This window comes from Oncorhynchus gorbuscha, linkage group LG09 (genome assembly GCF_021184085.1).
Source record: "Oncorhynchus gorbuscha isolate QuinsamMale2020 ecotype Even-year linkage group LG09, OgorEven_v1.0, whole genome shotgun sequence".
Classification (NCBI taxonomy): Eukaryota; Metazoa; Chordata; class Actinopteri; order Salmoniformes; family Salmonidae; genus Oncorhynchus; species Oncorhynchus gorbuscha.
In genome coordinates, this window is record NC_060181.1 from 32543765 (window position 1) to 32648544 (window position 104780).

General features: G+C 42.4%; 5 protein-coding genes and 1 pseudogene across 7 annotated transcripts; 2 read left to right on the top strand and 4 right to left on the bottom strand.

The window, feature by feature from the left end:
- Nucleotides 1–1751: 1751 nt before the first annotated feature.
- Nucleotides 1752–33891, top strand: LOC124042771 (potassium voltage-gated channel subfamily G member 2-like). Its single transcript, XM_046360876.1, has 4 exons — nt 1752–2166; nt 7549–7843; nt 7999–8587; nt 32836–33891. Exons 2-4 carry the CDS (start codon nt 7650–7652, stop codon nt 33655–33657), a joined length of 1605 nt encoding a protein of 534 aa, XP_046216832.1. The 5' UTR covers nt 1752–2166; nt 7549–7649; the 3' UTR covers nt 33658–33891.
- Nucleotides 33892–46486: 12595 nt separating this feature from the next.
- On the bottom strand, nt 46487–73812 carry LOC124043404 (solute carrier family 66 member 2). 2 transcript variants are annotated; one of them, XM_046361984.1, is made up of 5 exons: nt 72647–73812; nt 72223–72356; nt 70233–70283; nt 64884–65100; nt 46487–49330 (listed from the first exon to the last, which is right to left on the bottom strand). In XM_046361984.1, exons 1-5 carry the CDS (start codon nt 72847–72849, stop codon nt 49120–49122), a joined length of 816 nt encoding a protein of 271 aa, XP_046217940.1. In that variant the 5' UTR covers nt 72850–73812; the 3' UTR covers nt 46487–49119. The 2 variants fall into 2 exon arrangements, with proteins under 2 accessions (XP_046217940.1, XP_046217941.1); XM_046361985.1 differs by lacking the exon at nt 70233–70283 and having other exon boundaries at nt 72647–73694.
- Nucleotides 73813–74040: 228 nt separating this feature from the next.
- Nucleotides 74041–75789, top strand: LOC124043408 (heat shock factor-binding protein 1). The gene is made up of 4 exons (XM_046361989.1): nt 74041–74197; nt 74476–74611; nt 74700–74766; nt 75076–75789. The coding sequence occupies exons 2-4, from the start codon at nt 74567–74569 to the stop codon at nt 75168–75170; spliced, it is 207 nt and encodes a 68-aa protein (XP_046217945.1). The 5' UTR covers nt 74041–74197; nt 74476–74566; the 3' UTR covers nt 75171–75789.
- Nucleotides 75375–77429, bottom strand: LOC124043407 (annotated as a pseudogene).
- Nucleotides 77430–81341: 3912 nt separating this feature from the next.
- LOC124043406 (thioredoxin-like protein 4A) lies at nt 81342–87671 on the bottom strand. Of its 2 annotated transcripts, none has more exons than XM_046361986.1 (4): nt 87518–87671; nt 87075–87234; nt 84808–84911; nt 81342–81810 (listed from the first exon to the last, which is right to left on the bottom strand). In XM_046361986.1, exons 2-4 carry the CDS (start codon nt 87225–87227, stop codon nt 81639–81641), a joined length of 429 nt encoding a protein of 142 aa, XP_046217942.1. In that variant the 5' UTR covers nt 87228–87234; nt 87518–87671; the 3' UTR covers nt 81342–81638. The 2 variants fall into 2 exon arrangements, with proteins under 2 accessions (XP_046217942.1, XP_046217943.1); XM_046361987.1 differs by having other exon boundaries at nt 87075–87255; nt 87518–87642.
- Nucleotides 87672–88237: 566 nt separating this feature from the next.
- On the bottom strand, nt 88238–101809 carry LOC124043409 (activity-dependent neuroprotector homeobox protein 2-like). Its single transcript, XM_046361990.1, has 4 exons — nt 101514–101809; nt 92745–92866; nt 92334–92447; nt 88238–92040 (listed from the first exon to the last, which is right to left on the bottom strand). Exons 2-4 carry the CDS (start codon nt 92850–92852, stop codon nt 89368–89370), a joined length of 2895 nt encoding a protein of 964 aa, XP_046217946.1. The 5' UTR covers nt 92853–92866; nt 101514–101809; the 3' UTR covers nt 88238–89367.
- Between the last annotated feature and the right edge of the window lie 2971 nt (nt 101810–104780).

Consider the following 104780-nt stretch of genomic DNA (forward strand, 5'->3'; position numbering starts at 1 on the left):
CGTTTAATAGCGCTGTAATGTAATTCACGTTTACTCATCTTAGACAGTGTAATCTAGTTTCAGCTGATTTGTTGCTTTCTCGTACAGTGTGGTAGGAAGAGGTAAACCTGTAATGTGCACTCAGAAAACCTCCTGAGGACATAAAAGCATTTAGAAGTGATTGACAATCAATCAATAGACTATAGCTCTTTTTAACACAACTTCCACTCTTCCCACTTCATATAGTTCAAGGCTAATCTCATCCACCAGTCAGCTCTCTCTCAGCAATTCGAGCCAAGGTAAAACCGAACAAACTTTTATTTTAGTGAACAATCTCTGGAACTTTCTTTCTCTATCACCATGAATTTAAAGAGACATTTTAATGTCTGAGGGACATTATGAGAGAATGAATGGAGATGAATGACCTTTAGCCTAGACAACAGGAGTCATTTGCTCCAGATCTTTTCTAAATACATATGATCTCTTGCTGGAGACATCTGAGGCGTGTTTTCTTTGGGATGAGACTTTGAGATGTCCCTCACAATGTAGAAAATCTAATTCACTTTTTCCACAACAAATTATTCCACTGGGGCTCAGATCCTCTGGTGAAGCTGAATCACATCATAACCTGAGGCATCCTTCACTCTCAAAAGGATTTTGTGTCATTGATATGGCATAGCGATGACAGCTAGTTGGCCCTTTTAATCATCACTGAATGGTAGGACAGACTCCTCCTCTAGAGGTGAGGGTCTAGGTGAGAGTCTACGACCTGTCAGCTGCTGACTGGTGACTTTACAGTGAATGGTACCAATGCTCAGGCTCTCATAGTTAGACCTCATTATAACTAGGGTCCAGAGTTTTTACCTGGGTCACCTGGTTAGGAAAACTCCAGGCCCCAACTCTCTGTTTCTATATTTGTATTTACTGTAATATTACGTGAGAGGCGAACTCAATCCAGTCACCAACTGACTGTGGCAATTGTTCATCCCAGTCAATGATGTGCTGGTGAATAACAGTCAATGTAAACATTAGAATTGTAGTAGGCCTGTTCATCTATAGAGGTCCATCCATCAGACCTTCATTAGTGATGTTATCATTACCACGTTTGAAGCAATTACAGCCTTGTGACGCAGATGGGTCCTGTGGTACTGATATATGTTGTGACAGACACTAGCACTGAAATGAACAGACAAATGATGCATTGCTGTGCCTGGCTGCTACCTGCTTTGTAAATGAGACACCTATCATCACACCAGTCAATCAAGAAGGACCAACTGCCAAGTATTTCTTCACTTCCCCTCATCTTTCACTTTCCATAAATTGTATGCACAATCACTCTGAAATCATTTATTTCATAGGCCTACACCACAGCCTATGGTAGGCCCTACACCATTATAGGAAAACGAGAGGAGCCTATAACCATGTAATAATATAGTAGCGTCATTGTAGTAGTCCTAGCTATGTTTATCCTGTCGAGCTTTTATAACACAAAGAAAATTCCAAACTCAAATTATATATAACCTATATTTTTTTATTTCTGCGTATACATTTATTTGTGCGCATTTAAACATGTGTATGGCTCGTGATTTTTTTCTTATGCAATCACAGTGTGAGCTTCTTGAAATGGCTGTTGGAAGCAGGATTCAATTCGGGGAAGAAGCAGAGCATGGCACAAACCGCGCGGCGCGATTTTGCGCGTGAGCGGAGTAGTCTCTGTCGGCATCCTAGACAGTCAGAGCAGAGCCCTCAAATTGGAGTTATCACAGAGCGGCAACACCCAATCATTCACGCTGGGCTCTTCTCAAATCCGCGGTGTCTTTTTCCAACTGTTCTCTCGTGATTTTGTTGAATTTGGACGGATTCTTTTGCAATTATTGTAGTTCATTCGACTTAAAACAATCAAAGTAGTTTTCAGTATTTTTTATCCTCCCCTTGATCTTGCTAACGCGGGTGTGCAGCAAGTTTACCGAACCTTCAAACTTGGTCCATATGATTCGGAAGTAAAGCACGTGACGTTACCTGGGATTGAGTGCACCTGGTATAAAGTCAATTACCATGTTAGGATCATTTATACGGAGGACGGAGTCGACTGGAGCATGTATTTCATGTTGACCAATATGCGCTTTCATAATTGATATCGAAATGTGGGGAAGTTCTCTGCCGATGGACACAAACCGAACACAGCGGGTAGGTGTGGTAATCATGAATGATATTTCAATGTTTGTACAGACACTTTGAAAAATATTTATTCAGCATCTATTACATTGTAGCCATAACATTTATCTAAATATTGGAGTGCGCGGCGCACTTAGGTTAGAGGGCTATGGTCACAAATGTGTCTATGATCTAATGTCCATCCATATTAACTGGCTAGGCGAATGTTGATTCACGATGTATGCAGTGTGGAAGAAATTGGGATGCATTTGAAACCTTTCCTTACTATGAACGACCTGTCCAACGTGTGTCTCTCTCTCTCTCTCATATCCCAAAGCACCGTAGGCTCTGGCAGCGGGTTCTTTTTTGCAAGATGTGCGAAATCTGACAGAGCCAGGTTTAAAGTTGTCTCCTAGATAAGATGAATCTATAGGTGATTTATTTCAAATATAGGCCTTTGAATATTGGATTTTCGGCCGTCTTGGCTCAGTGCAAGCGTTCTGATTGACAATGATCAATAATTGTATAACCCCAAAACAAATGGGGCTATAATTGTTTAAACAAAAGGTTTCTATAGTCTACTGAATTCTACCCTCTCAGCTAAGCTCTTTCTAGAACCTATTATGGACTGTGATTGAATTCCATACAAGTCAATGGGTTATACACCCTTTTAAAACAGCTCCTACCCTCTCAAATGGCTCTCCTTTTACTGCCTGTATGGAATCTCTATATATAGGTCCATGCATTCCTCCCACATTTCATTCACTTGTTGATGTGTGGACTGGACTGGGGGTTGGGGAGGTTAATGCTGTTACACATGGCAGTATTCTCCCATTTTTCCTATATGTCCTGGAACCACACGCAGACAGTCCACGTAATATCTGAGTACATGCAGGGAGAAATAATTACCTTCAAGACAAATTCTAAAGGTGATAGAAACATTATTGCCCTAAAGGGGGAAATGTGTCTTGGACATTGTAGCTGCACTATTTCCAAACTACATGAAGGACGTGAGACAGCCACTATAGACCACATCCATTGCATAAATCACATTCTAACAGTAGAAATGCAACCACTCCCTTGTGTGGTTGTGTAACGATGTATGGAAGAATAGAGTGTTATTGTGGATGGACTTCTCATAACGATGCCTGTACAGAAACAAGTGCTCTACATTTCAGTAGGCATCAAACACCCTCTAAGTCTCTACCGTGAGGCTATTTATCTGATACTGTACCTTGCATTCTCTCTAAAGCCCTTTTGCAAAGGAACAAAGTACAGCTCTTTTAATAAACAAAACTACCCAACCTTACTAAGAGTTCATGCCTTTTTGTTTGAATAGACCATCAAGCCCTTTTTACAGGAGCTGTTCTTGTCTTCCTCGTGGGGCATGAATCCCTCCCAAAATGGCTATTTTCTGTTACAATGTCCTATTTTGATATTGTCATCCTCCTCTCCACCTTCAAAGTACATCTCCTATCTATGACTGTAAGGATGAACTATCCTATGCTTTTTACAGCCACGTACTCCAGCTCCACATGCAGCTTGACGCATGAGATATAGCAGATGCGGGACCTTGGCAAGGGTCAGGACTGTTGGTCAGGACTGTTGGTCAGGACTGTTCCGAATATTGGTCCACTAGATGGTTCAAATCTGATGCACATGTTACATTTTAGAATCCCTCTAGATTAGGGCTACCTTCATCTGCCTTTTCGTTGTTACTTTTCCCTGGTCTATTTTATAATTGCTTTCATTAAAGGGCTGAATAAATGGGTCACAATTACCTAGCCGTTGAAAATAAGAATTTGTTCTTAACTGACATGCCTAGTTAAATAAAGCCTGGATGATTTTCATGAACCCATCTTTGGGCTTTCAGAATGTTTATGGTAATGATGTGTATTTATGAAAGGGGTCAGCGCAGCAGCCACGCTCTCTTCTCAGACGATAAAAGTTTACTCATTCAAATATGGACATTGTCTTCTTCCCCAAACCATCCGTGCACTGTTAGACATTATCACACATTAAGCAGGAAACCCACGTCACTCCAGTATGGCAGGATATGTAGAGTAGACATAATGCTATGATACAATATCTTACTACAGAGACTACACAGGACCGATTTTTGTTGTCGAAGGATAATGTAGTCCCTCCAGCGGTCACCACTGGTGAGCACAACTGGAGAGAGGCTACCTATAGTTTAAAGTCATATCTCACAGCAGTCCTGTATGTAGGACCAAGCATTGTACTATCCTCCGTTTTCCAGCAAGACTGCACAAACGGATCTGGGACCAGGCTACTGTCTCAGCATTATGTTGACGACTAGTCAAAGGCCCTATATGTATGATTACGTGGTCCATCATACAGATGTAGGATCTTAATTTGACCAGTATTGTCGTAGCAAAATAATCCTGCATCAACAGCATTTGAACGTTTAGTCCATAATGTTGTTTGATCAGTGGTTAGTCTATTAGCTGGTCAAAAGTAGGCTACATGAAAAGTGCAATACTGTTAATATAATTATGTGGGTTTTCAGTGAATTTATGTAAATCACAAAGCTCATCTGCATTTCCTGTGGAGCTGGAAAATTCTCAGCAATAAAAGTGATCAAATATAAGATCCTACACCTGGGATTGTAAATGATGGCACTGTATGGTCTGTGGGTGTCCTCTCAAGGGTGGCGTTCTGTGCATTTATGGACCTGAGCCCCCAGAGACAGATGTCATGCTAACCAATGACATCTGATGTGTAGGATGAAAAAAAAAAAAAATACATTGACACCTTTTCTGTTTTGTCGATGACACTCAATTCAGCATTGAAAAAAGGTGTAAATGAGTGTTTGTTCCACTTGAGTGAGTCAGACCACAAGTCGGAGACCACTATGACACCAAATGTGCTTGATGGGTTGTTTTCTTCTAACGCTTCTAATTCTTCTAAAGGGAAATTTCCAAAGTGTTCAACTTCATATTCATCATCTCCAGCACCACCCAATCATGAACATATGTGAAAATGGTGCATTTCTATGTTTTGTAGTAAAAAAATATGAAGATAAAGCATTTCCAAAGACATCATCAACCAATTAGTCAAAATCACACGATGCACACAGATTGTCATTGGAAACACCAATCTTTTTAAAGTGTTGGTTTTATGATCTGAAATAAAAGGTCCCAGAAATGTTTCATACGTGCAAAAAGCTTATTTCTCTCAAATTCTGTGCACACATTTGTTTGCATCCCTGTTAGTGAGCATTTCTCCTTTGTCAAGATAATCCATCCACCTGACAGGTGTGGAATATCAAGAAGCTGATTAAACAGCATGATCATTACACAGGTGCACCTTGTACTGGGGACAATAGAAGGCCACTCTAAAATGTGCAGTTTCGTCACACAACACAATGCCATAAGTGTCTCAAGTTTTGACGGAGCATGTCTACCAGAGTTGTTGCCAGGGATTTTAATGTTCATTTCTCTACCATAAGCCACTTCAAACTTCATTTTAGATAATTTGGCAGTACGTCCAACCACCCTCACAGCCGCAGACCATGTGTAACCACTTCTGCCCAGGACCTCCACATCCGGCTTCTTCACCTGCGGGATCGTCTGAGATCAGCCACCCGGACAGCTGATGAATCGGACAAGTATTTCTGTCTGTAGTAAAGCCTTTTCGTGGCAAAACTCATTCTGATTGGCTGGGCCTGGCTCCGTGCCTGCCCAGTCATGTGAAATACATAGATTAGGGCCTAAATAATTTATTTCAATTGACTGATTTCCTTATGAACTGTAACTCAGTAAAATCGTTGAAAATGTTGCATTTATATTTTTGTTAGGTATAGTAACTATCGGATTACATTTAGAAAGTAACCTACCCAACCCTGGACATACGCACCATAGGAAAAACACACTCAGTTATCTGCACTTGACCCTGGACATTGTAAAATGAACCAAAGAGAATGTGGTAAACCAAGTGGTAAATACATTAGAACACACGGCTTCAGCAGAAGATGTGACATATTATCTGGAGCTTATTTTCCCCGCGAGCCAGGCACTGGAGCGCACTGACACATTTCACTGTGTTTAATCAGCGGGCGATGGATACTCTTGGCTCAACCTGGCTTTTTTGGGGTTTCCTAAATCTGCAGTTGTCTTTCATGCATACGAGTAACAGGTAGGTAAAATCATTGTCGTCTGTTTGAAGTCTCCTCCCTAGCTCATTGGGCTGTCATCTCTGTCATTAGGCTAGCGTCTTTCAGCACTCTACTTTAGTTGCAGTAGACCTGACTGAACTGTTTTCACCCATCTGCAGCAATCTAATGTAAAACACATCACAATAAATCAATACCTCATCAAAGCACTCTGGTCTCTGGAGACTTTGGAGTGGACTTGTATTATTGGACACGAGAGATTTAGGGTTTGATGAAGGACATATACATTCTATCATTTCTCAAAGATTTCGTAATGTTTTCAACTTATCCACCAACAGTCAGTGTCCTGTTTTTAATTTTATTTAACAAGGCAAGTCAGTTAAGAACACATTCTTATTTACAATGACTGCCTACCCCAGCCAAACCAGGATGACGCTGGGCCCCTTGTGCACCGCCCTATGGTCTCCCAATCACGGCCGGATGGGATACATACGGAATTCGAACCAGGGACTGTAGTGACGCCTCTTGCACTAAGATGCAGTACATTAGACCACTATGCCACTCGGGAGTTTTGAGGTTTGGATCACTCTCGTGAATGACTACTCTTAATTGAAACTGACACACGTTTTAGAGTGTAATGCTGAATCATGAAGAGGAGTATTGTGGCTGATAGCAGTTCACTGTGATATCATTTGGCTTGGTATGAATCATTTAACCCTCACTACGCAGAGCAGAGCTGCATTCTGTCAGTATTATGACTAGAAGGTGCCATTAGAAAGTGCCACATCTTAGGAGTTTGTTTCTTTGGTTGAACCTGTGGTTACACTAACTAAAACGTATACATTGGAAGAAGATTAAAACAAGACATTAATGCTGCAGAATTAATTGCCCTTTTTCTGTTGTTGTAAACAAAGTCAATGGCCCATGAAAGATGAATCACAAGAAGTTTTACTCTGGTATAGCCAACCTGTTAGTTATTTTCTTTGTTGAAATCCCACCGTTAATTGGTCTGTATTTATTGTAATTTAGTGAACCTTGATAAACAATACCTAATTTAGGGCCTCAGCCATGTTAAATACCACAACTTAACCAGTTCCTCTCTCTGCATCAGGGTTTCTGCTGATGTAAGACTTGTTGTGGTGTGATGAGAGAGTGAGTATGAAGAGTGATTTTTAGAAACGGCTTAAGCTTGAGATTCTGACCAAATTTGTCCCGATAAACCTGTGGAGTTCCTCTCGAAAAAAACCCAGAACTTTCTTTCCTCTGCTTTGTTTCCACAGAGACCAGCCCTGCTCCTGGATGGGTGAGGTCCCTGCCAACCCAGTCGGCTAGTGAAACACCCCTTTCCTCCCAACCAGGGTCCCCCAGAGGAGCAGCAGGGATGTACCAGGAGGTGGCCTTCCTAGCGGGCAGCACGGAAAAAGAGTTCACGCCCTTCCACTTCCCCCTGGAGAACCAGCAGGAGGTGGTCACTAAGAAGGGTGTGTTCTTTAAACGGCAGCGACTGCTGCGGAGGCCCAATGAAGCGCAGGAGGAGAACGACCTGTCAGCCGTTATCAATGTAGGCGGGATCAGGTACCGTACCCACAGAATCAGGAGTTGGCGTGTTCAACTCGATAATCAATGTGATGCAGTGCCTTAGACCGCTGCGCTACTCGGGAGGCCTCTGGTGCAAGGTTTAAAAGGCATATAAACCGGGCACAGAAACATATGTTTTCCTCTCCCACCAGGTACCGTATCCCCTGGTCCGTTCTGGAGGAGTTCCCTCTGACGCGGCTGGGCCGGCTGAGGAGCTGCAGCTCATTGGACGAGATCATGGAGGTGTGTGACGACTACGACGACGGGCGCCAGGAGTTCTTCTTCGACCGCAGCCCATCTGCATTCCGCACCATTGTGACGTTCCTGGCGGCAGGGCGGCTCCGACTGCTGAGGGAGATGTGTGCCCTGTCCTTCCAGGAGGAGCTTGTCTACTGGGGCCTGGAGGACACCAGGTTGGAATGGTGCTGCCTCAGGAAGCTACGCATAAGACAGGAGGAGCTCAAGGAGCAGCTTAGGATGGAGGAGGAGGAAGCAGAGCTCACCACCACCCTGACCCCCCAGAGCTGTGAGGATGGGCTTGGGCCCCCCGGGGCGGGAGGGGAGGAGGAGGAGGAGAGCCGCATGGCGGGGTGTATGCGCAGTCTCCATGACATGGTGGAGAACCCTCAATCTGGACTTCCTGGGAAGATCTTTGCCTTTCTGTCGGTGGTGTTTGTGGCCATCACCGCGGTAACACTCTGCATCAGTACCATGCCTGACCTCAGGGAGGAGGAGGAGAGGGTGAGTTCACTTCCTGTTTATTCTCTGCTCACAGGCTTTACTTCCGGGTCACACTCAGTTGGGTTATATATTGGGCCAGGAGTTTCACCTGACTGAGTTACAGACCTGGAAAAACTCTGGGTACATCCATATCTGCATTCTGCTGTTAGTCGGATGATGTTTGAGAGACAACCTCCGCATAGTGAGTCTTCCCTCTGATAGTAACTCATCATCACCGAGGTACTGTGATGGCTCAGGGATGTTGTCATGGACGACTGCTACACTACACGCTACAACTTCAATTACATGAATACCAGATTATTGCCTTTGCCAGGTAACTGCTGCTGCACTCTGGTCTTGCTCTTATTCATGCATTAAAGGAATCTTATTTGCCCACATGGTCTTAGTAATTAACATTGCCTTCAGAAAGTATTCATACCTCTTCACTTATTACAAATAAGTGAAATTTGTTGTTACAGCCTGAATTCAAAATGGATGAAATATAGATGGAGCTTTTCTCACCCATATACACACAATACCACATAATGACAAAGTGAAAACATATTTTTAGAACATTTAGCAAATGCATTGAAAATGAAATACAGAAATCTAATTTACATAAGTATTCACAACCTTTAGTCAATACATGTTAGAATCACCTTTGGCAGCGATTACAGCTGTGGGAAAATGAGTTTGGGCAGGGTGGCTCGTTCTCTGTGGAGATGAATCTTTGATGGAGGAGAGGTTGAGATGGCTGAAGCAGAAGTGTTGTTTGAAGCTGAAAGTGAGTCAAGCACAGTTAGTAAAAAAGATGAGTAGATAACAGTGAAGCCCAAGAATTGAACAAAAAGGGCAAAACATTGTTGTTGAAAATGAGTCGTTGCTTGTTGAAATGCGGTTTTTGGATAAGGATAAGCCCTAAGCTAAGGACCATGGGACTTAACACCTTCCTCTGCAACTGGATCCTGGACTTCCTGACGGGCCAACCCCCAGGTGGTATGGGTAGGCAACAACACATCTGCCACGCTGATTCTTAACACGGGGCCCCTCAGGGGTGCGTGCTTAGTCCACTTCTGTACTCCCTGTTCACCCACGACTGCGTGGACAAGCATGACTCCAACACCATCATTAAGTTTGCTGATGACACAACGGTGGAAGGCCTGATCACCGACAACGATGAGACAGCCTATAGAGAAGAGGTCAGAGACCTGGCAGTGACCTTGTTCCCTCAATGTAAACAAGACAAAGGAGATGATCATTGCCTACAGGAAAAGGAGGGCCGAACACACCCCCATTTACAATGACAGGGCTGTAGTGGAGCGGGTCGAGAGTTTCAAGTTCCTTGGTGTCCACATCACCAACAAACAATCATGGTCCAAACTAGAGGTCGACCGATTATGTTTTTTCAACGTCAATTCCGATTATTGGAGGACCAAAAAAAGCTAACACCGATTAATCGGACGATTTAAAATAATATATTTTTTTGCTTTATTTGTATTTGTAATAATGACAATTACAACAATACTGAATGAACACTTTTCTTTTAGCTTAATATAATACATAAATAAAATCAATTTAGCCTCGAATAAATAATGAAACATGTTCAATTTGGTTTAAATAATGCAAAAACAAAGTGTTGGAGAAGAAAGTAAACAAGCTAACGTTTCAGTTCCTTGCTCAGAACATGAGAACATATGAAAGCTGGTGGTTCCTTTTAACATGAGTCTTCAATATCCTTAGGTAAGAAGTTTTAGGTTGTAGGAATTATAGGACTATTTCTCTCTATATCATTTGTATTTCTTTTACCATTGACTATTGGATGTTCTTATAGGCACTTTATTATTGCCAGTGTAACAGTATAGCTTCCGTCCCTCTCCTCGTCCCTACCTGGGCTCGAACCAGGAACACATCGACAACAGCCACCCTCGAAGCATTGTTACCCATGGCTCCACAAAACCGCGGCCCTTGCAGAGCAAGGGAAACAACTACTCCAAGTCTCAGAGCGAGTGACGTTTGAAACGCTATTAGCGTGCACCCTGCTAACTAGCTAGCCATTTGACATCGGTTACACCAGCCTCATCTCGGGAGTTGATAGGCTTGAAGTCATAAACAGCTCAATGCGTGAAGCACAGCGAAGAGCTGCTGGTAAATGCACCAAAGAGCTGTTTGAATGACTGCTTACAAGTCTGCTGCTGCCTACCATCGCTCAGTCAGACTGCTCTATCAAATATCAAATCATAGACTTAATTGTAACATAATAACACACAGAAATATGAGCCTTTGGTCATTGATCTGGTCAAATCCGGAAACTATCATTTAGAAAACAAAACGTTTATTCTTTCAGTGAAATATGGAACCGTTCCGTATTTTATCTAACGGGTGGCATCAATAAGTCTAAATATTGCTGTTACATTGTACAACCTTCAATGTTATGTCATAATTATGTACAATTCTGGCAAATTAATTACGGTCTTTGTTAGGTATAAATGGACTACACACAGTTCGCAACGAGCCAGGCGGCCCAAACTGCTGCATATACCATGGCTGCTTGCACGGAATGCAAGAGAAGTGACACAATTTCCAGAATTATAAGAAATTCATGTTAGCAGGAAATATTAACTAAATATGCAGTATTCTGCCCTTGAGTTGCGTTCCCATGCAAAACTAGACAGATAGCTAACAACTAAGTCTTCAATAAAACTCCCAAGGCGTGACTTTTCTTGAATGAATATATTGAAAACGTTTATGTTGTGAAACTGCAAAATACAAAAAAGAATATACTTTAGTGTTCAATTCACACCGACATACTGTAGATGTACATTAAACATTTGAAGTTGCATAAATACAAAGCATGCGCTAAGGTACCATGCATCTGGCATGATGCCAAACCATATAGCTAATTGTTAACCATATGGTAATTGCTCCTTTCATTACTCTAATAATGTATAACCATCTATGTAGAATAACAAAGCATATTACACTAGAAACAGTAACAAAACTACAGTATTGTATATTTTACAATTCGTTTGCATGACGCATGAGCAAAGTAATACAGCTAATGACATACACAAAAGGCATTGCAATTTGTGAGTAAATGCAACCAACATTGATATGTAAGAAACTCTATCAATAACAAGATTATCATCATTAGCTAAATGCTTGAATCGAACTTACAAACAAATATTTTTCCAAGGCTGAAGCGTGACAAGAAATAACTACATTGAAAGACCTGCACCGTAGCGTTGTTTGTAGCTGCTTCTATGCGTGCAAAACAAATTCTTAACTTCCCGTTTGCGTTGTCTTTCTAAGTACCAGAAAGCGCCACTAGGGGGCAAATAACACCATTGAACACAATGAAAATCCAATTTAACCATTGTAATAAAATAATCTGTTACCTTCTAACAGGATGGCAGCACATGCAGGTTTAAAAATATATGCTTGTGTATTGATTTTAAAGAAAGGCATTGATGTTTATGGTTAGGTTTGGTGCAACGACAGTGCTAAATCATCACCCGTTTGACAAAGTAGGCTGGGATTCGATGTGAAATTAACAGGCACCGCATCGATTATATGCAACGCAGGACATGCAAGATAAACTAGTAATATCAACCATGTGTAGTTAACTAGTGATTATGTTAAGATGGAATGTTTTTTATAAGATAAGTTTAATGCTGGCTAGCAACTTACCTTGTCCTCTTGCTGCCCTCACGTAACAGGTAGTTTGCCTGCCATGCAGGCTCCTCGTGAAGTACAATGTAAGGCAGGTGGTTAGAGCGTTGGAAGGTTGCAAAAACAAATCCCTAAGCTGACAAGGTAAAAATCTGTCGTTCTGCCCCTGAACAAGGCAGTTAACCCACCGTTCCTAGGCCTTAATTGAAAATAAGAATGTGTTCTTAACTGACTTGCCTAGTTAAAAAGGTGTAAAAAAAGATATATTCAAAAAAATAATTTAAAAATCTGCCAAATTGGTATCCAAAAATACCAATTTCCGATTGTTATGAAAACTTGAAATCGGCACTAATTAATCGGTCGACCTCTAGTCCAAACACACCAACAAAGTCATGAAGAGGGCAAGACAAAGCCTTTTCCCCATCAGGAGACTGAAAAGATTTGGCATGCGTCCCCAGATCCCACATACAGCCCTGGGTTGCTCCTCTTTTCAGTTCGCTGCAGCTGGCGACTGAAACGAGCTGCAGAAAAAAACTGGACACTCTTACTGACAGTTGTGGCTGCTTCGCGTGATGTATTGTTGTCTCTTCCTTCTTGCCCTTTGTGCTGTTATCTGTGCCCAATAATGTTTCTACCATGTATTGTGCTGCTACCATGTTGTGTTTCTACCATGTTGCTGTTGTGTTGCTACCATGCTGTGTTGTCATGTGTTTTTGTCATGCTATGTTGTCTTGGGTCTCTTATGTAGTGTTGTGGTGTCCCGTCGTGATGTGTGTTTTTGTCATATATATATATAATTTTTTAAAATATTTTTTTAAACCCATCCCCCGTCCCCGCAGGAGGCCTTTTGGTAGACCGTTATTCTTAATAAGAATTTGTTCTTAACTGACTTGCCAAGTTAAATAAAAATATCCTCAGTTCTACAGCTGCACCATCGAGAGCATCCTGACCAGTTGCATCACCGACTGGTATGACAACTGCTCAGCATCCGACCATAAGGCGGTACAGAGGGTAGTGCATACAGCCCAGTACATTACTGGGGCCAAGCTTCCTGCCATCCATGACCTATATACTTGGCGGTGTCAGAAGAAGGCCCAAAAGATTGTCAAAGATTCTACTCACCCAAGTTATAGACTGTTCTCTCTGCTACCACACGGCAAGCGGTACCGGAGCGCCAAGTCTAGGTCCAAGAGGCTTCTTAACAGCTTCTACCACCAAGCCATAAACCCGCTGAACAATAAATCAAATGGCCAACCAGACTGTGCCCCTTTGTTTTTACACTGTTGCTACTCACTGTTTTTACACTGTTGCTACTCACTGTTTATTATCTATGCATAGTCACTTTACCCCTACCTACATGTACAAATGACCTTGACTAACCTGTACCCCCGCACATTGACTTGGTACCAGTACCCCCTGTATATAATGTAGCCTCATTATTATTATTATTATTCTTACTTTGAAAAAAAGTTATGTTTTCCTTTAGTTTTTAGTAAATATTTTCTTAACCAACAATGCAGTTAAGAAAATTTTGTTAAGGATTGTATTTGGTGCATGTGATAAATAACATTTGATTTGAGAAACCCTTTTGAAGTCACGAGGATGGTGAAGAAGGTGCTGGATTCTTTTTCAGGAGTGGCTTCGGGACAATTCTCTGAATGTCCTTGAGTGGCCCAGCCAGAGCCCGGACTTGAACCCAATTGAACATCTCTGGAGAGACCTGAAAATATCTGTGCAGCGACACTCTACATCCAACCTGACAGAGCTTGAAACTCCTCAAATACAGGTGTGCCAAGCTTGTAGCATCATACTCAAGAAGACTCGAGGCTGTAATTGCTGCCAAAGGTGCTTCAACAAAGTACTGAGTAAAGGGTCTGAATACTTATGTAAATGTGATATTTCCATTTATTTTGTATTTTTTTTAATACGTTGTCATCAAGGCAAAGGGTGGTTACTTTGAATAATGTCAAATATAGAATATATTTAGATTTGATGAACACTTTTTTTGGTTACTACATGATTGCATATGTGTTATTTCATAGTTTGGATGTCTTCACTATTATTCTGCAATGTGTATATCTATCTTTTTTTTAACCTTGCATTATTTAATTTTGTGGATCTTTTTGTCTACCTGCACAGTAGATGGCAGAATTCACATAATTATTGCGAATAGGTGCCATTCTTTGCGAGGGTTTAGAAAACCTGGTCTTTGTGGTTCTGTTCGGAATTGTATGTGTCATTCAAAAATCATGTTAAACACTATTATTGCAATTCCATGCAATTTGTGACTTGTTAAGCACATTTTTACTCCTGAACTTGTAGGTTTTCCAGAACAAAGGGGTTGAATACTTATTGACTCGAGACATTTCATCTTATCATTTTTAATTAACTTGTAAAACTGTCTAAAAACCTAATTTCACTTTGAAATTATGGGGTATTATGTGTAGGCCAGTGACGAGAGGCCAAGGGATGTGAATACTTTCTGAAGGCACATTGAGCAAGATATTGCCCTCTTGGGGGTCTCATAGGGGTTAGAAATTGGGCATTGGCCACTTACTGCATCAATTCCCCTGACGGCCTGAGGGATAAGTAACTATATGAAGTAATTATATCATAATCTTTTCTGGGTGTTTCAGAACTAGTAGTTGTGCCTCTGAGACCTCAGGGTTCCTGCTGGAGTGTCTTTGTGGTGGAATAAACTGACAACCTCCTGAATGACATCTAAAAAGCTTTAAAATGATTAAAGAGAACCTCTGCAGGCTTCTCCCACTATCAAAGAGACCTCCACGTCGGGGTGAAATAACGATGGAGAGGGGGGTGAGGGTACTGAGGAAGTGCTGTATCATCAAAGGGGAAATCAATCTGAGTACAAAGAGGGTTAGAGAGCTACAGTAACTATGAGGGTTATGGCGCTACAATAATTACCACGAGGGTTAGAGAGCTACAGTAACTATGAGGGTTATCGCGCTACAGTAATTACCAGGAGGGTTAGAGAGCTACAGTAACTATGAGGGTTATCGCGCTACAGTAATTACCAGGAGGGTTAGAGAGCTACAGAAACTGAGGGTTATCGCGCTACAGTAATTACCAGGAGGGTTAGTGAGCTACAGTAATTGAGGGTTATCGCGCTACAGTAATTACCAGGAGGGTTAGAGAGCTACAGTAACTATGAGGGTTATCGCGCTACAGTAATTAACCTCCTCCTGAGGTTGATGAGGCTCTGTTGCACCTTCTTCACCACACTGTCTGTGTGGGTGGTCTATTTCAGTTTGTCAGTGATGTGTATGCCAAGGAACTTGAAGCTTTCCACCTTCTCCACTGCAGTCCCGTCGATGTAGATAGGGGGGGGTGCACCCTCTGTTTCCTGAAGTCCACAATCATCTCCTTTGTTTTGTTGATGTTGAGTGAGAGGTTGTTTTCCAGGCACCACACACCCAGAGCCCTCACCTCCTCCCTGTATGCTGTCTCATCATTGTTGGTAATCAAGCCTACTACTGTTGTATCATTTGCAAACTTGATTGCGTTGGAGGTGTGCTTGGCCATGCTGTCGTGGTTGAACGGGGAGTACAGGAGGGGGCTGAGCATGTACCCTTGTAGGGCCCCAGTGTTGAGGATCAGCGGAGTGACGCTGATGTTTCCCACCACCTGGGGGCGGCCTGTCAGGAAGTCCAGGACCCAGTTGCACAGGGTGGGATTCAGACCCAGGGCCTTGAGCTTAATGATGAGCTTGGAGGGTACGGTACTATGGTGTTGAATGCTGTGCTATAGTCGATAAACAGTATTCTTACATAGGTATTCCTCTTGTCCAGATGGGATAGGGCAGAGTGATGGCGATTGCATCTTCTGTGGATCTATTGGGGCGGTAAGCAAATTTAAGTGGGTCTAGGGTGGCAGGTAAGGTAGAGGTGATATGATCCTTGTTTCTCAAAGCACTTCATGATAACAGAGGTGAGTGCTACGGGGGGCGATAGTCATTAAGTTCAGTTACCTTTGCATTCTTGGGTACAGGAACAATGGTGACCATCTTGAATCATGTGGGGACAACAAACTGGGATAGGGAAAGATTGAATATGTCCGTAAACACACCAGCCAGCTGGTCTGCACATGCTCTGATGACGCGGCTAGGGATGCCGTCTGGGCTGGCAGCCTTGCGAGGTTTAACACGTTTAAATGTTTTACTCACGCCGGCCACAGAGAAGGAGAGCCCACAGTCCTTGGTAGCGGGCTGCGTCGGTGGCACTGTGTTATCCTTAAAGCGTGCAAAGACTGTGTTTAGCCTGTCCGGAAGCAAGACGTCGGTCTCGGTGACGTGGCTGGTTTTCCTTTTGTAGTCTATGATTGTCTGGATGAGCTTTAAAACAGTAAATACTGTAAGTGAGTGAGGGAGACCGAGGTCAGGCAAGGATATATATACTGCTGTGTTACAATGAGAGAGACTTGAAAAACAAACAAGAATACTCTATTTGGTGATAGGGAGCAGTATTATGGAATGTTTTCCGTGTATTCCCATCTCAATGTTTGGACCCTTACAAAAAATGATTGCTGTTTTTGAAACTGCTGTAAAAGTGCAGTAACTGCAGTCGACTGGTATTTTGGACGCAGTAATTGCAGAATAACTGCAGTGTACGGCAGTTGTACTGCAGTTACACTGCATAATTACTGTAGTAAAAGACAACGGCGCAGTTATACTGCACTCTGACTGCAATCTTTTTTCGTAAGGGGGGTTCAAGGAGAGATGTGTAGCCCCATGCTGTAGGTGTGTAGGTTATGCTGTGGGTGTGTAGGTTATGCTGTAGGTGTGTAGGTTATGCTGTAGGTGTGTAGGTTATGCTGTGGGTGTGTAGGTTATGCTGTGGGTGTGTAGGTTATGCTGTGGGTGTGTAGCCCCATGCTGTAGCTGTGTAGGTTATGCTGTAGGTGTGTAGGTTATGCTGTAGGTGTGTAGGTTATGCTGGAGGTGTGTAGGTTATGCTGGAGGTGTGTAGGTTATGCTGGAGGTGTGTAGGTTATGCAGTGTGTGTGTAGGTTATGCTGTAGGTGTGTAGGTTATGCTGTAGGTGTGTAGGTTATGCTGTAGGTGTGTAGGTTATGCTGTAGGTGTGTAGCCCCATGCTGTAGCTGTGTAGGTTATGCTGTAGGTGTGTAGGTTATGCTGTAGCTGTGTAGGTTATGATGTAGGTGTGTAGGTTATGATGTAGGTGTGTAGGTTATGATGTAGGTGTGTAGCCCCATGCTGTAGCTGTGTAGGTTATGCTGTAGGTGTGTAGCCCCATGCCGTAGGTGTGTAGGTTATGCTGTAGGTGTGTAGGTTATGCTGTAGGTGTGTAGGTTATGCTGTAGGTGTGTAGCCCCATGCTGTAGTTGTGTAGGTTATGCTGTAGGTGTGTAGGTTATGCTGTAGTTGTGTAGGTTATGCTGTGGGTGTGTAGCCCCATGCTGTAGCTGTGTAGGTTATGCTGTAGGTGTGTAGGTTATGCTGTAGCTGTGTAGGTTATGCTGTAGCTGTGTAGGTTATGCTGTAGCTGTGTAGGTTATGCTGTAGGTGTGTAGCCCCATGCTGTAGCTGTGTAGGTTATGCTGTAGGTGTGTAGGTTATGCTGTAGGTATGTCGGTTATGCTGTGGGTGTGTCGGTTATGCTGTGGGTGTGTCGGTTATGCTGTAGGTGTGTAGCCCCATGCTGTAGCTGTGTAGGTTATGCTGTAGGTCTGTTTATGCTGTAGGTCTGTTTATGCTGTAGGTGTGTAGATTATGTTGTAGGTGTGTAGGTTATGCTGGAGGTGTGTAGCCCCATGCTGTAGCTGTGTAGGTTATGCTGTGTGTGTGTAGGTTATGCTGTAGGTGTGTAGGTTATGCTGTAGGTGTGTAGGTTATGCTGTGGGTGTGTAGGTTATGCTGTGGGTGTGTAGGTTATGCTGTGGGTGTGTAGCCCCATGCTGTAGCTGTGTAGCCCCATGCTGTAGCTGTGTAGGTTATGCTGTAGGTCTGTAGGTTATGCTGTAGGTGTGTAGGTTATGCTGGAGGTGTGTAGGTTATGCTGGAGGTGTGTAGGTTATGCTGGAGGTGTGTAGGTTATGCTGGAGGTGTGTAGGTTATGCTGTAGGTGTGTAGGTTATGCTGTAGGTGTGTAGGTTATGATGTAGATGTGTAGCCCCATGCTGTAGCTGTGTAGGTTATGCTGTAGGTGTGTAGGTTATGCTGTAGATGTGTAGCCCCATGCTGTAGCTGTGTAGCCCCATGCTGTAGCTGTGTAGGTTATGCTGTAGGTGTGTAGGTTATGCTGTAGGTGTGTAGGTTATGCTGTAGGTGTGTAGGTTATGATGTAGATGTGTAGCCCCATGCTGTAGTTGTGTAGGTTATGCTGTAGGTGTGTAGGTTATGCTGTAGGTGTGTAGGTTATGCTGTGGGTGTGTAGCCCCATGCTGTAGCTGTGTAGGTTATGCTGTAGGTGTGTAGGTTATGATGTAGGTGTGTAGCCCCATGCTGTAGCTGTGTAGGTTATGATGTAGGTGTGTAGCCCCATGCTGTAGGTGTGTAGGTTATGCTGTAGGTGTGTAGGTTATGATGTAGGTGTGTAGCCCCATGCTGTAGCTGTGTAGGTTATGCTGTAGGTGTGTAGCCCCATGCTGTAGCTGTGTAGGTTATGCTGTAGGTGTGTAGGTTATGCTGTAGGTGTGTAGGTTATGCTGTAGGTGTGTAGCCCCATGCTGTAGCTGTGTAGGTTATGCTGTAGGTGTGTAGGTTATGCTGTAGGTGTGTAGGTTATGCTGTAGGTGTGTAGCCCCATGCTGTAGGTGTGTAGGTTATGCTGTAGGTGTGTAGGTTATGCTGTAGGTGTGTAGGTTATGATGTAGGTGTGTAGCCCCATGCTGTAGCTGTGTAGGTTATGCTGTAGGTGTGTAGGTTATGCTGTAGGTGTGTAGGTTATGCTGTAGCTGTCTAGGTTATGCTGTAGGTGTGTAGGTTATGCTGTAGGTGTGTAGGTTATGCTGTAGCTGTCTAGGTTATGCTGTAGGTGTATAGATTATGCTGTAGGTGTGTAGGTTATGCTGTAGGTGTGTAGGTTATGCTGTGGGCTGTATGTTCATGTGTTAATGTTAGGCAGAACAATATTGTGACTAAACCCTTCAGTGAAATCCAGATAAACTAGCTTCATTAGCCAGAGCTAATAACCTTTTTTGAACGGAGTCCACCCACCATCCTCTTCCATTTAGCTAATATCCATTAACAGGAGGCTTCTGATGGCACAGATCTTCCCACTATGGCTGCAAATGAAACTAATGAAATTAAATCCCCAGAACGCCTTCTTTATTGAGATGTAGATTCAGAATCCGTTTATCATGATGTGATGTTTCAGCTCTAGGCTAAACGCATGAACAACTAGACCAGCAGGATAAAAATCTACTACGGTTGAAGTCGGAAGTTTACATACACTTAGGTTGGAGTCATTAAAACTTGTTTTTCAACCACTCCACAAATTTCTTGTTAACAGACTATCGTTTTGGCAAGTCGGTTAGGACATCTACTTTGTGCATAGCACAAGTAATTTTTCCAACAATTGTTTACAGACAGATTGTTTCACTTATAATTCACTGTATCACAATTCCAGTGGGTCAGAAGTTTACATACACTAAGCTGACTGTGCCTTTTTAAACGGCTTGAAAAATTCCAGAAAATTGTCATGGCTTTAGAAGCTTCTGATAGGCTAATTGACATCATTTGAGTCAATTGGAGGTGTACCTGTGGATGTATTTCAAGGCCTACCTTCAAACTCAGTGCCTCTTTGCTTGACATCATGGGAAAATCTAAAGAAATCAGCCAAGATTTCCAAATGACTGAAGGTACCACGTTCATCTGTACAAACAATAGCACGCAAGTATAAACACCATGGGACCACGCAGCCATCATACCATACCGCTCAGGAAGGAGACGCGTTCTGTCTCCTAGAGATTAACTTACTTTGGTGCTAAAAGTGCAAATCAATCCCAGAACAACAGCAAAGGACCTTGTGAAGATTCTGGAGGAAACAGGTACAAAAGTATCTACAGTTGGGAGAACAAGTATATGATACACTGCCAATTTTGCAGGTTTTCCTACTTACAAAGCATGTAGAGGTCTGTAATTTTTATCATAGGTACACTTCAACTGTGAGAGACGGAATCTAAAACAAAAATCCAGAAAATCACATTGTATGATTTTTAAGTAATTAATTTGCTTTTTATTTCATGACATAAGTATTTGATCACCTACCAACCAGTAAGAATTCCGGCTCTCACAGACTTGTTAATTTTTCTTTAAGAATCCCTCCTGTTCTCCACTCATTACCTGTATTAACTGCACCAGTTTTAACTCGTTACCTGTATAAAAGACCTGTCCCCACACTCGATCAAACAGACTCCAACCTCTCCACAAATCAAATCAAATTTTATTTGTCACATACACATGGTTAGCAGATGTTAATGCGAGTGTAGCAAAATGCTTGTGCTTCTAGTTCCGACAATGCAGTAATAACCAACAAGTAATCAAACTAACAATTCCAAAACTACTGTCTTATACACAGTGTAAGGGGATAAAGAATATGTACATAAGGATATATGAATGAGTGATGGTACAGAGCAGCATAGGCAAGATACAGTAGATGGTATCGAGTACAGTATATACATATGAGATGAGTATGTAAACAAAGTGGCATAGTTAGTGGCTAGTGATACATGTATTACATAAGGATGCAGTCGATGATATAGAGTACAGTATATACGTATGCATATGAGATGAATAATGTAGGGTAAGTAACATTATATAAAGTAGCATCGTTTAAAGTGGCTAGTGATATATTTACATCATTTCCCATCCATTCCCATTATTAAAGTGGCTGGAGTTGAGTCAGTGTCAATGTCAGTGTGTTGTCAGCAGCCAGTCAATGTTAGTGGTGGCTGTTTAACAGTCTGATGGCCTTGAGATAGAAGCTGTTTTTCAGTCTCTCGGTCCCAGCTTTGATGCACCTGTACTGACCTCGCCTTCTGGATGATAGCGGGGTGAACAGGCAGTGGCTCAGGTGGTTGATGTCCTTGATGATCTTTATGGCCTTCCTGTAACATCGGGTGGTGTAGGTGTCCTGGAGCGCAAGACCAGAGAGGGTGTAAGGACATCAGGGATAAAATTGTAGACTTGCACACGGCTGGGATGGGCTACAGGCAAGCAGCTTGGTGAGAAGGCAACAACTGTTGGCGCAATTATTAGAAAATGGAAGAAGTTCAAGATGACGAAAAGATGGAAGAAGTTCAAGAAGATGAAAATCACCCTCGGTCTGGGGCTCCATGCAAGATCTCACCTCGTGGGGCATCAATGATCATGAGGAAGGTGAGGGATCAGCCCAGAACTACACGGCAGGACCTGGTCAATGACCTGAAGAGAGCTGTGACCACAGTCTCAAAGAAAACCATTAGTAACACACTACGCCGTCATGGATTAAAATCCTGCAGCGCACGCAAGGTCCCCCTGCTCAAGCCAGCGCATGTCCAGGCCCGTCTGAAGATTGCCAATGACCATCTGGATGATCCAGAGGAGGAATGGGAGAAGGTCATGTGGTCTGATGAGACAAAAATAGAGCTTTTTGGTCTAAACTCCACTCGCCGTGTTTGGAGGAACAAGAAGGATGAGTACAACCCCAAGAACACCATCCTAACCGTGAAGCATGGAGGTGGAACCATCATTCTTTGGGGATGCTTTTCTGCAAAGGGGACAGGACGACTGCACCGTATTGAGGGGAGGATGGATGGGGCCATGTATCGTGACATCTTGGCCAACATCCTCCTTCCCTCAGTAAGAGCATTGAAGATGGGTCGTGGCTGGGTTTTAAAGGATGACATCGACCCGAAACACACAGCCAGGGCAACTAAGGAGTGGCTCCGTAAGAAGCATCTCAAGGTCCTGGAGTGGCCTAGCCAGTCTCCAGACCTGAACCCAATAGAAAATCTTTGGAGGGAGATGAATGTCTGTATTGCCCAGCGACAGCCCCGAAACCTGAAGGATCTGGAGAAGGTCTGTATGGAGGAGTGGGCCAAAATCCCTGCTGCAGTGTGTGCAAACCTGGTCAAGAACTACATGAAACGTATGATCTCTGTAATTGCAAACAAAGGTTTCTATACCAACTATTAAGTTCTGTTTTTCTGATGTATCAAATACTCATGTCATGCAATAAAAATGCAAATTAATTAATTAATTAAAAATCATAATGTGATTTTCTGGATTTTTGTTTTCGATTCCGTCTCTCACAGTTGAAGTGTACCTATGATAAAAAAATTACAGACCTCTACATGCTTTGTAAGTGGAAAACACTGCCGATTTTGCAAGTTATCAAATACTTATCCACAGTAAAACGAGTCCTATATTAACATAACCTGAAAGGCCGCTCAGCAAGGAAGAAGCCACAGCTCCAAAACCGCCATAAAAAAGCCAGACTACGGTTTGCAACTGCACATGGGGACAAAGATCATACTTTTTGGAGAAATGTTCTCTGGTCTGATGAAACAAAAATAGAACTGTTTGGCCATAATAACCATCGTTATGTTTGGAGGAAAAATGGGGAGGCTTGCAAGCCGAAGAACATCATCCCAACTGTGAAACACGGGGGTGGCAGCATCATGTTGTGGGTGTGCTTTGCTGCAGGAGGGTCTGGTGCACTTCACAAAATAGATGGCAACATGAGGAAGGAAAATGATGGGGATATATTGAAGCAACATCTCAATACATCAATCAGGAAGTTAAAGCTTTGTTGCAAATGGGTCTTCCAAATGGACAATGACCCCAAGCATACTTCCAAAGTTGTGGAAAAATGGCTTAAGGACAACAAAGTCAAGGTATTGGATTGGCCATCACAAAGCCCTGACCTCAATCGTATAGAAAATTTGTGGTTAGAACTGAAAAAGTGTGTGCAGCAAGGAGGCCTAAAATCCTGACTCAGTTACATCAGCAATGTCAGGAGGAATGGGACAAAATTCACCCAACTTATTGTAGGAAGCTTGTGGAAGGCTACCTGAAACGTTTATCCCAAGTTAAACCATTTAAAGGCAATGCTACCAAATACTAATTGAATGTGATGAAAGAAATAAAAGCTGAAATAAATCATTCCTCTTTACTATTATTCTGACATTTCACATTCTTAAAATAAAGTGGTGATCCTAACTGACCTAAGACAGGGAATTGTTACGAGGATTAAATGTCAGGAGTTGTGAAAACCTGAATTTAAATGCATTTGGCTACGGTGTATGTCAACTTTTGACTTCAACTGTACATTTGTAGTCTTACACTAAGAGCTGGCGTCCTCAACCATGTTAAATCTTACATTCTGTTCAGGAATTTAGCTTGTTCCTCCGTCCAGAGGACAGGCTGATCTCACCTGCTCAGAGATGTTCTGACAACCCTTGTCTTCCTGACTCCAGTTAGGCTCTAACTTTCACATCACTTTGCCTGTGTGCAGGTGTGGATCCATTAAAACAGAAACAATGTTGTGGTTTTGTGTAAAAGTGTCAGAGGACAAATCCAATGTGATGATGGTGATTTTAAAGCACTTAGCTTGTCTGTTCTGATATAGCTCTGAGAACGATTCGGGGCCACATAACAGCTGCATGCATACACACACACACACACACACACACACACACACACACACACACACACACACACACACACACACACACACACACACACACACACACACACACACACACACACACACACACACACACACACACACACACACACACACTTTTATGGGTCTGCTTATTGTCTCTATCTGGATGAATAGAGGATTAAGAACTGTGTGTCCTCTATGTAATGTGTTTTCAGAGTTATCTCCTCAGAGTAGTAGAATTGGGATGTCACTTTCATCCATGTCAAAATGGCTTATTTCTCCCCCTGTAACGTCTGTGGAAATGTAGGACTTGTTGTATCCGTTTTCATCCCTCTGATAAATGACTGGGGAGATCTCTGATAAATGACTGGGGAGATCTCTGATAAATGACTGGGGAGATCTCTGATAAATGACTGGGGAGATCTCTGATAAATGACTGGGGAGATCTCTGATAAATGACTGGGGAGATCTCTGATAAAGATGAAATGACTGGGGAGATCTCTGATAAATGACTGGGGAGATCTCTGATAAATGACTGGGGAGATCTCTGATAAATGACTGGGGAGATCTCTGATAAATGACTGGGGAGATCTCTGATAAATGACTGGGGAGATCTCTGATAAATGACTGGGGAGATCTCTGATAAATGACTGGGGAGATCTCTGATAAATGACTGGGGAGATCTCTGATAAATGACTGGGGAGATCTCTGATAAATGACTGGGGAGATCTCTGATAAATGACTGGGGAGATCTCTGATAAATGACTGGGGAGATCTCTGATAAATGACTGGGGAGATCTCTGATAAATGACTGGGGAGATCTCTGATAAATGACTGGGGAGATCTCTGGCTGATTTAATGGAGAGCTGAGCTTTCAGGTTACCATCTTTACAGGTGAACGAGGGGAAATGACTTGAAATCTGGAAATTGTTCTGCCTTGAATTGTTGCTTTTCGGTTTGTAAATGGAATACTAATAACTCATATTCTTTACTCTGAATCCTCCTCATGAGACTTTGTGATACTTTAGTCTTGAATTAATCAAATTCTTGCTTGTTCCCTCACTCAGCTACTCTGTCTCCTCTCTTGCATACGGTATACAGTGCCGTGATGAAAAATGATTTGCCCCCTTTTAGATTCTCTATTTATGCATATTTTTGATACTGAATGTTATCGGATCTTCAAGCCAAAACCTAATATTAGATAAAAGGAACCTGTGTGAACAAATGACACAAGAATTACATACTTATTTAATTAAACAAGTTATGCAACACCCAATGACCCTGTGTGATGAAGTAATTGGGGTGGCAGGGTAGCCTAGTGGTTAGAGCGTTGGACTAGTAACCGGAAGGTTGCAAGTTCAAACCCCCAAGCTGACAAGGTACAAATCTGTTGTTCTGCCCCTGAACAGGCAGTTAACCCACTGTTCCTAGGCCATCATTGAAATAATAATTTGTTCTTAACTGACTTGTGTAGTTAAAAAAAAAAAGCCCCCTTACACTCAACTGGTTGTGCCACCTTTAGCTGCAATGACTCCAACCAAACGCTTCCTGTAGTTGTTGATCAGTCTCTTACTTCACTGTGAAGGATTTTTGGCCCACACTTTCATGCAGAACTGCTTTAACTCAGCGACATTTGTTGGTTTTCAAGCATGAACTGCTCGTTTCAAGTCCTACATCTCAATTGGGATTAGGTCTGGACTTTGACAAGGCCATTCCAAAACTTCAAATGTATTGCTTTTTAGCCATGTTCATGTAAACTTGATTGTTGTCTTGCTGCATGATCCAGCTGTGCTTCAGCTTCAGCTCAGACAGATGGCTTGACATTCTCCTATAGAATTCTCTGATACAGAACAGAATTCATGGTTCCTTCTATGAAGGCAAGTCGTCCAGGTCCTGAGGCAGCAAAACATCCCCAAACCATCACACTACCACCACCATGCTTGACCGTTCGTATAAGGTTCATATTATGGAATGCAGTGTTTGGTTTTCGCCAGGCATAATGGGACCCATGTCATCCAAAAAGTTATACGTTTGACTCATCTGTCCATGGGACATTCTCCCAAGAGTCTTGATGATTATCCAGGTACTTTTTGGCAAACTTGAGTCAATTTTTTGGACGAGATGGGTCCCATTTATGTCTGGCGAAAACCAAACGCTGCAGTGAGACGGCTACTATCTCTCTCTGCTCTAATCATACAACAGGATCCAACAGGCCATCTAGCCTCAAGCAAATTCTCTCACACACGCACAGCATGTCTAGCGGGCAGCACCTTGATCCTCTGTTAGAGAGTCAGCAGCTCCCTGAGTTCAGAGTGCCCCTGTGGTTTCTCCTTCGGCAGCTGCCCCTATACCAGCCCACAGTCTACAAATAGTACCAGGTGTGTCAGTCCACAGTACAAATGCTACCAGGTGTGTCAGTCCACAGTACAAATGCTACCAGGTGTGTCAGCCAACAGTCTACATATACTACCAGGTTTGTCTTTGCTATTTAAATCTAAAATCAGTATTAACATACAGTGCCTTCAGAAAGTATTCATACCCCTTGACTTATTCCACATTGTGTTGTTACAGCCTGAATTCAAAATTGATTAAACACATTTTCTTTCTCACCCATCTACACACAATACCCCACAATGACAAAGTGAAAACATGTTTTTTATGGTTTTTTTTGCACATGTATTGAAAATGAAATACCGACATATTTAAATGAAGTATTCACAACCCCGAGCCAATATTTTGTAGAAACCCTTTTGGCAGCAATTACAGCTATGATTCTTTCTTGGTAATTCTAAGAGTTTCCACATCTGGATTGTGAAACATTTGCCCATTTTATTCTTTATTCTTTGTCCAATTGGTTGTTGATCGTTGCTAGACAACCAATTTCATGTCTTGCCATAGATTTTCAAGTAGATTTAAGTCAAATCTGTAACTCTGCCAACATTCACTGTCATCTTGGTAAGTAACTCCAGTGTAGATTTTGCCTTGTGTTTTAGGTTATTGTCTTGCTGAAAGATGAATTCATCTCCCAGTGTCTGGTGGAGAGCAGACTGAACCAGGTTTTCCTCTAGGATTTTGTCTGTGCTGAGCTCCATTGTCATGCCCTGACCTTAGATATGTCTGTTTTTCTATATATTTTGGTTAGGTCAGGGTGTGACTAGGGTGGGTACTCTAGTTTTTGTATGTCTAGGGTTTTTGTATGTCTATGTTGGCCTGATATGGTTCCCAATCAGAGACAGCTGTTTATCGTTGTCTCTGATTGGGGATCATATTTAGGTAGCCATTTTCCTCATTTGTGTTGTGGTATCTTGTCTATGTATAGTTTCCTTAGTGCACAGCAGCAGCGTCACGGTTCGTTGGGTTGTTTGTTGTTTTGTTAGGTGAGTTTCAGTTTATTAAAATGATGTGGAACTCTACTCACGCTGCTCCTTGGTCTCATCATTATGGCAAATGTGACATCCATTCCCTTTCTTTGTTATTCTAAAAACACTCCCCAGTCTTTAACGAATTACAAGCATAACCATAACATGATGCCGTCACCACTATGCTTGAAAATATGGAAAGTGGTACTCAGTAATGTGTTGTCTTTGCCCCAAACATAACTTTTTGTCCTGAATACAAAGTGTTATTTGCTTTGCCATATTTTTTGCAGTATTACTTTAGTGCCTTTTTGCAAACAGGATGCATGTTTTGGAGTAGTTTTATTCTATTCAGGTTTCCTTCTATTCACTCTGTCATTTAGGTTAGTATTGTGGAGTAACTACAATGTTGTTGATCCATCCTCAGTTTTCCACAGCCATTAAACTGTAACTGTTTTAAAGTCACCGTTGGCCTTGTGCTGAAATCCCTGAGATGTTTCCTTCCTCTCAGGCAACTGAGTGAGGAAGGATGCCTGTATCTTTGTAGTGACTGGGTGTATTGATACACCAACCAAAGATTGTTTTGTTTGTTTACCTTTTCAATAGGTGCCCTTCTTTGTGAGGCATTGCAAAACCTCCCTGGTCTTTGTGGTTGAGTCATTATTTACCTTACAGATTATTGTATGTGTGGGGTACAGAAACAAAGTAGTCATTCAATCATGTTAAACCCTATTATTGCACACAGAGAGAGTCCATGCAAGGTATGTGACTTGTTAAGCACACTTTTAAATCGTGAAGTTAATTATGCTTGTTGTAACAAATGAGTATTCAACTTACTTACTCAAGACATTTCAGCTTTTCATTTATTATTTTGTAAAAATGTCAACAACAAAAAACATGGAGTATTGTGTGTAGGCCAGTGACAAAAAACATGGAGTATTGTGTGTAGGCCAGTGACAAAAAAATAATTTAATCCATTTTAAATTCAGGCTGTAACACATGTGGGAAGGTCTAGGGATGTGAATACTGTATACGAAGGCACTGTATACGACTAGGTGTGTCAGCCTACAGTCTACATGTACTACCAAGTGTCAGCCTACAGTCTACATGTACTACCAAGTGTCAGCCTACAGTCTACATGTACTACCAAGTGTCAGCCTACAGTCTACATGTACTACCAAGTGTCAGCCTACAGTCTACATGTACTATGTCAGCCTACAGTCTACATGTACTACCAGTGTCAGCCTACAGTCTACATGTACTACAGCCCACAGTCTACATGTACAAGTGTCAGCCTACAGTCTACATGTACTACCAAGTGTCAGCCCACAGTCTACATGTACTACCAAGTGTCAGCCTACAGTCTACATGTACTACCAAGTGTCAGCCCACAGTCTACATGTACTACCAAGTGTCAGCCTACAGTCTACATGTACTACCAAGTGTCAGCCTACAGTCTACATGTACAGTCAGCCTACAGTCTACATGTACTACCAAGTGTCAGCCTACAGTCTACATGTACTACCAAGTGTCAGCCCACAGTCTACATGTACTACCAAGTGTCAGCCTACAGTCTACATGTACTACCAAGTGTCAGCCTACAGTCTACATGTACTACCAAGTGTCAGCCTACAGTCTACATGTACTACCAAGTGTACAGTCTACATGTACTACCAAGTGTCAGCCTACAGTCTACATGTACTACCAAGTACAGTCTACATGTACTACCAAGTGTCAGCCTACAGTCTACATGTACTACCAAGTGTCAGCCTACAGTCTACATGTACTACCAAGTGTCAGCAGTCTACAGTCTACATGTACTACCAAGTGTCAGCCTACAGTCTACATGTACTACCAAGTGTCAGCCTACAGTCTACATGTACTACCAAGTGTCAGCCTACAGTCTACATGTACTACATGTCACTACAGTCAATGTGTCAGCCTACAGTCTACATGTACTACCAAGTGTCAGCCTACAGTCTGTACTACCAAGTGTCAGCCCACAGTTTACATGTACTACCAAGTGTCAGTCTCCAGTCTACATGTACTACCAAGTGTCAGTCTCCACTACCAAGTGTCAGCCTACAGTCTACATGTACTACCAAGTGTCAGCCTACAGTCTACATGTACTACCAAGTGTCAGCCTACAGTCTACATGTACTACCAAGTGTCAGTGTCTACATGTACTACCAAGTGTCAGCCTACAGTCTACATGTACTACCAAGTGTCAGCCTACAGTCTACATGTACTACCAAGTGTCAGCCCACAGTTTACATGTACTACCAAGTGTCAGTCTCCAGTCTACATGTACTACCAAGTGTCAGTCTCCAGTCTACATGTACTACCAAGTGTCAGCCTACAGTCTACATGTACTACCAAGTGTCAGCCTACAGTCTACATGTACTACCAAGTGTCAGCCTACAGTCTACATGTACTACCAAGTGTCAGCCTACAGTCTACATGTACTACCAAGTGTCAGCCCACAGTCTACATGTACTACCAAGTGTCAGCCCACAGTCTACATGTACTACCAAGTGTCAGCCCACAGTCTACATGTACTACCAAGTGTCAGCCCACAGTCTACATGTACTACCAAGTGTCAGTCTCCAGTCTACATGTACTACCAAGTGTCAGCCTACAGTCTATATGTACTACCAAGTGTCAGTCTACAGTCTACATGTACTACCAATTGTCAGCCTACAGTCTACATGTACTACCAAGTGTCAGCCTACAGTCTACATGTACTACCAAGTGTCAGTCTCCAGTCTGAAATTGAGCGAACAGTGTAACATTTTTGCAATAAGGGAAAAGACAGAGCGATTTCCACTAGATACCACTGCCACATTCAGAAAAGCTTTCCCATTTTAAAATGTCAACATGTTTTATACAAGGTTTCTCTGTTGCACTTGTACCTTTTAAAACAACATCAGATCTTCAATATTATATCCAGTATCAGAAAAAATAACAATAGGCTGGGCAGCACCACCTACTGGAGAATTGATCTATCTACATCTACCTTTGGTCTCCCATCCAGGGTTTTAACCCAGCCTTGCATAGATATGATTTTGTCACTCACTGTGCTATCATGAGAATAATTAATGAGATCCCCACTTAAAACTAGATACATTCACTGTTGCTATGAAAGTCATTCCAAAGGGTAGGTTTAACACAGCAAAGGAAATGTAACCATACTTAATACATCATTATCATCAATTGTACTAGTTAGGCCTTTTAAAGCATTTGCAAAGTCATCAACAGCTATTGTTTCAATTCAACCCAGGGGTCAAAACAGAAGTTGGAGAATCTAGACCAAAGAAATGTGTGTTATCAGATGAGGAAGTCTTGAAAGTAAAAAATGGCCGCCATGTTCATAGCTGCTATGTTAACAGTCCTGTCCTCGCCCTGCTTTAAATCTGCAACATTTTCTCTCCGCCAACAAGAGGGGTGTGAACAGATTGTTTCATGAACAGTGCTTGTTCCCATAGAAATAGACGTGGCGTCCGCAGGGGGGCCTGAGTGGGGAAAGTTTGGTTAACACACTTCGTGGCTGGTACACGCCTGTCTGGAGCTCTGATACGGTCAGAGTAGCATGTTTGCTGAATCGGATAATTGTGTGTTTTTAATTTGATCCACTGTGGCCGTGTCTGTGTATCACAGAGCACTGTAGGGCATGGGGAAGGGGGCCTGCGGTGCATGTAGCCTACTCCACTAGAAAGATTCCCATCAAAGGACAACGTTACTACAACAACGACTGGCCAAATTGTAAATATGTTTTACAGGTGCACACAAAAAAAACTGATTGAATCATCATCGTTTCCATGTCATTTTAACAAACAAAAAAAATCAATGTGATGACATTGACTCTCAACGTGGAAAACTGATTGGATTTACAAAAGTCATCAACTCAAGGGAATTTCTTCTTTTTTTTACCCAACTTTTAACCTAAATCCAATGTCATGGTGGCATCTTTTGTTAACTTCATGTTAAATTCACGTTAGTTGATAACTCAACCAGACGTCTGTGCCAGTGGGTTTATCGTTGTGCTCTGTGAATAACCAAGCATAGTGACGTGGTTGCATGTTGTCTGAATTAGTAAAAATGGAAGAAAGGTTGTTTTCTGAAATGTTTATTTCTGTTCTGACTTCTAAGCCTTTCAGATACACAGATTTGCTTTGATTAAATTATATTTAGGACAATAATGAGAATCTAAATTGTCCCCCAGCTCTGTTCTTACTCTCCCTCCTCACTATACGATGTTGTATGTTTCCAATGATACACTGGATTGGTTTTTAAGCACCTCTTATTCACAAGGGATGATTCTCTAACAGATTAGAGCTCAATAGCTGCTCAAAGACACATGTTCCCTAATAACATTTAAGGAGTAATTGGGTAGAATGTATAATGAAACGGAAGGCGAGTCACAAAAAGTTGGCAAAAGTAATTAAGACATTATTTTATGCTCACTTGTTCTTAAACATGTTGAGGAAGCGTAGCTAGGTTTCCCAGAGTAAGAGTGCAATGAAAGGAGGACCAACAGCTTGGGTTATTTCTTTTATACAAATAAATAATCATAGATGGCTTTACGCATCCACCCCCTTCTCCATCCCCTCCTCCCCCTTTCTCACAGTTCTCCTTCTGGGCCTGTTTTCATAATCACATGTAATTACAGTTCTATAATATTTATGGACCAATTTAGAGCAGACAGAAAATGTATTACCCTACAGGAAGTCAGGATGTTTCAGCATGCCAGAAGTAAATGTATTTATAATATATTTATAATGTAGTCACAGTTGGCTTTAGCTTTCTACCTGCTGATCCCAGGAAGGAAATCATGTTCACTTAATGAAGAGAGAGAGAGATTACTGGTGTGGATGGACACCAGTCATTTATATACAAAGATTCTTTATGTATGACCAGATATTGTTACCAGAGTGGTTTGTCTAAAAGAGTTGTACATTGTACTGTATAGCCCAAATGTCTTGTCAATTAAAGGAAGGGAATAGTGTTTCCACAGTCAGTGTTCAACCTCAATGAATCATCAAAGCCTCTCCTCTTACCTTTATAAATCATGTAAAGTACTGCCGACAGACAGCCTGCCTATTTTATAATACAAAGGAAGACAAATTGACATCTCCCTCTGGCTGTTTGATCAAAGAAACTGATCTCTTTTCCTGTTGATCCCAATTAACTAGCAGGAACATTCAGATTTTTGTGTGTGCTGCTCCATCAGAGTACAAAACCCTCTCCCTCAATCACTGCTCTGGCACCCTCCATCTCCCCCCCATGCTGGTGTAGAGGAGTCTGGCACCCTCCCTCTCCTCTTCTCCCCAGCCCCCCCCACGCTGGTGTAGAGGAGTTTGGCATCACTGGTGGCTCTTGAACTGGCCCTTTGAGCCAGATAGGAACAACTGACTTGTGTGATTTAGGAGACAGTTGTCCATAGTGTTTTATAATAGTGAATGTATTGTCCTTTCCTAATAATGTCTTGCATTATAATTGTTGCTCACCTTCACACTTTTACCCTTTAACTTTTTCAACAACACTTTCAAAACCCTTAACACTGTTCTCTCTCTTCCACTGTGTTTTTCTTAACACGGTTCCCTCTGTCTTCCAGGGTGAGTGTTCTCAGAGGTGCTACAATATCTTTGTCCTGGAGACTGTGTGTGTGGCCTGGTTCTCTCTGGAGTTCCTGCTGCGCTTCATCCAGACGCCGAGCAAGTGTGTGTTCCTGAAGACGCCCCTCAACATCATCGACGTGGTGGCCATCCTGCCCTACTACATTACCCTGATCGTAGACTCTCTGTCTGAGGGAGGGGAGAAGCCCAGCGGCGGGAACAACTACCTGGAGAAGGTGGGCCTGGTGCTGCGGGTACTCCGGGCCCTGAGGATCTTCTACGTGATGCGTCTGGCGCGCCACTCCCTGGGGCTGCAGACCTTAGGCCTGACGGTCCGACGCTGCACCCGTGAGTTCGGCCTGCTCCTCCTCTTCCTGTGTGTTGCCATGGCACTTTTCTCCCCTCTGGTGTTCCTGGCGGAGAGCGAGATGGGCGCCAAGTATGACTTCACCAGCATCCCTGGCACCTACTGGTGGGCGGTGATCTCCATGACAACAGTGGGGTACGGGGATATGGTGCCGCGGAGCATCCCGGGTCAGGTGGTGGCGCTCAGCAGCATCCTCAGTGGGATCCTCCTGATGGCGTTCCCCGTCACCTCCATCTTCCACACATTCTCTCGGTCCTACCTGGAGCTGAAGGAGGAGCAGAACAGAACGCTGAGACAGAAACCAGACTTCCAGGACTCCACCAAGTCTCAGAACAGCGAGGACTCGGCCGAGACCGACAGTTATCATGGCATCACTGAGGCCGCCGCCTCCGCATTACGCAAGAAGTCCATCGCCATTGCGTCACAGAGGAGGGCCATGCATACTCAAGACTGAGTGTGTGTGCAATGTGAGAGCCTGAGGTTGTGCAGTGCTCTACTAAAGCTAGAGGACTACTAAACAGGGATTGGACGTTTTTCTCGAGCTTAAGAAGAAAAGGAGCTCTGATGTTTGTGATCCTCATAGCTGTCCATCAGACTTCAATAGAGTTTCTAAGATTTTATAAGACAGCTGCAAAAGTATTTTTGCTGACATTATTGGTGAAGAGCTGACCAGAAGATAAAAAGACAAGTTCTCTGTGGTCAAAGGACATTTCACCCAGGAGAATAGCGCTACAACACAGGAGAATAGCGCTACAACACAGGAGAATAGCGCTACAACACAGGAGAATAGCCCTACAACACAGGAGAATAGCCCTACAACACAGGAGAATAGCCCTACAACACAGGAGAATAGCCCTACAACACAGGAGTATAGCCCTTCAACACAGGAGTATAGCCCTACAACACAGGAGTATAGCCCTTCAACACAGGAGTATAGCCCTACAACACAGGAGTATAGCCCTACAACACAGGAGTATAGCCCTTCAACACAGGAGTATAGCCCTTCAACACAGGAGTATAGCCTTTCAACACAGGAGTATAGCCCTTCAACACAGGAGTATAGCCCTACAACACAGGAGTATAGCCCTACAACACAGGAGTATAGCCCTACAACACAGGAGTATAGCCCTTCAACACAGGAGTATAGCCCTTCAACACAGGAGTATAGCCCTTCAACACAGGAGTATAGCCCTACAACACAGGAGTATAGCCCTACAACACAGGAGTATAGCCCTACAACACAGGAGTGTAGCCGTTCAACACAGGAGTGTAGCCCTTCAACACAGGAGTGTAGCCCTTCAACACAGGAGAGTAGCCCTACAACACAGGAGAATAGCCCTACAACACAGGAGAGTAGCCCTACAACACAGGAGAGTAGCCCTACAACACAGGAGAGTAGCCCTACAACACAGGAGAGTAGCCCTACAACACAGGAGAGTAGCCCTACAACACAGGAGAATAGCCCTACAACACAGGAGTATAGCCCTTCAACACAGGAGTATAGCCCTTCAACACAGGAGTATAGCCCTTCAACACAGGAGTATAGCCCTACAACACAGGAGTATAGCCCTACAACACAGGAGTATAGAAGCCCTACAACACAGGAGTATAGAAGCCCTACAACACAGGAGTATAGCCCTTCAACACAGGAGTATAGCCCTTCAACACAGGAGTATAGCCCTACAACACAGGAGTATAGCCCTACAACACAGGAGTATAGCCCTACAACACAGGAGTATAGCCCTACAACACAGGAGTATAGCCCTTCAACACAGCATGGGGAGAAAGCTTCTCTCTCACAAATATTCAGTATGGTAAAGATATTATTTTAGTGGAAAAACACCTTTGATTAAAATATTATAATGTTGGTATATATTTAGGATAAGAAGGATTGCAATAAGGTAAGTGCAATAAGAAAGATTGACTATAAACACATTTTACAGATTTCTGAATGCTTAGTTTGCTTCTATCTAGACTCAGGATCTGCATATTTTAATAAATGTAAGGAAACTATGACCTCGGCTGATGTAATGTATGTTTCTACTCAACTTTATTCAATGAATTTCAGCCCATGATTCTGTTACGTTTCCCTCCAGTTGCACATCTCCTCTGAATGGTTCTGCTTTCAGGCATGGTTACATTACACACAAGAGTCATTGGATGGATAGGGCAGTTTTGCATAGGGCAGTTTTGTTAGCTGTCTATCATGCACCAAACACCGGTGTGTGTAAGCGTAACTTGGGAAGTGTAGTGGAAGTGGTTTCATTGGATGGAGGCACCCATAGCTGTATGGATCTGTGCAAAACTGCTACAGTAAATGTATATTTTTGCTCGCTGGTGAAAGATCAGGGCCATATGTTTTGAAAGCTGTATCGCAAGCGATGATTATTGACGTTTCTAAACGTTAAAACACCACGTTTGAATTGTAGTTCACATGAGCCAGTCGTGGGGGAAGCTAATGGCTGGAAACTGTAGGGAGAAGGCAGAATGCCTTCTAGAGTTTAAGAGCTAGGCGTTACCATCCTGTGTTGGTGGGCAAACGTGAAATCAAAATCCAACGTTCAAATAGCCAATGAATCTAGGGATGTAACCGCTTCCACATGTCTCTCAAATCTCAGTTTTGGAATATACTGACTTTATGAAAATGTACACTTTATAAACTCAGCAAAAAAAGAAATGACCCATTTTCAGGACCCTGTCTTTCAAAGATAATTCGGAAAAATCCAAATAACTTCACAGATCTTCATTGTAAAAAGTTTAAACCCTGTTTCCCATACTTGTTCAATGAACCATAAACAATTAATGAACATGCACCCATGGAACGGTCTTTAAGACACTAACAGCTTACAGACGGTAGGCAATTAAGGTCACAGTTATGAAAACTAGGCACACTAAAGAGGCCTTTCTACTGACTGAAAAACACCAAAAGAAAGATGCTCAGGGTCCCTGCTCATCTGCGTGAACGTGCCTTAGGCATGCTGCAAGGAGGCATGAGGACTGCAGATGTGGCCAGGGCAATAAATTGCAATGTCCGTACTGTGAGACACCTAAGACAGCGCTACAGGGAGACAGGACGGACAGCTGATCGTCCTCGCAGTGGCAGACCACTTGTAACAACACCTGCACAGGATCGGTACATCTGAACATCACACCTGCGGGACGGGAACAGGATGGCAACAACAACTTCCCGAGTTACACCAGGAATGCACAATCGCTCCATCAGTGCTCAGACTGTCCGCAATAGGCTGAGAGAGGCTGGACTGAGGACTTGTATGCCTGTTGTAAGGCAGGTCCTCACCAGACATCACCGGCAACAACTTCGCCTATGGGCACAAACCCACCGTCGCTGGACCAAACAGGACTGGCAAAAAGTGCTCTTCACTGACAAGTCGCGGTTTTGTCTCACCTGTGGTGATGGTCGGATTCGCATTTATCGTTGAAGGAATGAGTGTTACACCGAGGCCTGTATTCTGGACCGGGATCAATTTGGAGGTGGAGTGTCCATCATGGTCTGGGGCGGTGTGTCACAGCATCATTGGACTGACCTTGTTGTCATTGCAGGCAATCTCAACGCTGTGCGTTACAGGGAAAACATCCTCCTCCCTCATGTGGTACCCTTCCTGCAGGCTCATCCTGACATGACCCTCCAGCATGACAATGCCACCAGCCATACAGCCCGTTCTGTACTTGATTCCCTGCAAGACAGGAATGTCAGTGTTCTGCCATGGCCAGCGAAGAGCCCGGATCTCAATCCCATTGAGCATGTCTGGGACCTGTTGGATAGGAGGGTGAGGGCTAGGGCCATTCCCCCCAGAATTGTCCGGGAGCTTGCAGGTGCCTTGGCAAATCTGGTGCAGTCCATGAGGAGGAGATGCACTGCAGTACTTAATCTTGTAACTCCCATCCCGGATCTGGGAGTGTTGTCATCAACTGACACTAATTAGGATAATGCAACATACATAAATATTACTAGAAAATATTCATATTCATGAAATCACAAATGAAATACATTGAAACACAGCTTAGCCTTTGGTTAATCGCCCTGTCATCTCAGATTTTGAAAATATGCTTTACAGCCAAAGCAAGACAAGCATTTGTGTACGTTTATCGATAGCCTAGCATAGCATTATGCCTAGCTAGCAGCAGGCAACCTGATCACGAAAATCAGAAAAGCAATCAAATTAAATCGTTTACCTTTGATGAGCTTCGGATGTTTTCACTCACAAGACTCCCAGTTAGATAGCAAATGTTCCTTTTTTCCAAAAATATTATTTTTGTAGCCGAAATAACTCCGTTAGTTCTTCACGTTTGGCTGAGAATTCGACCGGAAATTGCAGTACAACAATGCCGAAAAACATTCCAAAGCAGCTCCATAATATCGACAGAAACATGGCAAACATTGTTTATAATCAATCCTCAAGGTGTTTTTCAAATATCTATTCGATAATATATCAACCGGGACAGGTGACTTCTTAGTAGGAAAGAGAGAAACAATGGCCACATTTGTCCCTTACGCACAAAACACTCTAGCTGACCACTGACGCAATGTTGACGTTCAGGCTCATTTTTCAAAATAAAAGCTTGAAACTATGTATTGTGACACTAGACACATTAGGAAGCCATAGAAAAAGGAATCTGGTTGATATCTCATTCACTGCTCAATAGGGACGCATAGGAACGCAAAGCTTTCTAAATAAGAGTCCCTTCCTGATAGGATTTTTCTCAGGCTTTCGCCTGCAATATGAGTTCTGTTATACTCACAGACAATATCTGGCCACACCAGATACCGACTGTTACTTTTGATTTTGACCCCCGTTTGTTCAGGGACACATTAGTCCATTACTATTAGTCACATGTCTGTGGAACTTGTTCAGTTTGTCTCAGTTGTTGAATCTTATGTTCATACAAATATTTACAAATGTTAAGTTTGCTGAAAATAAATGCAGTTGACAGTGAGGGGGCGTTTCGTTCTTTGCTGAGTTTAGTACATTTTTACACTAGAATCAATGTCTGACTAATGATGCAACAGGCCGTTTTCAACCAGCGAAGTTAGTTGAGTTCAGCTGCCCTTCAGTATGTTGGCTAAGGTTGGAAATCATAAGGTGCATTGTGATTCGAACTGGCAACTTTGTGTTTAATTCCCTCCAACCTGCCTCCCTTCGAGACATTCCATTATTTGACTCTCACCTGCAAACTCACCTGTCACTAAGTTTTCCCACAACTTTCATCAAACCAATCAATTCGTCCCCGACTACCTCCAGAAGTGGTCAGGAAGATGATCAGTTATAATAGTCTACACCCGTCTAAAAATGTGGGCAGAATCTGAATGTGGACAAGTTCAGGACAATGGACACATATGTTCACAACAAGTAAACAGGGCTCAGTTAAGAAACATAGACCTCAATAATTAAAAAGCAATACATTCCCACTGGGCTCAAGCTGGTTGAATCAACGTTGTTTCAACATGATTTTGATGTTTGTTCAGGGGCAGAACGACAGATTTTTACCTTGTCAGCTCTGGGATTCGATCTAGAAACCTTTCAGTTACTGGCCCAATGTGGAAAATACAAAACTGTTGTTTTGAGGGTGACAATTCAACCACAGGATCATGGAAACCAAATTTCAGACATTTTAAATTTGTACTTTTAAAACAAAGCCGCATTTTCAGTTAGTGCATTCGGAATGTATCAGACCCATTTTTCCACATTAGGCATATTCTAAAATTGATTAAATAGTTTGTTTTGTTCATCAATTTACACACAATACCCCATAATGACAAAGCAAAAACAGGTTTAGACATTTTTGCAAGTTTATTCAAAATAAAATACAAATCACATTTACATAAGTATTCAGACCCTTTACTCAGTACTTTGTTGAAGCACTTTTGGCAGCAATTACAGCCTTGAGTCTTCTTGGGTATGACTCTACAAGCTTGGCACACCAGTATTTGGGGAGTTTCTCCCATTCCTCTCAAGCTATGTCAGGTTGGATGGGGAGCGTCGCTGCACAGCTATTTTCAGGTCTCTCCAGAGATGTTCGATTGGGTTCAAGTCCGGGCTCTGTCTGGGCCATTCAAGGACATTCAAAGACTTGTCCCCGAAGTCACTCTTGCGTTGTGTTGGTTGTGTGCATAGGGTTGTTGTCCTGTTGGAAGGTGAACCTTCGCCCCAGTCTGAGGTCCTGAGCAGGTGTTCATCAAGGATCTCTGTACTTTGCTCCATTCATCTTTCCCTTGATCCTGACAAGTCTCCCAGTCCCTGCCGCTGAAAAACATATCCACAGCACGATGCTGACACCACAATGCTTAATCTGGTACCATCCTTACGGTGTTCTCCAGACGTGACGCTTGGCATTCAGGACAATGAGTTCAATCTTAGTTTCATCAGAACAGATAATCTTGTTTCAAATGGTCAGAGTCTTTAGGTGCCTTTTGGCAAACTCCAAGCAGGCTGTCATGTGCCTTTTACTGAGGAGTGGCTTCCATTTGGCCACTTGACCATAAAGACCTGATTGGTGGAGTGCTGCAGAGATAGTTGTCCTTCTGGGAGGTTCTTCCATCTCCACAGAGGAACTCTGGAGGTCTGTCAGAGTGACCATAAACTCTTGGTGGTTCCAAACTTCTTCCATTTTAAGAATGATGGAGGCCCACATCTTTACTAGATGCTGTTCTTCCACTAACCTCATTGCAACTCCCCTCCAAGTCTCCGACCACTGCCTTGTATCCTTTTCCCTCTCGCTCTCATCCAACACCTCCCACACTGCCCCTACTCGGATGGTATCGCGCCGTCCCAATCTTCGCTCTCTCTCCCCCGCTACTCTCTCCACTTCCATCCTATCATCTCTTCCCTCCGCTCAAACCTTCTCCCACCTATCTCCTGATTCTGCCTCCTCAACCCTCCTCTCCTCCCTCTCTGCATCCCTTGACTCTCTATGTCCCCTATCCTCCAGGCCGGCTCGGTCCTCCCCTCCCGCTCCGTGGCTCGATGACTCATTGCGAGCTCACAGAACAGGGCTCCGGGCAGCCGAGCAGAAATGGAGGAAAACTCGCCTCCCTGCGGACCTGGCATCCTTTCACTCCCTCCTCTCTACATTTTCCTCCTCTGTCTCTGCTGCTAAAGCCACTTTCTACCACGCTAAATTCCAAGCATCTGCCTCTAACCCTAGGAAGCTCTTTGCCACCTTCTCCTCCCTCCTGAATCCCCTCCCCCCCCCCTCCTCCCTCTCTGCAGATGACTTCGTCAACCATTTTGAAAAGAAGGTCGACGACATCCGATCCTCGTTTGCTAAGTCAAACGACACCGCTGGTTCTGCTCACACTGCCCTACCCTGTGCTCTGACCTCTTTCTCCCCTCTCTCTCCAGATGAAATCTCGCGTCTTGTGACGGCCGGCCGCCCAACAACCTGCCCGCTTGACCCTATCCCCTCCTCTCTTCTCCAGACCATTTCCGGAGACCTTCTCCCTTACCTCACCTCGCTCATCAACTCATCCCTGACCGCTGGCTACGTCCCTTCCGTCTTCAAGAGAGCGAGAGTTGCACCACTTCTGAAAAAACCTACACTCGATCCCTCCGATGTCAACAATTACAGACCAGTATCCCTTCTTTCTTTTCTCTCCAAAACTCTTGAACGTGCCGTCCTTGGCCAGCTCTCCCACTATCTCTCTCTGAATGACCTTCTTGATCCAAATCAGTCAGGTTTCAAGACTAGTCATTCAACTGAGACTGCTCTCCTCTGTATCACGGAGGCGCTCCGCACTGCTAAAGCTAACTCTCTCTCCTCTGCTCTCATCCTTCTAGATCTATCGGCTGCCTTCGATACTGTGAACCATCAGATCCTCCTCTCCACCCTCTCCGAGTTGGGCATCTCCGGCGCGGCCCACGCTTGGATTGCGTCCTACCTGACAGGTCGCTCCTACCAGGTGGCGTGGCGAGAATCTGTCTCCTCACCACGCGCTCTCACCACTGGTGTCCCCCAGGGCTCTGTTCTTGGCCCTCTCCTATTCTCGCTATACACCAAGTCACTTGGCTCTGTCATAACCTCACATGGTCTCTCTTATCATTGCTATGCAGACGACACACAATTAATCTTCTCCTTTCCCCCTTCTGATGACCAGGTGGCGAATCGCATCTCTGCATGTCTGGCAGACATATCAGTGTGGATGACGGATCACCACCTCAAGCTGAACCTCGGCAAGACGGAGCTGCTCTTCCTCCCGGGGAAGGACTGCCCGTTCCATGATCTCGCCATCACGGTTGACAACTCCATTGTGTCCTCCTCCCAGAGCGCCAAGAACCTTGGCGTGATCCTGGACAACACCCTGTCGTTCTCAACCAACATCAAGGCGGTGGCCCGTTCCTGTAGGTTCATGCTCTACAACATCCGCAGAGTACGACCCTGCCTCACACAGGAAGCGGCGCAGGTCCTAATCCAGGCACTTGTCATCTCCCGTCTGGATTACTGCAACTCGCTGTTGGCTGGGCTCCCTGCCTGTGCCATTAAACCCCTTCAACTCATCCAGAACGCCGCAGCCCGTCTGGTGTTCAACCTTCCCAAGTTCTCTCACGTCACCCCGCTCCTCCGTTCTCTCCACTGGCTTCCAGTTGAAGCTCGCATCCGCTACAAGACCATGGTGCTTGCCTACGGAGCTGTGAGGGGAACGGCACCTCAGTACCTCCAGGCTCTGATCAGGCCCTACACCCAAACAAGGGCACTGCGTTCATCCACCTCTGGCCTGCTCGCCTCCCTACCACTGAGGAAGTACAGCTCCCGCTCAGCCCAGTCAAAACTGTTCGCTGCCCTGGCCCCCAATGGTGGAACAAACTCCTCACGACGCCAGGACAGCGGAGTCAATCACCACCTTCCGGAGACACCTGAAACCCCACCTCTTTAAGGAATACCTAGGATAGGATAAGTAATCCCTCTCACCCCCCCCCCTTAAGTTTTAGATGCACTATTGTAAAGTGACTGTTCCACTGGATGTCATAAGGTGAATGCACCAATTTGTAAGTCGCTCTGGATAAGAGCGTCTGCTAAATGACTTAAATGTAATGTAAATGTAATGTTCTTGGGGACCTTCAATACTGCAGACATTTTTTGGTACCCTTCCCCAGATCGGTGACTAGACACCATCCTGTCTCGGCGCTCTATGGACAATTCCTTTGACTTCATGGCTTGGTTTTTGCTCTGACATGCACTGTCAACTGCGGTGCCTTATATAGACGAGTGTGTGCCTTTCCAAATCATGTCCAATCAATTGAATTTACCCCAGGTGGACTCCAATCAAGTTGTAGAAACATCTCAAGGATGATCAATGGAAACAAGATGCACCTGAGCTCAATTTGAGTATCATAGCAAACGGTCTGAATCCTTACGTAAATAAATAACGTAGCTGGGCAGCTCCTCCTGGAGAATTGATCTACAGCTACCCTTTGGTCTCCCATCAAGGGTTTTAACCAAGCCCAGCCCTGTTTAGCTATGATATTTGTCACTGTCTTTTTACCAATGTGCTATTGTGAGAATGATTGTTTGTCGGGAGATCTTCACTAAACTAAATAGATTCACTGGTGCTATCGAAGTCATTCCAAAGGGTAGTTTTAACGGAGCAAATTGGAACGCTATTTAGGCCTATAAGGCATTTGCAAATTCATCAAAAGCATTTTTTTTACCCAGGATTCAACAAAATGTACAATAAAATAGACAATAGGGTTTTAAGCTCTGGTTGATTTAAAATGTAATGATATTCAATTGTAATGATTTAAAATTATGTTTGGTTGTCAACACAACAAAATATTACCATTTGAAGTAGATGTATATTCTGTTTGGTTAGTTCCATCTGTGCCATTCACTTAATTCCAGTTTGTCTTCAAATAAAACAAAATGACATGTTGGATTCAAGTCCCCATCTCAACCAAAAATGTTTAAGAATAGGACCAAATCAAACTATATTTAAAGTGCATTTAATGTTTGATTTCGATTTAGTCCTATTCGATAACTTAGATTTTTTATTAAGATGGAGACTTAAATCCAAGATATATTATTCATTTGTAGACCAACTGAAATTAAAGACAGATTTTTTTTAATCATAAAAAAACAGGGAGTCACCATTGAGACCAGGGTCTCTTTCACAAGGGAGCCCTGCATACACAATTCAGGAGACAAAATGAAGTCAAAATCAGATACAATGTAAAACAAATACAACACAAATATTCAAGAAAAACAGATACATTCCTCAGTAAGAAGATTCCCAATCAATATTTTAAATGACCTGAGCAGCACCAGAACATCCAATTCTAATGTATTTTGTAATTTTTGGCTCCATGGTAGATGGCATCCAAAGGCTTAAGTGTAGTGGCTGCTGCAATCTGGTCACCATAGTCATGAACTGGCAAGAAAGTTGACTGTTGACTGTACAATCTGCTTCCTACCACTAGGGAGACGCAATATCTATTCCTAACAAATCAGCTTTAAATCTTAGCTTTTTAACTAGCTCATCCATAGGCTTTTTAAACATGATCTTTGTCAATCCGAATGCTCAGATATTTCGTCAAGTGAGACAGATGGAACTATCCAAGCAGAAGATAAATCTCTTTCAAATGTTGATATTTGGTTGAGTTGACAAACACAATTCAACATCACTTTTGAAATACAACAAATAGCCTATTAACGTGACGACAATTTAAAAAAGATATGTTGGATTCATATCTTCAATTCAAGAATGGGATTAAGCCAGTGGCTCAGGTGGAACGATCCAAGCAGTAGATACAGATGTAGGATCTTAATTTGAGCCAGTTTGCTACAGCAGGAAAATAATCCTGCAGCAACAGGAATGGATTGATGTGGATTATAATGAATATACATTTTTGTAGGGGTTGATGGGTTTTTCGTAAGGGAAAATCAAGGCCTAGATTCCATCAGATCAAGTGTTAACCGGTGATAGAAGACACCCGCATAGCAGATGTTTTGGCAGTGTTGGAGGTGGAACTGCGTTGGAGCCCCAAATCGGTGAGCAGCTGCTCTTGCGATGGTTGTCACAAAGCCACACGTGTTAGAAGTTCAGAACAAGAAAGTGTAGGTCATATAGAAATCATTTATTTTATTTTTTATTTAACTAGGCAAGTCAGTTAAGAACAAATTCTTATTTACAATGACGACCTAGGAACAGTGGTTTAACGGTCTTGTTCAGCGACAGAACGACATATTTTTACCTTGGCAGCTCGGGGACTCCTTTCGGTTACTGTCCCAACGCTCTAACCACGAGGCTACCTGCCGCCCCTAATGTTGCTCAAATGAAAAAAATAAACAAAATAATGAAGGTTTCTATTATGTAGATTACATCTCACATTCCAATGTTCCAACTTGGAAACAAGACTGCATGGGATTTCTGTTAATGTGAGTCCATGCAGCCAATGTCAATGTCGCTTCAGGTAGAATGCCAAGAGTCGCTCGTGGATTTTACAGCTCTCAGTTCCACCTCTTGACACTGCTATGCGGATGTCGGCTAACGCGGATCTGATTGAATAGAGACGCAAGTGAAAATGACTAAATTCAGAAGGATTTTTATAACCTCAAAGTTAAAAAATGTCCTGCATTGAAAGTTCTCCTGAAAGAGGGTGATCAAATTAAGATCAGACATCGGTATGTCTTCACATCTGTGGAGATCTTCACAATTTCTGTAATAATCTGCACAGAATCTTGGCACTGATCACTTGCACCATGTACTTTTAATGTAATCTCAAAATTCAATCCAGGTCATTTGTTTCTGCTTTTAGATGAAGCACAGTGAAATCACATTAATATGTTGTATAAATAAATACTATGTATTCCCATGTTCATTTAGCTGCTTTCAACCTTTTAAATGGTTGAAAGTGCAGTCCTATACATTTGGGTGAAACTAAACCAAAAATCAGACATTGTTTTTCCATTGGAATTTAGTTGTGCTTTCAGATGATGGAAAGCATCGTGATAAAAAATGGGAAATTCAACTAACTTTTGGCTCTCTTTGAGTGGGTGAATATAGGTCGTAATCTCATTTATCAACAACGCAATCAAATATTACCCAATTATCTACGTTGAAATGACGTAGTGTGCCCAGTGGGTTCTGTACACAAATTGAAATCATCCATCTCCCAAAATAAATGTAATTTAATTTGCATGTTCAATATTAACTTATTAGGACTGTGCAGTATGATGCTGTATTCAGAACCAAGTGGGTAGGTGGTAATTTCCAGTTGTCAAGTCGTAAATTCGAGTTGGGTGCATTCACGTTTTGTACTGGGAAATGCCATCATACATAGAGGTCATTAGAAGGCTTGTGATTGTGTTGCTCTTTTTTTGGCCCATAAAAAGTATATCCAGAACTGTTCATTTTCTAAATTAAAAAGGCAGATGAACAGAATACTTTTTGTATCAACAATTTGTATTTTGTTCTTACCATAAACAACTGCTGAAGATGCTGTTATGTTTGTTCTGCAAGTAGGAAAGATAATGCCATGCTTCCCCTCTGCAAGTGGGAAACTGAGCACATGGATGATAGAGGAGTGACCCACTAGTAATTACCAGTTGGAGGGCGTTCAAATGGATTTTTCCCAGTAGTATGCGGGTATTTACAAAATTACAATATGTGATCGCAGCATTAGTCCAATCTCATCATAGGAGGAAGAAGCAGTTATTTTGTTCCTCCCAGTTGTTTTCCAAAAGGGAACACTATATATTATACGGTGCACTACGTTTGACCAGGGCCCATAGGAATTTGGTGAAAAGAAGTGCACCATGTAGGGAACAGGGTACCATTTGGAACAGACACCAGTATAATTTCCCCTGGACAAGTTCTGCTGAGGCTGGCCGCCACATTCCTGTTTGTTTAGAATACGCTTTACATAAACCCTTTTGACTAATGTTGGTATTGCGTGGTCACAGTGCTTGTTGTGAAGACACAGCGAAGGTGCATTACCATGTAAGTGTTGTTGATAGCCGTTGAGGCCACATGCCTGGAGCCCAAACATGGACTGTGGTTGGTGATCCAGTGGTTCCTCTGACAGATGATGCTAACCAGGTCTCCACTGCTGATGGAATAGTATTATCAGGACAGGTGCTAACAGGCCTGCGTCAGAAATGCTACCCTATATTGCACACTACCTTTCTCCAGGGCTCTAGTCCAAATGAGTGTACCATTTAGGGAATAGGGTGCCATTTCAGATGCACCCTGGGTGTTCTGGTGTAACTTACACCCTTCACACAAACATCACTAGCATAATGAATTTACACAAAGCACAGTAGAATACAAGTTCTCATTTTGGCCTTTAATGACAGCGCCACAGAGCTTTCATGAATACTGGCAACAAGTAACAGCATATCAGACAGAGGTTGATTTAAATTGTCTATTGACGATGAACTGGCAATTCTATAGAAAGAACTGGCCATTCCATGGAAAGAAATGTGGTGTACTGTGTAGAAACACAACAAAAGACACAATGTGGTAATAAAAAGGTCATCAAATATAAAAATGGCCAAAAAATGTGTAACACAAATGATAACTATAAAAGAAAATTGGGGGTACATAAACTGAGGCTGTGATTCAGTCCAAGGCGCCTTACAGAGCAGTGCACTGGACAGCCGACAATGCACTTTTTAAAGTCAATTTCCCGAGTTCGCGGAGACAGAATTCATGGTATGGACACTGCGAAAGCCGGTTTAGGTGTAAATTGCCTTTAAAAAGGGGCATTGTCGGCAGTCCAGTCCAGTGTTCGATAACGCAACTTAGTTTTAAGTCAGAACTCAATCTATGTAAAAAAAAAAATATTCAAAAAAATCACAAGGATTGGCATTGTTTGATCAGCATCTACATGAACAGAGGAATAGTTTTGCAGTTTTACCCATGAACAACAAACTGAACCACCACCAAAATAATACAACTTCACATCAGATACAGTGAGTAATTTTGGTCCGGTTGATGCTACACAACCAGAGTTTACTAGGTGCACAACTTCTTCCTACAATGACAACAACGGTCACCATTTGACATGCGTCACCGTCCTCCTCATCATTGTAAAAAAAGAGCTTGATAAAGGGGAAGTGAACAAGGTTTGTGATTATACAAGCGTTTCAGGATTAGAAAAAGATGGATAGCATAACAAAACAAATATTCCGCATCGCCAGTGATTAAAATAGAGTATCCAGCATAAAAAAATATATATGCGTCTGAAATGGCACCCTATTCCCTATAGAGTGCACTACTTGGTCAAAAGTAGTGTAATAAACAGGGAATAGGACGCCATTTTGGACGCAACCAACTACGTTTTAGCAAGCAGTTCACAAGTGAATATAACAGCTGTAGTGCTGGTATCGTCTTGGTTACACCCAGAGAGATTCAACTTACCATGTGGTCAAACACTCCAAGAGGTTGAGTCTGGACATGCCTACTACTTGGCAAGAACAAAACCCTGCACCCACACCAGCCCTCGGCAGGATAAGATTTGTCTCCACCAAAAGCACACATCTAAAACATTTGAAGAAAGCTGAATAAAGAAATATTAATATAAAACTCTAAAGGTCCTATTTAAACAAATAAAATGTTTCTAGGGGTGCTTGAGGCTGAGAGGAGCAGGGAGATGAGTTGAGTTGTTCATAGACCAGCAAACAGACGGTCACTAGGTCCTCAGAAGCCTTGTTTATACCTGGAGCTAACATGCGACCTTTGTCCTGATCTTGTCCACATTCTGATTGTTCCCATATTTCCAGAAATATGTCTACACATGGTACATATGTGTCTTTAAATTGTCTACGCCTGTCTGGAAATGCAGGCACCATCAGAATGTGGACAGGAGAAAGGATGTTAGAATCAGGTATAAACAGTGCTAAAGACAGGAGCGTTGTACTTGATGTCCTTCCCGATGCGTTGTTGTCGTTTTCATTAACCATAAAAAACACAGAAAGTCCTTCCAGTTCCCTGGCCTACAAACATGGCTGCTACTCCTTTAAATGAAAACAGTAACATAAACATAATATTTGTTTCACACAATGTCCTACCTCCCTCTCTCCACTGACTCCCTTACTGTCCGTAATACCAGCAACACAGTGGTCCACTGAACCACTGAGTCCTTAAGCTTTACCTCAGAGTCATCTGGAGGACACGTGTTGGGCTCCCAGGAACCAGGCCTCTGGCCCAGATAGACTTTTTCATTTTTGGTAAAACTGCTGTTGCTTCCAGTTGAATTAATCTTGTGACTTTTCCAACAAGCAGCAGCAGCAGCAGCAGGAGGTCGTCCAACCAGACCAGAAGAGGCCTAAGTGATCAGACAGACCTGACCCGTGGAGAACTTAGAACAAAGAGCTATCTAAATTAAATGTAGAACCTAATTTCCCCCCAAAATAATAATTCCATTGTACATTCAGTAAGGTTTCTGTTAGTTACTCTGATGATCGGTTGTACATTGTGATCACTGGCTGAGTAACCAGCCCTTTGTGAAAGTCTTTTAGGGTTTTTCCATGAATCAATCATCAGATCTATGGACAGGAAAGCTGGTCCACACTTCCTCGAGTGTCCGTCCATACACAGCGCATATGACTGGTAATGAAGATTGATGCATGTGCATAAGATTCTGTGTGTATGCTCAGGTATATTCATATATAGGGATATATTTTTAGGAATATACTTGTATTACCATTTGCACAACATACAAATACATACATATGACTGGAGGTCCTATCTGTTTTGAAAAGAAATGTAACAAGTGTCATTCAGCAAAATTCTTCAGGCAAAGTAACTAACTAGTTTGTGTGCTCATGACCGAATGGTAACAATGTGTGTGTGTGTGTGTGTGTGTGTGTGTGTGTGTGTGTGTGTGTGTGTGTGTGTGTGTGTGTGTGTGTGTGTGTGTGTGTGTGTGTGTGTGTGTGTGTGTGTGTGTGTTAGGGGGTCTCAGAGTGCCTTGGTGCTGGTCGTGTGTGACACGGTGTGTGAGACGGGTTTCTGCGGGTAGCGGCTGTAGTAGTAGACCTGGAATAGAATGGCAATGTCCACTCCCACCTGCAGCAGACCACAGGTCCAGAACTGGACAGGAGCCTCGGTCAGCAGGAAGTAACCAGTCTTAAAGGTGTCCCCACTCGTCCACATCATCACCATTTTTATACTGCAGGGAGAAAGGGAGTAGAAAGAAGAGGGGGGGGGGGGGGGGGATAAACATTTCAATGTTAGCAGAGCTAGAGATAGTGGTTATGTCCAAAATCTGTCTTGCCTACTACTTACTAAAACGACATACTGTGTACTAAATCATACTACGTACTATGTATTCTGTACTGTTTAGTAGAAATGCATGCAGAAAGCAACAAATCAATATACTAGGCTCACCCATACTAAGAAAGTGTCACCTAATGCACAATTGTGTCGTTTCCCGCCATCTGTTCCTTTTGTTACAGCCTGTCCTCTTATCAGCCGATTATCAGCTGTTGTCAAAACACACGTGGGTCTGAAAATATGTTTCACTTCCTCCATAGAGTGCAGTAAATGCTAGATGAAAAGTCTAAACAAGTATGATATTCTGGCATTTAAAGGATACAACAAATTTCACACTATAAAAAGTCATATTTTTGCATTGCCAAAAAGACTACTATTTAGAACGCAAGTACAGGTATTTAGGCCGGTTACACACCTGAACACTACCTTAAGTCATGACAGAAAAGAGACATTAGGAAATCATGAAACACAATAACAGACCAAATACATCGTTAGAGGTGGGGATACTGACCCACTATTTCCAAAACAAAACTATTAAAAGGAAAGAAATGGAATTAATTCAAGTTCATTTGCCACAACTCTTCTGGAGTTTAAAACTCCTCTCAGGGAGGTTAATAAAATTCAGACGCACGGTGCGGTGAGTTCACCCGTCTGCTCTCTGCTCTCTGCAGCAGATCTTCTCCCTCCTTTCTCCTCTCTCAGGGAGGTTTATAAATTCAGACGCGCGGTGAGTTCACCCACCTGCTCTCTGCAGCCACTCTTCTCCCTCCTCTCTCTCAGGGAGCTGCTTAGGCCGACTTCTCAGGAAGTCAGAGTAAATAAACAACTATAGTTCTGTTGTTCAGCAGTAGCTTTTAGAACAACTCTGTGGTTAGAATCCGGTGTGCTAGATTAGGGTTGGAGCGAAAACCTACAGGACAGTGGCTCGCTAGGAACAGTGTTGGAGAGCACTACTTTAGGCTGTGGCCCCTCTCTGTGTTACTCTGCAGCATTGTGAACTAAAATGAGCCAAATGGGAAGTAACCCACTAACAGTAACAGTAGAAGGGCAGTACAGGAGGTCTCTAGGTATGTTGCCTACTGTACAAAGACCGAGCTTTGAAAGCACTCTACTTTTTAGATGGAGAAAACAGCATTGCTTATTATAAACGGGTATATGCAAGGTTTCTTGGCATGCTGGGCTCCCAGGATCTCCGCTCCATGTTTCTAAAACATCCAAGTTAGTTTTTATAATGAGAAAAGTCTTGACAGTGTTGGCGATTATGGATAAATCACAACAGACAAACAGTCTCCCGAGCTACTGCTATCCCTCTCCTCCAACCTCCCTAGTCTTTGGGACTCTTTGTTTTTCTCCCCAGGCTTTGTACTGAAGCCAAGGACGGAAGGTAAACGCTGACAAAGGAAGGACTGAGGCACAAACAAAGTTAGCAAACCGCATTCAGAAGTGTTTACAATAAACCGCCTACCACAACAACATTCCCACAACAACACTCCCTTCTGAACCAAGAGGCATCCTCGATCTGCTGTTCTTCACACTACCTGCCTCGTGTCGTGACATTTTGGAGCAGGGACCCCTGCTCAGAGTGCCAGAGCCAATCCTGACATGTCAGCACTTTCCACTCACGTGTAAACAACACAGGTTAGTCAAAGGACAGAATGCTAATCTGAATATAAACACATTTAAAGGGTGAGGGTGGGGCAGATGCCTCATCTAATTGGTGTCAAGGGAAGACCTGTCAAATCATTCACACTTTATTTGTCACATGCGCCGAATACAACAGATGCAGATCTTATTGTGAAATGCTTACTTATAAGCCCTTAACCGACAATGTGGTTCAAGAAATAAAGTAAAGAAAATAGTCACTAAATAAAATACAAGTTTAAAATAAAAAGTAACACTATAAAATAACAATAACGAGGCTATATACAGGGGGTACCAGTACCTAGCGAATGTGTGGGGGTACAGGTTAGTCGTGGTAATTTGTAAATGTATTACAGACTCGGCCAGGGAGAGGTTGAAAATGTCAGTGAAGACACCAGTTGGTCCACGCATGCTCTGAGTTCACATCCTGGTAATCTTTGTGAATGTTGACCTGTTTAAAAAGGTCTTGCTCACATCGGTTACGGAGAGCGTGATCACACAGTCATCCGGAACAGCTGGTGCTCTCACGCATGCTTCAATGTTGCTTGCCTCGAAGCAGGCATAAAAAGGCATATAACTCGCCTGCTAGGCTCACGTCACTGGGCAAGCTCGTGGCTGACTTTCCCTATGTAGTCCCTGTATAGGGTTTTGTAGGGTTGCGGTGTACGTTGAAAATTCCAAATAATTATTCAGACAACATTTTCTAGGTGTTTCAGGGAATGGGTTTTTGCACTAAGCAAATACACTGATGTCATATGGTATGCAGTAGTAGGCCCAATAAACAAATCCATAATAAATACAACACACATCCTATGAATATTATACTGCATCCGTGACGTTAAGACTGGTTCATATCCACACAGTACTGTGAAGTATTGACTACACTGCCAATACCTCTAATATGGTACCACTCTCCCTATGTCATTTGTCTGACCCAGTATCAATGTTATTGGCAAGGCAACATGTTCAATGATCCATACAAGTGAACTGATGAAGATTTGCTGCATTGAGGCTACAAATGGTGGCTTCAAAGTATGAAGACTATTGTCTCGCTGAAGCCACTCGGCAGAGGTAATTGTCTTCAGGCTGATTACAGGGTACAGGTTCACCTTGTCTCAGGCTGTCTGCTAGGTCCAGTTGAAGTTGGAAGTTTACATACACCTTAGCCAAATACATTTAAACTCAGTTTTTCGCAATTCCTGACATTTAATCCTCGTATAAATTTCCTATCTAAGGTCAATTAGATCACCACTTTATTTTAAGAATGTGAAATGTCAGAATAATAGTAGAGAGAATGATTTATTTCAGCTTTTAATTCTTTCATCACATTCCCAGTGGGTCAGAAGTTTACATACACTCAATTAGTATTTGGTAGCATTGCCTTTAAATTGTTTAACTTGGGATTAACGTTTCGGGTAGCCTTCCACAAGCTTCCCACAATAGGTTGGGTGATTCCTCCTGATTCCGCCCATTCCTCCTGACAGAGCTGGTGTAACAGAGTCAGGTTTGTAGGCCTCCTGGTTCACCCACGCTTTTTCAGTTCTGCCCACATATTTTCTATGGGATGGAGGTCAGGGCTTTGTGATGGTACCTTGACTTTGTTGTCCTTTGTGATGGTGTTCTTCGGCTTGCAAGCCTCCCCATTTTTCCTCCAAACACATTGGTCATTATGGCCAAACAGTTCTATTTTTGTTTCATCAGACCAGAGGGCATTTCTCCATAAAGTATGATCTTTGTCCCCATGTGCAGTTGCAAACCTTAGTCTGGCTTTTTTATGGTGGCTTTGGAGCAGTGGCTTCTTCCTTGCTGAGCGGCCTTTCAGGTTATGTTGATATAGGACTTGTTTTACTGTTGATATAGATACTTTTGTACCCGTTTCCTCCAGCATCTTCACAAGGACCTTTGCTGTTGTTCTGGGATTGATTTGCACTTTTCCCACCAAAGTACATTAATTTCTCCAATTGACTGAAATTATGTCAATTAACCTATCAGAAGCTTCTAAAGACATGACATCATTTTCTGGAATTTTCCAAGCAGTTTAAAGGCACAGTAAACTTAGTGTATGTAAACTTCAGACCCACTGGAATTTAATTATGAGTGAACTAATCTGTCTGTAAACAATTGTTGGAAAAATTAATTGTGTCATGCACAAAGTAGATGTCCTAACCGACTTGCCCAAACTATAGTTTGTTAACAAGAAATGTGTGGAGTGGTTGAAAAACGAGTTTTAATGACTCCAACTTAAGTGTATGTAAACTTCCGACTTCAACTGTAGCACCCACAGGATGAGGGGAGGAAAGAGGAAGGGGTGAGACCTGTCAAACCTTCTATATTATTCATGTCTCCACCTTCACACCCCTTTACTCATTTCATTTGTACCACCCTTTTTAATAACCTTCCCATGCATCTACTCATACTACCTCCCTCCTCGCATCTTTCTCTCCCTCCATTCTCCCCCTCTCCCTCCAAATCCATCCAAGATAGGAAGCTTGTTAATTCTGGAGAAGAGGAGAAACATTTCTTTCTTTCTCTCTGAGTGCTGATGTAGAGTTTGGGCCAGCTCTGTGTGTAATGACGTGAGAGCAGGATTGAGGATTTGATCAGCCCTCCTGAGAACTCGGTCTGCGTCTCCAATGGCCCCCTATGTACTGCACTACTTTTGACCAAGGCCCATCTCTATAGGGAATAGGGTGCCACTTGGGATACAGCCTCAGAGAGAATGCTGGGAGGTCAGGGATGGGGTCAGAACATGCCTGGGAGATGATTCTAAAAGTCCCCAGCCACTTACAGAAGACTAACTGAGAGGTAAAAAAAGCCTGTATGTATCGGTGGTAGCGGAGGATGGAAGACTCTCTGCATTTCATCAGGTAATCAGCAGCTCCACAGCCCAGGTGGGTGGGCAAGTTGTCGTAGACTTGTCTGACAAGGTAGTGATGCAGTGTTGTGAATGCAGAGACAGACTTGTATACTGACTGAATTTAATGGTCAAACAACAGTTAGATGGCAGGCTAAATAAGGCACTCCCTCTGAGTGTGTTATCTGTCCATGGGAAACAGCTCACACAGAGAGGACTTATAAGGACAGTCAGTCAGTAGGCGGTCTGCAAAGCCTGTCTCTCCATGTTCCATTACCTTTATCTCAGGCCAGGGGCCCAGACATCAACGCCAGCACCCCAGGTATCCCCCACCTAGCTACCCTCCCCCTCCCCAGTCATTAGTTTGACTGCTCCTGTCGGTTTATGTTCATTGCTGCCCTGCTACACACACAGACGCACGCCCACACACGGCTGGAGACCTGACATCATGCCAGCACACCTAGACCAAAGTGCCATTAATTCTGCACACAGAAAGGATAGGAGGGAAGACCACAATAACTAAGTACATCCATCTCCAAAACCACTGGGCAAACCAAGCCCACGCAAAATCACCACACCGGGAAATATTCACAATATAATACATCTCATCCAAGGTGACCACAGGGGATAAATTCAGCAGGATTACATGATGTGTGTTTCGTAAGCTCTCAACTTCAAACAGCCCTATAATTAAGCCTCAAATTCAAATGAATTGTCTTTGACCATAGAGCTATGTTTGACAATGTATCTTGTTTTGACCATGGAGCTACATTAGAGAGAGACAGAGAGAGATCTGTTCTTTACTGAGGTTGACTTGACATCCTTGAAGTAAATACGTGATTTGGAGCTGTACTGTAACAATAGAACAGGAGGACTACATTTACATCCACTTTGGAAATCATTTCCCATCAAACCATGACAAGACCGATTAGAATACACTTCCTGTATACAAGCTCCCCCCATCCTCTCCTCCCCCTCACAACATTAGAGTAAACATTTTGTGTCACCCACAGCCCCCAGTCACACTCCTCTTTGTGTTGTAGTAATGTTCTGTTTGGTAACTGTCTGCTAGAGGGGTCTTGTGCCTGGCTCTGACAGGTCAATATAAACAGGAAGTGATGGAAAAGCAAACGCATGCCTTCAGCCTGTCATTAGCAGGCTGATGACATAGTCAGTTTTACAAGGGTATCTTACCGATCCTTGACGTCGGCGATGTCATTTACAAAATAGCGTCCAACACTCTACACAGCAAATTGGATGCAGTCTATCACAGTGCCATCTGTTTTGTCACCAAAGCCCCATATACCACCCACCACTGTGACCTGTATGCTCTTGTCGGCTGGCCCTCGCAACTTATTCGTCGCCAGACCCACTGGCTCCAGGTCATCTATAAGTCTTTGCTAGGTAAAGCTCCTACTTATCTCAGCACCCACCCATAGCACGCGCTCAGCAGGTATCTCTCACTGGTCATTCCCAAAGCCAACACCCCATTTGGCCGACTTTCCTTCCAGTTCTCTGCTGCCAATGACTGGAACGAATTGCAAAAATTGCTGAAGTTGGAGACTTATATCTCCCTCACTAAATTTAAGCATCAGCTATCTGAGCAGCTTACCGATCGCTGCAGCTGTACATAGTCCATCTGTAAATAGCCCATCCAACTACCTGCCTCATCCCCATATTGTTATGATTAGCTTTTTTGCACACCAGTACTTCTACATCATCATCTGCACATCCATCCCTCCAGTGTTAATGCTAAATTGTAATTACTTCGGTACTATGGCCAATTTATTGCCTTACCTCCTTACTCCATTTGCACACACTGTATATAGATTTTTCTGTGTGTTATTGACTGTACTTTTGTTTATCACATGTGTAACTCTGTGTTGTTTTTGGTTGCACTGCTTTGCTTTGTCTTGGCCAGGTCGCAGTGGTAAATGAGAACTTGTTCTCAACTGGCCTACCTGGTTAAATAAAGGTGAAATAAATCAAATCAAAAATTACCATCAAGTGTCCCAAATGGCACCCTTTCCCTAATAGGCCCTAATCAAAAGTAATGCACTATAGTGCATTCGGAAAGTATTCAGACCCCTTGACTTGCTCCACATTTTGTTACATTACAGCCTTATTCAAAAACGTCAAACAATTAAATAATCTACACACACAAAGCAAAAACAGGTTTTTAGGAATTTTAGCAAATGTGTTAAAAATAAAAGGAAATATTACATTTACATAAGTATTCAGACCCTTTACTCAGTACTTTGTTGAAGCACATTTGGCAGTGATTACAGCCTTGAGTCTTCTTGGGTATGACGTTACAAGCTTGGCACACCTGTATTTGGGGAGTGTCTCCCATTTTTCTCTGCAGATTCTTTCAAGCTCTGTCACGTTGGATGGGGATTGTTGCTGCACAGCTATTTTCAGTTCTCTCCAGAGATGTAAGATGGGGTTCAAGTCCGGGCTCTGGCTGGGCCACTCAAGGGCATTCAGAGACTTGTCCCGAAGCCACTCCTGCATTGTCTTGGCTGTGCTTAGGGTCGTTGTCCTGTTGGAAGGACTCTAGAGCAGGTTTTCATCAAGGATCTCTCTGTACTTTGCTACATTCATATTTCCCTTGATCCTGACTAGTCTCCCAGTCCCTGCCACTGAAAAATATCCCCACAGCATGATGCTTCCACCACCATGCTTCACTGTAGGGATGGTGCCAGGTTTCCTCCAGATGTGACGCTTGGCATTCATGCCAAAGAGTTCAATCTTGGTTTCATCAGACCAGATAATCTTGTTTCTCATGGTCTAAGAGTCCTTTAGGTGCCTTTTGGCAAACTCCAAGTGGGCTGTCATGTGCCTTTTACTGAGGAATGGCTTCAGTCTAGCCACTCTACCATAAAGGCCTGATTGGTGGAGTGCTGCAGAGATGGCTGTCCTTCTGGAAGGTTCTCCCATCTCCACAGAGGAATTCTGGAACTCTGTCAGAGCGACCATCGGGTTCTTGGTGACCTCCCTGGCCAAGGCCCTTCTCCCCCGATTGCTGAGTTTGGCTAGGCAGCCAGCTCTATGAAGAGTCTTGGTGGTTTCAAACTTCTTCCATTTAAGAATGGAGGCTACTGTGTTCTTGGGGACCTTCAATGCTACAGACATTTTTTGGTACCCTTCCCTAGATCTGTGCCTCAACACAATCCTCTCACAGGTGGACTCCAATGAAGTTGTAGAAACATCTCAATGATCAATGGAAACAGGATGCACCTGAGCTCAAATTCGAGTTTCATAGCAAAGGGTCTGAATACTTATGTAAATAAGGTATCTCCGTTTTTCTAAAAAACTATTTTCATTTTGTCATCATGGGGTAGTATGCATAGATTGATGAGGATTTTATATTTTATTTAATCAATTTTAGAATAAGTCTGTAACGTAACAAATTGTGGACAAAGTCAAAGGGTCTGAATACTTTCCGAATGCACTGAATATAGGGAATAGGGTGCAATTTGGGATGCAGCTCTGTTGCCATTAACCATTTCTGGACCTGACTGGACTGGCATGGCAATGGCATGTTCTGGGGTTTGGCTTAACACATTCATTATTTTATGAAGGCATATCTTTTTAATGATGAGTCTTTGATAATCAATATGATAATGAGCTTCTCAATCCTTCTATTTTTAGTCTGTTGCATGATCATTCAGAGACTACTTACATTGTGTTGTGTTGTGTGTGTGAACAGAAAGTATTCACACCCCTTGACATTTTCCATATTTGGTTTTATTACAGCCTGAATTTAAAATTAATTAAATTGAGATGTTGTGTTATGGGCCTACACACAATACCCCATAGTGTCAAATAAGTGGAATTATGTTTTTGGAAACTTTAACTTAATTAATTAAAAATGAAAAGATTAAATGCCTTAAGTCAATAAGTATTTAATCCCTTTGGACATAAATGATGGACATTATCGAACTAAATCAAACATTTAATGTGGAACTGGGATTCCTGGGAGTGCATTCTGATGAAGATCATCAAAGGTAAGGGAATATTAATAATGCCATTTATAATGTTGACTACCCAATATGGCGGATATCTTTTTGGCTGCTTTGTTGTCTGAAAGCTGTACTCAGATTATTGCATGGTTTACTTTTTCCGGAAAGTTTAAAAAAAATCTGACACAGTGGTTGCATTAAGGAGAAGTGTATCTATATTTCCATGTCTAACAATTGTATTTTCATCGACATTTATAATGAGTATTTCTGTAAAATGATGTGGCTCTCTGCAATATCACCCCATGTTTTTGGAACTAGTGAACGTAACGAGCCAATGTATACTGAGATTTTTTTATATAAATATGCACTTTATTGAACAAAATATATATATGTATTGTGTAACATGACGTCCTATGAGTGTAATCTGATGAAGATCATCAAAGGTTAGTGATTAATTTTCTCTCTATTTGTGCTTTTTGTGACTCCTCTCTTTGGCTGGAAAAAATGGCTGATTTTTTCCTGTGACTTGGTGGTGACCTAACAATCGTTTGTTGTGCTTTCGCTGTAAAGTCTATTTGAAATCGGACACTTTGGTGGGATTAACGACAATATTACCTTTAAAATGGTATGAGATACATTTACATTTAAGTCATTTAGCAGACGCTCTTATCCAGAGCGACTTACAAATTGGTGCATTCACCTTATGACATCCAGTGGAACAGTCACTTTACAATAGTGCATCTAAATCTTGAAGGGGGGTGAGAGGGATTACTTATCCTATCCTAGGTATTCCTTAGGATAGGATAAGTAATAGGTCTGGTTGAAAAGCAGTGTGACTTTTTAGAAGTTTCAGGGCAATGTCTTCGAGAGGAATAATTCAAATAGGAATACAATAGGAAGAGGCAGACACAGTCGGTCCCAAATCAAACATGTTTGTTCGATTTTTATTTTAGATTGTGTTTCTTCTTTCTCTGGCTGCAACAGAGGCCATGCAATTTAGCAATTACACATTTAACATCTAAGATGCATAAGGGAAAGATATAGAAACCTTGTATAATGTGTACATGATACATGCCACATATACCAAGCAAATACATAAAACCATCACATATACAAAGGCAATGGAACCACACGGTAGATTCTACCCACAGTGCAAAAGGAATAGATAGCAGACAACTTACATGTTGAGTGCATATCCACAGCATTTGTGAAGAACGTCAGCTTCGACATTAGGTTAGATGCCCAGGTTTAAGTCACTGCACAGCAGTAAAACTATGGGACAGCTAGGATGAAATAACAATTGATCCAAAAGGCCAACTTGGAAATAGCGTTACCCTAGCCTGGTATGCATAAACATTTAGGCCTTAATTATCATCTTAAACCTTGGATGCATAGTTGAAACAATAACAACGCAGCCACCCCACCTATTTTGGCAAAAAGCTGAGATTGGCCTGGAGAAATGTAACCACTATCAAATTCAGACAGAGATATGAATGAAACCCTGACCATGATATCAAAATGGTAGTTTTTACCATGTTGAGGCTATACAGTGTTTGTTTACATTTAGGTCATTGTCACGAACATTGGCATAAAAAAAATAGTTTGGGTTCTGATGGGGTAAAACACTTGAACTAAGCTCATGAGGCATTTATAAGTTAAATTCTTCAAGAATCAATGGGTATATATAATTAATTTGTAAGTCCAAAAAATGGATGTAACAACTAAGGATTCTAGCTGTACTGCAGCCAATGTATTTTCCATGCTGACAAAAATGAATGTTATACGGCTTCATCAGCTCTTCTGACATCATTCACATCTTCTATATGAATAGTCTACACCACCAAAATAACCTTTTGGCAAATATTGATTCTGCCCAAACAGTCGTGAGCAGAGTGAATAGGCCAAGGTTTTGGTTATCTAACTAACCTACCACTCAAGCAGGAACCACAACCAGGTGGACACAGGACATGACGCAGTATTCTCTATGGGTAGAACAAGTAAACAGACAGTCTTTGCTCAAGAAACAAAACGGGCTAGTTACACAGCATAAATACCATCTATATAACTACAAAGGGGTGGTGATGCAAGTTTCCAACTAACTGACACAACACCTGTTATGAATAATATTGTAAGTCGCTCTGGATAAGAGCGTCTGCTAAATGACTTAAATGTAAATGTAATAATATAAAACGTATGATTCAAAATTTTCCAGTACCTCCAATCCAGTGTTTACATATGCAAAAGAGTGTGGGCTACATTCATTTCAGAATATGTTGCAGACGTCCCATTCCATATTGAGTCGGATACCATGAATGGGAAAATTACTGTACCCTCTGGTAGCTTTGTTTTTTTGTTGGCCAGACAGTTACAAACCATCTCCTTTCACGCTCGCCTTTAATAACAAGCGGATAGAAACCATGAGCCACTGCAACACGAAAGGTAACGATAGATTTAGCGTATTCGACCACGGCTGTTCAAGCCTTCCACTGGAAAACGTCGGGTTGGTCACAGAATTGGACAAAAAGCTTCAGGCCAAGTCGGCGAATCACGATCACATTTGCAGGATGTGTTGCTTACTGCCTTGCAATGGTTTCACCACGCGTAGACCTGGATAAGTGCAGTAATTTAAGCTTTCTATGTGAAACCGAAAGTCAGAATTGATTAGTATTAGTGGGGAAAGTAAGTAACCCCCCACAAATGGATTCATTGCGAAAATAGAAAGTAGCAGCATGTGTGCTGCAATGGACAAATACCCATCTACACAAATTAATAGGACAAAACTAGCACCAGGGACAACTTTGAAGCGATATACTGATTTAGCAAATTGAAGAATGTTTAAAGGTGTAACGTTAACTTCAGAGAATAAGGGTCTGACTTCCCAACGGAGCAAGGCCAAGTATGTTTACAGCTGAAAGGGCATGGGATAAAACATTTTTTAAAAGATATATAGCTTGGTTAGGTAGAGTAACGTTAGATGCAAAGGGAAACCCTCCCTTACCCATTGTGTCTGACACAATATCCTTCATTGTTGAACACGATATCACATATGTATACAGAGCTCCACGAGTCCCATCTTTCTTCGTTGAGGACAAATGATTCCATACACAAATAGACTTGCACCAATAATTATCCTCGTGTAAAGTAAACCATTTTCATAAAAAGAGGTTAGGCCTACGCGAAAGACTAGGTTAAACTGTTATTTTTCCACGATTAAACCAGAGCAGTAGAATAGTTCCAGATTTTGCATGAATAAATCTCCGCTCCTGACTAGTATACTCCAAGCGATAACAAGGGCTTCTCCAATACATGCATGTTTGAGGAATTTTAATTATGAGATTTCTGTTGTTTAAATTTGGCGCTCTGCATTTTCACTGGCTGTTGTCATATCGATCCCGGTAACGGGATTGCAGCCCTAATAAGTTTTTAACAAGTTACATAATAAGTTGCATGGACTGTCCCCAATAAGGGTTTAACATAATTTTTACTACTATTTTATATCTGTACCCCACACATACAGATTATTGGAAGGTCCCTCATTCGAAGTGAATTTCAAAACAGACTCAACCAAATACCAGGGAGGTTTTCCAATGTCTCGCAAAGAAGGGCACCTACTGGTAGATGGTTAAAAAAATATCCCTTTGAGCATGGTGAAGTTATTAATTACACTTTGGATGGTGTATTAATAAACTCAGTCACCACAAAGACGCAGGCGTCCCTCCTAACTCAGTTGCCAGAGAGGAAGGAAACCGCTCAGGGATTTCACCATGAGGCCAACCGTGACATTAAAACATTGTAGTTCCTCCACAATATTAACCTAAATGACAGAGTGGAAAGCGGTGGTGTAAAGTAGAGTAATACTTTGGGGGGGGGATATCTGTTTTTTTCTGTACTTTACTTGACTATTTATATTCAGGTGTGTAAAGCTCTTAGAGACATACCCAAAAAGAAACAGCTGTAATCCCTACCAAAGATGATTCTAACATGTATTGACTCAGGGGCGTGAGCTCTAATGCAAATGTGACTTCATTTTCAATACATTTGGAAAAATGTCAAAACACATGTTTTCACTTTGTCATTATGGGGGTTGTGTGTAGAAGGGTGAGAAAGAAAATATGTGTAACACATTTTCAATTCAGGCTGTAACACAAAATGTGGAACAAGTAAATATATAATAATAATAATATATCCCATTTAGCAGACGCTTTTATCCAAACCGACTTACAGTCATGTGTGCATACATTCTACGTATGGGTGATCCCGGGGATCGAACCCACTACCCTGGCGTTACAAGCGCCATGCTCTACCAACTGAGCTACAGAAGGACCACAAGAGAAGTGAACCGTTTCTGAAGGCACTGTGTGTGTGTGTGTGTGTGTGTGTGTGTGTGTGTGTGTGTGTGTGTGTGTGTGTGTGTGTGTGTGTGTGTGTGTGTGTTGCTCATGACTCGGTCACAACTGCGTGACTAATAGTAGGAACTCGGAACACTACTGAAGATCCTCAATTAAAACTCCATGACGATGACAGCAACGGTACTAAATGGGTATAATATAATCATCATCAGAATAACAGCATTAGAATGGAGCTTTAACAATGAAGCGTCATGTTCTATATACATTTAATTGTCTGTGCGAATCCTGCCTAAGGATTTCATCGCTAGTGAGAACGCAGTAAAAAGCCAATAAGTTAAATTAAAAGACAATCTAAGGAGGCATCCTGTTCAAAATAAGGTCTCAGTTTAAATAATACACTATATATATTCACAAAGGTATGTGGGCACCCCTTCAAATGAGTTGATTTGTCAATTTCAGCCACACCCGTTGCTGACAGGTGTATAAAATCGAGCACACAGCCATGCCGTCTCTACAGACAAAACATTGTGAGTAGAATGGCCTTACTGAAGAGCTCAGTGACATTAAAACGTGGCACTGTCATAGGACGTCACTTTTCCAACAAGTCAGTTAGTCAAATTTCTGCCCTGCTAGAGCTGCCCTGGTCAAATGTAAGTGCTGTTATCGCGAACTGGAAATGTCTAGGAGCAACAAGGGCTCAGCCGTGAAGTGGTAGGCCACATAAGCTCACAGAATGGGACCGCCGAGTGCTGAAGCATGTAAAAATCTTCTGTCCTTGGTTGCAACACTCACTACCGAGCTCCAAACTGCCTCTGGAAGCAATGTCAGCACAACAACTGTTCGTTGGGAGCTTTATGAAATGTTTTTCCATGGCTGAGCAGCCACACAAGCCTAAGATCACCATGCGCCATGCCAAGCGTCGACTGAAGTGGTGTAAAGCTCGCTGCTATTGGACTCTGGAGCAGTGGAAACAGGTTCTCTGGAGTGATGAATCACACTTCACCATCTGGTAGTCCGACGGACGAATCTGGGTTTGGCGGATGCCAGGAGAACGCTACCTGACCGAATGCATAGTGCCAACTGTAAAGTTAGGCAGAGGATGAATAATGGTCTGGGGATGTTTTTCATGGTCCGGGCTAGGCCCCTTAGTTCCAGTGAAGGAAAATTGTAACGCTACTGCATACAATGACATCCTAGATGATTCTTTGTGGCAACCGTTTGGGGAAGGCCTTTTCCTGTTTCAGCATGACAATATGCCCCTGTGCACAAAGCGAGGAACATACAGAAATGGTTTGTCGAGATCTTTGTGGAAGAACTTGAGAGGCCTGCACAGAGCCCTGACCTCAACCCCACTGAACGCTTTTGGGATGAAAAGGGAACACCGACTGCGAGCCAGGCCTAATCGCCCAACACCAGTGCCCAACCTCACTAATGTTTGTGGATGAATGGAATCAAGCTCCGCAGCAATGTTCCAACATCTAGTGGAAAGCCTTCCCAGAAGAGTGGAGGCTGTTATAGCAGCAATGTTCCAACATCTAGTGGAAAGCCTTCCCAGAAGAGTGGAGGCTGTTATAGCAGCAATGTTCCAACATCTAGTGGAAAGCCTTCCCAGAAGAGTGGAGGCTGTTATAGCAGCAATGTTCCAACATCTAGTGGAAAGCCTTCCCAGAAGAGTGGAGGCTGTTATAGCAGCAATGTTCCAACATCTAGTGGAAAGCCTTCCCAAGAGTGGAGGCTGTTATAGCAGCAATGTTCCAACATCTAGTGGAAAGCCTTCCCAGAAGAGTGGAGGCTGTTATAGCAGCAATGTTCCAACATCTAGTGGAAAGCCTTCCCAGAAGAGTGGAGGCTGTTATAGCAGCAATGTTCCAACATCTAGTGGAAAGCCTTCCCAGAAGAGTGGAGGCTGTTATAGCAGCAACAATGTTCCAACATCTAGTGGAAAGCCTTCCCAGAAGAGTGGAGGCTGTTATAGCAGCAATGTTCCAACATCTAGTGGAAAGCCTTCCCAGAAGAGTGGAGGCTGTTATAGCAGCAATGTTCCAACATCTATGGAAAGCCTTCCCAGAAGAGTGGAGAAAGCAATGTTCCAACATCTAGAAAGCCTTCCCAGAAGAGTGGAGGCTGTTATAGCAGCAATGTTCCAACATCTAGTGGAAAGCCTTCCCAGAAGAGTGGAGGCTGTTATAGCAGCAATGTTCCAACATCTAGTGGAAAGCCTTCCCAGAAGAGTGGAGGCTGTTATAGCAGCAATGTTCCAACATCTAGTGGAAAGCCTTCCCAGAAGAGTGGAGGCTGTTATAGCAGCAATGTTCCAACATCTAGTGGAAAGCCTTCCAGCAGAAGAAAGCCTTCCCAGGAGGCTGTTCCATCTAGTGGAAAGCCTTCCCAGAAGAGTGGAGGCAATGTTCCAACATCTAGTGGAAAGCCTTCCCAGAAGAGTGGAGGCTGTTATAGCAGCAATGTTCAAACATCTAGTGGAAAGCCTTCCCAGAAGAGTAGAGGCTGTTATTGCAGCTGGGCTATGAGTAGTATGGAAGCAAGAGATGGGTTGAATGACAGCGAACGTCAAGTGAGAGAAAGCGGAGACAATTGAATGGTCACCGTGGTGACTTCAGTGTGTATGCGTGACGCCCTCACCTCATCCCCTCAGTACTCTTGTTCTGGTAGTTACAGTAGAGCTGCGGCGTCCCCAGCATGGCCTCCGTGAAGACAGCCAGGAAGCCCAGGCTCTCTACGAACACAGACGAGTCCAGCAGCAGGTAGGTGACGTAGGCCGCCAGCAGGGTGAACGCCACCACACACTGCAGGTAGTCCACGAAACGACTCCATGACCAGAAGTGGCTCCAGTCAAAGTCTGAGGCAGACAGACATGCGGAGAGAAAGTAAGACACAATACTAACACTGACAGACTGACGGTTCTTACCTTTTCGAGGTCGATCTTTCTCCATCGTGATACGTCGAGAAGGCTGCAATAAAAAGCATAGCATGTGACGTGGAACAAGGAGGCATAGCTGCATGGAAAATTAATTTGGAAAGTGCAGAATGATTTACTAATGTTCCTGCCTCACTGACTTCCCAAATGTTTCCTAAAAAGGTTGAATGTTTTTTTCATCAGGGAAATAAACAAAAACAAGTGCAGTTCAAGTTTACTGAAGAAGGAGCCATATGATGTCATGACAACTACGGGCCTGCAATACAATCTCTAGTGATCTGACAACATCTCAGCTAGGAGACTGGCACCTCCACAATACATTGTGCTGCTACTGCCTGTCATCTCTAACCTATAGGAGTAGCTAAGACAAACGTAACGCGATCAGTGTATGAATAAGAAGGTTAGTGATGAGGATGCCTCCTTCTTTGGCATGTTGACGATTATGTTACGTTAAACTGTGAAAATGTTAGCCTTATAGATTCATTCCCTTTCCCTGCGGTAAATCAATGAAGTCACCACTGAGCTGCACGTAATGCGTTTTAAAACTTCACTGAGACAACAATACATGGAGCCTGACCCCACTCTTAATGACGTTAGGGGAGAGAAGAAGAAATGGAGGAAATTAAATCACCACTGAAAGGAGGTGGAGAAGAGGTGGAGGGGAAACACGCTGTGCAGCATCTTCAATAGGATTTTACACAAACCTCTACATTGTACAGGGTCACATTGAAATGTGACACTAAAAAGACACATTGGAACATCAAGCTCCTCTGAGGAGGCCTGTGGAACAGAGTATGGGACGAGAGCGTCAGAAGGATTATGGAGAAAAACAGTTTCAGGAGCTACAGGTGAACCTCGCGACTCAAACACACTTAAACTGAATCAAATAAAAAGAGGGCGCAAACCCATACATCTCATCTAGAATAACGTGGTTGGTTTGGTTTCCTAGCATTCTCCATAATCACATTTCCTTTTGACAAACCACAAGAAGAGGTATGACACATTACCTAACGTGTCCAGCTGACTTACTGAGATTGAATTCTGAAGTGCATTCTAAATTACAATGGAATGTATTTTACTGAAATATTGATGTTCACCGGATCAGAGATTGAGATGACATTTCTAATAGGCATGGCAGACAGGTGTATGTGTGTATGTGAGAGTATGTGTGGAAGTCAGGGTGTGCATGATGGATTATCATGTCTACGGTCTGCAGCTAAATCACGGAGTGGGGTGAGTCCGTCTTGCCCTCACTGATAACAGCAATGCCTTGAGGGGGGTGAGGATATCTCAAAGAGGCGCACACACACACACACACACACACACACACAGAGAGAGAGAGCTGGAATCATGTCATATTGATTTGCATGTGTTGGTCTCCTCAGAACATTAGTTTAGAAGCTGTCATTTAGCCTGTCAGGTCTGACATTTACATGTTGTCATTCATAGTCCATAATCATGCAGGGAAAACAAAAGCCACCTAAAATAAAAATGGTCCAGAAAAAAATAACCTGCTTTTTGGGGCTAAATTCAAAGCTAGAAGTCTGAGGAGAGTAGAAGGTGATTCATTGGAACCAGTCAGATTCACTCCATACAGGAGAGCCTGTGATGACTAATAAGCATCGAAAGAAGAATATAGACTATTCCCAATGCCCAGTTCCCCTGTCCTCCCTGATTGTCCCTTTAACAGTACACAGGCCTAACAACCAACCCCCCTCACATATCTGGTACTGCTAAATACTGCTCAACGTTCTTTGTTTGAACTCACAGGGAGGGAGCTTAACGCACCTGCACTCCGTGGTTATTTCTCCAGAGTGATTGGGCACCTGCTGTCATAATGGATCCAGGATGAGGTGCCATAGAGAGAAGGAAGCCAGGGAGGGAAGCCAGCTATGAACATCACAGAACATTAAACTGTTCGGTACAAGCACAGGACACACACACACACACAGTCTCAGGAATATACAGAAATCTACTGGTTCAACAGGTCCGTGTGACAGTCCGATGATAACGTGTCAGAATACTGTCATTTCGTCTGTCTCACTTTCACACTCATGTTTACAACTTCAGTGAAAGCAGGTGAAATTATTTTTGAAATATTCCATTGTAACCAACCTCATCAAAGCCTGAAACCCCAACAAAGATAAGGAGACGTCAGAACTATTTGTTACTCCCAAACTACATTTAGACAAACCGCCCTTCAGGGAGTTCGCCAAAGAGTCGTTTGTTGATGAATTCCTTCTTTTACATCCCATACATACACTTTCCTTCCCCATTTTATTTCTTTACCTCCAGCTGTACTCTTTCATCCTTCCAACAATAGTAGATTACAACATGCCTCTCCTTCTTATCTCCTCCTGGATGAATCAGTAGAGGAACAGACCCATGTCTATGCAACAGACAGACGAGCAACAGACACATACACTACATGGCCAAAAGTGTTCGTCGAACATCTCATTCCAAAATCATGGGCATTAATATGGAGCCGGTCCCCCCCTTTGCTGCTATAACAGCCTCCACTCTTCTGGGAAGGCTTCCCACTAGATGTTGGAACATTGCTGCGGGGACTTGCTTTCATTGAGCCACAAGAGCATTAGTGAGGCCGGGTACTGATACTGGGCGATTAGGCCTGGCTCGCAGTCTGCGTTCCAATTCATTCCAAAGGTGTTCAACGGGGTTGAGGTCGGGGTTCTGTGCAGGCTAGTCAAGTTCTTTCACACCAATCTCAACAAACCATTTCTGTATGAACCTCGCTTTGCGCACAGGGACATATTGTCATGCTGAAACAGGGAAGGGCCTTCTCCAAACTGTTGCATTCGAGGTTCCCGTTCTGTGAGCTTGTGTGGCCTACCACTTCTCTGCTGAGTCGTTGTTGCTCCTAGATGTTTCCACTTCACCATAACAGCACTTACAGATGACCAAGGGCACCTCTAGTAGGGCAGACTTCTGACTGACTTGATGGAAAGATGGCATCCTATGACGGTGCCACGTTGAAAAAGTTACTGAGCTCTTCAATAAGGTCATTCTACTGCCAATGTTTGTCTATGTAGACTGCATGGCTGTGTGCTTGACTTTATACACCTGTCAGCAACGGGTGTGGCTGAAATAGCCGAATCAACTCATTTGAAGGGGTGTCCACATACACTATATATATAAAAGTATGGCTATGGAACAGGCAGGGGCAAATAGTGAGGCTGAGGGAGACGGAGCCAGGGAGGAGAGGAATAGGGTCTGGGAGACAAAGAACCAGAGAGCCAGGGAGGCAAAGCTCCAGATCCAGACCTGTACTGCCCAAAGCTAGGAAGAGGCTAAGGAGAACACACCCTGGCTCTGGTTCCAGCTAGAATGCCAAGAAACATAACAACTGAACTCTGGTTCCTCTGCCAAGTACCAACTGTTTCATGTACAGGCCAGAACAGTGAACGTACATGTGGGACACAAAATGCCAGCTTTTGATGAGGTAAGTTGAAGACAGAATTAAGCTTTTTCTACTGTGATGAGAAGAAAGCCAGCTTACCATACCACTGGAGTTGTGCTGTAGAACATCACGCTGGGTGGAAACAATTTGATAAGTTGTAAGAAGTTGGCAGCAACTCCACCAGTCAACTCCCAGTTCCCAATGACACAAACACACAACACTCAATTCCAAACACAGCGGCTGAATAAAAGGGTGGCAAAAAAAAATCACTTTGATTGCTGAAATGAACATCTTCAACAGTCTGTGCCTTTCTCTACAACTAGAATTGGATTCTACAATGCACAATCAAATTAAACAAACAGATTTTGATGGGGATTTTGGAATTATGTTACTCAGAATGAAGCATGGATTTTTAAGAGAGAAGACGATTGAACCCAATGAAGTGTGTGATGGACGGCAGTTCTGAGAAGGTAAACTACATCACTGTCAGTGAGGACTCTGGACAATATACAACACAAAGCATTAGAGGTACTGTAGGCCTTTGTTATTTCCCAGCACCACCTACTGTCCACACGGAGGAGAGCAACTCCTACACATCTACAAAGCAGCAGTGTTAACCAGAACTAACCACAGCATTGAGATCCATTGTTAGTAAATGCATACTTATGATGGGCATCACACGCGATTCACAAAAACAAAGTTGTCAGCACAATGAAACAGGTACAATCGATTGCTGGTCATCAGCCTCTGTCAACTGGCTGGGTGAGGGGCTCCGTACAGTAACAAGAAGAGGGAGTTGAAATAAAAGGGAAAAGATAAGAGGTTGAATAGCCAGGACAGAGTTAGGAAGACTACAGTCTGACACACTGTCACATCTGTGAGGTGTCTGTGCATCTTTAGCAAGCTGGTGTGAATCCAAGCCATCATCGTTGTTTTACCAGTTAGGACCACAGAGCAGTGCACATTAGATTTCACGTGCAGCATTTAATAGAATTGTTGCTGTAGCGCTAACAAAATAACACTGAGCATAGTTCATTTCAAACCAAAAAAAACATAGCCGAGCGAAAAGTCTATCAAGGTCAATAACATAGCAAGTAAATCGCAACAAATCAAAAGTCTTAATGCAAAGGTTAATCAATAGATAGGAGTCTAGAATACATGCACGTTCATGTTCTGAGTAAGAATCTGATCACAATCAGACAACTCAAAGAACTGAAGATAAATTAAATGTCCATGCACAATCACTGCAATACAGTAGATGCATGCTACAGTAAACTAATATCAGTAGATAAAGAAAAAAAAGCCTTTTACAAACTGAAACAATTCAAGCTATTGACTATAGCGAACACGCATTGTGAACTTCCATGCGAACACTATAACAACTATATTGGTTCTTTAGGAATCACAAATGGAGATGTAACGAGGAAGGATCACATGCGATGCAGGAGGATCCATGCCAGGTTAAGGCATGCCAGGTTAAGGCATGCCAGGTTAAGGCATGATGATGCTGATGAGTTAGTGGCAGTTAGCACTGTGAATGGAGCAATACGAGAGGGAGAGCCACACAAGACCATGCGGTAAGGAAAGAGAGAGAGATGAAGGGAGGAAGGCAGAGAGCGAGAGAGACAGTACCTACCCAGAAAGAACTTCTTAGGGACTTTGATCTCCTCGTCCTTACTGTCTGTTGCTACAGACACAAAATAAGAAGAGGGAACAGAGAAAGAGAGCTTGGTTTCTCTTGTGCTACAGACCAGAACTGACCCACAGTTTGAAGTCAAAAGAAGTTTATTTTTGACATAAGGTTAGTGATTTCAAGTGGACAACCCAATAACTACCCTGTGGGAATTAACATAGTTGAAACCTCAACGTTTGTTTTAAGTTAGAGTTGAAACATCAACGTTTGGGTCGGACAGAGTTGAAACCTAAACTGTTGTACAGAGTAGAGACCTCAACGTTTGGCCAGAGTTGAAACTTCAACGTTTGCTTTAGGTCAGACAGAGTTGAAATCTCAACGCTTGACTAATCATAAACAGCCCGTTTTCTCAAATCATCCGACCTGCCTACCTTGATCCTGTCAATTTGATTGGCTACCAAACTCTAAATTGAGGCCACATGATGGCAGCACTGAGCATTCAATGTTCTCGTATTCCGTTGGCAAGGAAACTGGTGTCGGTCAGTCAATCAACAGGCTGAGGAAGGGAGTTATGAACCAGATTCAGCAGCCAGCCCACTCTAGTTCCGTTAACAGATTATCAACATCCTGTTATGACTGCAATGGGAATATTTAGGATGAATAAAGTTAATGTTTAGCATGCTACATGTTTCACTTTGTTTAATACACGTGATTCTGCCAGTGTTCTGTTTGTGCAAGGTGTGGGTTGAATTAGAGATTAATAATCTATTTTACAAGAGAGACCTGGCCAAAATAGCAGCACACATAGTTGCAGACATATTGACAACTTAAAACACAAAGCACTAGAGTTTATATACATACATTTACACATTGAACAGCAAGATTTTTGGGGAAAGTGTGGTGCAACTAGTGGTCAAAACACTTAAATTTCCCATCAGTGTGAATATTATGATTGTTCTCATATCTGTTGATCGTGTTTGACGTCAGACTGGAGGCGCAAGGACCGAGGACACACTGATTATTACTGTATTCTGTGACACTGTGTGATTATGTAGGCGCTGACAAAGTCACTGGCTCTATGTTTTCCTACAAGCCTCTCAGGCTGGTGATTACAGAACATGTGGTCAGTGCTGTCTGATAAGTATATTAATAAGGGCAGTTCTCTCTGCAAAAAGGCCATTCTCTCTGCAAAAAGGAGAACAATATCCCACACAGGAGCAGACTCTTATTCGCATGGACATTACAAAGACAAACTAGAGTTGTACAGTACAGGGCCACATTCAGTAGGCAAATGTTGCAGATGCAAATGTTTTACTTACTTAACCTTTATTTAACGAGGCAAGTAAGTTAATAACAATTCTTATTTACAATGACAGCATACCCCGGCCAAACCCGGACGACGCTGGGACAATTTAGCGCCGCCCTATGGGTCACCCAAACATGGCCGGTTGTGATACAGCCTGGAATCGAACCAGGGTCTGTAGTGAGGCCTCTGATACAGAGATGCAGTGCCTTAGACCGCTGTGCCACTCGGAAGCTCATAAATGTCATGGAGAGCCAACATGATTCATTATTCTACATGTCAGAGAGGCATGTTTGATCGACATAACTAACCCATTTCTATCTGACCGTTCCACAACATTATGCCCTGCTGAATGAACCCCATAGCACTGGGTTGGTTTAGATTGTCAAACAATGATTTGGAGATGTGTGCACCACCTTGAGGTTAGCTGGGTGTGTATCTCTGTGAGTGGGTGTGCAGTCAGATTTGAGTTGTGTGTTTAAGCTGTAAAGTAGATCATGAAGATGAAGGAGTTCCTTTGTGAGGAAGGACAATTGGGCAACTAAGGAATGTGTAACACACACACACACTCCAGAGGTTGGTGATACAACCAAGCACTATCAGTAGTTCACACCATGATGTGAACAAGAGATGATAAACTGATTCTAAAGCTATAAAGAGTAGGGACAGTCCAGGGAGGAGGATACCGACCTGTGAATGAACGTCGCTTCGTCTGGAGTTCGGTGGCTACACGGACATTGGTACACAGGTTGAGCATGATCAACATGGTGGCTATCATGACAATGCTCTGCCACAGGAGTGGCGTCTCAAAGTAGCGCCCAAACCTGGAAAGAGGAGACAGGGAGTAGTCAGGGCACAGGCTCCAGGGTGACAATACTATGCTGCATGGAGACAATAGGCTTCTGTTGGAACCAAACAACAACTGTGCTATGCAAACCAATACAAGGATTCCCGTGAGAGGCAGTATCATTTTCAAACACAGTAAAATCTGAAGGGCCAAATAGTTTAAGTCTGTCTGTTCTTCAAATGCACTTAGGCTACAGCCTTCACATGCATCAATGCACATTTGAATACCCTGAAACCTCAAGATTACTGCACCTGTGGCAAAACTTACCTGAACAGTATACGTAGAATGTTGGCCACCAGTAGGACGAGGCAGACATAGGTGGAGAATCCCTCTGCATTCTGTGTCCGTCTGATGTCCCTGTACTGGGGGATGTAAGGCACCACTCCACCAAACACCATAGCCCCCGCAGCGATCCATGTCACCAGTTGGTTCAGGACATACATGAGCTGCTCAAACATCTCATCTTCCATGTTCTCTATCGGTTATCTAGTCTACCAGGGCACACAGCAAATCATGGGAAGTCCCAAAGGGGCTGCGCAAAGTTCTAGTGAGCTGCACTTGCCTTTCAATGATGTGGTGCAGCCTAGTCAGAGAATGTGAATAGACCAGTGCATTCGTAAGTTTATTGACAGTCAACTATTGGATCAATAACCAATGAAGGGGACAGAATTATGTGTTCCTGCCATAGAAAAAAAGTTCCTTCTTTCAAACCGGATGTAAAGCAGAAATAACTATGTCCATCAATTATGTTCTATTGAACTGTTTACAGTAGTCTCCAGAGGTTCTACCTTAGCAGAAATCCCGAGTTACGGCGCCTCTGTTTCATACTACTGTGACTATATGAGATGTACAATGTAACAAGTTGAATGTTAGGCTACAATTGAGAACATCAACAGTCCGCCAGATAAATCTAGCTCGTCGGTCGACCAATCTAATTAATGCAATATTATTCAATAACAGTTTCAATTGACTGAATTTTTCGCGATTTGTAAAGAAAACTAAAATAGTCAACCCTCGACATTTGCTTTCCAGTTGTCCCCAGTCTAATCGAAGCGACTCAAATCCCCAGTCTTCCGGATGGGTTTGTAGTTACAACTGGACAGTAGCATAAATATGTGCGTCACATGATTGTCATTTACAAAACAAATCACGTTTGTCTGAAAAATTTAATTCCAGCAAAAATCGAAAGATCGTGAATTTACCGGAAAGTGCAAAAAAGCCTACGTCCACTGCTCTCTCCCCGCCACACAAACAGAACACTAGAGCAGCACTTCCTTCTACGTCAAAATCGTCGATCCCTGCTTTGGCAACATCTGAGTTTGGCTGCATGGTCCTAGACAGAATCAGGTTTAAAGGGGGCATCAACCACTTAGTGTATTTATGTATATCCTATTGTACTTGTTATATTTTGAGACATTGAACATAGGCCTATATATGTGTTTTTGTATTTTTATTTTCTTCCATCATTATCATGATGAACAGTTGACATTCTGAGAATAAGGGATGATTGCAGTGAGTCCGGATTAAAACATTTTGCCGAGGTTACATAATCGTGATGACTGTAATCTGTTTGTCAGAAAACAACGTTCCAAATGGATGGTCTCTTACATAAAGAAATGGCACGGAGAGTCCCAAAGGATCTGATACCCATTGAGCTCAGTTCAACACAGAAAGGTGCATCATGGGTTAACTAGATGTCAATGAGGGAAACGCCTACAGCTCAAAGCTAGAACATCTCGGGAAAAGTCAGAAAATTCAGCAACAGAAACTAATTGGAGTTTTAAACTATACAAACAGTAGCAGGCATGTCGTGAAACAGTAAGTTCAGCCTACCGTTCTGTAGTCCATTCTCATAAAACTTAGCTTACGTTTGACTACCATTCTGTGCTATTTAACCACGCCTATTAGCATTACACAATGCCTTAAAAGTTTCTAAATTCTACATGTCTTTCGTCTAAAAACATCTGATTGATCTGATTGTTAGCCTACTTAATGATTTATGAAAAAGGTATACACTATAGTTTTTATGGAGGCTACACACACTCTTTGGTAAAGTTTTCCGAAAGTATTGTTTCACACCCACTTGTGCATTTCAGTTGAAACTGTTGCCAAGAACGACCCGCAGCGTCAGGGACGCACAGCTTCAAAGACAAATCCCATTGATTTTGTAACGACAGCTGAATCAGGATGACGGAATCCAACTCAACAGCTGCAAAAGAATTGACAGAAATTGTACGTTTATTTTCTGTATAGCTTTTTTCTTACGCTGATGGTAACATTGGTATCTGAGAAATAATCGTTTGTGTTGTCTCTCCCACAGATGGAAGCTACTATGCAGAATCTTCACAGTAAATTTCAAAGCATGTCTGACCAGATTGTTTCAAAAAATATCCTTTATCACACCCTACTACTAGCAACCGTCTTATTGAATTGAAGCTGCTATTGAACGGTATCTAATAGCTACCAGTTGAAATTATAAACAGAAATCACGTATTCAAGCAAGACCAAATCTCAAAATTGCAGCTATTTTTTAAATCGGATTTAAAAAAAGGCTTTATATGAAAATCCTAATCTAGTGGATTTGATAATAAAATATGAATTTAATTTATTTTCTCTATAAATAAATGTTTAATGTACAACCTAGACACAGTGTATAATAACTACATATATTGCAAGACTGCCCTTAACCAACCCACTGGATGACATGGGGACTCGAATTGATGACCTGGAGAAGAATGTTGCCGACCTCATGACCCAGGCTGGTATGGATGAGCAGCAGACTCCTAAATGACCAAGCCATCAGGTTAACACATATCAGATCAGCTAACTTCACTTGATTTCTGAGGTTCCACTAAAGACAGATGTGGCATGACAAAAGGCCACACATAGGCAGGTTATGACTGATCTATTGTTATGTAACAGCCTATGGCATTTGCTTTCTCATTTAACGGGATGTCATTTGTGGGGGATTTTACCATGTAAAAACAATACATAGTTTTTTCTATAATACAACACGATGTTTATTCAACTGTTCATAAACAATACGATCGGGTTGAAGAATTCCAAGTCTTTCCTCGATCTTCCTGTCATCGCAGCACTACCCATAGCATTTCAGAAGAAACAAGTCACATATACATAGATTAAACATATGGGCCAATTTTCCAGACCCAGATTAAGCCTAGTCCTACACTAAAAACACACTTTCATGGAGATTCCTTATTGAGAAAGAAGCTAGTCCTTGACTTAATAATCAATCTGGGTCCAAGAATACAGGCTGTGAAGTGATAACTAAATGGCAATATAAAATATGAGCATAACATTTATTAAATCAAAGACACCAAATGATGTTTTTTATAACTGCTGTTGAAAAAAGATGACTTGGCTATAACATAAAAGAGAGCAGGACACCTCGATCTGAGCCTTTTTGTAGTCCAGCTGTCTAGAAAGTCTCATAATGAAAGGACAGATTTGCTCCCATTGGGCTTCACACAAAGCAATGGAAAGGGAAGAACCAATCAGTATCTGTATTTTGTGGAGTAGTCCTTAGGAGATACGACCAGACCTCGTCCTTTTCTCGCCCCTCGGTAAACGGTCTCAACAATGTCAATCATCTCCTGCTTGTCCTCCATGGTCCAGTTGATCTTGTTGTTGTTACCAGTCCCCAGATCTATCATGATGTGCTTGTTCCTGGAAGAGTACAGAAAGAATATTTCAGTTTTCACAAAAAGAGGGCAGCAAAAGATGGGAGCAGGCTGTCCACTGAAGCAGCTTGGAGCTGGTTGTATTAAAGACATGATCAGGGACCTGGGCGACTAGTATTTTTTAAACCTCACAATTTGGGTTGGATGTGTCAATGTGTAGCTCATACATGCAATATATTTTTTACATTTTAATAATTTAGCAGACACTCATCCTGAGTGACTTACAGTAGTGAGTGGATATGTTTTTGTACTTTTTCCATACTGTATAATCTAGGAGCAGAATGACTGTTTTTACCTCAATTAGCTACGAAATCCCTAGTTTGACAGCAACGTTGTGCTGTGCCATTTCCACCTACATTTTACCCCACGTGGGCCAGCCCCCTAGCAATTTGAGTTCTAGCCAATGAGCTTCAGTCCCTTGTCATTTGAGTGACAGCTAACAAGATGCACACAGCAGAGCAATGACAGTGCATATACGCGACATAGTAACGGGACAAAGCTCCCTAACCCAATTGTGCGCAGCCTCATTGGTCTCCCGGTCACGGCCAACAGGGTCTGTGTTTACTAAACCCATTTTGGGAACCTGGTAAATGTTTGCATCAAAACTAGAGATTGGTTTGAAATGGAGGTTCAACCTGATGACAACGTGAAACTCACCTGAAGAAGAACATGACGGTGCAAGGATCATACAACTCGTGCATCTTGTTGAAGTCCGGCAACGCTATGATGTCCATCAAATAGACGACTGCAAAGTTTTTCACCTGTAGGGAAGAATAGTGATGTTTGTACAGTAAAAATAGCAACGTTCAGTTAAATGTCTTCACAAATGTGAAATCCAAACATCAACAATGGTACAGTAAAATGCATATTACCTTTTCAGCTACGCTGTACAACACCTCGTCCATTTTCATACACGTTGGGTCCCAATTCGTGGCCAAACCTAATATCCAGGACTCTGTCCTCCTCGGATAGAATGGCTTGGTCGACCTGCCAGCCGTTGTGGAGATGCGGCAGCATGTACGAAATCTTGATGCTGCAGTGTTAACATGTATCCTGGGAGAGTAATGTTGGGAAGTAACACGTTTGGTTAGCTATCTAGCTAACGTTATAGCGAAATACTTGATATCTAGGCTGGATCTTGTCAACAATGTTTACTGACGTAAGCTACATATACTGTGTACAACGTTGTTCTCAACAAAAAGTAACAAATGCCGCTAACAGAAGACCACTTTCTTTAGGTATTAACTCAGATATTGATAATTAAAAGTTATTAGAAGCCTGGCTAGCTAGAAACATCGCTTAACTAGCTAGCATGCCTCTCTTGGTATTTGCTAGAGAGTGAGAGTTACATTTTTTATTTAACTAGGCAAGTCAATAAATAACGAATTCTTATTTACAATGACGGCTTACGGCGGCCAAACCCGGACGACGCCGGATCTTTGTTCCGTTGTGTGTGAAAATATTAACGAAATAAAAACCACTTCTGTTGTTTACGCTTGCGTCACTAAAAAGCGACAAAACGAACAGACGATACAAATAAGTATGCATCAGTCTTTTTTACAATAGCACACTTTGGTTAGAGACCACCTAACGTACAGATCATTTTCTTAAATATAAGTTACAGCAGGGAAATATTCATTCATAAGAAAGAAAGTATTATGCACAATTCAGCAACAACGCATTAGAAGGCTCAAACCTTCAAGTCTAAATAAATGTTTTGTTTCGCAAGGACTGAACCCAAATAAAACCCAACAGGTATAGTACATACGAAAACAGACAATCAAGTGACACAGGAAGAAGGTGAAGAAAAGAACAGAAATAAACAAATCCAGAGATAAATTAGCATATTAAAATCAAGTTAAAAACACCAGGGGAGGTTGTTTTTTCCCCAAAAATAATATTTCACAAAATGACTCGACAAAAGAAATAAACAAAACGCAACATAACAAGGGCGAGGAAAGCAAATGTGAATGTTACTATTTCTTCGGGAAATGTACATTTTTCTAGTTTAGTCATATTTATCCTGATGTACCCTGATGAAGACAGTTTGGCTGTCAAAACGTTAAATTGCATCTGAGCTCCTAGTGTGCGGCTCTCCTTTTTCAATTATTTATTTTAGCTACCTTAGAAGTGTTTACTTTGGAGCCTGACTAACATCTATTGAGTAGCAATGTCCCATACATTGAATGCCCAAATAAATTGGAGGTATCTACAAATCAAGTGCTGAAGCCACATTATCCAAAAGAAAGGCTACATCTAATCGTTTTTCCTCAAATTAAAATGTTAATGATTCACATGATTCGATTCACCACGATTGATCTGGATCCCAACTAAACCAATGGCAAAGTGAATCATTCGTATCGTTATTCATATGATTCATTTAATCAAATTTGTATGGCCTTATTCGCGAGTGTCGGTGGAACGTTTTTGGGACATGGCGAAAACATGAATTCATGCTATCAATCGCTAAACAAACTAGAGGGTACAATATATGTTTTGAATTGGCTACCTAGTTAGTCTATTCTCTTTCATATTGTATAAACTAGGCCTACCTGCCACTGCAATGTCCGACTGTCTCTCTCTCCTTGAGCGACGGCCCACTCATCTCGCACACACGCAGGTGATGCTTGCAAACACTAAGTGTCATACCGATCCTGGATGATATGCTGATTGTTTGATCAAAATAAATAACTGTCTCAATAAATTGCATTAACAGAAATCATCATTGGAAAAGGCACAATGTTCGCTCACCATTTAACATTCTTAGTTTTATTAAGCAAGTTTAAAAACATTGACGTTTCGGCCTTCAGAATAATCATAGAGGGAATGGGCATGCGGAAGACAATTAGGGAGAAAACTCTTCAGCTGGTGGTGCTGAGAGACGGTGTGGTAGACCATACACGTTGGTTACTCAGGGTGTGGGGTACTATGGTCAATGTCTCCACCTAGTGATGAAATACAGAAGTGGAACCAGTAAAAAGCCATTTGAAAACTGGGCAAGCTTTTTTCAAATACAGAAAGTGTAATTGATATACAACCATTACTATATAATACATATTGAATATGTTGGGTATTGAAAAAATAAACAGTGCTAAGCAAAACTAGAGATGGCAACAAATATCAAAAGATTAGGCAAATAGGTCTAACTGGTTTAGTTAGTGCACAAGTAAGCTTCCTCCATGTGTGGCACTGGAACAACATATCGGGCCCTTCACAAAAGCATACTATAGTCCTTCTCTAGGTTAAAACCTCTGGGAACTAAAATATCTAAGAAATGGATCCAGAACGTCTCTCTGTGACTTTTCAAAATAAAATAACTCACAAAGCAAGTGTCCTTGGTCTTTGAAATGGAGGGCTGCTGGGCTGTTGGGGTCGTGTGGCAAGTCGACTGGTAAACTCTTGGGTACCCTCGCAATGGCTACATGGTTTTGTGATGCAATAATTTCCATTGTAGTGTAAAATGTTCATTCAAATTATGTTAACTGATGTGCCTCATGGAATGGAATGCATTTTTTGAACTGTCAGTGGAGTTAAAATAAATCAGATGGATACACTTCCTGCTTTTACTTCGTGCAATGGCTGCTAGTCCAACCATTATGCCATCACTAGCTACTTTTCAATGAAATTTTCCAGTGATTTGTCGACATTTTAAAAGTTATCTATTTTCTATGCTACAATTGCCTACTGCGGTGAGTTTCCATTGAACAATCGTGTCGATAAAAACAGCTGGACTCAATGACATCACACCAACAAATAAAACGTTGTTGCAAAAACCCAAGTGTCCATTTTTTATACCCTTTTAGGCAAATTCTGCATTAATAAATTAGCTACAGTCTGTCTGCCCTCCCACATACAGTACCTGTTTCATGTCTCCGGTATCCAGTGAAAGCCAGAATCGATCCATATGCCAATTTGCCATAATTATTATGTGCGAACAAATCGCCACGGTGAAATCTGCACTCCTGTAGATCTGAAATAATTGGATGGTGAAAATTGTATCCACTCAAGCAGAAAAGCAAGGTGAAGCAATTCAGGCATTCTTGAACTGCAAATAAACATTTTTATATTGAAAAAAAAAATTACTTCACAAGCAGTAGGCATTTTTAATGGACATGGCGGCAGCCCACGGGAGGTAAATCGTTGGATCCGATTCAATGAAATCTATGAGGACTGCAACATTTGATTTATTTACGCCCAAGTCATGTTTTTACTTCCATCTGGTTATTTAGCTCACAGTCACCCTGTTAACATATAGGTTATGGATTTCGTACAGAAAAAGTGTTTGCAAATGCAACTGGGCCATGACATTAAGTGCCTCGCGTACCTTCAACATTATCCTGCAATCATTTATTATAAAGAAAAAAATAAACTCTGGTTTCCATCATAATTTGTCACAATAAGGAAAGTGCGACAGAAGAATCCACCTGTCGAACTGATACATTTTTTGTTGTCGATCTTTCGAAATTGTGTCCTTTATCGGCTGTTCTCATTACACGTAACAATGTGTTTCTGCAGCATTGCTTTTGTTGAATAAACCCGAGTCAATGGAAACCTGCCTATAGACATGAATGCGGACAGCAGTTATATTCATTCTATTTTATTGGCAGCACATGCAGTCAGGAGCGACGGGGAGGAGAAAATGTACATCAATATATTGTTTTGCTATTCAAACGGTTATTACGGTGACCGTGGTCATTTGGCTGGCCAATTACCATTATCCAAAATTCTGACTGTCACAGGCCTAGCAACAATAGGAAGCCTATCGTCTCACAGCCAATATGCTATATTAATGAGCATACAGTTACTGTATTACGCAGCACAATCATTTCACATTTGCTAAAACGCAATTTGCGGGAAGATACCGTTCTAAAAGCGAACCTGATGCAAGCGGTTTATGTGACAGATGACAATCCCTGTTAGAAATTTAGAAAGAGGGGAAATATGAAGATGCAACAACTAGGATAAGGGTTGCTAATAGGATTGTGGTTTTAGTTTGTGGACAACGAAATAAAGTTCATATGAAAAACAAAACAACAGGAGAGAAATGCTGGTTTCAATGAGTAAGACTTCATAAAATAATTCCAATGGTCAGATTTTGGCACGGCTACTTTTAAGCAATGCAAGACATGCCTCACAATATCAGTGAAAACATCCAGTTTTACAACAATTAAGTATATGTTTTAAACATGCAAACTGCCTGCAGCTCAGTGGGGTGGTGGGTGATGCACTGTCTTGAAAGAAAAAAAAACACATTCAATGGAGATTTTTCATTGATAATTATTTTTAATAAAGGACTAGCCTTATTCTAGGAAACGGGCATATGAAGTGATAACATCAAATATGAACATGACATTTATTAAATCAAAGAACTAAAAGGTGGATTTCATAACTGCTTTTGAAAATATATGACATGGCTGTAACAATAAAAAATAAAAAAAAGAGCAGGACACCTCAATCTGAGCCCTTTTTGTAGTCCAGCTGTCTAGAAAGTCTCATAATGAAAGGACAGATTTGCTCCCATTGGGCTTCACACAAAGCAATGGAAAGGGAAGAACCAATCAGTATCTGTATTTTGTGGAGTAGTCCTTAGGAGATACGACCAGACCTCGTCCTTTTCTCGCCCCTCGGTAAACGGTCTCAACAATGTCAATCATCTCCTGCTTGTCCTCCATGGTCCAGTTGATCTTGTTGTTGTTACCAGTCCCCAGATCTATCATGATGTGCTTGTTCCTTGAACAGTCCAGAGGAAAAGGGATATGTTTCACAGAGTCATGCAGGACTAAAAGAGGGGAGTTCTCAGTCAACTGAAGTAGCATGGGGCAGTTGTTTTCGCATCCCTTAGACAACTTCATTTAATTTATGAATAAGCCGGGTCTAAGGGCAATCCATAGCAACAGCTTGCGAGATTTCGCCCGACCCTTTGCTGTACCTGTTGAGCAGCATGTGTCCCGTGTTGGATGGTATTCATAATTGGTAGATGGAAACGCAATTGTTTGTATTGCCAAGCAGTGCCCAAGAAAGTATTAAATCCAATTGTTTGATGCTACCACCATCCACTCAAATCTAACTGAAATATACATTGATGTTATTTTGTTGACCAGTACGTGGCAGCACTGTGCCCATTTTGTGTGGCTACTGCATGTGAACCACAGACAGGAAGAGGCATGACTGCGAACTGTCTGTTTACTTGTCTAAAGGCGAAAGCATGCCATCCGTGTGCAGTCACAGATGGAACAATGAGCCAGGTATGTGTGTGTGTGTGTATATATATATATATATATACACACACTGCTCAAAAAAATAAAGGGAACACTTAAACAACACAATGTAACTCCAAGTCAATCACACTTCTGTGAAGTCAAACTGTCCATTTAGGAAGCAACACTGATTGACAATATATTTCACATGCTGTTGTGCAAATGGAATAGATAACAGGTGGAAATTATAGGCAATTAGCAAGACACCCCCAATAAAGGAGTGGTTCTGCAGGTGGTGACCACAGACCACTTCTCAGTTCCTATGCTTCCTGGCAGATGTTTTGGTCACTTTTGAATCCTGGCGGTGCTTTCACTCTAGTGGTAGCATGAGACGGAGTCTACAACCCACACAAGTGGCTCAGGTAGTGCAGCTCATCCAGGATGGAACATCAATGCAAGCTGTGGCAAGAAGGTTTGCTGTGTCTGTCAGCGTAGTGTCCAGAGCATGGAGACGCTACCAGGAGACAGGACAGTACATCAGGAGACGTGGAGGAGGCCGTAGGAGGGCAACAACCCAGCAGCAGGACCGCTACTTTCGCCTTTGTGCAAGGAGGAGCAGGAGGAGCACTGCCAGAGCCCTGCAAAATGACCTCCAGCAGGCCACAAATGTGCATGTGTCTGCTCAAACGGTCAGAAACAGACTCCATGATGGTGGTATGAGGGCCCGACGTCCACAGGTGGGGGTTGTGCTTACAGCCAACACTGTGCAGGACGTTTGGCATTTGCCAGAGAACACCAAGATTGTCAAATTCGCCTCTGGCGCCCTGTGCTCTTCACAGATGAAAGCAGGTTTACACTGAGCACATGTGACAGACGTGACAGAGTCTGGAGATGCCGTAGAGAACGCTCTGCTGCCTGCAACATCCTCCAGCATGACCGGTTTGGCGGTGGGTCAGTCATGGTGTGGGGTGGTATTTCTTTGGGGGGCCGCACATCCCTCCATGTGCTCGCCAGAGGTAACCTGACTGCCATTAGGTACCGAGATGAGATCCTCAGACCCCTTGTGAGACCATATGCTGGTGCGGTTGGCCCTGGGTTCCTCCTAATGCAAGACAATGCTAGACCTCATGTGGCTGGAGTGTGTCAGCAGTTCTTGCAAGAGGAAGGCATTGATGCTATGGACTGGCCCGCCCGTTCCCCAGACCTGAATCCAATTGAGCACATCTGGGACATCATGTCTCGCTCAATCCACCAACGCCACTTTGCACCAAAGACTATCCAGGAGTTGGCGGATGCTTTAGTCCAGGTCTGGGAGGAGATCCCTCAGACCATCCGCCACCTCATCAGGAGCATGCCCAGGCGTTGTAGGGAGGTCATACAGGCATGTGGAGGCCACACACACACACTACTGAGCCTCATTTTAACTTGTTTTAAGGACATTACATCAAAGTTGGATCAGCCTGTAGTGTGGTTTTCCAGTTTAGTTTTGAGTGAGACTCCAAATCCAGACCTCCATGGGTTGATCAATTTGATTTACATTGATCATTTTTGTGTGATTTTGAAGTCAGCACATTCAACTATGTAAAGAAAAAAGTATTTAATAAGAATATTTCATTCAGATCTAGGATGTGTTATTTTAGTGTTCCCTTAATTTTTTTGAGCAGTATATATATAGATAGATAGAAGCATCTGCTTGGCATTTCCATTCACTACCAAATACGGTAATGAGAGGAAGCACTGACTGGCAATAGGAAAATATGGAATGAGATGGATTTTGGCAGACATTCTGCAAATTCTTTAATTTAAACATTTGAACTCAAACAGTTTTTGGTTCCCAAAATTAGAATGTTAGAAACAGAGTGGACTACATTTGGTAAACTTTACCAATTGCCAAAGTTAAATTTTTTGTTTAGGAGTGCAAGGGCAAATTGAGTTATTGCACACGTGCACTTCAGGGTAGGTGTTCCCTACCGGAAATATGAAAATACATGCTAGAACGTGCCAATGGGATCTCGCTAGCTGGTGCCTGGCTCTGCCCCTCTTCTGCCCACTATGACTCATTTGTTCCCATTGGAAATGACAGGCTGTGGTCTATCTTGGGTTAGTTCAAAAAAATATTTGGCACAGTTGTGGAATGCTTCTGAAAATAGATTGGATTTAATACCCTCTTGGGCACTGCTTGGCGATGCAAACAATAAGCTTTCCATCAGAAATGTCTACTGATTAAAAATACCGTCCAACAGGACACATACTGCTAAAACAAGTAGTCATTGGCCGAATACTAATCTCACATGCTTCTCCTATGGTACGCCATAAGGCGGAACACGTTACTGTGCTGTTAAACTGTACTTCCTGTATACATGACACCAAGCTTCGTAGGGCTAAGCATCCATTTTCACAGCTAGCCTATATGGTATGAGAGCCTGTATTTGCTACACCCATTTTTGTTGAACATTTGCAACAATTTAGCAAGTCAAAAATAGATTGGTTTACAGGGCTAGGTCAGACATGATGACAACTTGAAACTCACCTGAAGAAGAACATGACGGTGCAAGGATCATACAACTCGTACATCTTGTTGAAGTCCGGTACCTCTGTGATGTCCACCAAATAGATGACTGCAAAGTTCTTCACCTGTAGGATGGGATAGTGATGTTTGTACTGTAAAAATCACAACTTTGAATGAAATGTCTCCACAAATAGAACTGTGGCAGTCACGAAATTGTCAGCTGGTGATTGTCAAGCAACTACCTGTCAGTCTCACGGTAATTGACCATTAATTAACAAACATTTAGCATCTCCTGGTTTCCACAAGCAACTGATGCAGACCTTTGGAACATCTACAACTGAAAATGTATAATACATCTGTGTAATATAGCCTACACCTTCACAATAAATCCATAATTTATTTTAGACAGGTCTAAAGAAGCATGATATGAAGGAAACAGTTTATTTCAGAAGAACAGAATAGCATACTCTGAGTAGTCTTTATGTTAGGTCCTGATCTGGCTATGCCAAATGGCTGTGGGCTACACTAGTTAATTTAACAGACAAGATTTGCTTATAATACCGTACCATTATTTTTATAGTATGAAGAATACAATTGAACAAAGCTGAATAAAATAGAAAGGATATTTTTCGCCAAATGATTTGAGGGAGTGCCACAAGCAGCTATTCTGTGTTGAGCGTTTAACAAAATAGGTACTCCTATTACGCTTAATTTAGTTATTAATGTAACTTTAGTTGTTCTACAAATGTTGGGCTATATGTTTTTAAACATTGTAAGGCTGCATGATGTGACTAATGATGATTTGGGAAAAAAAGTCACTTGAAAAGACATGAGCGCTGCTTTGTTTTATTTTATTTTGCGTATGCTGTACACACTTCAGTCTCATTCACAATTTGACAAGCACTTGATAATGCCTCACATTTCCAATGCACCCCTCACTCATGACTCCATCACATGGGTATTTCTCACAGTAACACATAGGTAACGCAACTGTGCGTGTCCTAATCCAGTTCTGAAGTGCATATTGAAAATATTGGATGAACTGTTCACATTTAGTTTTTCAGCCAACAAGATGAGTAGGCCTAACAAACACCAATAGCACATGTCAATCTACTAACCCCAAGAGTACATAAATATACCTACTCTATGCTAAAAATAAATATTCCAAACATAGTCTGGGACAGTTGTGGGATGCGATAGATCCCAAATTAATATAACCACTAGCATAAAATATTTTTTTACGCAAATGTGGCTGATGCAATAGATCACAACTTTTAGCCTAAAATGCTAATAAACTAATAGGCTATTTCACATTATAAGCTCAACAATTCACACACGACTATAAGGCTATAAGCGCAAATGTTCCATTAGCGGGGGAAAAAATAAAAGTGACCGCAAACGTGATTATGCATGTAATTATTTTATTATAAAAGGTGCATTTCTATGGTGAAAATGATCTTCCCCAAACTGGAAACTCACGCGGCGCTTATTTATGGCAGTTAGGCTCTACACCCCTTGTAAAGCGGGTTCATGTGCTTAATTTTAAGAAGTGATTTGGCCACTTTAGTTTTGTACAAACCTTATCAAAACATATAGCCCTATGGGCTAGGCTACATGAGGTGTGCGACTGATTCGAAAAAGTGACCCCAAAAAAGGCATTGTTTGTTGCCTTTGCATCATTCACAAGTGAAAATATATAATTCACAAGTGATAGGCTAAAGCACAAATTATTATTGATTTAATCTAGTCTTTACAAATGTGTTTTAATTTAGAATGGACCATTATCATGCACCTGTCTCAAAACATCTATGCACTTAAATAGCAAATGGAGGACGCTTTTCCCGTGGTTAATTGTCATGCCAGCCAGGTAGGCTATACTCCTGTTGTAAATAAGCAATGTGCTTAATATTAAGCCAGTTGAGAAATATAGGAGGCCTAGACTATAGAAAGTTTTTGTGCGCCTCTTTTCAAAAGGCCATCAGACGTTCTCGTGCAATTGCATAGCCTATAGAAATGTTGTGCATCATGGCTCTCATTACTTGCTTGATTAGATTTTCAATTACATTGTCAGAGTGATTAGAGGGACAATAGTACTGAATAGCAAGCAGTTAGCAAGTTTGGAAGGCAACTAATGACCATCAGCAGCATCAGATCTTGGAAAGCCTGATTACGGTGACTAAATGGTCACGTGAAATTTGATTGCCTGTGTGGCGATAATACGGTCACGCAACAGCCCTTTTCACAAATCTGAAATACAAATAGCAACAATGATATAACATACATCTTACCTTTTCAGCTATACTGTACAATACTTCGTCCATTTTCATACATGTTGGGTCCCAATCGTGTCCAAACCTGATGACCAGGGCTCTGTCCTCCTCGGATAGAATGGCTTGGTCGACCTGCCAGCCGTTGTGGAGATGCGGTAGCATGTACGACATCTTGACGCTGCAGTGTGTCAACACGTATCTTGGTTAAGTATAGTAAGATTAAATGTTGGGAGTCACGTTTACGACTTGTTACAAATGTTTTTCTGAGCTACATGTTGTTACTATCTCGAACAGCAGAAACCCGGTTTCTTTATAGATATAAATTAGAAGCCCAGCTACTAACTAGCTAGCTGGCTAGCTAGCTAGCATATCTGGTTTGGACATTTACAGAAAGTCAAAGTTGAAAGACCTCAACTATATTAAAGAATATAAAATGTGATTTGGTTTCAAAACACACTTACCGTATGAAATACTCAAACTCAAAAGCCTTAAACTGAAGCAAACGGGAAGCCTTAGTCTGTAGTGAAAAGACGAAGACCAGGAAAACGTCGTGTTTACGGTCGCGCACTGTCACTTATAAAGCGACAAAAACGGACGGCGCATACCAATCGCGTCAGTATGTCTGCCACTGGCTCAATAGAAACATAATTATGATGGCAAGACATCAGTAGGTTTATAATTGAACACATTTATGAAGATTTTACACTATTGTGGAGAGATGTACTGTTTGGATTCTTTACATACAATAGAAATAAGCGGAATCATTTTTAATTTTAATTTCATTCTTTTGGCCAAATTTCATATACACAAATGTAAATTTACAAACTGAAAACCACATTTTCGTATCCTACAAAAATAATTTGAAATGTATTTTAAGACAGTTAAATGCTCTAACAAAAAAGCTGTTAGAATTTTAAGTATATGCATGTCCCTTAAGGTCCTTGTGTAATTGTAATGTGATTATTGTACCCCCTAGCTCGATTGTCCATTGTTTGTAATCTATGTATGCTTGTGTTCCCTCATGTGCTTTATGTATGGATTTGTTAATAAATAAATAAATAAAAAAAGGAAAAACAAAAATAAAAAACATATTTATGATCTTTATAGATAGAAATACAGGGAATGGCTTTCTTTTACAGTAACCCACTTTGGTTAGACAAGCCTTCTCAGATAGACACCCATTAATGAGAAAGTTCCAGCAGTTTAATATTTATTGGAAAAAGTTTATTCTGCACAGTTCTGCCACAATGCATCAGAAAGCTCAAACCTTCCGAATCTATACACATTTTAGCTTCTGAAGGACCGAACCCATCTAAAACCCAATAGGTATATAGTACATAAAAACCTGACAATCAATTGCAAGTGACACAGGAAGAAGTTGAAACAAGGAAGAAAAACCCACAGGGGAATTAGCATATGAAAATAATGGTAAAACTACCAGGAGAGGTTGTCTGTTTTCACCAAATAACTTACAACAAAATTAGTGGACAAACATAAAAAAGCAACAAGGGTGAAAGTGATGTAGGCTACGGCAAAACTCTGAACAATCCACTACACAGTTCCAATAAGGGAAGAACAGCACTCGATACACATTCTGAAAATAAAAAGATGGACAGTCTTACAGTTATGAATATACTCAGTCTCATCTGGTCAATGGATTCATATAATCACATAATAGATTTGAGTTACTATTGAGAACAAAGGACAATAACTATTATACAGACATACAGAAAATAAGTCTTATGATACAGAAACACAAAATTGACAAATACTGTTCATTAACATTCTGAACATGAGTTAAATGCTGTAGTTGTTTTAAAGTCAGTCAATGATCCCAGTTTGAATACTTACACAATACCAAATACAGGTGTCTTTATATAGCTTTAACATTTGACAGCATTTCAAAATATTATTCTAACTGAATCATGGTCGTTAGGCTGAAAACACATCTTAAAGGTGCCGCCTAGGTGGAAATGGTGGATTTAACAGTCCTGTGGTTGTATGAAACAAACCCCTGAAAACAGTGTCTAATACTAATACAGTCCTCACTTGGCTTTACATTTTTTTTTTTTTTTTTTTTCCACGTGTATACAGAGGTTTGTTTTAACATGTAGCCTATGAGAATGTCAACATTTGATTTACAGTTCTATGAAAAGGAGAATAATAAGTCAACATCTAAAATTTAGTTGACAATTACTAGCAGGGAGACTAACATCAATATAAAAGTATACATTTCAGGGCACTGCAGTCTGTTGCAGTCATCCAGGTAAAAGTATCTATACAGACTGTACATGCACTCTGAAGTGACAACTTAGACAGCCATTGCATGTGGTTCTAAAGGATCCATCTCTGGAACATCCATCTGACGTGGTTCTAAAGGATCTTCTTCTGGAACAGAAATTTCTGGTTTCTCTCCTTCTGGCAAATCCGTCTGCTCTGGTTCATCAGGTTCCACTTCCTGGTCAGCCATCTTTTCTGGTTCTGCAGGTTCCACCTCTGGGATGAGGAGGTCGTGCTTAAGTTTTTTCAGCTCTGTCATGTTGAAGCCCATGAAGATGGTAGGGCTGTTCTTCTGAATGGCCTTCATGCACTTCGTGCGCTTCATTCCAAACAGGGTGGACACCTCAGTCCGGGTCAGCCACAGTCTCTTGGAGAGCTCTTCAGACTCCTTCTTGGTGGGGTATGGCTTGGTGTGGAAGTATCTGGTGAGGAAGTCTTTCCGCTCCTCAGAGGGTCGTTTCTCCATCCCACTGGGGTCCAGGGCCAGCTGAATATAGGGGTCCATCTTGGGTATCTGCTCACGTTTTTCCTTCTCTCGTTGCTTACGGAAAGCTGCCCGCGCATCCCTCTCTTTCTTGTTTGCCTCCATGGCCTCCCTGAAGGCAGCCTCCAGCCTCAGCTTGCTCTGTAGCTCAGCAGGGGACTCAGAGGGCTGGGGGACAGGGACGGAGGCCTGCGCTGCCATGGGGACTGGAGGGAGCTGGGCAGAGTACAGACCTGGCACCTGGACCCTCTGGTTAAAGGCCATGACCTGCTGCTGGCGTCCGTTGGTGGGGGCGGGCTGGAGTCTGTCTGCATCTTTAGGGGTCTTGGGGGCACGGCGGCAGCGCTGTAGATGGATTACTATAGCTCTCTGCGTGGTCTTGCCTGTGTAGACGCCGTTGCAATAGATGCATTTGAATGCTGCGGTCTTGAGGATGGCGTGGACGGTGGGTGCGATGCAGTGCTTCCCACTCAGATGGGCCTGGTAGTTCTCCACTGTGACACACTTCTCTTCACAGAAGGGGCAGTCGGTCCGCATCGTTTTACTGGGGTTCCGACACACTTCTTGTTTTCCACCAGGCTGCATCTTGAGGAAGATCAGGTCTAGGGAGTTGGTGACCAGAGCCAGTTTCAGCTCTGCGTCTCCCAGGATCTCTTTGGGGGCCATGGTGTTGATGTCAAAGTAGGGGAACAGAAGGTTACCGCTGTCGTCTGTGTACAGTCTATACTCTCGCCTCATGAAGTCACAGTTGGCCTTCTGTGTGGGGTTGTGTTGTGTGTTTGTGTGTTCAACCAGTTGTTGGATGGAGTAGAACATCCCAGGACAGTAGAGGCAGTTAAGCCCATGCAGTAGGTGTTCAAAGAGGCCCTTTTCAGACAGCAGGATCTTACACTTCAAACACTTGACTGTCTTGTCAGGCATCTTCCTGAGGAAGGGAGCACGGGCAGCCAGGCCCTGCTGCTTAGCTGTTCTGGGCTGGGCCTTGTGGGCAGCCTGTTGATGAGCCTCATAGACATTGGAAGGGAGCAGTTCATTACAGATGGGACAGGTGATCCACTTCTTGGCTTTGGAGTTGAGAGCAGGATTACCTGCTGGTTTGATTGGTTGAGGAGCCTTGCTGATCAGCTGGATGTTACTCGTCTGGCTGGGCATGCCTACCGGCGTGGCGAAGGTGTAGGTGGGCATGCCGTTGACCTTGTTGCCAGTGGGGAAGAGGTGGCTGAGGAGGGACTGGGAGGTCAGCATGGTGCCCTGGGGGTTGCTCTGGAGCATTGTACCCTGGGGGGTCCCCTGGTTCAAAGGGAGGCGCTGAGTCACCATGAGGGCCTGGGACATCCCTGGAATGCTGATCTGCACCCTCGGGGGCAGGAAGACCTGCTGGGGCTGCTGCTGCTGACCTTGGACCCCAATGGTGAAAGGCACCTGGTTGTGAGGAGCACCAGCTAGTGAGGCGCCAGAGGGCAGTCTGACCATGGTCTGGCCGATGGGCATGGTGGCTGAGATGGCCCCCTGTGGCAGAGCACTCTGCAGCTTGACAGTAGCACCAGGCTGGACGAGGCCCTTTGCCTCAGCACCAGCCAGCTGAACCAGGGCCTGAGGGGGGAGGAAGCTCTGGTTGGGCCCTGCCAGCTGCTCAGGACTGGACACCTGTGGCATCTGTTTTTTAGGGGCCAGTGTTTGGTAATTTGTGGGCTTGGCGTACTGAGTGTTCTCCAAGATCCAGGTCCTGATCTGAGCGCAGGCCCACTGGTGAGTGGGAGAGGCCAGGATGTGGTGCAGCATGTGCTCCGTGCTTTCAATAGCCATCTTACACACCTTACAGAACTGCCTAGAGGCTGTATGGGGGAACTTAGTGTCTGGTATCCGTCCTGAGAAGTGGTGCCACAGTTTCTCCAGGTGGTTCAGCAGGACGTGCTTCTTCATTGAGAACAGGTTTGAGTCCACATATCGGCACTTACGACACTTAAACCTGTCTCCTTTCTTGGTAGTTGAATGCAGAGATGCTGCATCTTGGTCCACATTTGGAGAGCCATGAAAGAGGAGAAGGTGCTTCTTGAGGAGTCGGGGGTGGGCGACGAAGGAGCAGATCTGGCAGGGAGCCAGGACACACAGTTTCCTCTCATACTCATGGCTCCGCTGTAGATGACTCTTGTAGGAGTACCAGTTCCGGGTGGAGTACTTACAGATGGAGCAGCACAACAGCCGCGTGCGGTACGGCCACTGGGGGAAGGAGACACATTGATAACAAGCGTGATTAGCAAAATAAGACCATTTTAAATTGACCTGTCACTTCACTAAGGAATGCATGTTATATCGTTTTGTACAGTGTCCCTACATAGCCATTTCAGATGCTGATTATGTGTGAACTGAATTAACTGATGCATATTCATCAGTGGCTCTGCATTTCCACAGAGCCCAGAAATATTGGCACATTTAAGCAATCACTTGATTTCAAACACTTGGTTTGTTGACATCCCTATCAGACTAGTGCGTCTTTCCAGGTGCCATTTTACCTTTTTCTTCCTCTTGCCTGGGAAGGGCTCACTGAGATCCACCCACTCAGTCTCCTGGAATGCCTCATCAGAATCAGACTCTTCATCAGAGTTCTTCTTCTCCTTTTGCAGCTCCTGGAAGTTGGTGACAGGACAACAAACAGCTAAGTATCATGGGAAGAAAACACTGATCAATGATCTCTGAACATTCACTATCCTGTGTACCAAATGGCACCTTATTCCCTTTACAGTGCACTACCATTGACCATCGGGAATAGGGTGCCATTTGGTTATGGGAAAAGTACTATCCATGCCTATAAACAACAGGTAATAATTAGGGATCATCTAGCCCCCAAACAAAAGTTCCTACAATGCTCTGATACCTATAAAACAGATAGTTTTGAACATAAAAATTGCACAACAAAAACATACTTCCAGAAGGTTTTTGCAATCCTCCAGTCCAAAATCACTCAAAATGTGTTTCACTCTTCTCCTTGTTTTTCGGATGTTCTCCAAGTTTCCAACCGGGACCTGATACATTGTTCCTCAGCTTCCTGAAAGAGAGAGCCATGTTAGGCCAGGTAATATTATACACATCCAAACTAGGGATGGGATTTGACTGAGTACTTGCATGATTATTTTTCCTAGTACTCAAAAAAAAAAGAAATAGGCCTATGTGCACATATGTCTATGCCAAGAGTAACGATGACCAATTTATCATATCCATTACATATAACAAATCCTAATTTGACCTAATAAATATATCGTGCCTTCAGAAAGTATTGAGACCCCTTGACCTTTTCCACATTTTGTTACGTTATTCTAAAATGGACTAAATATAAACCATTCCTTAGCAATCTACACACTTGACATAATAATGACAAAGCGAAAACTGGTCGAACTTTTTGGATTTTTGTTTGGGGGGGGGGGGGGGGGGGGGGGTACAACTGTCAGTTGAACAACTGAATGAGTCTTCCTCATTTAACCCAACCCCTCTGAATCGGAGGTGTGGAGGGCTGCCATAATCGACATCCATGTCTTTGGCACCCAGGGAACAGTGGGTTATAACTAGCTCAGGGGCCGAACGACAGGTTTTTACCTAGTCAAGCTCGGTGATTCAATCCAGCAACCTTTCTGTTACTGGCCCAACGCTCTAACCACTAGGTGACCTGCCACTCCTAATTTATACAAGTATTCATACCCTTTGCTACGAGACTTGAAATTGAGCTCAGGTGCATCCTGTTTCCATTGATCATCCTTAAGATGTTTCTACAACTTGATTGGAGTCCACCTGGGGTAAATTCAATTCATTGGACATGATTTGGAAAGGCATAGACACTTGTCAATATAAGGTCCCACAGTTGACGGTGCAAGTCAGGCAAAAACCAGGCCAAGAGGATGAAGGAATTGTCTGTAGAGCTCTGAGACAGGTCTGTGTTGAGGCACAGCTCTGGGGAAGGGTAGCAAAAAAATGTCTGCAGCATTGAAGGTTCCCAAGAACAGTTGGCCTCCATTATTCTTAAATGGAAGAAGTTTGGAACCACCAAGACTCTTCCTAGAGCTGGCCGCCCAGCCAAGCAGAGCAATTGGGGGAGATGGGCCTTGTCAGGGAGGTGACCAAGAACCCGATGATCATTCTGGCAGAGCACAAGAGTTCCTCTGTGCAGATGGGAGAACCTCCCAGAAGGACAACCATCTCTGCAGCACTCCACCAATCAGGCCTTTATGGTAGAGTGGCCAGACGGAAGCCACTCCTCAGTAAACGGCACATGAAAGCCCACTTGGAGTTCGCGAAAAGCCACTTAAAAGGACTCTGACCATGAAAAACAAGATTCTCTGGTCTGATGAAACCAAGATTGAACTCTTTGGCCTGAATGCCAAGCGTCACATCTGGTGGAAACCTGGCACCATCCCTATGATGAAGCATGGTGGTGGAAGAATCATGTAGTGGGGATGTTCTTCAGCGGCAGGGACTGGGAGACTAGTCAGGATCGAGGCAAATATGAACAGAGCAAAGTACAGAGAGATCCTTGATAAACATTCAACAAAGTACTGAGTAAAAAATAAAAGTATGCCAGCACTGTCAACTGTGGGACCTTACATAACCAGGTGTGTGCTTTTCCAAATAAATGGAAATATTCACTCCAATCAAGTTGTAGAAACATCTGAAGAATGATCAATGAAAACAGGATGCACCTGAGCTCAAGTCTCATAGAAAAGGGTCTGAATACATATGTATTCAAATCTGTTTTTGCTTTGTCATTATGGGGTAGTGTGTAGATTTTTTTTTTTTAGAATAAGGCTGTAATGTAACAAAATGTGGAGAAAGGAGTCTAAATTTGAGGTCGACCGATTAATCGGAATGGGCGATTATTTAGGGCCAATTAAGTTTTCATAACAATCGGAAAGCGGTATTTTTGGGCGCATATTTTTTTTATACCTTTATTTAACTAGGCAAGTCAGTTAAGAACACATTCTTATTTTCAATGACTGCCTAGGAACGGTGGGTTAACTGCCTTGTTCAGGGGCAGAACGACAGATCTTTACCTTGTTGGCTCGGGGGGATCCAATCTTGCAACCTTAGTTAACTAGTCCAACCACCTGCCTCTCAATGCACTCCACAAGGAGCCTGCCTGTTACGCGAATGCAGTAGAAGCCAAGGTAAGTTGCTATCTAGCATTAAACTTCTTATAAAAATAAAAAAATCAGAACCACTAGTTAACTACAAATGGTTGATGATATTACTAGTTTATCTAGCGTGTCCTGCTTGCATATAATCAATGCAATGCTGGGGGATTATTTAACAAAAGCGTATTTGCGAAAAAAGCACAATCGTTAGGTACAGTCGTCCAACCACAAACACCAATCCCTTTCATAAAATCAATACACAGAAGTATATATTTTTAAACCTGCATATTTAGCTAAAATAAATTCAGGTTAGCAGGCAATATTAACCAGGTGAAATTGTGTCACTTCTCTTAAGTTCATTGCACGCAGAGTCAGGGAATATGCAACAGTTTGGGCCGCCTGGCTCTTTGCGAACTAATATGACAGACTTTGATGCAATTATGACAGAACTTTGAAGGTTGTGCAATGTAACAAGAATATTTAGACTTAGGGTTGCCACCCATTCTGTATTTTAGCTAACGGTTCTGTATTTCACTGAAATAAAACGTTTTGTTTTCGAAATTATAGTTTCCGGATTCAACCATATTAATGACTAAAGGCTTGTATTTCTGTGTTATGTTATAAATTAAGTCTATGATTTGATAGAGCAGTCTGAGCAATGGTAGGCAGCAGCAGGCTCGAAAGCATTCTTTCAAGCAGCACTTTCGTGCGCTTTGCCAGCAGCTCTTCGCAACTCTGCGCCGTTTATGACTTCAAGCCTATCAGCCTAATGGCTGGTGTAACCAATGTGAAATCACTAGCTAGTTAGCTGGGTGTGCGCTAATAGAGTTTCAAACGTCACTCGCTCTGAGACTTGGAGTAGTTATTCCCCTTGCCCTGCAAGGGCCGCGGCTTTTGTGGAGCGATGGGTAACGCTGCTTCGAGTGTGGCTGTTGTCAATGTGTTCCTGGTTCGAGCCCAGGTAGGGGCAAGGAGAGGGACAGAAGCTATACTGTTACACTGGCAATACTAGTGCCTAAAAGAACATCCAATAGTCAAAGTATTATGAAATACAAATGGTAGAGAGAGAAATAGTCCTATAAAAACTACATTAACTACAACCTAAAACCTCTTGGAATATTGAAGTCTCATGTTAAAAAGGAACCACCAATATGTTCTCATGTTCTGAGCTTTTTTACATGGCACATGTTGCACTTTTACTTCTCCAGCATTTTTTACACCAAATTGAACAGGTTTCATTATTTATTTGAGGCTTAATTGATTTTTATTGATGTATTATATTAAGTTAAAATAAGTGTTCATTCATTGTTGCAATTGTCATTATTACAAATAAAATAAATTGTCCGATTTAATCGGCATCGGTCCTTTTGGTCCTCCAATAATCGGCGTTAAAATCATAATCGGTCAACCTCTAGTCTAAATACTTCCCAAATGCACTGTCGACTAAACCCTTACATTGTTCTGCAACTAGCTACCCCTAACAAGCAAAGTTTGATATGTGTTCTACCCTCATGGCTTTGAGTCTCTAGTGACTCTTGTCAAGGAGTGAAATGTAAACTTAAAATATACAAGAGTTTGCACGAGATACTTGTGTGTATATAAAGTGTATGTGGATACCCCTTCAAATTGGTGGATTCGTCAATTTCAGCCACACCCGTTGTGGATTGCGGACACGTGTATAAAATCAAGCAGCCATGCAATCTCCATAGACAAACATTGGCAGTAGAATGGCTTTACTGAACAGCTCAGTGACTTTCAACATGGCACCGTCATCGGATGACATCTTTCCAACAAGTCAGTTAGTCAAATGTCTGCCATGCTAGAGCTGCCATTGGTCATTTGTTATTGTGAAGTGGAAACATCTAGGAAAAACAACGGCTCAGCCGCAAAGTGGTAGCCCACACAAGCTCACAGAATGGTTGCAACACTCACTACAGAGTTCTAAACTGCCTCCGTAAGCAACGTCAGCACAATAACGGTTTGTCAGGAGCTTCATGTAATGGGTTTCCATGGCCAAGCAGCTGCACAGATGCCTAATCTCACCATGTGCAATGCCAAGTGTCACCTGGAGCAGTGTAAAGCTCACAGTCATTGACCTCTGGAGTGATGAATCAATCTGGCAGTCCGACGGACGAATCTGGGTTTGGTGGATGCCAGGAGAACGCTACCTGCCCCAATGCAGAGTGCCAACTGTAAAGTAATGCTCATAGCTAAATGGAAGCAAGTCCCACAGCAATGTTCCAACATCTAGCGGAAAGCCTTCCCCAGAAGAGTGGAGGCTGTTATAGCAGCAAGTGGGGGTCCCAATTTCATATTAATGTCCATGATTTTGGAATGAGATGTTCGATGAGCAGGTGTCCACATACATTTGGTCATGTAGTGTATATTCAGTCTAATTTTTGTGCCATTTAAGATCAGTTTATTACAGTTTCAATAAATGTGTTATATTATATGGTGGAATACAATCTCTAGAAATAAAGGCAGTAACTGCACTTGCTTGTAGAAGCCTATGGCAGTGCAATGGTATAGCCTTGCTTTGTTAATTTAGCCAACATGACGGTCTTATTTCCCGAGCCCTTAAGGGCATTCAAGACACCCATTTCCTAGTAAAAACACATGTCATATAATAAAATAAAACAGAATATTTTTCCAAATGAAAAAAAATAGTCACTGCGAAGTGAAGCGCATTTTGCATATGGAACTGTTACTTAGAGTGATTGTTTCAAACGTGATTCTATTTGGCAATTTTTCAGGATTACAAAATAATTACGGCCACAACATCTGTTTGGTGAGGCCTAGGATTTATTCCGATGAAAATACGCTCTGTCTTTATCAAACTAATGTTTTTGTGTATTTTCAGTGTGGAACCGGTCTATGTTTAAGGGCGGGGGCACTAGCAGTCCACAAAGTAGCCTAAATGGAAAATAGACGGGAATATTATTATTCCAAAACTGCAGCTCTCTGTTGAAACACATTTCCTACTTTAAATCAACCAGTCCATTTTGAAATGTGACAAAATTGTCATTTTGCCAAGAATGTGGCTTGTGTATCCCATCATTTAGATACGTTTTTGTAGGCATTTATTTCTGTAGGCCTAACAGGAGTTTGTATGCAGTCGGAACGCAATTGAGTGAGTGATAGAGGGAAAAGGGAATTTAAGGAGAAGAACTGTGTGATGCTTGGTTTGGTTTCTTTTTTTGCTGTGCCCCGCAAATGCACATGTAGAAATGGAGCACTAGAGTCAAAGCAAATTAACGTGGTCTTCATTTTTTACGGGACAATTTCACTTGTCCGTTCCGGCAGCCACAAAGCACATTCCACAAAATAGTTGTACAGTATATATAGTGATCTCTGGTTAAAGATCATGCTTTGACATCCATGTAGGCTATGGATTAATGGCCCATAGGCCATAAATGTAAACCAATAACCTAAGTATTTTACTTTTAGATGAGTGTACTGTTAGATATTACTTTTGGAGCTAGGAACACAAGCATTTTTCTATATCCGCAATATATATGCGTGCGACCACTAAAATGTGATTTAGTGACAAGATATAGAAATGCCATTGTCATGTTACCCTCACCCAATACTGCTACTATTTCCAAATCTAGCACCATGTGCCACACAGCAAGATAACAAGAACATTTGGGTAGTTGCCATACAGCCAAAACAAAAGTAAAAAATTAGTGTACAGGAGCTGCCAACTCACGCATTTGACCCTCACACCAGATCTTATATCTCATGCATTGAAAAGTACTGCTGTTATTTGTAGAATTAGTCCATTGTATATTAAGTGTGTTAACTTTTAAACCGTGTTCCAAATCGTTTTTGAAAATCAGACCATCTGCGCCTGCAACTCATCATGAGCAGAACCTCTTATCATTGACCTGTCTTGCAACAGCACTGAACCGCTGCACATTGAAGCATATGATTGGGAACCCCTGCCTTACATAACTAGACCAAACTCCTTCCACTCTGGGTCCTCCCTCCAAGCTTTGGAACATTCCACGCCACCCCTGCACACACACACATCTATTTCTATGGGCACAAGAACTGTTCACACCCCAGGTTTAAAGCGTATTACCTGCAATTCTACACATTTTGTCATGTGGTGCAAAGAACATTTTGCAGTTTTAAAGCTAATTTTCTTGCAATTGTATACATTTTGCCACATCTAATGTATATTCATGTGATTTGAGTGACATATTACAACATCTATGGGCAAATAAAACCCAGCTGACATAGGCTAGTTGATCTGGACATTTCTGACAAGTTATAAATAGCTCTACGTTATACAATGACTAACATGACAAGAGGAACTGATGGTGCACTACCCACTTCAAAATTGCACCTTGTGCATTCTATTATTACAACTTTCAAGAGTAAGTTTAAAACCAGACGGAGCTCCTTAAGTGTGTTTTTTTAAAGTATTTATAAACCTGCCCCCCCTCCCTAGGAGGCACAACACAGTTTGGGAACCACTAATGTAAGGGATCAACGGGATTGGATGCAGGTGTAAACATTTTTTTTAGCGTCCCTCAAGATTAGAGTGGAGCTGAATAGAGAATGTACTCCACTGCGTTTAGAAAACTGTTAAGAGTAGCACAGTAGCAGTTTTATGTAGGTTTTACTAGGTTGCTGTTACTCCCATCCCCATTGCAGAATGCAGCCTTTTGACATGTATTTGAATCAATTTAATCCACACTTGCATTAAATCTCCTCATTTGGCATTAGGCTGTGACAACGAAAAGGCAGCAGACAGACCTAGTTTGGTAGGGTGACATGATTTGAAACTATGAAAATAATTGTCAAGATTGTGACCCCAAAAGTCTAAGTTTGATTCTGGAGCAGGGACAATGAATATTTATATATTTTTTGGTTAGGGTGTAGGGGTAGATTTATGGCATCTTGTATTCAGGAGATTTTATTGACTTTATTTAGCCTGATCAGTGGAACAATTCTCATTCTTAACAATGGGCTAAAATATAGGGTAATTTGTGTGCAAGAACACTTATTCCCCAAACTCATTTTATTATTCCACTTCTTTCCAATTTTGCCAGTGTAATCACATATTTGAAATTCGATATATGCCTATGTGTCTTTGAAAATGAATTATGAGGCTATGTATTTTTGCAGCCATTCCATGGACAGTTTTGCATAAATCATACAAATAAGCATTGGATATTAAACACTCCAAGCCTAAACATTTTTTTTTATTAAAAAAAATATATTGTATTGTGCACATGCTAGGCAGATGGTAGGGGGAATCACAACTCAAACGCATCATATTTCATCTCGGTAGAGTAAGATTATAGCAAGGATCTTCAACTAGAAGACATAAACCACCTGAATATTGATATTCAGTCAATTGTGGGTGATTGGGAAATTAATTGTTATAACAAGAACATTTTCAAAACATCCAACACTTGGGAAACATAGATCAGGGGTGTTGAACCCTCCGGTAGAGCAAGCAGGATTTTTTTCAAGCCTTATTTTAAAGAGTTCACCCAAATGACAAAATGTTTGTATTTACCTTAAAAGCAGTCTATGGACAAGGAGACTGCAATCTATGATTTGGTGACCCACTGCTATCAACCACTAAAATGTTAGTATTTCCTGCGCAGAGCCTTGGTGTAGTGGTAACACTATCGTGCATGTGTCACATACTTTCCATCCTTTGTTTTTCCACCATCTTATTGATTTACTGTCTGAATAAAGTGTCAATCCACCTAAATAAAGTTTCACAAAAATAGGCATACTTTGAGATTTGGAGGGGTGAAATGTTAAAGTCGACAAATTGAGTTCATTTCATGTTCAAAGTATCCTTAATAAACCGGGCCTGTGGTTTATATTGTTTTATTTTCCACCCTGGTCATAAGCCCAAGCCATGTCAAAATACGTAGAATGGCAGGAAATTAACTTTCGGGACATTTTACTGTTTTAATGTCTAGGGGTTGTGCCAGGGAAAAATGAAATTCACATAGGAAATCTCTCTAAAATTTCTTAAAAAGTTGCCAGCCCGGAGTGTACTCGTTCCAATTACAGGCACCCGAAAGAGTCCTGTATTGTTCTTTTTCGTCACGAGCTAGCTAACGTTAGCTGGCTAGCTAAGTAGATCCCCGACACAGGAGTTTAACATTTGCGTGCCTTCCTTGGATGTGGCAACCGTTTCACAGATTCCCTCTCCGGAAACAAATCCTGAATCCCCCCTCACCCGTGGTCACAATGCCCCATGGTAGGCACAGAAATTACAATCGAAGTTGAAAGGGCAGTCATTCGAATGGGACGCCTATGCCACGAAGGGTCACCAAAAGCGGCCGGTGGACCAGAGAGCAAAAATATAGCTAAAACCATGTAATTGTATGCATTGGCGGGAATAAAAAAATAAGCTAAAATGCTAGCTAGCTAGCTGTGTTGAACTCAATGATCAATCATTGGTTGAACTGCATACAAACATGTCTGGTTGGCTGATTTATGAAAGTGCATCTGCGCAAATGTCGACAATGGCTACAATAGGTGTAGATTTGTGATGAACTGTTGAAGATGTTGACTGACCGGGCTACATACAATTACCTTTGCTTTTGCTTCTCCGGTTATAAAAGGATGGCTGTCGCGTCTTTTTTTTTTTTTTTTACCGTGTGTGGATAGTTTCACCAATCCGCCAGCGCTTCAGTCTCGGTGTCACGGAAGTGTGCAATCAATCCACCTGGACGATACTCTGCCACTCACCTCCCCGGACAAGATGCAACCGCCAAAGTTAATTCAGGAAATAATGATTCACATTAAAGTGAAATAATTGATGTATTGTGCTGTTTCACCCTCCTCCTGAAGTAAAAAATGGCGCTTGTGTTCAGGACATGACGTTTGGGTCCTAATTAGCATATATGGAGGATGACCAATGAGATTGAAGTTAGCTGTGGACTAAATTGGGGAACTTTCCAAACATAATTGAAGTTTCGTAGTGATTTCCTCCCATTTCAATCTTAATTGATTAGTTAATTGGGCGAATAAACATTACAAAAGAGCACAAAAGAGGTGTGGGTGTGGCTGCAGACAGAATAAAGACTCTGGAAAAAGCTAGCTAGTCACATGGTACAATTCAAAACAACCAATAGGCTGTCAGGAAATTGAGGCAAAGGGGAGGGCCAAAAATATTTTATGGTGACCTCATATCATGCCACTGTTCATCAGCCAATGGTAGACTACCCTTCCAGTCCATTATTTGATGAAAAAAAAACATAAGAATTTAAGTACATGCTACCTTTTATTACAATACATTAGTGTGTTAGAAATGTATAAAATGAAATTGCAATGGAATTTGAAAGGTACAAATCAAGAATAACAATATTACTTATTATTGTTATATTTTATATGTTACGCAAAAACAACTACATCTACTAATTGTGGCCAAAGGTGTAGCCACAGCAAAATTTGGCTCGCCAGCTAAAGCTATTCAATCAACTCCAATCTGTAAAACTATAAACTATTTTCAGGAACGAGACATGAACACAGATTTACACATTGTTAATTGGGTTATCATATATGGTTGTCAATGTATTGATTGGTGCCCTAACGCCATGGTCTACTAGTGGCTGGCTAGTGACCATCTCTTGAAAGCCCATTGCCGATACATTTCTTATTAAAGCTGAACTTTCCTCAACTTTCACTCCTATAGTCAGGTTTGCATTGTCAACAGTTGCATCTTGACAGTAGCCGTGTCCGAATACCCATACTAGCGTACTACATACTTAAATTGCATACTCATTTCGGCATTTGATGTATTTACAATTCACTCGTCTTTCATGAATAACATTTGACAACAGCTGATAATCAGATAAATTGTCACACTGTACCAAAATATGAATGGTGGTAGTCAACGCAATCGCGCATTAGATAACGCATTCGGAGTACTATTTTCACATGCTATAAAACTTTTTTTTCACGTACTATTTAGTACGCTAGTATGAGTATTTGGACACAGACATTGTCTCTTCAAATCACCACCTTCAGGTGTAAATAAATCACTTCTGACGAATTTCCGCCAAACGGTGATCACCCCCTGGAGGCCAACAGTAATAATGCAGACCTATCCTAAAACTGTTACAGGCTTGTTATCCTCTCAAATAAAAACTGTCAGTATTCTTTACTCATTATTATATTCCTCATGATGGAAATATATTTTCAAGAGCAACACACAGAACAATGGCCTTGAGTGTGAAATTACTCGATATGCACCTTATGGGAACGATGTGCCAGTGAAGACACAACAGTGGTAGGCTTGATTACCAACAACGACGAGACGGCCTACAGGGAGGAGGTGAGGGCCCTCGGAGTGTGGTGTCAGGAAAATAACCTCACACTCAACGTCAACAAAACTAAGGAGATGATTGTGGACTTCAGGAAACAGCAGAGGGAACACCCCCCTATCCACATTGATGGAACAGTAGTGGAGAGGGTAGCTAGTTTTAAGTTCCTCGGCATACACATCACAGACAAACTGAATTGGTCCACTCACACTGACAGCGTCGTGAAGAAGGCGCAGCAGCGCCTATTCAACCTCAGGAGGCTGAATAATTCGGCTTGTCACCAAAAGCACTCACAAACTTCTACAGATGCACAATCGAGAGCATCCTGGCGGGCTGTATCACCGCCTGGTACGGCAACTGCTCCGCCCTCAACCGTAAGGCTCTCCAGAGGGTAGTGAGGACTGCACAACGCATCACCGGGGGCAAACTACCTGCCCTCCAGGACACCTACACCACCCGTTGTTACAGGAAGGCCATAAAGATCATCAAGGACATCAACCACCCGAACCATTGCCTGTTCACCCCGCTATCATCCAGAAGGCGAGGTCAGTACAGGTGCATCAAAGCTGGGACCGAGACTGAAAAACAGCTTCTATCTCAAGGCCATCAGACTGTTAAACAGCCACCACTAACATTGAGTGGCTGCTGCCAACACACTGTCATTGACACTGACCCAACTCCAGCCATTTTAATAATGGGAATTGATGGGAAATGATGTAAATATATCACTAGCCACTTTAAACAATGCTACCTTATATAATGTTACTTACCCTACATTATTCATCTCATATGCATATGTATATACTGTACTCTACATCATCGACTGCATCCTTATGTAATACATGTATCACTAGCCACTTTAACTATGCCACTTTGTCTACACACTCATCTCATATGTATATACTGTACTCGATACCATCTACTGTATGCAGCTCTGTACCATCACTCATTCATATATCCTTATGTACATATTCCTTATCCCCTTACACTGTGTATAAGACAGTAGTTTTGGAATTGTTAGTTAGATTACTTGTTGGTTATCACTGCATTGTCGGAACTAGAAGCACAAGCATTTCGCTACACTCGCATTTAACATCTGCTAACCATGTGTATGTGACAAATAAAATTTGATTTGAATACAGTGTACATTGTTTCAGAAGAGAAACTATGCGATCATAAAGCTTTTCACATCTTTCTGTGAGAGAATTTGGTGTTTGGGTTGCATTTTCTATCAGGGTCAATAGGTCATCTGGGTTTTTAGACTTGGTCTCAAGCTAGAGGGCCTGCTGTCATTTGCATGTCTGCATGTGACACCCTATTCCCTAGTCAAAAGTCATGCACTATATAGAGGTATATAGGCTGCCATTTCATAAGCAGACATTTTGTGTTGCAGGACAGACACACAGCCTGGTAAATATAGGAGTTTACATGATGAATGACATACCTTACTATACTAGTGTATAAGGGTCAAGGGCTCTTCATAATACAAAAAGTAAACTGAAAACAGCAAGGATGAAGCAGGCTGGCCTTCATT

What these genes read in the sequence shown, in the direction of transcription:
- LOC124043406 (XM_046361986.1), bottom strand. Translation starts at nt 87,227, where the DNA reads ATGTCGTACATGCTACCGCATCTCCACAACGGCTGGCAGGTCGACCAA. An exon ending in TGTACAGTATAGCTGAAAAG is followed by an intron (nt 84,912 to 87,074) that starts GTAAGATGTATG and finishes CCCATCCTACAG; the next exon opens with GTGAAGAACTTTGCAGTCAT. An exon ending in ACCGTCATGTTCTTCTTCAG is followed by an intron (nt 81,811 to 84,807) that starts GTGAGTTTCAAG and finishes GGACTGTTCAAG; the next exon opens with GAACAAGCACATCATGATAG.
- LOC124043409 (XM_046361990.1), bottom strand. Translation starts at nt 92,852, where the DNA reads ATGTATCAGGTCCCGGTTGGAAACTTGGAGAACATCCGAAAAACAAGG. An exon ending in ATTGCAAAAACCTTCTGGAA is followed by an intron (nt 92,448 to 92,744) that starts GTATGTTTTTGT and finishes ACCAACTTCCAG; the next exon opens with GAGCTGCAAAAGGAGAAGAA. An exon ending in CAGGCAAGAGGAAGAAAAAG is followed by an intron (nt 92,041 to 92,333) that starts GTAAAATGGCAC and finishes TCCTTCCCCCAG; the next exon opens with TGGCCGTACCGCACGCGGCT.
- LOC124042771 (XM_046360876.1), top strand. Translation starts at nt 7,650, where the DNA reads ATGTACCAGGAGGTGGCCTTCCTAGCGGGCAGCACGGAAAAAGAGTTC. An exon ending in ATCAATGTAGGCGGGATCAG is followed by an intron (nt 7,844 to 7,998) that starts GTACCGTACCCA and finishes CTCTCCCACCAG; the next exon opens with GTACCGTATCCCCTGGTCCG. An exon ending in TCAGGGAGGAGGAGGAGAGG is followed by an intron (nt 8,588 to 32,835) that starts GTGAGTTCACTT and finishes TCTGTCTTCCAG; the next exon opens with GGTGAGTGTTCTCAGAGGTG.
- LOC124043404 (XM_046361984.1), bottom strand. Translation starts at nt 72,849, where the DNA reads ATGGAAGATGAGATGTTTGAGCAGCTCATGTATGTCCTGAACCAACTG. An exon ending in GAAGCGACGTTCATTCACAG is followed by an intron (nt 70,284 to 72,222) that starts GTCGGTATCCTC and finishes TTGTGTCTGTAG; the next exon opens with CAACAGACAGTAAGGACGAG. An exon ending in AAGAGTACTGAGGGGATGAG is followed by an intron (nt 49,331 to 64,883) that starts GTGAGGGCGTCA and finishes TTCTCCCTGCAG; the next exon opens with TATAAAAATGGTGATGATGT.
- LOC124043408 (XM_046361989.1), top strand. Translation starts at nt 74,567, where the DNA reads ATGACGGAATCCAACTCAACAGCTGCAAAAGAATTGACAGAAATT. An exon ending in CAAAAGAATTGACAGAAATT is followed by an intron (nt 74,612 to 74,699) that starts GTACGTTTATTT and finishes TCTCTCCCACAG; the next exon opens with ATGGAAGCTACTATGCAGAA. An exon ending in TGACCAGATTGTTTCAAAAA is followed by an intron (nt 74,767 to 75,075) that starts ATATCCTTTATC and finishes TAACCAACCCAC; the next exon opens with TGGATGACATGGGGACTCGA.